Source organism: Hyperolius riggenbachi, chromosome 1 (assembly GCF_040937935.1).
Source record: "Hyperolius riggenbachi isolate aHypRig1 chromosome 1, aHypRig1.pri, whole genome shotgun sequence".
In the NCBI taxonomy this organism is placed as follows: Eukaryota; Metazoa; Chordata; class Amphibia; order Anura; family Hyperoliidae; genus Hyperolius; species Hyperolius riggenbachi.
The window spans coordinates 240,648,534-240,792,712 of NC_090646.1; the positions used below are offsets into that span (position 1 = coordinate 240,648,534).

Here is a 144,179-nt window from a genome sequence, read left to right on the forward strand (position 1 = left end):
ACACGGGCCATGTCCTCCCAGCTCCTCCTGTACTCGTTTATGCAGGGGGGGAGCCAGATGCGTGCGTTCATGCAGTGCGCAGCGCCGGATTGGCCAATCCCCAGCCGGCACTACTTTGCACACACGGCCATCCCAGCACTGCACCACTTTGTGAAGGCCAATGTGGAGCGTGGGCTAGATCATGCGTTGGGTTCGCGCGTCCATGTGACCATGGACTCATGGTCAAGCCGGTTTGGGACAGGCCGGTACCTCTCTTTCACGGCGCACTGAGTCAGTTTGGTGGAAGGGGGTGAGGAGGGGAGAGCAACATCATCACCCCAGTGTGTGGTGCCACCCGCAGCAGGGTCAGGGGAAGTGCAGCAGGTTCCAGCTCTGATCAGGTTCCATCCTCCGGCAAACCCGCCGCCAAACACCCCCGCCTCAGCAGCAGCGTGAAGGCCCGCCACTGCCAAGCGCTGCTGCAGATGGTCACCCTGGGGAAAAGCAAGCTTACGGCAGACCACGTCTTGGCCAAGCTCCGAGAGCAGGAGAGGAGTTGGCTGACCCCCAGAGGACTCAGAGTCTGAGAGGTGGTGGCTGACAATGTTCAAACCTGGTTGCCGCCATCCACCGGGGAAACCTCACCCACATCCGCTGTCTGGCCCACGTCCTGAACCTGGTGGTGCAGAAATTCCTGCGCACCTACCAGGGGATGGACACTCTTTTGGGAGCAGCAAGGAAAACCGTGGGTCATTTTCGCCACTCGGAAGCCGTGCAGCTCGAGCTAAACCTCCCACGGCACCGGCTCATTATTGACTTTCCAACACGCAGGAATTCCACCCTGGCAATGTGTGAACGTCTGGTTGAACAGAGGCAGGCTGTCAACCGCTACCTAGCCAAAGCCACCATGGGGGCCAACTTGTCCGGGACCGGACCGCCCACCTCCCGGACATCATCCGCCCTGGGTGGCCTCCAGGAAGGGTGCTGGCACCCTTCCTGGAGGCCACCAACATGGTCAGCTGGGACCATGCGTCGCTGTGTGAGTGGGTTACCATGGTGTGCATGCTGGAAAAGGCCCTCGATGCTCTGCTGGAAGTGGGAGAGGTAGCCTTGATCCAGCAGGAGCAGCAGCAGCAACCTTCGCAGTCCACCTCTGTGTGGCAGGAGGAGGAGTTTTAGGACTTGGAGGAGTTGGAGGTCCCTGACCTTGAAGAGGAGGGGGCACAGTGGAGTGCAGCTGCAGTGGTGCGGAGGTGGAGAGAGCAGGATGAGGCTCAGGAATCAGAGGAGGACAGCACTGTCAGCGGTGCAGAAGATGATGGGTCAGCAGAGATGGCAGCCCTCTTCCCCATGGCAGCGCACATGCTGCAGTGCCTGCGCAAACACCCAAGGGTGAAGCAGATGCGTGCTCGGGAGGACATCTGGATCACCCTGATGCTGGACCCACGGCTGAAGGGGAAGCTGGCTTAGTTCCTGCCTGTAGGAGGAGACCCTGTGCGCCGAATGAGGGACTTGCAGCGGATTCTGGTTCGGCGCTTGGAGGAAGCCTTCCCCCAGACTCCCACCCCTCCTGCTGTCACAGTCTAGCCATAACAGCAGCAGGTGCCTGCATCCAGCAGCAGCAGACGCCCAACAAACCTGCTGTCTCTGACAAAGGCGCTCTACGCCACACCAGTACCGCTGCCTACAGAGGAGGTGCCTGCAGCAGCATCCGGCTCTCAAAACCAGAACCAGCACCTGACCCGGATGGTGGCCGACTACATGGGTTCCTACAGTGGGCTTGACACTGACACCCCTGTGGACCCCTTGGATTACTGGGTGAAGCACCTGAATATCTGGAGCAAGCTGGCGCAGTACGCCCTGGAAGTGCTGTCCTGCCCGCCTTCCATCATGCTGTCAGAAAGGTGCTTCAGTGCGGCCAGTGGCGAGGTCACCGAGAAGCGCTCTTGTCTGTCCACCCAGTCTGTGGACAGACTGACTTTTTAAAAAAATGAAACCAGGCTTGGGCGGTTGGTGAGTTCCTGGCCCCTGTTGGCAAGAGGGGGAAATGAAGTGGCTGAGTGGGAATCACTATGCCTGTCTCACCACCCTTTACCACCACAACCTCCAGACTCCATCTTCATTAAGCCAAGTTCAATTTTTTTTTTACAGCCGTGGTTCCAACACTAGGTGCCATAGCGATTTTCTGAACACAATAGCTGTGTAGTTTTTTTGGAGGTGTCTGTGCTGTCCAAGTTGTGGGAGGCCCCAACTGTGGCAGTACGACCGCTTTCTGGAACCTCTCTTTGTAAATGTTTTACCTGTGCCGTGGTACCAACACTAGGTGCCGTAGTGATTCTCTGAACACAATAGCTGTGTAATTTTTTTTGGAGGTGTCTGTGCTGTCCAAGTTGGTGGGAGGCCCCAACTGCGGCAGTAGGAACGCTTCCTGGAACCTCTCCTTTTTTAATGTTTTACCTGTGCCGTGGTACCAACACTAGGTGCCATAGCGATTCTCTGAACACAATAGCTGTGTAATTTTTTTGGAGGTGTCTGTGCTGTCCCAGTTGTGGGGAGGCCCCAACTGCGGCAGTACGACCGCTTCCTGGAACCTAGTCCTGATGTTGACAGCCATTTTTTTTGGCGGGGGGTTAAGTCCCCACATCATCAATTAGTGTTCCCCTTTACAAACGAATGATGCTACATGCCTCATATACCCTAAAAAACGTTTTTAAAGTAATTTAAAGGCCACTTCCGGTTTTCTATCCGGATATCCGAATCCGTCGGTAATTGCGGTCGGATATCCAATTCGGATTGGAAAATTTTGAACTCTGATATCCGACCCGGATCTGATATAGGTTTATCCGGATTGGAATTAGATCCAGATAGTGAAAAGTGGTATCCGGGCAGCACTGACAGTATCACTGTGCTATCTCTCCCAATAGAAACATGCAGCAAGTCCTCGTGCACAGCAACACCTCATTACTGCTGCTTGGCCAGCAGGTGGCTTTCCTCAGCTTTTCCAGCTCCCAGTCTGACACTGCATTCATGGCTTCTTACGTCATAAAACTTAACATACATAATATTTAAAATACTATTTTCCCACCATCTTAGCCCACTTCTCTAACCAAAATAACTGTAAATGCCAGTGACATACTCTTTATTTCAGTCCCCTAGGTATGCCGCTTAGCGATAATATTTCTACTTTTTCATTATAATTACTGTATTATTATTTGTTATATATTTATTTACACCACATATTCATTTGTTACCAAAAACAGCTTTCTGCAAGTTAAAAAGCATATCCCACATCCATTATTTCCTCACACCTGGTGCACTAGTGAAAGTCCTTATTGTATCTCACATAGACTACTGTATAAATGCATAGTAATATTAAAGGTATAATATAAATGCAAAATAATATTAATAATAATAAAATTAATTGTAACACTCCCTTCTGAGATCTATCAACTTACACACTAGTGCCACTTTACTCCATGATGACTGAGCTGCATGTCTCAATCACCTTGCCTCCTATTTGCCAAGCCTGCCAACCAGATCCACTTCTCACTCTTAAAGGACCACTATTGCGCAAAAATGTAAAATACATGTAAACACATACAAATAAGAAGTACATTTCTCCCAGAGTAAACTGAGCCATGAATTACTTTTCTCCTATCTTGCTATCGCTTACAGTAGGTAGTAGGAATCTGACATTACCGACAGGTTTTAGGCTAGTCTCTCTTTTCATGGGGAATTCTCAGCATTGCCTTTATTCTTTTTAAAGACACTCCCTGAAAAGTATTTTTACTAAGATGCTAGCCAGCCGCCCTGATTGCTGTACACTTTTTTTTTGGCAGTTGGACAGAGCAACTACCATTCACTAAGTGCTTTTGAAGATAATGAAAACCTTGTAAACCCCCTATTAGGAGATGGGCTGTTCCAAAACGTGTTGGTAATGTCAGATTTCTATTACCTATTTTAAGTGACAGCAACATAGGAGAAAAGTAACTAATGTCTAATTTTACTCTTAGAGAAATGCACTTCTTATTTGTATGTGTTTACATGTATTTTAAATGTTAGGATTTTTGCGACAGTGTTCCTTTAGCTCTAACCTATAAAGCTCTGCACAATGTATATTCTCCATACACTTCTTAACTGATTTCCATATAGCAGCCCTACTGTAAACTATGCTCTGCAAATCACCTATGCTGTGACTCAGGATTTCACTGCTAACTTATACACACACTTTATTTGTATCAAAGGTGCACATGATCCAGGCACAGTCTAATAAGCCATCTTTGTGGATCTGCCGGATAATAAGTGTTAATTAAAAAGTGTGTCCGTGCATTTACAAGAAATGTTGTTTTCTTCCTCTATTCCATCAGATTGTAAGCTCCCATGGGCAGGGCTCTCTCCTTACAATTGCATGTTTTGTTGGGCAACTGTCTGTATTATTTACTGCCACACTTATGTTGTACATCACCTCTATATTATATTCACATGTTTTATATTTATTTTATACTACACTGATGTAACCCTTTCAAGGTGTCCAGAATTTACATACAACAGTTTAAATACACGTCATTTCTTACGGTGTCAGAATTGTAGCGGTTTTATTTATGCAGGAAAAGCTGTCATATGTGTATGTATATATAAACATTAATAATCAATACAGTCCTTCTAAAGAACGAAATAATTATTGTAAAACCCTATATAACAGAATGTAATACTTTGAAATATATTTCAAAGCTAGTGATGATTTGAGACAGTAAAACATTCTCGTAGGATTGTTATGGTTCTGGAAGAATTGTTGACGTGTTCTGGGTACAAGGCTGTCTCAGTTAGCTGAACACTGAAAGCTGATAACACATGATGTTTTGGGAACAAGTTTTATAAATATTAACTACTTATTGCACCAGGTGCAGTATAATCACGGCCTGGCAAACTTCACCTGAAGTACCAGGGCCGCGAAAGCCTCCCGCTCCCATTGACTAATATGTGTATGTGTTACAGGCAATGTGTGAGAAGCAGGAATTCTATGCAATGCCTGGAGTTTTTTGGCAAGGTATGAAATATCTGTGTTGTTACACACATTTCCTAGGCATTCTATACAATGCCTAGGCATTCTAAAGAATGACAAATACTCATTTGGCAAAGTGTGAAATGGAATATCGGAGAGGTATTTTTCCCCCAACGAAATACCTGAGAATGAAAGAACATTTAAAAAAATGAATTTCCATTATTTATTTCCGAATGAAATGACTGAGAACGAAAGAACATTTCAAAATAATATATTTGCGAGAATGAAATACGAGAATGAAATAGGAAACTACAATAGAAAGCGCTTCAAAATAAACAAAAACAAAAATGGAATGAGGTACGTAACAGTACCTTCTTTCTGGGAGAACAAAGGCATAATAACTGACATTATTTATTTACTTGTTGCAATAAGGAAGGCTAGAATGGCATTTTGAAATGCACTTAATTTTCTTCTTTACACAAAGGCATTTCATACTTTGGCACTTAGTCTTGCACATACACCTCAGAAACTCTTAGCCGCTTCCCATGGACTGAGCGGTAGCAACAGATCGAAGAGGTATTTTGTGGTCAGGAACATCTTCAACTCTCAGTAAGCTATTTGAACAAACTGTGAATTGTGATCTTGCATATAGTTGCTTTAAAATTCCTTGTGCTGTTCCAAGTCGGTAAAAGCCATCTTCTGTCACATTCATAACGACTGCCAACAGATTGTGCAAGTTGCCGTGTCCCTTGTCGACGTCAGGGATGGGAACTCACACAGTGTCTCCCAAACATGCAGGAGTGATTTTTTTGTCAGAGTACTTCCATATTCGATGTCGATTGTCTTCTACCTTAGACAGCATTCTCAATGTTGAAGCAAATGTTGCACAAAACGTGAACCCCATAACCTTCTATTTCCTCACCTCCATCGTCTTTAGTAACATGCCCACAGATAGCGTGAATGATCCGCCCACACTCTCTGCATGCATGGGCACTGCTGCTTTCCTTTAAACAGACACAACATATGGCAGAAAAGGAGGACTCTTAAATATCCATGTCTTCACCGTCATTTTGGCTTTGTTCATCGTGAATTGCTTTGTCATCAGTATCTGGTGCCATAGCCTCTGTGTCCTCCACCGGATGTTCTGTTTCTTCCAGCATTTTTATACTTTCTATTATATTCTCCAGTTCTTCCTCTGTTTGTGCACCTTGTAAAACATCTTTAGGTAGGTAAGATGTTGTGAGACCCACTTTAACTTTGCAGCCAAAGAGAGCTTTGTATGGTGTTCTCTGAATGCCAGAATGAAAGGCCCTGTTTTTCATAAGTGGGCGAACCTTATTCCCTTGCTCCAGCGGTCTTTTTTTTTCATCTTGCATCCAAGTAGACAGCATATCTTCGATGTCTTGGTTAACTCACTCAACACATCCCTAGCTTTGTGAGTGGTGCGGCTTCCCATGAACAATCTTCAAAGTGGGCCAGTACTCCTTCAGGCTGGTCACCACTTTATTCACAAACTCCCGACTGTTGTCAGACTGTAAAATGGATGGAGCTCCAAGCAATATAAATATGTCCATCAAGTTGTAAGCTACTTCTTCCGATCTTTTTTAACACAGAGCCCTGAGAACAATAAACTTGGTGAGGTGATCTTGGTATACCATTACAAACTTTGTATTCCCTGTCAGGATGGGACTGGAAATCGATTAGATCCACCTGGCAACGGCAATTAAATTCCGAAAAAAACATAGGCTTCACCACAACGCCTTTTTTGGCACCTTTCTGTTTCTTCTGGCATGGCACACAAAGGTGAATATAGAGTTCAATATCATGACGAGTAATGTTCTTGTACTTGGGTGAAAGTTCTTTTAGCATTCTGTCCCGTCCTCCATGGCCAAGTGCTAAATGAGTGTCATGAAGCACGTCAAATAACTCAGAGTCCCTGATGTAAAACTGGATAGCACTGGTGCCTTCTTTAACAGGATAAATCAACTTACTTCTGTTCCCTACCACCATAACATCAGTTTTTTTCAGCTTTTTCTCGCATTTCACACAGTTCTTTGTCGAATCCTTGTCGCATGTCACCGTATGGTGATTCTTGCTCAAACACAACACTCTCTTCTGTCATCTTGACCTAGCACAATATGGGCACTCTCTGTGGAGGCAAAGTGCTTCGACGCGGGTTAATCTCTATGGCGCGACAGCACGACAAAACGTTTCCGTGCATTAAAGGAATGCCATCGATCTAAGCATTTATTTTTAAATGCTGTATGTTGTAGCACACAGACTACCGTATTCCATACTCTGCCGGTTTACCTTCTGGCATTGTATAGAATGCCTAGAAAATGTATGAATGTAAGTAACGACACAGCTATTTCATACCTTGCCTAAACACTTCAGGCATTGTATACAGTACATTGCCTAGGCATTCTATAGAATGCCTGCTTTCAAACTGTGCCTGTAACATATATATATATATATATATATATATATATATATATATATATATATATATTGGGATGCGAAAGTTTGGGCAACGTTGTTAATCGTCATGAATTTCCTGTATAAATCGTTGGTTGTTACGATAAAAATGTCAGTTACATATATCATATAGGAGACACACAGTGATATTTGAGAAGTGCAATGAAGTTTTTTAGATTTACAGAAAGTGCGCAATAATTGTTTAAATAACATTAGGCAGGTGCATAAATTTGTGCACTACAAAAAATAAATGAAATCAATATTTAGTAGTTCCTCCTTTTGCAGAAATTACAGCCTCTAAACGCTTTCTGTAGGTTCCAATGAGAGTCTGGATTCTGGTTGAAGGTATTTTGGACCATTTCTCTATATTATTATTATTACAATTTTTTTTTTTATTTATATAGCGCCAACATATTCCGCAGCGCTTTACAAAGCACAATAAGATGACAAGGGGAACATAGATACACTAACAAAATGTACAACAGAGTTCCAAGCAGCACAAATATTGTGACAAAAACAGTAAACATTAGGAGGAGGGCCCTGCCCTTGCAAGCTTACAATCTAATGGGTAGTGGGGGACACACTATACAATACAATACAATAACATTTCTATAGCGCTTTTCTCCCATAAGACTCAAAGCGCTTAGGCTCTCTCAGATTCAGTAATTGGTAATAGGATGAAGTATTCACACAACAAAAGTTATATTTCTGCAAATGCCAAACTGAACAGGTGGGTTTTCAGTCTAGATTTAAACACATCCAGGGATGGAGCTGTCCTGATCTGTTGAGGTAAGGCGTTCTAAAACGTAGGGGCAGCATGACATAAGGCTCTGGGACGAAAAGTTTCCAAGTGGACTCTGGGTATGACTAGATTATTAGAACCTGTGGATCTGAGAATGCGGGGATTGCTACGCAGCTGCAACATATCTTTCATGTATCCAGGGCCTAGATTATTCAGGGATTTAAATGTCAGTAGGCCGATCTTGAATAGGACTCTCCATTCTATAGGTAGCCAGTGAAGGGAGTGCAGGACTTGCGTTATGTGGCAGTGACGGGGTTGGTTGGTTAGCAGTCTGGCAGCAGTATTCTGTATCAGCTGTAGGCGGTACAAGACCTTTTTTGGAAGGCCAGTGTAGAGAGCATTACAGTAGTCCAGTCAAGATGTGATGAAGGCATGGACTAAGGTTGGCAGATCTTCTGGGGGGATGAGGTGCTTGATTTTTGCAATGTTCTTCAGGTGAAAATAGGATGATTTCACCACAGCAGAGATTTGAGTTCTGAAGTTTAAATCCCCCTCAATTAGAACTCCCAGGCTACGCACATGATCAGTGCTGCGTAGATCCGTGCCTCCTATTGCCAGTGGTGAAGACTGCAAGTTAAGTTGTTTTGTTATCATGCTCTGCCCTCCAATCAGAAGGACTTCAGTTTTGTCTGCATTTAGTTTCAGCCAGTTGTCATTCATCCATTGCTGTAGTTCACGTAAGCAGGTGTTTATATTTAGAGTTGGGTCTGTCACACTAGGCTTGAAGGAAAGATATAGTTGGGTGTCGTCTGCATAGCAGTGGTATGTCAGGCCATGTTTTTGGATTAGTTTTCCAAGCGGTAACATGTAAAGTGTGAAAAGAAGGGGAGAGAGGATTGAGCCCTCGGGCACCCCATACTTAAGTGATACAGGGGTGGACAGGAAGGGCCCCATAGACACTTTGTGGGTTCTGCCACTCAAGAAGGATTGGAACCACTGAAGAACTATGCCATCAATGCCGCAGTATTCATGTAGCCTGTTTATCAAGATGTCATGGTCAACTGTATCAAAGGCTGCAGGAAAGGTCTAGCAGTATGAGGATCGAGCACTCTCCTCTGTCTCTTGCCATGAGCAGGTGGTTGCATATTTGGATGAGGGCAGTTTCAGTGCTGTGGTGTTTCCTGAAGCCAGACTGGAATGGGTTATAACTGTTGTTTTGTAGGATTCTGGCTTCTAGCTGGAGGTAAACAGCTTTTTCAATTAGCTTGCCCAGAAAGGGGAGGTTAGAGACAGGTCTGTAGCTGGTCATTGCATCTGGGTCCAGGGAGTAGAGATGTAGCGAACGGTTTGCCGGCGAACGGTTCCAGGCGAACTTAGGGGTTCGCGTTCGCCTGCACCAGGCGAACTTTTGCGGAAGTTCGATTCGCCCCATAATGCACTATGAGGGTCAACTTTGACCCTCTGCATCACAGTCAGCAGGCACATTGTAGCCATGCAGGCTACACTAAGCCCTGGAGCCCCACCCCCCCTCCGGCGGCCATTACAGTCACTCGTCTGCCTGCTATTAGACAGACTAGGGAGAGCTGCTGCAGACTTGTTCTTCTAGGGACAGATTAGTTAGGTTCTTGGCTGCTTAGCTTGCTCCTGGCTGATTGTTATTGCTTTTATAGCACCCCTCAATAGCTCTTTTCAGAGCTCATCCTGTACTTTTTTTTTCTCTGTGTGTCAAACTGACACTTTTGTTGCATGCAAAGCCTTGCTAATTGATAGTGTGTGTGCCACTGCCAGCAGCCCAGCACATTCAGTGACTACCTGTGTGTGTGACAGGGAGCTGCACATTGTACTACCCAGTACTGCATATACCCCAGTACCTGTTGTGCTTACTTAACCCACCTCATCACTGCATATACCTAGCTTTGTGTTGAGTGAACCCAGCTCACTGCATCTAACTACCTGTTGTTTTGAGTGAACCCACCTGGCCACCTCACTGCATCTAACTACCTGTTGTGTTGAGTGAAAACCCACCTCACTGCATCTTAAGTACCTTTACTGTTCAGTGAACCCATTCACTGCATCTAACTACCTGGGAGCCTGTTGTGTTTACTTAACCCACCTCATCACTGCATATACCTAGCGTTGTGTTGAGTGAACCCAGCTCACTGCATCTAACTACCTGTTGTGTTGAGTGAGAACCCACGTCACTGCATCTTAAGTACCTTTACTGTTCAGTGAACCCAGCTCACTGCATCTAACTACCCAGTACCTGTTGTGTTTACTTAACCCACCTCATCACTGCATATACCTAGCTTTGTGTTGAGTGAACCCAGCTCACTGCATCTAGCTACCTGTTGTGTTGAGTGAACCCACCTGGCCACCTCACTGCATCTAACTACCTGTTGTGTTGAGTGAGAACCCACCTCACTGCATCTTAAGTGTCTTTACTGTTCAGTGAACTCAGCTCACTGCATCTAACTACCCAGTACCTGTTGTGTTTACTGAACCCAGCTCATAACTGCATATACCTAGCGTTGTGTTGATTGAACCCAGCTCACTGCATCTAACTACCTGTTGTGTTGAGTGAGAACCCACCTGGCCAGCCCCCCGGAATCTAACTACCTGTTGTGTTGAGTGAGAACCCACCTCGCTGCATCTTAAGTACCTTTACTGTTCAGTGAACCCAGCTCACTGCATCTTACAGCCTGTTGTGTTCAGTGAACCTAGCTCACTGCATCTAACTACCTGTTGTGTTGAGTGAGAACCCACCTCACTGCATCTTAAGTACCTTTACTTTCACTGAGGCGCTACACCTGCTATTGCTGAAATTCTGTCTTGTCCCCATTTTTATTGCCTGATGAAGCGGGCTGGGCCTGCGAAACGCGTTGCACTGTTTTGGGGTACTAATTAATAAATGTGACTACTATTCAGACAGTCTTTCGTGTCTGCTTTATGGAGGTAAGTCCACCACTTCCTCCCAGCAAATTTTAAAGTTTTTATCCACTTTTATCCTGCTGGCGCCTCTGTTCTCCTACTGCTAAGTACCTTTACTGTTCAGTGAACCCAGCTCACTGCATCTTACAACCTGTTGTGTTCAGTGAACCCAGCTCACTGCATCTAACTACCTGTTGTGTTGAGTGAGAACCCACCTGGCCACCTCACTGCATCTAACTACCTGTTGTGTTGATTAAGGAGAACCCACCTCACTGCATCTTAAGTACCTTTACTGTTCAGCGAACCCAGCTCACTGCATCTTACAACCTGTTGTGTTCAGTGAACCCAGCTCACTGCATCTAACTACCTGTTGTGTTGAGTGAGAACCCACCTCACTGCATATAGCTAGCATCCCCCGAGATGGACAAAATGGACAAACCAGGTAGAGGAAGAGGCAGAGGCAGACCCAGAGGAAGGCCACCAGGCACCGGCAGGTCTGTGCGAGGTGGTATTGCTGTGATTTCGTGCGGACCTGCCCCAAAATACAGTGCTCAGAAGAAGGCACGTGCCATCACTTCCTAAAATCGTGAGGAGGTGCTTCAGTATTTAACACAGAACACCTCAACTCCCGCAGCCACCAGCGCTACAACAAGCATCACATCCGCTGCATTTGACACTTCGTAGGAGTTATTTGGTGGTGGTGGTGAAATCACTGATTCCCAGCCACTACTGCAACAACAACAAGATGGCGCAGGTACACCACCTCATATGTCTGAGTTAGGTGGCGATAGTATGGACGTAACGTGTGTGGATGGGGATGATGGTGGACCACCTGAAGTTGGTGCACTTGAGGAGGTGTCTGAGGAAAGCACAGCTGGCCAGGAGGATTATGATGACGATTATACGGATACCACATATGTTCCCGGTAGAGGAGATGACCAGGGGGACAGTTCAGAGGAGGAGTCAGAGAGGAGTAGGAGGAGACGACTCCATGATAGAAGCAGAGGGAGCTCGTCCTCAGAAACAGCTGGGGGCAGTGTCCGGCGCCATGTATCGCTAGCTATGGCCAGCCAGCCAACATGCCCTTCAACGTCAGCTGCTGATGCCACCGTAGCGCCATCACCCCAGGGGGGCTCAGCGGTTTGGAAATTTTTTCACGTGTGTGTCTCAGATCGGAGCAAAGCCATCTGTTGTCTCTGCCAGCAAAAATTGAGCCGTGGAAAGGCCAACTCTCACGTAGGGACAAGTGTCTTACGAAGGCACCTGGAGAGAAGGCACAAACAGCTATGGCAAGAACACCTGAGGAAAAGCAGCACCGCTCAAAAGACAAGCCACCCTCCTTCTCCTCTTCCTCCTTCAGGTGCATCGTCTTCATCCACTTTCTCCCTTGCACCTTCACAGCCACCCTCCTCCACACCGCCTCTTCCCTTCAGCGATTCCTTCTCCTCTGCCCACAGCAGTACCCAGCTGTCCGTGAAGGAAGTATTTGAGCGTAAGAAGCAAATGTCTGCCAGTCACCCTCTTGCCCGGCGTCTGACAGCTGGCGTGGTGGAACTATTAGCTCGCCAGCTATTACCATACAAGCTGGTGGAGTCGGAGGCTTTCCGTAAGTTTGTGGCCATTGGTACACCGCAGTGGAAGATACCAGGCTGCAATTATTTTTCACAAAAGGCCATACCCAAACTGTACCGTGCAGTTGAGAGGCAAGTGGTGTCATCTCTGGCACACAGCGTTGGGTCAAGGGTCAACCTGACCACGGATGCCTGGTCTGCTAAGCACGGGCAGGGCCACTACATTACATACACAGCCCATTGGGTCAACCTGGTGACCGATGGCAGCAAGCAGGGAGTACGTGGCTGCGCAGCGGACCGACTTGTCACACCTCCATGGCTTGCAGGCAGGCCTCCAGCCACCTCCTCTCCACCTACTACCACCGCTTCGCTGACGTCATCCTCCTCCTCCTCCTTGGCTGGTGCCGCGATCTCCTCTCCAGCTACACAGCCCCAGCACCCCAGGGCCTATGCTGCATGCCAGGTACGACGGTGTCACGCAGTGTTAGACATGTCTTGCCTGAAAGCGGAGAGTCACACTGGAGCAGCTCTCCTGGCTGCTCTTAACAAACAGGTGGAGCAATGGCTGACCCCGCACAAGCTTGAGATCGGCAACGTGGTGTGTGACAACGGCAGCAATCTCACTGCTGCGTTGAATTTGGGAAAGCTGACACACATACCCTGCATGGCACATGTGCTGAATCTGGTCGTGCAAAGATTTGTGTCCAAGTACCCAGGCTTAGAGGACGTCTTGAAGCAGGCCAGGAAGTTGTGTGGGCATTTCAGGCGCTCTTACAAGGCCATGGCACGCTTTGCGGGCATTCAGCGTAGAAACAACTTGCCGGTGAGACGCCTGATTTGCGATAGCCCAACTCGCTGGAATTCCACCCTGCTGATGTTCTCTCGCCTGCTAGACCAGGAGAAAGCCGTCACCCAGTACCTGTATCATTACAGTACAAGGACACAATCTGGGAGGATGGGGATGTTGTGGCCCAACAACTGGACACTGATGCGAAATGCATGCAGGGTCATGGAGCACTTTGAGGAGGTGACCAAACTGGTGAGTCACGATGAGGGCACCATCAGCGACTTGATCCCCTACGCCTACTTCCTGGAGCGTGCCGTGCGTAGAGTGGTGGATACAGCTGTGGAGGAGCGTGAATGAGAAGAGTTATGGCAGCAGGAGTCGTGGGAGCCATTTACACACAAACCCGATGTTCCCACAACACCTGCGGCAGCACAGAGGGGGGAGGAGGAGGAGGAAGAAGAGGAGTCGTGTGGGGAAGGAGAGGAGTCAGACTCTGATGATGGTGATGATGAGGAAGGTGTTTCTGTGGAGGAGGAAGAGGCGGCGGAAGAAGAACAACCGCGGCAGCAGTCACAGGGGGCTTCTGCTGCTCCACGTTCCCGTGGTATTGTTCGTGGCTGGGGGGAGGAAGAGGAGTTGCATCCCGTCACTGAGGAAGAGCAAGAGGAGATGGAGAGTACGTCTGCATCCAGCTTTGTGCAGATGTCCTCTTTCATGTTGTCCAGCCTGTTGAGGGACCCCCGTATCAAAAAACTCAAGACGAATGACCTGTACTGGGTGGCCACGCTACTAGACCCTCGGTACAGGCACAAAGTGGCGGACCTGTTACCAACTCAACACAAGACGGAAAGGATGCAGCACTTGCAGAACAAGCTGTCGATGATGCTTTACAATGCATTTAAGGGTGATGTGGCTGCACAACGCAATCAAGGTACCACTGGCAGTAACCCTCCTCCTCCCAAGTCCACGCAGGCAAGGACAGGACGCTCCAGCGATCTCAGGGTGATGTCGGACATGCGGACGTTCTTTAGTCCAACTCCTCACCATAGTCCTTCCGGATCCACCCTCCACCAATGCCTGGACCGGCAGGTAGCCGACTACCTGGCCTTGAGTGTGGATGTAGACTCTGCGAAAAGCGACGATGAACCCTTGGACTACTGGTTGCGCAAGCTTGACCTGTGGCCAGAGCTGTCCCAATTTGCCATACAACTTCTCTCTTGCCCTGCCGCAAGCATCCTGTCAGAAAGGACCTTCAGTGCAGCTGGAGGCATAGTTACTGAGAAGAGAAGTCGCCTAAGTCACGACAGTGTTCAGTACCTTACCTTTATCAAAATGAATGAGGAATGGATCACGGAGGGCTACTGCATGACCGAAGACTAAGTCAGTCCCCACACACAGCATCTCTGCCTGCAGGCCGCTTGACTGCCTTCTCCGCCACCACCAACAGAGTCCAGGACTCTAGGCGGATTCCTGAATTTTTAAGGCCGCTGCTAGCAGCGGCTGCTACACAAATTTTTCTGGTGCGTGTACATGCCTGCCTAATTTTTCTGGCTGCACTGCGGGCGGCTGCAACAAAAAAACAAAAGGCATGTACATGTGCCCATCCCCCTTCGTGATCATTACCTTGCCGCGGTGAAGGGGCTTGCGCATCACAATGAAGCAATGACCGCCGGCTATTTGAGTGTCTCGGGTGGGGGTGGCACACAAAAGATAATAAGGTCGTTGCTTCATTGTGGTCAGACCAAATTTAATCAGCTGGACAGTCACTGTTGTTCTATCATTGAGCTACCGCAGCCCGGCGACTGTATGGGCTTGAAAAACGCCACGGCCTACACTCTGGCCACGGGGCGCACCAGTCCAGCACGGCCGTCACTACGCAAACAGACGTTTGCATTGCGTTACACAGTGAGTTTGGTGTGTCAGTGTGAAGCAGAACTCTAATTACACTCCCTAATTGATGTATACCCATGCAAGATGTTTGAAAGCACTTTAGGCCTGCAATTTAGCATTCAATGTGATTTCTGCCCTTAAAACGCTGCTTTGCGTCAAATCCAGATTTTTCCTCGGGACTTTGGGCATGTATCCCACTCCGCTATGCCCCCCTCCAGTTGTTAGACCCCTTGAAACATCTTTTCCATCACTTTTGTGGCCAGCATATTTTTTTCTATTTTTCAAAGTTCGCCTCCCCATTGAAGTCTATTGCGGTTCGCGACATCTCTACCAGGGAGGGTTTTTTGAGGAGAGGCCTGATGATTGCTTCCTTCAGTAAAGCAGGAAATATCGCTGATTGTAAGGAACAATTAACAATTTTGAGGAATACCGGTAAGAACAGGTCGGGGCAGTTCAACATGAACTGTGTTGGGCCAGGATCCAGGTCACAGGTAGTTAGGCGGAGGTGAAGGAGGATGCTTGATGTGACTTCTTCATCAATTTCTTTGAAGTTTGACCAAGGTGTTACGTTGTCTCTGCTAATGGTCTTCGGCGCTATATTAGGCTCAGATGCTGTAAGTTGGATGGCGGACCCTGTAGCGGAGACTTTGTCTGTGAAGAAATGGGCAAATTGGTCACAGAGGTCCTTCGAAGACTCGATATTACGTTTTTGACATGCCGGGTTGCAGAGCTTTTCCACTGTGCGGAACAGTTGGGCTGGTTTGTTAACTGCATTTGCAATCTCTTGTGGTAGAAAGGATGATTTTTTTCTCGTGATTACCTTTTGGTAGTTCTTCAAGTGGAGGATTAAGGCATGTTTGTCTTCTGGGCACTGAGATTTGCGCCACAGTCTCTCAAGTTTTTGTCTTTGTCTTTTCAGCTCTTTTATGGCGTTATCAAACCACTGTGCATGATGGTGTGGAGTAAGATATTTGGTGCACAGAGGAGCAATGGTCTCAAAGGTGGAGGACACACATTTGTTGTATTTAACACCAGAGTATCAGGGTGCAAGCTGGATTCAGTCAATTCATCAAAGCTAAGGTTATCTCGGATATGTTGAGGTGTTAGCCCTTTTAAGCGGTGATATTTTATTTGATTCTTGACCTGGTGTTTGACAGCTGGTATTGAGAGGGCGAAGTTGATAGTGTGATGATCTGACCAGGCAACAGGATTAATTTCCACATTGGCTATTGACAACCCAGTATGGAATATAAGGTCCAGAGTGTGACCTTTCCTGTGAGTAGCAGAGCTGATTGATTGGAAGAAGCCCAGTTCATGTAAGGAAAGAGGTAGCTCTATTCCAAATTGTGAAGAGGAGTCATCCACCCATGTATTGAAATCTCCAAGAACAATCCATCTGGGGTGTTCCAGTGTTAGGTTGCATAGGTGATCTACAAGTTCCTTAAGGTAGATCAGCAATATGTTAATGTTTTTCTCAGCTGAAAGTTGCACCCCCAAGCATTCAAACGAGTTGGTAGGTCCTACAGTAAGTGGTCTGATTTTCAAAGCTGATCTAAAGCAAAGTGCAACCCCTCCACCCCTGAGTTCTTTCCTGTTGCAGTATATCACGGAATAGTTTGTTGGCACGGCGGCCTCCAGGGTGGGGCCAACTGGTTCAGAAAGCCAGGTTTCAGTCAGGCAGGCCAGATCAGAAGACTCTATTAGATCATGTATGATTGCTGTTTTGTTGTTTATTGATCTGACGTTGCAGAGGACAGCCTTGATGGGGCTACCCTGGGAGCTAGGGTCTGAAATTGAGGACTCCAGGACAGAACAGTCTCCCGATGTGTGGCTGTCATCTCTGCTGGATTGTGCTGGTAAGGGGGTGGAGGATGGATGAGGCAGTGACCCTTTGCCTCTGATTACATTGTTTCAGATAAGTAAATAAGGGCTATAGAATGTCATAAGCTTGTCTGAAAAGATGTGTTTTAAGAGTGCGTAAGAAGATGTCCAGGTTTGGAGCATGACGTACAGGCTGTGGAAGAGAGTTCCAGATAAGGTATGATGATCGTGTAAAGTCTTGGATGCGAGCATGAGAGGAGGAGATCAGCTTAGAGGCCAGGAGAATTTCTTGGGAGGAGCAGAGGTTGCGGGAGGGACAATATCTTGAGATTAGTGATGAGATGTATGGAGATGTATACAAAACATCTCTGGTTTATTCAGCTTTGATGGCTTCCGAGCATGGACAGCTCTCTTTAACTCACACCACAGATTTTCAATTATATTTAGGTCTGGAGACTGAGATGGCAATTCCAGAATGTTGTACTTGTTCCTCTGCATGATATATTTAACTGACATTTTTTTATTGTAACAACCAACAATTTATACAGGAAAATCATGATGATTAACAAGTTTGCCCAAACTTTCGCACTCCACTGTATATATATTACATAAAAAAAAAACATAAATAGTTCCCTTAGGGACTGAAGTTTTTTTAATAGGTATGTGAAGAGGGTATATAACTGATTTTTTAATTTGTGGGCTTATAATTAGTGATGGTCGCAAAACTGAAAAAATGCACCTTTATTTCCCCAAAAAATATTGGCGCCATACATTGTACTAGGGAAATATTTTAAACGATGTAATAATCGGGACAAATGGGCAAATAAAATGTGTGGGTTTTATCCACAGTAGAAAGTTTTACTTTAACACTATAATGGCCTAAAACTGAGAAATAATGAATTTTTTTCATGTTTTTCTTATTATTCCAATTAAAATGTGTTAAGAATAAAATAATTCTTAGCACAATGTACCTCCCAAAGAAAGCCTAATTGGTGGCAAAAAAAAAACAAGATATAGATCAAGTCGTTGTGATTAGTTGTGATTAAGTTATTGGCAAAAGAATGGGAGGAGCACTGACAGGTGAAAATTGCTCTGGTTCTAAAGGTTTAAAAACCCTCAGTGGTCAAGTGGATATATATTCACATACATGTTGATACATGATCTGTCATTTTACCGCATTTAAATAGCAACTTTTTTCCTCTAAATTTAACATCAATTTTCTCAAAAAGTACAAGGTCTTTTTGAAAAAAAAAATCCTCTTGTTCCCAGGGTAACATCAGTGCTGGGCCGAAATTACGCATTAGCGTAATTACGCATCGTAATTCACTACAAATGCACAGTAAGGGCCCCTTTCCACCAGCGCGTTTGCGCTGGCTGAATCGCAAAAACGCAAACCGCTAGCGATTTTACAATCGCTACGGTTTGCTTTTTAACATAGGAATCGCGGTAGGTCATTTCCACTACCGCGATTCGTTTTTTACTTGATCGCGATCGCGCCGCGGAGCGACTTTTGCCGCGATTTTGCTATGCAGTGCATAGCATAGCAAAATCGCGGCCGCGAACGTCGGGGAATCGGCGGTAATTGCGATTCAGCAATCGCTAGCGTTCAGCGTGAACGCTAGCGATTGCTAGTGGAAAAGGGCCCTAAGCGTTACGTGTAAGGTTACGGTATTACGCGTAATTAATTACGCGTAGACCGTAAGTTACGTCATTACGCGTAACAAATTACACGTAAGACTGTAAACTCCTATTGAAATTACACAGTCTGCCATAATCGCGTAATATTACGCTCCCGTATAATATAAAAAAGCCGCCGACTTTAAGGGTTAATAGCAAAGCCCCCTTAATTGCTAAGAGCCTCAAATTTGGAGAATATATTAAGGAGATCAGAAGGAATAAGAGGAATTTTTTTTTTTTTCAAAAAGACCTTATAGTTTTTCAGAAAATCGATTTTAACTTTTCAAAGGATAAATGTATACATTTAAAAACCCGCCGACTTTAACGGTTAATAGCAAAGCCTGCTTAAAATTTAGGAACACCAAATTCCCAGGGTATATTAAGGGGATCAGTGGGAATAAGAGGAAAAATTTTTTTTTCAAAAAGACCTTATAGTTTTTGAGAAAATCGATTTTTAAGTTTCAAGGGGAAATATGTCTTTTAAATGTGGAAAATGTCAGTTTTTTTTGCACAGGTGACAATAGTGTATTATTTTCATAGATTCCCCCAAGTGGGAAGAGTTTTACTTACTTCGTTCTGAGTGTGGGAAATATAAAAAAAAAACGACGTGGGGTCCCCCCTCCCAGACCTCTTTAACCCCTTGTCCCCCATGCAGGCTGGTATAGCCAGAATGCGGAGCACCGGCCGCGTGGGGCTCCGCACCCTGACTATACAAGCCCGCATGGTCCATGGATTGGGGGGTCTCGGAAGGGGAGGGGCAGCCAAGCTTTCCCCTCCCCCTTCGAGCCCTTGTCCAATCCAAGGACAAGGGGCTCTTCTCCACCTCCGATGGGCGGTGGAGGTGGAGGCCGCGATTTCCTGGGGGGGGGGGGGGGGGGGAGTTCATGGTGGCATTTGGGAGTCCCCTTTAAAAAGGGGTCCCCCAGATGCCCACCCCCCCTCCCAGGAATGAGTATAGTGGTACTTGTACCCCTTACCCATTTCCTTTAAGAGTTAAAAGTAAATAAACACACAAACACTTAGAAAAAGTATTTTAATTGAACAAAAAACATAACCACGAAAAAAGTCCTTTAATATTCTTAATTAACCATTAATACTTACCTGTCCTTTTAAAAGCCAGTTCCCACGCAATATCCTCGGAAATTGGCTAATCAGTTACAGTGTAACAAAGTTATTACAATGTAACAACTTTGTTACTTTGTAACTCCGCCGCACCCGACGTCTCTCGCCGCTCACCCGCTGACCGCCGCATACACTTACGCTAAGTCCCCGCTGGCTCCCGCCGTCCACTCCGCCCACACCTGTCACCCATATACATGCTGGCACCCATGGGTGCCAGCATGTATATAGGTGACATGTGGGAGAGGGGGGGAGGGCAGCGGGAGCCGGCGGGACTTAGCGTCCTGCACGGACCCGACAGAGCTCTGAGCTATATAGCTCAGAGCTCTCTAAGCATCTTTGAATTTGGGCTCCAAGGAGCCCCATTGGTCCTTAGCAGACCAATGGGGTTCCTTCTGATTTGAAGGAACCCCATTGGTCTGCTAAGGACCAATGGGGCTCCTTGGAGCCCAAATTCAAAGATGCTTAGAGAGCTCTGAGCTATATAGCTCAGAGCTCTGTCGGGTCTGTGCAGGACGCTAAGTCCCGCCGGCTCCCGCTGCCCTCCCCGCCTCTCCCACATGTCACCCACATGTCACCCACATGTGGGTGACATGTGGGTGACAGATGTGGGCGGGGTGGACAGCGGGGGCCGGCGGGGACTTAGCGTCCTGCAAGGACGCGTAAGTGTATGCGGTGGCTGAGCGGCGAGTGACGTCGGGTGCGGCGTAGTTACAATGTAACAAAGTTGTTACATTGTAATAACTTTGTTACATTGTAACTGATAGAACATTTCCGAGGCTATTGCGAGGGATCATTTATTTAAAGGGACAGGTAAGTATTAATGGTTAATTAAGAATATTAAAGGACTTTTTTCGTGGTTATGTTTTTTGTTCAATTAAAATACTTTTTCTAAGTGTTTGTGTGTTTATTTACTTTTAACTCTTAAAGGAAATGGGTAAGGGGTACAAGTACCCCTATACTCATTTCTCCTGGGAGGGGGGGTGGGCATCTGGGGGACCCCTTTTTAAAGGGGACTCCCAGATGCCACCATGAACCCCCCCCCAGGAAATCGCGGCCTCCACCTCCACCGCCCATCGGAGGTGGAGAAGAGCCCCTTGTCCTTGGATTGGACAAGGGCTCGGAGGGGGAGGGAAAAGCTTGGCTGCCCCTCCCCTTCTGAGACCCCCCAATCCATGGACCATGCGGGCTGGTATAGTCAGGGTGCGGAGCCCCACGCGGCCGGTGCTCCGCATTCTGGCTATACCAGCCTGCATGGGGGACAAGGGGTTAAAGAGGTCTGGGAGGGGGGACCCCACGTCGTTTTTTTTTATATTTCCCACACTCAGAACGAAGTAAGTAAAACTCTTCCCACTTGGGGAATCTATGAAAATAATACACTATTGTTACCTGTGCAAAAAAACCTGACATTTTCCACATTTAAAAGACATTTTTCCCCTTGAAACTTAAAAATCGATTTTCTCAAAAACTATAAGGTCTTTTTGAAAAAAATGTTTTCCTCTTATTCCCACTGATCCCCTTAATATACCTTGGGAATTTGGTGATTCTAAATTTTAAGCTGGCTTTGCTATTAACCGTTGAAGTCGGCAGGTTTTTAAATGTATACATTTTTCCTTTGAAACTTTAAAATCGATTTTCTGAAAAACTATAAGGTCTTTTTGAAAAAAAAATTTTTCCTCTTATTCCTTCTGATCTCTTTAATATATTCTCCAAATTTGAGGCTCTTAGCAATTAAGGGGGCTTTGCTATTAACCCTTAAAGTCGGTGGCTACCTAACATTGATCCATGCGTCAACTTTTCCGCTTGGGAGCATGGCCTTACGCATTAATTGCTAGTAGGATTTCACGCGTAACACCATACCGTAATAACCTGCATTACGGTATTCTTACCCATAATTGCGTAAGGACCATGCGTAATTACAGACATGAACCGTAAATAAATGTCTACGCCGTAACCGTAACTCCGTAGTGCGTAATAGCGTAAAATTACGCGTAATGATCCGTAAGCATAGTTTTTTCCATTACGCCCAGCACTGGGTAACATACCCTGCAAATTTGGTGTTTCTAGCAGGTACGGGGGCTTTGCTTTTGATTCCTAAAGTCGGCGGCCAGTTTTAGATGTTCGGCTGCCATTAAAGTCTATGGAGCCCGCGGCAAACATTTGCTGTAAATTCGCATTTGCAAATGCAAAATTTGATGTTTGCCCCATCACTAATCTGTATCATTTTACCAGCGATATGAGAGCCAAGCACCATGAATTCCATAGGTAGGAAATTGTTCTTGAAAGATGTAACAACTTGTGAATCGGCGGCTGCTGACACGCAGGGGGTGTCTGCAGCCGCCTCCCTCTCTGGCTATCAAGTGTTCTCCGTTCCATCGGCGTCTAGTACGCCGGAAACGGTTTTGTCTGCGGCTCACAGGGGGTCTGTCTCGTGCGGGCGCACATGGAGACAGGACCTTTATGCTAACAGAAGGGGCGTCAGCTGACCTGCCGGTCGGCTGACGTCAGGGATGACTCTCGCCGCTCGGATTGGCAGAAATCTGAGGTGGGAGTGGCTGAGAGTCTCCCTCTTCCTCATAAGCCTTCGTTTGCCATTCAGTCGGCGTCTGCTGTCGTGAATACTTACGTGTTAGCGCTCAGACCTTAGACTAGATCCAGGTGTTGAAACCAAGGACTTCACACCAAGACTAGGATTATTGTATATTTTTGATTACCTGTGTTTGACTCTGGCTATACTCTGACTTTGCTTTAGCTTACTGAATCTGTACTTCTGCCTATCTGCCTAAAGTTACTGAACCCCTTGCATGATTACTGATTACTCTTCTACCTTCCGATTTCTGTATTGATACTGTCTCTCTGTTGCCGAACTTAGCCTGTCTGACCATCCTACTCACCAGTGGGCCCTCGCCACTGGTGAGGTGTGCTATTTAACCACCAGCCCTCTGGTGTGGTATCACTACTCCTCCTTTAGTGACTGATAGTACCTTGCCAGCTCCTCTGGTAAGGTTTAGTGAAACTACACAGTCATGACTTTTGCTATTACCTTTCCAGCCCCTCTGGAAAGGTCGTCTCTCCTTAGATTGTCACTTAACTGATAGTTCCTTACCAGCTCCTCTGGTAAGGCTTCACCAAACTATCCAGTTATCTTTATTGCTAGTGTTCTCTAGCTCTTCTGGAGAGGTTTCTCCTGATTCCTTGTTGTTGTACTGTTTCTGTGGGTGCCTTCCCAGCCCCTCTGGAAAGGTCTATCCAAACTATACAGTCACCAGTACTGATAGTACCTTACCAGCTCCTCTGGTAAGGTTTAGCTAAACCAGGGGTCGGCAACCCGCGGCTCCGGAGCCGCAAGCGGCTCTTTTTCACCTTTGCCGCGGCTCCTAGACCGCGGCTTAGTCGCGGCTCCGGTGCTGCAGGGCTGCCCATTCTGACACTACACCGGTAGTGAGTGTCAGTGGCTGCAGCGCACTTGTTTCATGTGCGCGTGTGACGTGTGCTGCCAGCTGGCCGGCAGCCTATCAGAGAGGCCGCCGGACCAGTGCAGGGCTTCGGGCGGCCATTTTCCCGTAGCCCTGCAGTGTAGTGCAGGCAGGACGTGACGTCGGGAAGGAAGGAAGAGGAGCCGAGGGAGTTGCGCGCCACAAGGAGGTCGGGACCGGAGGTCGGGACAGGAGGAGATCGTGACAGGAGTACTTCTGACTAGGTGAGTAAATGGGTTTTTCTTTTCAGATCTGCTGAAGGATTTGTGCATATTGGGGTCATATCTGCATATTGGGGTCCATATCTGCTAACGATTTGTGCATATTGGGGTCATATCTGCATATTGGGGTCATATCTGCTAACGATTTGTGCATATTGGGGTCATATCTGCATATTGGGGTCATATCTGCTAACGATTTGTGCATATTGGGGTCATATCTGCAAATTGGGGTCATATCTGCTAACGATTTGTGCATATTGGGGTCATATCTGCTAACAATTTGTGCATATTGGGGTCATATCTGCTAATGATTTGTGCATATTGGGGACATATCTGCTAACGATTTGTGCATATTGGGGTCATATCTGCTAACGATTTGTGCATATTGGGGTCATATCTGCATATTGGGGTCATATCTGCTAACGATTTGTGCATATTGGGGACATATCTGCTATCGATTTGTGCATATTGGGGTCATATCTGCTAACGATTTGTGCATATTGGGGACATATCTGCTAACGATTTGTGCGTATTGGGGACATATCTGCTAACGATTTGTGCATATTGGGGTCATATCTGCTAACGATTTGTGCATATTGGGGTCATATCTGCATATTGGGGTCATATCTGCTAACGATTTGTGCATATTGGGGTCATATCTGCATTTTGGGGTCATATCTGCTAATGATTTGTGCATATTGGGGTCATATCTGCATATTGGGGTCATATCTGCTAACGATTTGTGCATATTGGGGTCATATCTGCTAACGATTTGTGCATATTGGGGACATATCTGCTAACGATTTGTGCATATTGGCGTCATATCTGCTAACAATTTGTGCATATTGGGGACATATCTGCTAACGATTTGTGCGTATTGGGGACATATCTGCTAACGAGTTGTGCATACTGGGGTCATATCTGCATATTGGGGACATATCTGCTAACGATTTGTGCATATTGGGGTCATATCTGCATATTGGGGTCATATCTGCTAACGATTTGTGCATATTGGGGTCATATCTGCTAACGATTTGTGCATATTGGGGTCATATCTGCTAACGATTTGTGCATAGTGGGGTCATATCTGCTAACGATTTGTGCATATTGGGGTCATATCTGCTAACGATTTGTGCATATTGGGGTCATATCTGCATATTGGGGTCATATCTGCTAACGATTTGTGCATATTGGGGTCATATCTGCATTTTGGGGTCATATCTGCTAATGATTTGTGCATATTGGGGTCATATCTGCATATTGGGGTCATATCTGCTAACGATTTGTGCATATTGGGGTCATATCTGCTAACGATTTGTGCATATTGGGGACATATCTGCTAACGATTTGTGCATATTGGGGACATATCTGCTAACGATTTGTGCATATTGGGGACATATCTGCTAACGATTTGTGCATATTGGGGTCATATCTGCTAACGATTTGTGCATATTGGGGACATATCTGCTAATGATTTGTGCGTATTGGGGACATATCTGCTAACGATTTGTGCATACTGGGGTCATATCTGCATATTGGGGACATATCTGCTAACGATTTGTGCATATTGGGGTCATATCTGCATATTGGGGTCATATCTGCTAACGATTTGTGCATATTGGGGTCATATCTGCTAACGATTTGTGCATATTGGGGTCATATCTGCTAACGATTTGTGCATATTGGGGTCATATCTGCTAACGATTTGTGCATATTGGGGTCATATCTGCTAACGATTTGTGCATATTGGGGTCATATCTGCTAACGATTTGTGCATATTGGGGTCATATCTGCTAACGATTTGTGCATATTGGGGTCATATCTGCATATTGGGGTCATATCTGCTAACGATTTGTGCATATTGGGGTCATATCTGCATTTTGGGGTCATATTTGCTAATGATTTGTGCATATTGGGGTCATATCTGCATATTGGGGTCATATCTGCTAACAATTTGTGCATATTGGGGTCATATCTGCTAACGATTTGTGCATATTGGGGACATATCTGCTAACGATTTGTGCATATTGGGGACATATCTGCTAACGATTTGTGCATATTGGGGACATATCTGCTAGCGATTTGTGCATATTGGGGTCATATCTGCTAACGATTTGTGCATATTGGGGACATATCTGCTAATGATTTGTGCGTATTGGGGACATATCTGCTAACGATTTGTGCATACTGGGGTCATATCTGCATATTGTGGACATATCTGCTAACGATTTGTGCATATTGGGGTCATATCTGCATATTGGGGTCATATCTGCTAACGATTTGTGCATATTGGGGTCATATCTGCTAACGATTTGTGCATATTGGGGTCATATCTGCTAACGATTTGTGCATATTGGGGTCATATCTGCTAACGATTTGTGCATATTGGGGTCATATCTGCTAACGATTTGTGCATATTGGGGTCATATCTGCATATTGGGGTCATATCTGCTAACGATTTGTGCATATTGGGGTCATATCTGCATTTTGGGGTCATATCTGCTAATGATTTGTGCATATTGGGGTCATATCTGCATATTGGGGTCATATCTGCTAACGATTTGTGCATATTGGGGTCATATCTGCTAACGATTTGTGCATATTGGGGACATATCTGCTAACGATTTGTGCATATTGGGGACATATCTGCTAACGATTTGTGCATATTGGGGACATATCTGCTAACGATTTGTGCATATTGGGGACATATCTGCTAGCGATTTGTGCGTATTGGGGACATATCTGCTAACGATTTGTGCGTATTGGGGACATATCTGCTAACGATTTGTGCATATTGGGGACATATCTGCTAACAATATGTGCATATTAGGGTCATATCTGTTTTATAATGGCTTTGCGGCTCCCTGTTTTTATTCTCTTTTCGGAAACGGGTCCAAGTGGCTCTTTGATTCTTAAAGGTTGCAGACCTCTGAGCTAAACTATTGAGTTACGGTTGCACCAAGCACTACACACTTAGCATCCTTGTGGCTATACCGGTATTATTGGTGATTCTGCAGATCACCACATAATCAGGTATAGCGTCTGCATTATTGGTGATTCTGCAGATCACCATATAATCAGACATCTGAGTTGCTACACCCAACCGTTACAAAAGGACAAAACATGGAATATTTTGAACTGATAAAAAGGGTCATTTCAAGGCTGGTGAGGGGGTTGTCTGTGGGGGTTAATTAAGGGACAGAAAAACTGTCAGTGCTGACGTAACCAGGCAAAAATAAGAATTTCACTTTACCTTCACTAAATTAAAGCAAGCTGCTAGGCATAGATGTACTGTAAATATGTGATCTAATTGCTTAGTGATAAAGTTCCTCTAAGGACCAGCAAACATTTGTGTCTGAAGTCTGAAATCAGCCATCTGACAAAAAAAAGGTTTAGCTTCCTGTGTTTAATATTCAAGTTAAGATTCAACAGCACACACGTCGATCGTCAGCTTATTCTAATATGGAACAACCAGATTTTCTACTTCATTTGATATTTTAGCTTCTGGGTGAGGTATTGCTGTTTGCAAGGAATAAAATGGTTGAACGTATTGTACCAGGTGTTCCAATCATTTACAGAAGTGGGAGTGGTCAGCCTGTTAGAGAGTTGGGATAAAAGTTGTGGTAGTAAATTACATCTATTTTCTGAGGCTAGTCTTGTGGAAAACACTGCTATCGAAATGGCAATGGCTGGAAAAGTAAGAATATTTAAATTGATTTCAAAATAAGTATGGGTGTTTGAAGGGTAGCTGGATGTGATAAGTTAGGACTTCAAAGAGAACATGCTATTTGTTTCTTTATTTACTCGCCATCTGCAAACGTTTGCAAGCTTAAACTGACTTACTAAGAGAATATGAACACTGCCATTGCTGATATTGTTGTAATAAAAACCACTAGAGGATTTATTGTTCACAATCTACCTTTTTGGCATCAAGAGAACAGGACAAGTATCTGAAAATATGTGTGTGTTCTGGTAATCCTCCATCCAGACTTTGGTTTCCTGGCTTTGTGGTGCATAGTCCTGCTAGAAATACCAATTGTAATAGATAGCGGAGATGCCGCCGCAGCGGTGAGCGGCATGGCGGCTGTCTCCGCGTCTCAGCCGGCGGCCGCGCAGTTACATGGTGGAGTTTTGCCTGGTCCTTCAGTTGCACATAGACTGAGGGCTACGCGCGCGAGCGCGTGCCAGGCGACAGGACCTTTATGCGAATAGAAGGGGAGTCAGCTGATCGGCCGGTACGCTGACTCCAGCAGTGCTCCTGATTGGCTGAGTGACTGGGGCGGTGCTGTGGGGCGCTCTCAGTATATATAGGACCTGCCTGTCAGTTGTTCCTCGTCTGCTGTTGCAAATGCTACGTGTTAACACTCAGACCTTAGTCAGATCCCAAAGTGTGCTAGAACCAGCAGGAGCTGGGGATCCACACTTAGTCAGATTCTGTTGATAGCTAAAGTACTAATGGAATTGTATTATTTGTTATGACCTTCTGCTAGCCTTGACTACTCTTCTGCTTTCTGATTCTGTGCTTCTGCCTATCTGATCCTGTTGCCGACTCAGCCTGAACACTACTCTGATTTAACCCTTCTGTCTCTGTACCGTATCTGTCCGTTTGTTGCCGAATCTGCTTGTCTGACTCTCCTGCCCTCACCAGTGAGCTAAGTCCCTGGTGAGGGATTCTCTGTACAGTCTTAATCACCTGCTCCTCAGGTGACCAGTAGCTGCAGTACAGTCTTAATCACCTGCTCCTCAGGTGACCAGTAGCTGCAGTACAGTCTTAATCACCTGCTCCTCAGGTGACCAGTAGCTGCAGTACAGTCTTAATCACCTGCTCCTCAGGTGACTAGTAACTATGGTACTGTCCTCATCGCCTGCTCCTCAGGTGATTAGGAGCTGCAGTACAGTCTTGATCTCCTGCCCCTCAGGTGATCACCTGCTGCAGTACAGTCTGAATCACCCGCTCCACGGGTGATCAGTATACGTTGTCTTACTGTGCACCACTCGCTCCTCGGGTGGACTGATTACTAGTTCATCTGCATCTCCAGCTTGCTGGAGTGCTGATCCCTGTGTTCTATAGAGATATCTCCCTCTACCAGCTTCTCTGGGGGAGTTGGTATCTCTATCTGTATAAGTGTTGCACCAAACACCTATCTTTACATTTGGTTGCCCTGTGTCTCGCTATACTCGCATTATTGGTGATTCTGCAGATCACCACATAATCAGGTATAGTATTTGTATTATTGGTGATACTGCAGATCAAAAATAATCAGAAAATCTGTTCTTGCTGACACCAATCGTTACACCAATCCTCTGAGTTGTGGGACAGCAGGGTCTTAGCAGAAGGAAGCCTGTTTCTTTTTAAGATAACCTTGTATGTGGCTTGATTCTTGAATAATTTACAAAGACAAATCTGCATAATTCCAGCCTTGCTGAATCACCCCCAGATCATCACTGATCCTCCTCTATGTTTTACAGTTGGTATGAGAGACTGTGGGTTGTAGGCTTCTCCAGGTCTTCATCTAACCAGAAGATGACCAAGCTGAAGATGTAACTTGTCTGAGAAGATGACTGTACTCCAATCCTCTACATTCCAATTTCTGTGGTCTTTAGCAAACCTTAGCCTTGGTCATGGCATTGCATGACTGCACACCCACCCTAGCACATTATTCCAGGCAGGGGCAGCTGGACACACTGCAACTACCTACTTATAGTGCAGCTTCTTTCTTGCTGCGTGGTATCCACCGCTCAGGTTGAAATCAAAGTTACATCAATAATATCTGTTACAATAAAATCTCTTACAAATACAGGCGCATAAGGCACTAAGCTGTGATGGAGAGAGTAGTGGCAGTGCAGAGGGGCTAACAGCTTTTTCACATCAATTATTGATGCTTCATAGGGAGTGTGGCTCACAGTGCTTGCTGCAGTTCCAACTTCCCAGACTTGCATCTGTTTAACTGACTGGAAAAAGGCAGTAGTCCCTCTGATTTGAGGGACGCTGCTGATTCATCAATCTCTTATGCTTTCAGAATTGTGTGGGTACTACTGCACTGTGCAGGGCTGTGTGCCATGGGCGCAGGGGAGGGGGGTCGGGTAAAAGTCGAGTGCGGGTTGGTGGTGGTTGTGCAGTGCAGGCGCATGATTCACAGGAGTGTGTGGGTGCAAATCACAGGTGTGTGGGGTCACTGCAGTGCCCATTATCTAATGGGCTAAAAAGATTAGTGATAATAATATTGGATGTTTATCTGTGAAATCAGCTCTGTGTAAAAAAACTATTTTTGACTTCTGTCATGTAATTTTAAAAACTTTATTGCTCTCCATATTATCACAGTCAGAGCCACCGTTAGGGTAGTACAAACCACAGGGCCGGATTTGTACATTTTACCGCCCAAGGCCAACTATATTGTCTGTATGGTTGTTATCTCTCTGCGTGCCCCAATGAGAATTCTACTTACATTCCATCATTGGATGTCACAGACAATAACTATTTTAGTAATACACGTATAGATTATAAATTATGTTTTCCTTAAGAACCTATATGTTATGTTTGCCATCTCATTAGTGATGGACCCATTGTGTCTCCATGAGAGTTAGGCTGATGTGTACCTGCTGCAGGATAGAGCTTGCAGGGACAACACAAGTACAGGACAGAGAGTTCAAAGGTTAAAGCTGTCTTTGTAGATGGCTGCATAGAACAGCTTTACTGCCCCTCACTGAGCCGCCCCTAAATTTCTGGTGCCCTAGGCCATGGCCTATGTGGCCTTGCCAGAAATCCGGCCCTGACAAACCATACTCCCATATGGGGCCCGTGGAGAGTTTGGAACCTGAACAGTGGCTGTGCCACACAGGCCCTTGCTGGGAATCACTGTGCTTGCTGTGTAAGCCACAGGAGTTCCTGATCACCTGAGAAGAGAGCCTGAGATGTCCCCAACTTTGCATCACACCACAAAATTCATATGACCCTCCACCACCGTGCAGCAACAGGGTCACAGGGTACAGTGATGTACTCCTTGTTGGGCAGGAAGTCCATCACTAGGGTTCATGTCGGTCCGTGCATGCATGCCGCACTGCACTCCTGCCATGTACACTCGCTGCAGTGCCCCTCGACTTGCATTGCTGCATAATTTGTGTGGTAGGCATGGAATATGCAATAACACGCGGCAGATTTTGCATCAGATCGACAGCTTCCGGCACATCACACCGTACCACATTAACTGTGCAGGTCTCCATCAACTTTTATAGCACTCGCAGCAACTTGTGGAAAGAAAGGGTACCACAATGCAGGTTTTAATTGCTAGTGTAAAAAAGGCCTAAAGTGAAGCGTTAGAGGGATATGGAGGCTGCTATATTTATTTCATTTTAAACGATACTAGTTGCCTGGCTGTCCTGCTGATCTTCTATCTCTAATCAGAGCCGGTTCAACCTCTTATGGGGCCCCTGGGGCAAAGGTAACCTGGGGCCCCCCAAGCAAGTTTAGCTCCCGGGGCCCCTGAGCTGTATGTCTGACCATAACCATCCCCTCGATCTTCCCCTCAATTCTCCTGTTCTCCCCTGGGTCCCTGCACGATAGTAACATTGTATCTCACCTGTCATTGTATCTTCCCTTTCCCGGTGCACTGCTCGCTATGTTCTTCCCGTTGCCTGCCTCTTTTGACCCGTGTTATGTTATGCATAAGTGTAATTACATGCACTGAGTCACAAGAGGAAGGCAGTGGGATGAAGACTGGTAGCACGTACTGGAGACCACTATATAACTGTAAACTATTATTATTTAGTATTTATATAGCGCCGACATCTTCCACAGCACTGTACAGAGTATATATATAATCTTGTCACTAACTGTCCCTCAGAGGAGCTCACAATCTAGTCTCTACCATAGTCATATGTCTATATTGTGTAGTGTATGTATTGTAGTCTAGGACCAATTTAGGGTGAAGCCAATTAACTTATCTGTATGTTTTGGGGATGTGGGAGGAAATCAGAGTGCCCAGAGGAAACCCACACAGACACGAGGAGAACATACAAACTTCTTGTATATGTTGACCTGGCTGGGATTCGAACCAGCGACCCAGCGATGCAAGGCGAGAGTGCTAATCACTACGCCACTGTGCTGCCCAAACTATGCATGCTCTAAGGGGATGGGACAGTCCCACCTATAGCTGTCTTCCCTTGTTATACAAGGAGACCCCAAGAGTTGCACACCTGGCTTCAGCCAGCAGCAGGGTCACCGCTCTCCCACACAATGCCTCTAAATGTCACTGCAAACCCCAGCTCTTCCGGTCTCCATAACAACACCTGCCACCCGACCAATTGGAAGAACCCAGAGTGGTGCTTCCTCCCTCTACAAGGTTTGTCGGACACCGGCTGCCATAGGGGTATAGGAATGTTCTGCCCATGGCTGCAGAGCAAAGTAATCTAATTGTAATGCTACCATGCAGGGGCCCTTGGGAGCATGGAAGATTGAAGTGGGAAGTCATGGCCTGGCAGGGCTCGGGGGCCCTGTAGCAATTGCCCCACTTGCCTTAATGGTAGCACTGGCTCTGCCTCTAAAGGTGGCCACTAACAATCCAATTTCTAGCCAAAAATCGTTCGAGGAATCAGATATTTCTGATTGGAAGGGAAATTGTTCACTACACCATCAAAGCACCAATATTTGCTTCTATCTATCTATCACAAACAACAAGAAAATCCAAATTTTGGTCTGACAAAAATCCAATCGGATGACTATTTTTATAATCGTTCATAATCGATTGTGCCCATCAATGGAGATTATTTCCAACCAATCCACTCAAACGATTTTTCGCTAGAAATAGGACCATTAGTGGCCACTTTAATACTTCTAGCCATAGACCCTGAACAAATATGCAGATCACGTTTCTGACAAAAATCTGGCAAGATTAGCCATATGCTTGTTTCAGTTGTGTGATTCAGACACTTCTGCAGCCAAAATAGATCAGCGGGACAGCCAGGCACCCAGTATTGTTTAAAAGGAAATAAATATGGAAGCCTCCATATATCTCTTGCTTCAGGTTCCCTTCAAGGTGCCATATTATGTGAAGTTGGATTCTAAGAATCTAACTATTCCATTATGCTGCTGTTTTTAGTAGGTCAGAGACTAGTAATGCTAGCAGGGTGTTCTTGTTTTTTTCTTCTCTTGATCGTTAAACAATGCTGTATTACATAACTGCTTACTAAATGGAACATGGTTCAAGTATGCAAAAGGCAGCCCTAACTTACATTTATTCACTTTTTGTAGTATGCAAGTTTCAAACTAGTTCATTGTAAAACTGTATATTTTGTGAAATGATTTACTAACTACAGATCAAAGTTCTTTTTAAACCTAACAACATTCAACTATGGCATAAGTGGTGTCCACCTTAACATAAATGTCCAAAAGGTCAGTGAAAGGAAACAGGTGAACTTTTTTATGGTTAAACTCCACCGAAAACATGTTATTTTTGGGCACAGTGAGAAATGGTTAAAACTAAGGTTATGAGTCTGTTTTTATTTGCTCCTTATTTAGAAAGGTTTTGCTTTATGTCCTGTCACAGCAGGAGCAGAATGAAGACACCAGGCAGATGGTGTCTCCTCGCCAGCAATTATTACATTTGCCAATTACCAGAATAATATAAACTTATATTGATCTCTGCATTGAAAGTAAGCGTTTTTACACTCTGGAAATGCTTTCAAATGTTCTTTTCTAAACCTAAGAGTAGGCACATAAACTTTAGTTCAGAGAGTTAAATCCCACTTTGATATGTCTGCGTCCACTGTCATTTGTCCTCAGATCACTGATAATATCAGAAGATAAGGGATGAATGATTAAAACTTGCTAAATTAGTTGTGGGAAAACTGCAGTTTCACCTCTGCTGAAAAAAAAAGTTTCTAAAATGTATTTCAATTACCAAATATAATTTCCTAACAACTGTACTGTACTTTTAAGGAGAAATGTAACTTGCATCTACTGTATAATATCCATAGGCAGGGATCTGGACTGCATAATCAATGTTGCCAACTCAACCCTTTAAATACGGATACATATAAATTATATAGACCTTGCAGCTGCTAGTTAGATGTGATTTAGGTTCTGATTATGTCTAAGTAGCGCCAGAACCTGTGTTACTTAGATGTGTATTTAAAGGGATGATTTGGCAACCCAGTGCACAAGTCTCTTACCAGTTTTAACCTCCTTGGCGGTAACCCCGTGTGTGACACGGGGTAAGCCGCCGGAGGGTGCCGCTCAGGCCCTGCTGGGCCGATTTACTTAATTTTTTTTTTGCTGGACGCAGCTAGCACTTTGCTAGCTGCGCCAGCACCCCGATCGCCGCCGCCGCGTGCCCGATCGCCGCTATCCGGTGCGGCGCGCCCCCCCCCCCCCCAGACCCCGAGCGCTGCCTGGCCAATCAGTGCCAGGCAGCGCCGAGGGGTGGATCGGGTCTCCCAATGACGTCCCGACGTCGCTGACGTCGGTGACGTCATCCCGCCCCGTCGCCATGGGGGGGAAGCCCTCCAGGAAATCCCGTTCTTTGAACGGGATTTCCTGATCGCCTATCGCCGGAGGCGATCGGCGGGGCTGGGGGGATGCCGCTGAGCAGCGGCTATCATGTAGCGAGCCCTCGGCTCGCTACATGATAAAAAAAAAAATTTTTTAAAAAAACTGTTGCGCTTCCCCCTGGTGGTATTTTTCATACCGCCAAGGGGGTTAATGTTAAAAATTATCTATCTGTTTCAGTTTGCAGCCAGCTAACAATTTGGAAAACTGTCAGTGTCCTTAAATAACACTTCCTTTCAGTGGCGTAGCTAAGGAGCTGTGGGCCCCGATGCAAGTTTTACAATGGGGCCCCTACAAGCACTCTATACATAACAATTGATACAGCGCACCAAAACCTGCCATTGGCAACTACAGTGTCAGAGGTGCAAGAAGGTGATGGGGAACAGTGTGTTAATGAGTATCACTATTCAAAGTATCTATAGAAGTGATTATTACCAGCACAGGCCCAATAGAGAGCTAATACTGTAGTTGAGGCATGGCCCTTCGGGGCCCCTCTGGCCCAAGGGCCCCGATGCGGTCTCAACCTCTGCAACCCCTATTGCTACGCCCCTGCTTCCTTTCAACCATGGCAAATGTATCATGCATAAACTCCCAGCAATGAGTGACTGACTGCAGTGCACATTACTACTCATTTTCAATGCCTGTCTTAATCCATTGACTGGTTAATGCAATTCATTTTTTTCACCTGAGCTATCTCCTAGGAGATAATTTTCATCTTCTCTTTAAACAAAATTTTCAGCATTTTACAATTAAAAACGTACCCAAAAGTTGGTGAAAAAGTACTATTACATTTATTTTGAGTATTTTCTTTCTTGCTGGCGGCTTAAAAGGCATTTTATAACGTGTGGTAAAAATATCACCTAGGAGAAAACTTTGGAGAAAAAGTAAATTGCATATGGGCCCAGATGTGAAAATATTAAGAGAAACGGGGGCGGGGGCAGGCATATACTATCAAATCATAAAACACTGCGCCAAAGTTCACACACTAGTTACCACTTAGTACAATCAACAGTCAATGGGTTCGCTGCAGAAAGTCCAGTTTTTGGATAACAAAGTTCAATTGTACTGCTGCGCTCTCCACTCCTGTAAATAAAAAACAGACTCCACATAGCACAAATATTGTTCAGTCTTTTTGTTTGCACTGTTCCAACCCCTAGAAGTCACTCATGTCTTGTGTTCCCCAGGTGATAAATCACATCTATCTCCCTCGTCCCTTCTCACTAGATGCTCACCAGATTGTATCCACCTCAATTATCAGGTGGGTCTTGGGAATAGCATTATAACCATATCCAGGTCCTTCTGTAGAAAAAAGAAGATCTCCCCATAGGTTAATACAGTTCAAGCAGCAAGACAGTTCAATTGTTGCAAACACCGTGCCTCCGTATTCACACCTGTGAACAGTGCCAATCCACCACAATACATGCCACACTGCTCACCAGATGTAGCCCACCTCTTTGCATAGGTGGAGACTGCACTTTGTATTAATCCAATCAACAGCACGATCCTCAGTAGTTTTCAAAAAGCCTCTTACAGGGACTTTACTTTATTCTCACTGTTAAAATTACTCATAAAAATATAAAAGAGAAAGAAAATGCATATAGCGTAACACTGTTGAGAATGCCTCTGTGCGCAATAACAGAATCTCACTTACGCTTTCAGAAGCACTCTGCGCATATCATATACAGATGACTGCCAATGCCCATCCATCTGGCTCCCGGGTGCGTCTCTAGCAAGCCCGCGCTCCCCCGTTCCGCCTCCTCATCCAGTCGCAGGGTAGATTTCCATGCGCTTTTCACTTAAATGGCCGGTCCGTGCGCTTCCTGGATCCTTACGACGTCAGACATTTAGCTCCCACCGCTCCCCCCGTTCTTCTGTCTAGCCCCCCATCATACCTAAAAGCCCTCTGGGACCCTCTTCCAGGTCGCCAGAGTCAGGCTCTACTGTGCAGGCGCAGACTGGGCTGCGTGCAACCTACAGTGCAAGCCCATGGCCAGGAGCACTCTGCGCATGCGTATGACATCATGTGCATGACGTAGGACGCGCACAGCCCGGCCAGCGCCTGCACAGTAGAGCCCGAATCCGGCTACCGGGAAGAGGGTCCCAGGAGACTTTTAGATATGATAGTGGGGCTAGACAGGAGAATAGGGGAGCGGTGGGCATCAGGGCAAGTGATAGTACAATATTCTCCTATCCATGCCTGTATTCTATGCATGTATTAAATGTACCTACTGTATGTATGTACTTACTGTATGTATCTGTTTGTACCTGTATTCACTGCATAAACTCTGTAATTACTGCATTTCTACTGGATCACTGTATGCACCTTTCTGTTACTGCACCATCACTGACCCTGACTGTGCCAAAATCAATTCCGGGTACAACTCTTATTGTACTTGGCGAAATAAACATGATTCTGATTTGTATGGGCAACTATGGCGGGACCCAAACTTTCACGGCCCCTCTGGTACTTTCCAATTTTTGTGGCTAATTTGTTGTGGGGAGGAGGGGTTAAGCTTAGGGCAGATAAGGTTAGGAGTCAGGAAGGGGTGTGGCAGTGAAGGGCAGATAAGGTTAGGTGTCAGGAAGGAGGTTTGCGCTGGGGGAGCAGTTAAGGTTAGGCATCAGGAGTGGAGTTTGGGGTTAGGCATCAGGGGGGTGGTTAAGGCTAGGCATTGTAAGGGGGAGGGTTCTGTGTGAGAATAGTGCTAGGTTTAACTGTAGTAAAATATCAGTTATATATTTACAGACATTGTACTTATGAAAATTACCACTGTAAAATATTTGAATAGCAGTAAATGTTACCAATTCTACTATACACTATTTCTTGGGTCCCAAATTTCCTGGTGCCTTACACGTACACATTAATAGCTCTCCATAGTGAGGTTAAGCATAAACAATACCAACTGGAATTCAGAATCAGAAGAATCAGAATCAGGTTTATTCGCCAGGGACAGAGAGATTGCACAGGCAAACTCAGTGGTACAATAGACAAATGTACAGTAGTAATACAAAGGACAGTGATAGTACAAGATAACAAGGGCAAGGTATACATTGGTATGGACCTAGATTGGGGGGACAGGTTAAAGAGGAACTTCAGCCTAAACAAACATACTGTCATTAAGTTACATTAGTTATGTTAATTAAAATAAATAGGTAATATAATCTCTTACCCACCCTGTTTTAAAAGAACAGGTAAATGTTTGATTTCATGATGGCAGCCATCTTTTTGGTTAAAAGGAGGTGACAGGGAGTATGAGATACAGTTGCAACTGTCCTGTGTCCTGAGCACCTCTCCCAGTTGCTAGGCAACATGAATAACAACATAGGAAATCCCATCATGCTCTGCACAGCATCTTTGATGGGTGGAGCTTAGATAAAAATGCAGCTAAAAATTATGCTTTGGTAAGAAAAACAAAGTTCTGATTCTGTGAACCTGTTAGAGAAACACCAAGCCTTTTCAGTTCTGCTGAGTCGATTTTTAGTCCGGAGGTTCACTTTAAGGAGCTGTCAGCTTACAAAAAGGAGGATGTTCCTTAATTCTATAACTATTTCAGTGTTCTTGTCTACCATAATCCCTCTGGCTAGCTGAGAAGAGGGCACTATGACAGCCAGCAGAAGGATCTACATAGCAACAAGATTGTCTTCAGGCAGCTCCTATTTCCAACATTGCATATAGGGGAGGCCATAAAGTAACAGAAGACGATATACCACTAGCACACCATATATTATGATCTTAATTGCTTAAAAAAAAATGTTAATTGTAAAAATGTAAGTATTTATACATTCACTCATTGTAAAAGTGCCCATGACTTTTGGACATTATCCCCACCCCCCATCCTTTCAGAACCGGTATGAGCCAAAACCAGTGGTGCTCGGATACCCCCCATCATGGATTCAAGTAAATCCGACCATGGCCGTATCGGAATCCGGATACGCCGTGATCGTGATCCGGATTTGTTGCCCAAATCCGAATTCGACTTAGATTTTAACCGTGATTACAAGCAGAATCCATGATCACGGCCCTGATCACAGATTTGACTTTAACGTTAATAGCAAAGCCCCCGTACATGCTACAGTCATCAAGACTGCATGGATTATAAAGGTGAGAAGTAGTTACAACGTAAAAAAAATTCAAAAAAACTTTTCGTTTTTGAGAAAATCACTTTTAAAGTTACAAACGAAAAAAGTATTCATGATTACAAACCTGCCAAAACCACCCGACTGTAGAGGTTAATAGCAAAGCCCCCTCATAATCTAGAAACACCAAATTTTACAGATATGTTAAGAAGAACAGTGGGGACAATAGTAAAAAAAACATTTTCAGAAAGACCTTATGGTTTTTGAGAAAATAGATTTTAAAGTTTCAAAGGAAAAAAAGTATATATTTAAAAGCGGTAAATGACAGTTAATGTGGCAAACCTAACAGTAGTGTAATTTTACATATAGCAAAAGAAAAATCAATGAATTTCCTGACTGGGTTTCCAGTGCGTATGGACCCCCTGGAAACCACTCCTGAGCCGCAACGCTTTGGCCAGCGACAATACAATATGGCTGTATAAAGATCCCTGGCATCTTTTCCTATTTTTAAACTTTTTTTTATGTTCAGAGGGTGGGAAATAGAAAAAAAATGACGTGGGGTTCCCCTATCCCAAGCCTCTTTAAACCCTTGTCCCCTGTGCAGGCTTGAATAGCCAGAATGTCGAGCCCCGGCCGAGTGGGGCTTCACACCCTGACTATACCAGCCCGCTTGGTCCATGGTATGGGGGGCTCTGGGGGAGAGGGGTGGCCATGGCCAAGCCTTCCCCCCCTGGAACCCTTGTCCAATCCATGGACAAGGGGCTCTTCCCCACCTCTTATGCCCCAGGAGGAGGTGGGGGCGACAACTCCCGGGGGGTGTGTTCTTGGTGGCATCTAGAAGACCCCTTTGAGAAGGGGACCCAAGATGCCCCCCCCCCTCCCAGGGGAAATGAGTATAGGGGTACATAGTACCCCTTACCCATTTCCACAAAGGGTTAAATGAAATAAAAACATGAAAAATAATAATCTTAATAATCTTAATTAACCAGAAATCCTTACCTGTACCTTTAAAAAAATGTTCCCACGTCAATATCCTCAGAAAGGTCCACAGCCAATATCCTCTATCTTGCGATCTTCAAGTTGGTTGAAGATCTCTGCCGGCCGCCGACACACACGCCCCGCCCCCCCCCCCCCCACTGCAGCTCTCAGCTATATTAAGTATAGCTGAGAGCGCGTCCAAGGTGGATGCTATACCACCAGCTCCCGCTGTCCTCCGTGAATCTAGCATGTAAGGGAGCTTTGCTATTAACCGCTAAAGTCGACTTGGTGGGTTTTCTGGTGATAATCATGGTCCGTGATCATGGATTTAACCGGATTTGGACCACAATCACAGGTGCATTTAGAACTGAATCCTTGATTCGGAGGCGATCACGAATTCGGAATCCGACCTCGTGATCAGGAAAAACAGCTCATGATCATGGGTTACTCGTGATCACGAGCTCATAATGAGCAACACTAGCCAAAACCAATTCCGAGTACAATCTCCCGTTTGTACTTGGCGAAAAAAATTATTCTGATGAACAGTGTGATTTTTAGCATAAGATCTTACTTCTGTAAGATCATTTGATTAAAACAAAAAGATTTACTGCATAGCATTAAAAAATTAACCCGCAATCATATCTAAACCAAATACAATTTTATCTATCAAAAATCCGCCATGCCGATTAACCATTTCTTAAAGGCAATGCAATCGTTCAGGATTGATTGGGCCAAGCAGTTTGTCTGTTTTCATACAATAAGATCTGAATAATCTGATCAGAAATAAGATTGTACACTAAAAATGTACTTTAATGGACACCATAACGCTGTGTTTTGTAAAGTACAGGAACAGGTACAGCTTGTTTCTTTGTCTTTTACAAGCAATAAAGCTAATCTTACTTTCTGTTTTTTTTATTTTACATAGTACAACTACACAGTCACATCGAAAGGCCATAGCTTAAGTGACACAGTATCTGTGAGTCATCAGCATGCATTCTACGCAAGCTACACATACACAATAGACAAATATATGCCTGCTGCGTGTTACTACCAGGACTATAGGATATTATGTCCAAAGTGAATCCAATGCTAATGTTAGAAAATGAAAGGAGTAAAGGTAGAATCCAGAGAAGCTCTCTCAGAGGTGGGATTTGACAAGTGTTTGTATCAGAAAAAGGAGAGAGAAGAGAGCGTCTTTATGGTGCAATACCTGACAACGCATTTTGACACACCAGTGTGTCTTTGTCAAGTCAGAATCTGAAACGCGTCGTCATTGTCACCCAACACACAGAGCTTGCCTGGACTCCAGACCTACCACATACACTTGTTTATGTCCCCCACTGGCCACGGTCGACGCCCGAGGAGTGGAACATTAAGCATGTGAGATATGCTTGAAAATTTATGCGATCTTGTACGTGGATTTCTTTTGCAATTTGCAAACAGAATTAAAGGTATTGCACAATAGAGTCTCTCTCTCCTTATTCTATGCAAGCTGTTTGCAGGGGTGTAAAAACACCCCAGTGGGCCCTACTGCAGAATTTTCACAGGACCCCCTGGGATCCAAACTCCTCCCTTCTGATCCCACTCACACACTTTGCCCCAACTGAGTAGCACAGGGAGCGGAGTTACTGTATATTTACCTGCTTCTAGCACTATGGATCTCCTTCTTGTATCACAGATGCACATTTTCTGCTGCCATTCGCTGGCTCCCAATCACATGACTCGCATAGTTCTGGCATTACCATTACTCTGTGCTTGGATGTGTGTGCCTGTGCCATGGCTGTTATGACTTGCAGTGCCTTGTAAGGTGTTGACACCCCTCACATACAGAATCCCACTGACTGTGCAGGCAAGCAGTGGATAGCCAATCAGGCACTTAGCAATGTATGTCAAGCACCTCAAAAATGTAATTGTTGGGTCACAATGATGTTTCCTTCATTTGGCGTAAAAGAGGAGAAGCTTTCTGGACTGGACATTTTTTGCTCAACTATAAATAAAAGATGAGAAATGTTTTTTTTTCCCCACAATAATGCCTCTTGTACATTTTCTTATTATCTTTTGGGAGACACCTATGTCATTTACAGTCAAAAAAGTACTTGCTGGTTTAATAAAAGTAACTTGAAGTCAAAATTTGCCAGGTGTATAAATAATTATGGGCAGCACTGTACATAAAAGATGGACCCAGGAAAAGGACCAGGGGGTTGATCCGCTGCCGTCTTTGGCACTCAAAATGCTTCTGCAGCGATATTTTGATTCAGATGCCCCACGGTCTGACCCGGGGAAAAGAGAGAGGAAAATAAGGATAATAGAGAGAGGGAAAGAAAAGGTGAAAGTCCAGCGAAAGTGAGTCCACTTTGGATTCCGGTGTAATCTGGCTGATTAGTGTCCTGGTTATTCCGATGTAATCTTAGTGGTTAGTGTCCTGGTCCTGCCTTTACCCCCTTGGCTGCATGTAGTGAGTACAGGTGGATCATGTGCATGAGTCTAGCCATGGTTGAGCAGGGCAAATTGCACAGATCTGGGTACAAATCCTGACATTGTGGCTAGTATGGTGTGTGTGGAGTAGCCACCAAACCATGACCCAGGGACAGGGGATCAGAGAAAACCAGTGGCTGCGGTGGTGAGTGGCACCTCTCACATACATAGGTGTTGTGGAAAGCGAGTTTTCGTAACTATAATTTATGGGTGGAAATGTGGGCGCTCGGGAGCTCGTTATGCAAACATGACTACAAATAGTGAGTACTTTGCCTCGGGCACCCAAATTTCCACCCATAAACAGTATTTGTATGTGCTCCTATAGTGGGCCCAAACTTCAGTGGCACCTCAGGCACCCACATTTCCTGTTTCCCTATGAATGGTATAGTAGTATAGGAAAGAGTCAAAGAGAAACTTCCACCTATTAAGAAATGGCATCTCTTTTTTAAACTAGCCTGCCATTACATTATACACACTAACTCTTTGATGTTTCCATTGATGTCACTGCCTGGCATACAAATCCATCCACCATACCTCCCCTCTGTACATCTTGGATCTTGTCTGCCATTACATTATACACACTTACTCTTTGATGTTTCCATTGATGTCACTGCCTGGCATACAAATCCATCCACCATACCTCCCCTCTATACATCTTGGATTTTGTCCAGAGATACTTCTCAATAGTGATGGCTCGAAACCTCTGATTTTATGTTTGCGAACCTTGAGCGCAAATGTCCGCAAAAGTTTGCGAACCTGCAAACTTTTCAAACCGCAATAGACTTCAATGGGCAGGCGAACTTTCAAAACTTCAAACATTAATTCTGGCCACAAAAGTGATGGAAAAGATGCTTCAAGGGGTCTAACACCTGGAGGGGAGCATGGTGGAGTGGGATACACGCCAAAAGTCCTGGGGAAAATTACGGATTTCACGCAGAGCAGGGTTTTAAGGACAGAAATCACATTGCATGCTAAATTGAAGACATAAAGTGCTTTAAAACATCTTGCATGTGTATACATCAATCAGGAATTGTAATTAGTGTACTGCTTCACACTGACAGACCAAACTCACTGTGTAACGCACCACAAACAGCTGTTTGTGTAGTGATGGTCGTGCTGGACTGGTGCGCACCATGGCGAGAGTGCAGGCCATGGCGGTTTTCAAACCCATATGGTCGCCGGGCTGAGGTAGTTCAATGACAGAACAACAGTGACTTTCCAGCTGATCGAATTTGGTCTGTCCACAATGAAGCAACGACCTTATTATCTTGGGTCAGGTGTGCCCCCCAACACACTCATAAATCCGCTTCATTGTGATACGCAAGCCCCTTCACCGCGGCAAGGTAACGATCACGAAGAGGAATTGACACATGTACATGCCTTTTGTTTTGTTGTTGCAGCCACAGTGCAGCCAGAAAAATTAGTCAGACATGTACTATGTGTGCCAGAGATGACACCACTTGCCTTTCAACATTACGGTACAGTTTGGGTATTGCCTTTTTTGAGAAATAATTGTGGCCTAGTATCCTTCACTGTGGTGTGTGGCTTTGCTTTTATGTGCTGCTTTTCCTCAGGTGGTCATCCCATTGCAATTTGTGCTTTTTCATCATGTGCCTTCGTCAGGAAGTTGTCCCTACACGGGTCTTGGTCTTTCCATGGCTCAATGTTTGGTGGCAGAGAGTACAGATGTCATTTCTCTCATCTGAGGCAGACACACAAAAAAAATTCCACACCGCTGAGCCCTGGGATGATGGCACTTTGGTGGCTGCCGACTGAGTGTTAAGTGGGATGCCAGAATCAGAGCAGGAGGAGTAAGATATGTCATGGTTCTGTGTGGAAGCTGAGGTGTTCTGTGTTAAATAGTCAGCTACATCCTGACAATCTTGGGGGTTGATGGCACGTGCCTTCTGAACACTGTACTTTGGTCCAGGGCCGCACAAAATCATGACAGCACGACCTCAAACAGACCTGCCGGGTAGACTGCCTCTGCCTGTTTTGTCCATATTGGGGGGGATGAAGTGAAAAGTATGCACTGACTTGACTAATACAATGTGCAGTCACACAGGTGCAGTGAAAGGTATACACTAACTGCTGGTATAACAATGTGCAGTCACACAGGTGGAGTGAAAAGGTATGCTGGCATGGTATAACAATGTGCAGTCACACAGGTGCAGTAAAAAGTATGCAGTGACTGGTATTACAATACAATGTGCAGCTGTCACACACACAGGCGCAATTAACAGGTATGCAGTGACTGGTATATAAAACAGCGTGCTGTCACACAGGTGCAGTAAAAGGTATGCAGTGACTGGTATTACAACACATGTGCAGCTGTCACACACACAGGTGCAGTTACCAGGTATGCACGGACTGGTATATAAAATGGTGTGCTGTCACACAGGTGCAGTGAAAGGTATGCACGGACTGGTATCAATACAATGTGCAGCTGTCACACACACAGGTGCAGTGAAAAGGTATGCACTGAATGTGCTGGGCCTGGCACAGTATAGCAATTAGCAAGGGCCAACTGCGACAGACAGGGCTGTATATGTAAGTGTCAGTGGGCCACACACAAAAAAAAACACATCACAAGAACATTAGCTCTCAAAAGAGCTGTTTTTGGGTACTTTTCATCAACAAATATCAGCAAGGAGCAAGCTAACAGACCTCCTAACTATCGCTTTCCCTATCCCTCCAATGTCTCTCCCTTCTCTCACTAATACTACAGCACACAGAGTGAGAACATGGGCGATGCTGCTGCCTTATATAATGGTGGGGGGGGGAGGGGCTCCAGGAGGGAGTGCCGCCTGATTGGCTACCATGGGTATGCTGACTGTGATGTAGAGGGTCAAAGTTTAGCCCAATGATGTAGTATAGGGGGCAGGTCGAACTCGCATAAAGTTTGCATTCGATCACGAACATGAACCACTGATGTTCGCGCGAATAAGTTTTCATGATAACTGTTCGGACCATCTCTTCTCCTTAACTGCTCTCTCTGCTTCTCCAACATCCCTCCCCACAAGGCTTGCCCCACCTTCAACTCATTCAAGCAGGCCTTAACTGCTTCTGGACTGAAGCAGTACGAATCTACGTCCAACAGGTGGTGCTGCGGCTCTGACTAGACATAGATTCTATTACTTCCGTATTCCATGTCCCCGCCGTTTTGCTGATATTGCCGCTCTCTATCCCTAAATTGCAATCTTTGCAACATTGTTTATTATAAAAATAGTGAACATCAATATTTTGTGTATCATTATTTAATGCTGTGTGTCCCTGTGTAGCATTGTCTAATGTAGCAAAGTCTCTCCTAGATTGTGTACAGCACTGCGTTATGTGATAGTGATTGATAAAGAAGGTTTTAATAATAATAATTAGTGGTTTCTCAGTCCCATCGGTTTTTGTGGGCGGCATCTAATATTTCGGTTGCGGAGTGAATTCTTCCAGTACTGTATGGCAAAATGGCTGCCTGATGGTTCAGAGAAGCTAATAATTTATAGGCTCACTTTAGAACCGCCTTCAATGAGTCCTCATCCACCCGCAACCACCTCTCGGTGGGAGTCCCCCAAGGTTCGGTCCTTGGCCCCCTACTGTTCACCCTATACACATCCTCCATTGGCAAGGTTATCTCCTCCATGGGTTTTAACTATCATCTGTATGCAGATGACACCCAGATCTACCTCCACACCCCTGACATATCCACCACTACCATGGACAAGGTCTCCTCCTGTCTATCAGCCATCTCCTCCTGGATGTCCGCTAGGTTCCTGAAACTAAACCTAGACAAAACGGAATTTATGATCTTCCCACCCCGGACATCCATAAACCTCCCAGATGTGCATGTAACTGTTAACCACACTACCATTCACCCTACCTCTCAAGCCCGCTGTCTGGGTGTCACCCTGGACTGCGCACTCTCCTTCAATCCCCACATCCAAAACCTCACAAAGTCCTGCAACTTCCACCTTCGTAACATCTGTAAGATTCGCCCTTTCCTGACCTCTGCCACCACCAAACTCCTCATCCATGCCCTCATAATTTCCCGCCTTGACTACTGCAATGCCCTGCTGTCTGGTCTCCCTATGACCCGAACAGCCCCACTGCAGTCCATCATGAATGCAGCAGCCAGAATTATTCACTGCTCCCATCGCTCCACCATGGCGGATCCCCTCCTTGAATCCCTCCACTGGCTTCCTATCCAGTCCAGATTCAAGATACTGTGTCTGACCTACAAATCTGTCCACAAAACCTGTCCAACCTACATTTCCGATCTTACTCAGAGGTACACACCTAGCCGCTCACTCCGCTCTTCCAATGAACTTCGCCTAACCGCCCCCCGCATCACCCAGTCCCATGCACGCCTCCAGAACTTCTCAAGAGCTGCTCCAACACTATAGAACTCCCTACCTCCACCCATTAGGGCAGCGCCCTCCTTCAACATCTTCAAGATAGCCCTCAAAACTCACCTTTTCACTTTGGCTTACTACCCCTCACAAGTGCTCTAAACCCACAGCTGAACTCTGGTCTCCTACCTCTCGTGTCCCTACCTCTCCCTTTAGATTGTAAGCCTTTGGGCAGGGCCCTCCTCCTTTTGTGTCCAACCTGATCATGCACCTCCATTACTGTGAACCCATGCTAGGCATCTGAGTGAACCTAACTTGCCTAATCTCCATGCTCCATCCAGTGACTGACTAAGCATTACCTTGTACTCATACTGTGCTGCATGATCTGATCTTTCTTGTATTCAGGTATTGTCATTTTGCTGTATGTCACCCCTAAATATTGTATGTATCCCTATTTATTGTCCAGCGCTGCGTAATATGTTGGCGCTTTATAAATACAACAAAAAAATAAATAAATAAATAAATAGTGTAGAAAGGTAAAGGAATTCTCCACAAGTTGGGTTTCTACACGTTTCTTCTTGGAGTCTCAAGAGTGGGTCTAATATAATGACATTTCTGGAGAACTCCCAAAAGATACATCCCCTTCTAGCAAGGCTAAGTAACTTCTTGCTTAGAATCTATACTTTATAACCAAACCACAGGGAAAATAAACCAATAATTATTTTTTTTAGCACAGGAACAGCCACTGCTACATTTAAATTATACAGAACTTGATATATGGTGACACCTTGTGGCTATAGTAAGACATAGCACAACAGAAAATGTTTCACTCTCTACACAGGTAAATTGTAAGAACCGCACAACCAATAACAATCATAATGATCTATATTTACATAGTACTGACACATTTGCAAAGGGCTGAAAAAGTACAATTCATCAGTTATTGTCCTTTAACCACTTCACAACTGAGGGGATTTACCCCTGAAACACCAGAGCAATTTTTACCTTTCAGCACTCCTTCCATTCATTCGTCTATAACTTTATCATTACTTATCACAATGAAATGAACTATATCTTGTTTTTTTCGCCACCAATTAGGCTTTCTTTAGGTGGGACATTATGCCAAGAATTATTTTATTCTAAATGTGTTTTAATGGGAAAATAGGAAAAATGTGGGAAAAAAATCATTATGTTTCAGTTTTCGGCCATTATAGTTTTTAAATAATGCATGCTACTGTAATTAAAACCCATGAAATTTATTTGCCCATTTGACCCGGTTAAAAAAACGTTTAAATTATGTCCATATCACAATGTTTGGCGCCAATATTTTATTTGGAAATGAAGGTGTCTTTTTTTCAGTTTTGCATCCATCCCTCACAAGGAATAGAAAAGCAAAAAAAATGTCTGGCACTGTAGCTTTAATGCAAAAGCAGCAGGTGTACAAGCAAAAATGGTAGATGAGTCACATAAACATGTCCATAAATGGTGGTACTTATCGTGCTCTGTGCTGGAGTAATTACAAGCCCTAATTACAAGCCCATCGTTTATAAAGTAACAGTGTTATACCCTCTTGACATAAATATTTAAAGTTCAGTCCCTAAGGTAACTATTTATGTTTTTTTTTATTGTAATTTTTTTTTTTAATTACAAAAAAAAAAATAATAATTGGGGAGTGTGGGAAGTATTGAGTTAATTTATTGTGTAAAACTAATGTATGTGTATATGAAAAATGCTTTAGGGTGTAGTTTTACTATTTGGCCACAAGATGGCCACAGTGATTTTTTGTTCATGCGACCTGCAAACGTCCGGAAGTATGCTTGCAGGAAGCACAATGAGACTGGGAAAATCACAATGATCACGCTGCTTCTCATAGAAGCAGCTGATCATTGCGGGGGCTTAGATCAACAAACGGGAGCGGTTTTTCCCATTAATTGATTTCCGTGCGAGCGGGCGGCGGCGTACATGAGCGGCGGGAGCACGCGCACGAGCGAGCGGGAGCGCGCACGAGCGAGTGGGAGCGCGGACAGCGGCGGTAGCGCGGGAGCTGCGGATATCTCCGTCCCTGGGGGTGAAAGGATGGAAAAAGAGACGAAGATATCCGCACCAGTGGGGGTAAAGTGGTTAAAGAGAACCTGAAGTGCATATGTGGAGGCTGCCATATTTATTTCCATAAAAATAAACCTAGTTGCCTGGCAGTCTTGCTGGTCACTTTGGCAGTAGTGTCTGAACAACACACACGCATGCACGCAAGCACACACACACACATACTTTCATAATAGTAGACTATATCTCAACCTCTTGATTTCTGTATTATTGCAGTTATAAATAAGCATAGAGTTGATGTATTTTGCAGGTTATTAAATGCAAGGCAGCAGTGATGTGGGAAGCAGGAAAACCGCTGTCTGTTGAAGAAATTGAAGTTGCTCCACCAAAGGCTAATGAAGTTCGCATAAAGGTGAAACATTGTTTATCTTGTTGTGAAATATTTTATTTTTTGTGAGAAAGCATTATATTTTTATTTTAAGTGAATTATTATTTCTTCTTGGAAGTGGTGATGGCCCATACGCAATTCACTTTTTCTCCCTGAGTTTTCTCCTAAGTGATATTTTCAAACTTGTCAATAAAATGCCTTTTAAATCACCAGCAAGCAAGAAAATACTTAAAATTATTACGACAGTACTTTTTCACTGACTTTTTGGAACTTTTTCAATTGAAAAGTGCTGAAAAAACATTCTAAATAGAAGATGAAAAATTATCTCCTAGGAAAAAATCAGGAAAAAAAGTGAATTGCATGTGGGCCAATGAAGTTTAATTCTTGGCAGTTTAGCATATGTGTGTGTATCACATACTGAAAAAGCATTTTTTCAGAGAAAAAAAAAAAGAATAAGGATTTTTTCTCAATGCATCTACTGCGTGAAAACAGAGTTAAGCTACGTACACACATGTGATAATTGTAACACCATCGGGGATTGTGAAACCATCCGTCAGGAGACAATTCAGGGACTGATGCTGTACAGACACGCATTGCTACCTATAGGCTAGCAAACCCTTCTGTTGCTATGGAGGAGCTATGGAGGGGCTCCTGGGGGACCAGGGGCAGATGGTTGACGATCAGCACAGCACACAGAGAAGTGGATTAATGCTGGTGATGCGGAGCAAAAATAACATTGTAATAGGTCCAGCTCAGGCGTCTGGATTTGCTACGGGTCAGGGTCAGACACAACAGATCCTGTACAAATTGAACAACTTTCAGCTGAACGGTAGTTATTATCGCATGTGTGTACATAGCTTCAGTTATACAGCAGATATATACCCCAACCCAAGGCATGCTCTCTCAGGGATGAACAAGCCTCTGATTAGTCCTCCCGTTGGCAGGTATTTTAAGGCTTTTCAATTACGTTTTTATTTCTATGTTTTGTGTATAGGTTGTTGCCACGGGCATTTGTCGATCAGATGATCACATATTAAATGGAGCGGTAACAAGAGCAAAGCTTCCCATCATTCTAGGCCACGAAGGTGCCGGAATAGTTGAAAGTGTTGGCGAAGGAGTGGCTTCAGTTAAACCAGGTAAGTACAACCTTCCTGACCTTCCACTGTACTAAAAGCACAGTCTGAGAACTATGTCCAGTGATATGGCTGTGGCTGCAAGTGGAGATCCAATACATATAACAGTGGGACCACCCACACCTTTTTACAGAAAAGGCCCGTATTTACAAAGCTCAGCACAGTTGCCATGCACAGGGAGCGCACAGCAATTTCATCATTACATGTTAGTGTTGTGCTATATTGGTGCGACATCATTGCCTAGGTGTACAGGGAGCAATTTTACAGTGCTTTTATGAACTAAGTAACTACAGCCACATATATAAGTTCCTGAATTCTGTAGAGATGAACAGGTGTTCAGAGATGGACAAATGAACTTGAGCTTTGTCGACATTGCACATGCAGACTGAAAGCAGCAGAGAATGTACTGCAACAAATTCCAAAATATTGTTAACAAACATTCAAGCTTGTGGCTGATTCACATATATATCGTATATAAATCCAATGCACCTGCCTTTTGTCTGTAGGGTGTCTGCTCTGCTGCTGCTGTACAATGCAGTGTATGCAGTGTGAAGCCGTTTTTAGGCATCTGCTACCTACTATTGATGACCTCTTCTATTCTCCATCTATACTCATAGCCTGGGACAATAAATATGCTCTTTTGGTTTCCAGTACCACCTGTATGCTGGAGACACTCAAAACTGTCTCTCAGCTCCTGAACCTCTCTATACTATTGTCTCAAGTGAGTCAAAAATGTACAGGGCATGACATTAGCCCAGGCTCCACTTACCTGCATAAGTTGTAAGGTATGCAACTAGCATGACGTACAGTATAACCTATAGGGGTGCAGGGGTGTAACTAGACATCAATGGGCCCCCTGCGAAACTTTGGATGGGGCCCCCCACCCCCTCGCTTTCTGCACAGGAAAACTGAGGACCAATGTGTTTTCCCCATGCAGATAAAAACACTTAGACTTAAAGGAAATGACAGGCAATCTATGCTACCCCCAGATCTACTTACCCAGGGCTTCCTCCAGCCCCTTGCAGCTGACAAGTCTCTTGTTGCAGTTCTGTTCCCAGTACATACATACATACACAGCCGTTTCCCAGAGAATAGGATCTTTAAGACGCTCGACAACTGAATGCCAAGTATGGCAAACGCTCAACTTCCATTTTGCACCCGTCGTGTAAAAATGTGTGACGCCGCTCACAGGAAGATGGATCGGAGAACGCTCGTCGTTCCTGGATCCATCTTCTTACATGTTGTGCCAGTGAATACCGTATTTAGGTTTGAGACAGTGAGCTGACTAAATGTTCACTTTCCTCCCTCCCCCTACCCAGCATCTACTCATTGCTGGTCAGTGTTCTTATCAGGATGATCTCCTGCAGCAGCTCTGATAAAAGTCAAGGACCTGTGAATCTTCTCACTAGCAGCTATGTACTGTGAGCCTGTTGAGAGCAATGTATGGGCAGCTTAGGCTGTACACCATACAATGCCAATATAGCAGCTCTCGGGAAGTTTACAGCACACAGCTGCAGGTCAGAAGATTCACATGTCCTTTGCTTTTATCAGCGCAGGAGATCATCCTGATAAGGACACACAGACCAGTGTGATGATCCCTGTCTCTTCCTGCAGGCTGCCGCCCTCAGCATAGCGACCCCACTCACGTCTGCTCCATGTGTGTCCCCATGCAGCAGCTCCAGCTACACACATACACTCCTCTCCTCTCTCACCCCCATCAGCCCCAGCGGCACGCATGCAAGGCTCCATGGCCAATCAATAGGGTTATGTGAGTGATGTTGCCAGGGCGACACAGAAACTGTCAGCAGAGAGGTGGACGCCTGAACTGGACACAGACTCAGTCCTCTGCCTCTTGCTACTTGTACAGACAGCTGGGCTGGCTGGCTGGGAGGGAGAGGTAATTTGCTAATTGATCAGCCCCCCCTGGGAGGTGAAAGACAATGGAGCCTATTGCAGGAGCAAGGCTCCAGATACACCTCTGACTACATGAGAGCACATGCTATATGGAGGAACAACAATGACATGCTGAACATAAGATATATTCACTGTAACTTTATCAATCAGTGACATTCTGAATTTTTTTTGCCACTGTTATTATAGGATCTTGGACTCAGTATAAGACAAGCTCTCAATGAGGCAGGGACAGTTAGACATCAATCTTACCCACTCTGCTGGGTTGTAAAAGTAATCAGAGGCCATAAGGTCATGTGTGATAAGAATCTAGGAATCTCTTTGGAATGATTGCTGATAAGGGACAGTGTAGAACTTTTTTTCACCCTGTGACTCTTTTGTTTGTAACTTGTACATTAAGTCTTCAGAACTTTGCTGCAATGTGAGACAGATGTTTTTTTATGAACCCCAGGGAGCAGGGACAGTGTACAAATTCCAAAGTGTGTGTGAGTCCTTATCTGTGTGGTGGACACATGCAGTCAATATAACAATGATGCGAGAGCAGAATACGTTTTTTTTTCTCCATGCCCTTAGCTACCAGTCTCTCAAACTTTCCCCCCAAGGGCCCCCTGTGGCTTCTGGGCCCCCCTGCGGAGGCATCCCTTGCAGGGTCTATTGTTACGCCTCTGTAGGGGTGGATGGGACACGCATAGGGAAGGGCGGCTTTCCTGATGATTCCTATTTAAAAACCTCATTTGCTATGGGCGCTTCAGCTCTGACTTGAGCGTTGTATGGGGGGATTCTTTGTGGTGGGGGTTTTATGTTTATGTCTGTGGCACTTTACTTTGCTCCTGATGAAATCTTATTTAGATGAAACATGTCGCGCACGATGTAACACTATATATATGTATGCACTCACTTGTTTTATACCTGCTTCCCTCATACTGCTACCTAGCACTTTTATTGGGTGGAATAGGTACATGTTGTAGTTACTGTATGTACTATACTGCCACATGTGTTAGTTCATAGTTTGGATGCCTTCAGTGTTAATCTACATTGTTCATAGTCATGAAAATAAAGAAAACTCTTTTTAAATGAGAAGGTGTGTCCAAACTTTTGGTCTCTCTCTCTCTCTCGTATAAATTATATATTTTTTTTATTCTTTTTTGTGTAGGTGACAAAGTAATTCTGCTGTTTAATCCGCAGTGTGGAGAATGCAAACACTGCAAAGATCCAAAGGCTAATTTATGTCTCAAGTCTGAGTATGTACTTTTTATTTAAAACTCTAATTCAGTCTTATATGATAGTAAATTGGCATTAATTAGCAGTAATGAGCGAAAATGCCGATATTCTTTTCGCATTATTCTTCGTGAAAATAATGTTGAATTCTGTATTCAAGTGGAAATGCCATTGAAAATATGTTTTGCTCTCCCTGCTGCCGCTAAACTCGGGGGTGGTGTCAAATACTATTCCCCCTCCAAGTTGTCGCAACTTGTAGGCAGGGGCGCCGCCAGCGTACAAGCGAGGGGCCGATCCCCGCAAGCAGTCTCTATCTATCGCGATGGTAGCAACGCACCCTGTAATGACATAACTGCATGTCATCACAGGGGGAGCTCTTACCGATGCGATGGACGCCGGGACAGGAAGAAGATAGAGGCTGCGTGTGGGGATCGAGGTAGGTGAGTTGAAACTTTGCTCTACCCACTCCCCCTGCCCCTATGCTTGAGACACCTACCTATCTAACCTATACTGGGGGCACCTACCTATCTAACCTACACTGAGGGGTACCTATATATCTAAACTATACTGCGTGCACCTACCTAACTAATGTATACTGAGGGCATCTACCTATCTGACCTATATTGAGGGGTACCTACCTATTTAACCTATACTGCATGCACCTACCTATCTAACCTACACTGTGGGCACTTACCTATCTAGCCTATAGAGGTGTGGCAGGGGAGTGTCGTGAAGTGTCCCTTTTACTTATTTCAAAAAGTTGGGAGGTATGTATGAAATCCTAGGTGGGCATGAAATCCTAGGCTGTGCCTGAAATCCTAGGTGGGCATCGAGTTACAGGGGATTAACCACTTCCCGGCCGGTTAACGCACAGAGGCGGCCGGGAAGTGGAGCCCTTAAGGACCGGCTCACCCACAGAGGCGGCGGTCCATTTAAGGGCATGGGCGGAGCGATCGTGTCATCCGTGACGCCATCCTCCGCCGGCGCCTGTCACCGCTCGCCCGCCGCAACATCCCGCCGGCTATACGGAAGCGCCGGCGGGATGTTAACCCCGCGATCGCCGCATACAAAGTGTATAATACACTTTGTAATGTTTACAAAGTGTATTATACAGGCTGCCTCCTGCCCTGGTGGTCCCAGTGTCCGAGGGACCACCAGGGCAGGCTGCAGCCACCCTAGTCTGCACCCAAGCACACTGATTTCTCCCCCCCCTGCCCCAGATCGCCCACAGCACCCCTCAGACCCCCCCCCGCCCACCCCCCAGACCCCTGTTTGCACCCAATCACCCCCCTAATCACCCATCAATCACTCCCTGTCACTATCTGTCAACGCTATTTTTTTTTATCTCCCCCCCTGCCCACTGCCCCCTCCTGATCACCCCCCACCCCTCAGATTCTCCCCAGACCCCCCCCCCCAGACCCCCCCCCCCTGTGTACTGTATGCATCTATCCCCCCTGATCACCTGTCAATCACCTGTCAATCACCCATTAATCACCCCCTGTCACTGCCACCCATCAATCAGCCCCTAACCTGCCCCTTGCGGGCAATCTGATCACCCACCCACACCAATAGATCGCCCGCAGATCCGACATCAGATCACCACCCAAACGCAGTGTTTACATCTATTCTCTCCTCTAAACACCCACTAATTACCCATCAATCACCCATCAATCACCCCCTATCACCATCTGTCACTGTTACCCATCAGATCAGACCCTAATCTGCCCCTTGCAGGCACCCAATCACCTGGCCTACACGCTCAGATTGCCCTCAGACCCCCCCTTATCAATTCGCCAGTGCAATATTTACATCTGTTCTTCCCTGTAATAACCCACTGATCACCTGTCAATCACCCATCAATCACCCCCTGTCACTGCCACCCATCAATCACCCCCTGTCACTGACACCCATCAATCAGCCCCTAACCTGCCCCTTGCGGGCAATCTGATCACCCACCCACACCAATAGATCGCCCGCAGATCCGACATCAGATCACCACCCAAACGCAGTGTTTACATCTATTCTCTCCTCTAAACACCCACTAACCATCAATCACCCCCTATCACAACCTGTCACTGTTACCCATCAGATCAGACCCTAATCTGCCCCTTGCGGGCACCCAATCACCCGCCTACACGCTCAGATTGCCCTCAGACCCCCCCCCTTATCAATTCGCCAGGGCATTATTTACATCTGTCCTTCCCTGTAATAACCCACTAATCACCTGTCAATCACCTATCAATCACCCCCTGTCACTGCCACCCATCAATCACCCCCTGTCACTGCCACCCATCAATCAGCCCCTAACCTTCCCCTTGCGGGCAATCTGATCACCCACCCACACCAATAGATCGCCCGCAGATCCGACATCAGATCACCACCCAAGCGCAGTGTTTACATCTATTCTCTCCTCTAAACACCCACTAATTACCCATCAATCACCCATCAATCACCCCCTATCACCACCTGTCACTGTTACCCATCAGATCAGACCCTAATCTGCCCCTTGCGGGCACCCAATCACCCGCCTACACGCTCAGATTGCCCTCAGACCCCCCCTTATCAATTCGCCAGTGCATTAGTTACATCTGTTCTTCCCTGTAATAACCCACTGATCACCTGTCAATCACCTGTCAATCACCCATCAATCACCCCCTGTCACTGCCACCCATCAATCACCCCCTGGCACTGCCACCCATCAATCACCCCCTGTCACTGCCACTCATCAATCAGCCCCTAACCTGCCCCTTGCGGGCAATCTGATCACCCACCCACACCAATAGTTCGCCCGCAGATCTGACGTCAGATCACCTCCCAAGGGCAGTGTTTATATCTGTTCTCTACCCTAAACACCCACTAATTACCCATCAATCACCCCCTGTCACTGCTACCTATCAGATTAGACCCCTATCTGCCCCTAGGGCACTCAATCACCCGCCCACACCCTCAGAATGCCCTTAGGCCCCAGCCCTGATCACCTCGCCAGTGCATTGCTTGCATCTATTCCCCCCTCTAATCACACCTTGAGACACCCATCAATCACCTCCTGTCACCCCCTAGCACACCTACCCATCAGATCAGGCCCTAATTTGCCCCGTGTGGGCTCCTGATCACTCGGCCAAACCCTCAGATCCCCCTCAGACCCCCTTCCGATCACCTCCCCAGTGCATTGATTGCGTCTATTTTCCCCTCTAACCACCCCCTGAGACACCCATCAATCACCTCCTGTCACCCCCCTAGCACTCCTATCCATCAGATCAGGCCCAATACAACCTGTCATCTAAAAGGCCACCCTGCATATGACCGGTTCCACAAAATTCGCCCCCTCATAGACCACCTGTCATCAAAATTTGCAGATGCTTATACCCCTGAACAGTCATTTTGAGACATTTGGTTTCCAGACTACTCACGGTTTTGGGCCCGTAAAATGCCAGGGCGGTATAGGAACCCCAGAAACGGACCCCATTTTAGAAAAAAGACACCCCAATGTATTCTGTTAGGTGTATGACGAGTTCATAGAAGATTTTATTTTTTGTCAAAAGTTAGCGGAAATTGATTTTTGTTTTTTTTCACAAAGTGTCATTTTTCACTAACTTGTGACAAAAAAATAAAATCTTCTATGAACTCGCCATACACCTAACGGAATACCTTGGGGTGTCTTCTTTCTAAAATGGGGTCACTTGTGGGGTTCCTATACTGCCCCTAAAATGCCAGGGCAGTATAGAAACCCCACAAATGACCCCATTCTAGAAAGAAGACACCCAAACGTATTCCGTTAGGAGTATGGTGAGTTCATAGAAGATTTTATTTTTTGTCACAAGTTAGCGGAAAATGACACTTTGTGAAAAAAAACAATTAAAATCAATTTCCGCTAACTTGTGACAAAAAAATAAAAACTTCTATGAACTCACCATACTCCTAACGGAATACCCATAGCATGGGTATGTGTAAAAATACACCCCAAAACACATTGTACTACTTCTCCCGAGTACGGCGATACCACATGTGTGGCACTTTGTTGCACCCTAACTGCGCTAAAGGGCCCAAAGTCAAATGAGTACCTTTAGTATTTCACAGGTCATTTTGAGAAATTTCGTTTCAAGACTACTCCTCACGGTTTAGGGCCCCTAAAATGCCAGGGCAGTATAGGAACCCCACAAATGACCCCATTTTAAGAAAGAAGACACCCCAAGGTATTCCGTTAGTAGTATGGCGAGTTCATAGAAGATTTTTATTTTTTGTCACAAGTTAGCGGAAATTGATTTTAATTGTGTTTTTTCACAAAGTGTCATTTTCCGCTAACTTGTGACAAAAAATAAAATCTTCTATGAACTCACCATACTCCTAACGGAATACCTTGGGGTGTCTTCTTTCTAAAATGGGGTCATTTGTGGGGTTCCTATACTGCCCTGGCATTTTAGGGGCCCTAAACCGTGAGGAGTAGTCTTGAAACGAAATTTCTCAAAATGACCTGTGAAATCCTAAAGGTACTCATTGGACTTTGGGCCCTTTAGCGCAGTTAGGGTGCAAAAAAGTGCCACACATGTGGTATCGCCGTACTCAGGAGAAGTAGTATAATGTGTTTTGGGGTGTATTTTTACACATACCCATGCTGAGTGGGAGAAAGATCTCTGTAAATGGACAATTGTGTGTAAAAAAAATTAACAAATTGTCATTTACAGAGATATTTCTCCCACCCAGCATGGGTATGTGTAAAAATACACCCCAAAACACATTATACTACTTCTCCTGAGTACGGCAATACCACATGTGTGGCACTTTTTTTCAGCCTAACTGCGCTAAGGGGTCCAAAGTCCAATGAGCACCTTTAGGCTTTACAGGGGTGCTTACAATTTAGCACCCCCAAAATGTCAGGACAGTAAACACACCCCACAAATGACCCCATTTTGGAAAGTAGACCCTTCAAGGTATTCAGAGAGGGGCATGGTGAGTCCGTGGCAGATTTAATTTTTTTTTGTCGCAAGTTAGAAGAAATGGAAACCTTTTTTTTGTCACAAAGTGTCATTTTCCGCTTACTTGTGACAAAAAATAATATCTTCTATGAACTCACTATGCCTCTCAGTGAATACTTTGGGATGTCTTCTTTCCAAAATGGGGTCATTTGGGGGGTATTTATACTATCCTGGAATTCTAGCCCCTCATGAAACATGACAGGGGGTCAGAAAAGTCATAGATGCTTGAAAATGGGAAAATTCACTTTTTGCACCATAGTTTGTAAACGCTATAACTTTTACCCAAACCAATAAATATACACTGAATGGGTTTTCTTTTATCAAAAACATGTTTGTCCACATTTTTCGCGCTGCATGTATACAGAAATTTTACTTTATTTGAAAAATGTCAGCACAGAAAGTTAAAAAAAATCATTTTTTTGCCAAAATTCATGTCTTTTTTGATGAATATAATAAAAAGTAAAAATCGCAGGAGCAATCAAATAGCACCAAAAGAAAGCTTTATTAGTGACAAGAAAAGGAGCCAAAATTCATTTAGGTGGTAGGTTGTATGAGCGAGCAATAAACCGTGAAAGCTGCAGTGGTCTGAATGGAAAAAAAGTGGCCGGTCCTTAAGGGGTAGAAAGCCCTAGGTCCTCAAGTGGTTAATGTAGTCACCCCAGATGCTTGCATGAAAGGACTGCAGTGGATGAATGTGCCAGGCATCCACATACATGTATAGGTTACTGGTAAGATCAGCAGGTAAGAGGAGGGGAATATATTGAAATGAACCTAACACAACACACAAAATTGTAGAAGTTTTCACAATTAAATAACATTTTGCAATATCTCACATCTAAACATTAGTAGATTTAACCTCCTTGGCGGTATGAAAAATACCGCCAGGAGGAAGCGCAGCAGTTTTTTTTAAAAAAAAAAATTTTTTTAATCATGTAGCGAGCCGAGGGCTCGCTACATGATAGCCGCTGCTGAGCGGCATCCCCCCGCCCGCTTCGATCGCCTTCGGCGATCTCCGATCAGGAAATCCCGTTCATAGAACGGGATTTCCTGGAGGGCTTCCCCCGTCGCCATGGCGACGGGGCGGGATGACGTCACCGACGTCACTGACGTCGGGACGTCATTGGGAGTCCCGGGCCACCCCTCGGCGCTGCCTGGCACTGATTGGCCAGGCAGCGCTGGGGTCTGGGGGGGGGGGGGACCCGCGCCGCAGCAGATAGCGGCGATCGGGCAGGGGCCGGCGGCGATCAGAGTGCTGGCGCAGCTAGCAAAGTGCTAGCTGCGTCCAGCAAAAAAAAAATTATGAAAATCGGCCCAGCAGGGCCTGAGCGGCACCCTCCGGCGGCTTACCCCGTGTCACACACGGGGTTACCGCCAAGGAGGTTAAAGGAAACCTGAAGTGAGACATATATGGAGGCTGCTATATTTATTTCCTTTTAAACAATACAAATTGCCTGGCACTGGCAGCTCTGCTGGTCTATTTGGCTTCAGTAGAGCCAGAGTCACACCAGAAACAAGCATGCAGCTAATTTTGTCAGATCTGACAATAATGTCAGAAACACCTGATCTGCATATGCTTGTTCAGGGTCTATGGCTAAAAGTATTAGAGGCAGAGGATCATCAGGATAGCCAGGCAACTGGTATTGCTTAAAGGGAAGGTTCAGGAACACTAAATAAAAAAGAAAAATCGAAATCCACTTACCTGGGGCTTCCTCCAGCCCGTGGCAGGCAGGAGTTGCCCTCGGCGCTGCTCCGCAGGCTCCCGGTGGTCTCCGGTGGCCGACTCGACCTGGCCAGGCCGGCGGCCAGGTAGGGCATCTTCTGCGCTCCATTATGCGTGTCACGCCGGCGCGCTGACGTCATCGGACGTCCTCCGGGCTGTACTGCGCAGGCTCAGAGCTACTGAGCCTGCGCAGTACAGCCCGGAGGACGTCCGATGACGTCAGCGCGCCGGCGTGACACGCATAATGGAGCGCAGAAGAAGCCCGACCTGGCCGCCGGCCTGGCCAGGTCGGGTCGGCCACCGGAGACCACCGGGAGCCTGCGGAGCGGCACCGAAGGCACCTCCTGCCTGCCACGGGCTGGAGGAAGCCCCAGGTAAGTGGATTTCCATTTTTTTTTTGTGTGTCTGAACCTTCCCTTTAAAAGGAAATAAATATGGCAGCCTCCATATGCATCTCACTTCAGGTGTCCGTTAAACAGTCATTATATGATGGCTAAAAAACTGTACATTATTTTTAAAAAGCAAGCACCCATAAGCATGCATGTCTATACTCAATTGCACAATCTAATATTGTGCATTTTCTAGCCTTTCACCAGTCATTGTTATGTCCTAAAATGATCCAGGCAACAGCTTCAGTAATTACTAGCTAATTTCAAGTGATGCTGCTTTATAACCACGTAATGTATATGGAAGATTAATCTTTACATGATCCTGCCAGCTATAATTGTGATTTTGAAATATAAACAAATTGGGCTTGAGCCACTATTACACCATGATAACTCATATCACGGCCACGCTAATGTTTTCGCACACAATTTCACGTTTTGTACGCGTTTTCGCACGCAATTGTGAATTTTCACACGCAATCGTGGGCGCAAATTCACGATTGTGCACAAACGTTTGCAATTGCGTGCAAAACCACAAAAACGTGAGCAAAACGCGAAATTGTGTGAAAACGCTAGCGCGGCCGGGATTTGAGTTATCACGGTTTAGTGAATCAAGCCCACTGTGCGCAATAATCATGACATTACAAAGGTTTAAAATAGCTCCTGAGATTTAGAATAAATTAGTTACATTTAATTTCATTAAAAGGACACCTACTTTAATGGTTACTATTTTGTCATAGGAATAAAAATACTGATTATTTTCAGCTGGTGGCTGGCGCTATGCTGCGCAGGGCAGGACTGCACATGCCATTTCTCTGAACGTTGCGGCCAGCTTACACATTGCGCCCAGCTCACACGCATGTACCACCCAATCAGCACCAGGCAAGCACAATCACAGTGGGGCGGGGCAGAAGAAGACGTGTGCACACAAACACAGGGCCACAGCCTATCAGAGCGGGGTAGGGCAGAAATGGGCGTGTGCGGGATGGAAGGACATACAGACACACAGCGTCGGGCTTGGAAATTATTATTATAGAATTTTTTTTCATTATGCAGAACAATACAATCATCAATGTTATGCTATATTTTCAGCGTAGGAAAACACATTTGTCTAATGGCTGACCAAACCAGCAGATTTTCCTGCATGGGCCAACAGATTCATCATTTCCTCAATACTAGCGCCTTCACAGAGTATACTGTGGTGGGGGAATATTCTGTGGCTAAGATCCATGATGATGCACCGCTGGATAAAGCCTGCCTGCTTGCCTGTGGATTTTCCACAGGGTATGGCTCTGCTGTCAACGTGGCTCAAGTAAGTTTATTTTGTCCAGAGATATGAATCAGGGTATCGGTTTATAGCCATGACAGGGGTGCAAATACGTATTTAAAGTGCAGTAACATTAAATAATGCAATATTTTGAATTTGTGTAGGTAAATTCCACATTCAATAACCTGTTTGAAGTTGTAATGAACAGCTCCATTTTTTTTTCCTTTAATAAGGATGGACAGACGGCATGGTGGGTCCCTGCTTTGTACAAGCAAGGAAGGATCTGCAGGCCAGAAAAGGTCGGTGAAAAAAACGTTTTTTTTATTGGAAACTCCACATGACAAGGTACAATAAAACCACAGGATCAACTGACGCATATCGGGCCTACAATCTGCCCTTAGTCATAGCGAACTATAACTAAGGGCAGATTGTAGGCCCGATACACGTTAGTTGATCCTGTGGTTTTATTGTACCTCGTCATGTGGAGTTTCCAGTAAAGAAAAACAGCTTTTTTCACACTCCTTGTCTGGCCTGCAGATCCTTCCTTGCTTGTACTTGTGGATTGGCCTGGCTTACCAGATCCTGCACTGACTAGTATGGTTAAGGGGGTTTGAGCATTTAGGAACTCTCATTCTGCTTTTTGATTCCTGCTTTGATTTGATCTGCACAGAGTTTAGATGTTCTCCCTGACTCCGTCTGCGTGGGTTTCCTCTGAACACTCTGGGTTCCCCCACATCCCAAATATAACAATAATAACAACAACAACAATAATGATTTTGAGCTCCTCTAGTGCCTCTTGCTTTGTAAGAGTGCCCATCCCCCCTCTTGTTTTGCATGCATGCTCATATTATCATTACACACCACATTAAAAACAAGCATGATTTGCCAGGCTGTTCTAGTACTTTTGTTCCTTTTTCTGCACTAATGAGAGGTAGGTAGGCAGGCCGTGATGTAAGGAGCAGGCCACATATGCAGTTATTTGGGAGAAAAATGCAATGCTAAGCTACTTCCTAATAATCCTTTGTTGAACAGAGATGGTCAGTGAGATGTTAATAATGCATTATAGGAGATCATTCTAAAGGTGCCCATTAACGGTACAATTTTTCACTAAATGCGATCTTTTGATGCGATTTGAATGATCGTATGTAATCTGGAGGCAATTATGAAACGTTCACATTTACTGAATGATACTTTCTTCAAATGCGTTCATATTTTCCAACTTTCAGATCGATTTTATCCTATAAAACAATCGATTAAAGATTCGTTCACTAGAAATTGCCTTCATAAATGGTGAATTTTCTGTACAATTTGATTGTAAAAATCGCATCGAAAGATCGCATTTGGTGAAAAAATTGTACCGTTAATGGGCACCTTAACTACTTAAAGACCGCTCCATACCAATTGGAGTGGATGCTGCGGCAGCCCCAGGACCGCCTAACACCGATCAGCGTGCAGTCCTGGGGGAGTTTTTTGCAGGAAATCGCGTGTGCCGCTGTGCGTGCATCTCGGCTTGAATGACGGAGCTCCGCCATCAGTCTTCAAGTCTTATGTGATCGCTGCTAGGAGACTGTTAGATGGCGAAACCACCCTCTATTTACTTGGTACAGCACTGTGATCTATGGAAGCGCTGCGCTGGGGACAGCCGTGTGACACGGCTGTCCCCCTAGGCGACAGTGAAGTGATCCGCTGTCATAGGCTGAAGCCTGGCAGGGGGAGGGAGGGACTGGAACAAAAAGAAAAAAAAGAGGAAATTTATTATAAAAAAAAAGAAATGCATATTTACAAAAAAAAAAAATAAAATTATTATTTTTATTAAAATTAATAAACATTCTGGGAGCGATCATGGCCCACCAACAGAAATCTCTGTTGGTGGGCAGAAAGGGGGGGGGATCACTTGTGTGTTGAGTTGTGTGGCCCTGCACTGAGCCCTTAAAGAGACACTGTAACAATAAAAACGTCCCCTGGGGGTACTCCCCTCGGGAGGGGGAAGCCTCCGGATCCTAATGAGGCTTCCTCGTCCTCCTCTGTCCCACGGGGTCTCACTGCAGCCCTCCGAACAGTGGCCGACAGACCCGACAGCCTGTTCAATATTTACCTTTCCAGGCTCCAGCGGGGGCGCTGTTGCGGCTTTTCTGACGGAGATAGGCGGAAATAGCCGATCTTCGTCGGGTCCGCTCTACTGCGCAGGCGCAGGAGACTTGCACCTGCGCAGTAGAGCGGCCAGACGGAGATCGGCTATTTCCGCCTATCTTCGGGGGAAGGAGAGGATACTGTGCCTACGCTGGTGCCAAAAGGTAAATATTTACATCGCCGCCGCTCCGGGAGGATTTTCGCTGCCACTGAGGACGAGGGAAGCCTCAATAGGATCCGGAGGCTTCCCCCACCTGAGGTAAGTACCCCCTAGGGGAGTTTTTTTGTTACAGATTTTCTTTAAAGCTGCAGTGGCCTTAATTGTGAAAAATAGCCTGGTCACTAGGTGGGTTAAGACCGTGGTCCTTAAGTGGTAAATTCACTTAAAGAGGAACTGTTACCATGTATTGAACTTCATCCCAATCTGTAGCTGATACCTCCTTTCCTACAGGAAATCTTTACCTTTTCTCAAATAGATCATCAGGGGATCTGTATGGCTGATATTGTGGTGAAACCCCTCCCAGTTTCCAGTCTGTGAGCCTTGTTGCATTGTGGAAAATAAAAGATTTTTTCAGGTGGGAAATTCTTCTGAGTAAAGAACTATCTTCAGCATCTAAAACGAGGTTGCCACATGTGCATCCGTACCTACTGTAGCCACATTTCCTACAAAACATGGCCAGTGTGGCTTCATAGACATTCATGCAGCATTGTAGGTAGGCTAATGTGCACTTTGGTTACTTTAGTAAGAACTATGAAAATATTACAATATTATACTTGAAAGTAATATTATACATGAAAGTGATGAAATTACATATCTGATCTACTGTCCATGACTATATCAACTCTTAATTTTCTGTTGCAGGTCACACCTGGGTCCACATGTGCTGTATTTGGTTTAGGGGCCATAGGCCTGTCTGTGATCCTGGGCTGTAAAGTTTCTGGAGCAGCTCAAATTATAGCAGTTGATGTAAACAAAGATAAATTTGCTATAGCCAAAGAGTTGGGGGCCACTGATTGTATCAACCCAAAGGACCATGAAAAACCCATCCATGAGGTGATATTGCAGATGACCGGTGGTGGAGTTCAATATTCTTTTGAATGCATTGGAAACACTGATGTCATGGTCAGTACCTAAATTAATCAACATTTTGCTTAATGGGAATAGGATATGTAATTTTAAATGTATTTTAAGGTAATATTATTTGTATCCACTAGATGTCCCCACACACTTTATGAAGTGAGCGTGTATATGTTTACTTTCATTTCAATAAATGATGATCATTCATTCATCAGACACTTTGATTGGCTTTGGGAATACATGTTCCCATTCACCAATCATTGCTCTAATGAGCGTTGACAGGGGCACAAGATCGTTTGAAGCATTCGTAAATGCGACAATGCATAAATATATATATATATATATATATATACATATATAGATTAGGTAGGTGCCCCCAGTATAGGTTAGATAGGTAGCTGCCACCCAGTATAGGTTAGATAGGTAGGTGCCCCCAGTATAGGTTAGATTAGGTAGGTTCCCCCAGTATAGGTTAGATAGGTAGCTGCCACCCAGTTTAGGTTAGATAGGTAGGTGCCCCCAGTATAGGTTAGATTAGGAAGGTGCCCCCAGTATAGGTTAGATTAGGTAGGTGCCCCCCAGGGTAGGTTAGATAGGTAGCTGCCACCCAGTTTAGGTTAGATAGGTAGGTGCCCCCCAGGATAGGTTAGATAGGTAGCTGCCCCAGTATAGGTTAGGTAGGTGCCCCCCATGATAGAGGGGGAAGCCGCGGGGAGGGCAGCCCGACCTCTCCCTCCCTTCCTCTTCCCGGGCCGCCCTCCGTGCGATCCACCCTCGGAGTGCAGAGTAATGCAGCAGGGAAGCACTATGCAAAACTACTCACCTCGCTGGCTCCAAGCGCTGCTCTCTCGCCGCCAGTCTACTCTCTGCTACACGCTGATACACACACACACGCAGCTTCCTGTTTAGCAGCGTGTGTGTGTATCAGCGCTTCCCTGCTGCATTACTCTGCACTCCGAGGGGGGATCGCATGGAGGGCGGCCCGGGGAGAGGAAGGGAGGGAGAGGTCGGGCTGCCCTCCCCGCGGCTGCAGCTCCCCCTCCATCACAGCGCACCCCTCCCAGCAGCGCCCCGGACGGCGGCACGCCCCGCACGGCCGTAGAAACGGCCATGGCTGAAGCAGAGCTAGAAAGTGGATTGAATGATGGAATATCAGGTTTATTGGAAATTTGGGAATACAATGATGAGATGGAGTACTAGACTTCTTGTGGAATGTGTTAATAGAATTTGATATCAGTTTTGCCCAGAAGGAATTAAGTCTCCTATAGAATAAGTCCTCTATATTCAGATTTTTGTTTTCCATGGCTTTTTTTTTAAGAACTTGCAACTTGAGGATCAGTTCACTTCATGACTTTAAGGTTGGGATCATTAGGAATGATGGCTGGAGGGGAAGGAGTCAATCTGCGTGCCGCGATTAGCAGCTATTAATGTTAGATAATTTGGTCAGCGGAGGCACCTGATAAAATAGCAGGCACGTGGGCCACCCGCTATGCAAACTGCAGCTTTGTGAATGCACCCATTATTTGTATCCGCAGTTTGCATAGCAGGCAACTTAGGAATTGGTGAAGGAGGGACTTAGGGTTAGGCATCATCGTGGGGGTCTTAGGGTAAGGCATCAGTTGTTAGGTTTAGGCATCAGTGGGGGGTTGTAAGGTTTAGGCATCGAAGGGGAACGTGTTAGGTTTAGGGATTAGAGGGGGGTAGTTAGGTTTATGCATCAGTAGATTGAGGGCTCTGTGTGAGGTTAGGTCAGGCTATAGTTAAATATAAGTAAAAATTTCCAATATTTTACTATCGGAATACTACACTGATCCCTAGTAGAATATCAGTAATTTACTAATATTCTACTTGTGGCTATTCCCAGCACGTATTTTAAATGTACGTGGTTTGGGAGCCTCAAATGCCATTTTGTCCCTATTTAACTTCGTATCGTAAGCTTATTTTCTATACTTTCATCTTGAACCTTCTAGCCCCATTTGTTAGACTGTCCATCCTTCATACTTTTACAGCATATTTCTGCACTGTAATAACATTCTGCAGAGTAGGTCAATTCATTTGAAAATGAGCATTCAGTCATGACCCTTACACCTCAGAGGAATCTTCTCTTTGATGTACAGCTACTGCATTAGTATGAATGCTTTTCCTTATATACAGTGGCTTGCAAAAGTATTCGGCCCCCTTGAAGTTTTCTACATTTTGTCACATTACTGCCACAAACATGAATCAATTTTATTGGAATTCAACGTGGAAGACCAATACAAAGTGGTGTACACGTGAGAAGTGGAACGAAAATCATACATAATTCCAAACATTTTTTACAAATAAATAACTGCAAAGTGGGGTGTGCGTAATTATTCAGCCCCCTTTGGTCTGAGTGCAGTCAGTTGCCCATAGACATTGCCTGATGAGTGCTAATGACTAAATAAAGTGCACCTGTGTGTAATCTAATGTCAGTACAAATACAGCTGCTTTGTGACGGCCTCAGAGGTTGTCTAAGAGAATATTGGGAGCAACAACACCATGAAGTCCAAAGAACACACCAGACAGGTCAGGGATAAAGTTATTGAGAAATGTAAAGCAGGCTTAGGCTACAAAAGGGTTTCCAAAGCCTTGAACATCCCACGGAGCACTGTTCAAGCGATCATTCAGAAATGGAAGGAGTATGGCACAACTGTAAACCTACCAAGACAAGGCCGTCCACCTAAACTCACAGGCCGAACAAGAAGAGCGCTAATCAGAAATGCAGTCAAGAGGTCCATGGTGACTCTGGAGGAGCTGCAGAGATCTACAGATCAGGTGGGGCAATCTGTCCATAGGACAACTATTAGTCATGCACTGCACAAAGTTGGCCTTTATGAAAGAGTGGCAAGAAGAAAGCCATTGTTAACAGAAAAGCATAAGAAGTCCCGTTTGCAGTTTGCCACAAGCCATGTGGGGGACACAGCAAACATGTGGAAGAAGGTGCTCTGGTCAGATGAGACCAAAATTGAACTTTTTGGCCAAAATGCAAAACGATATGTGTGGCGGAAAACCAACACTGCACATCACTCTGAACACACCATCCCCACTGTCAAATATGGTGGTGGCAGCATCATGCTCTGGGGGTGCTTCTCTTCAGCAGGGACAGGAAAGCTGGTCAGAGTTGATGGGAAGATGGATGGAGCCAAATACAGGGCGATCTTGGAAGAAAACCTCTTGGAGTCTGCAAAAGACTTGAGACTGGGGGGGAGGTTCACCTTCCAGCAGGACAACGACCCTAAACATAAAGCCAGGGCAACAATGGAATGGTTTAAAACAAAACATATCCATGTGTTAGAATGGCCCAGTCAAAGTCCAGATCTAAATCCAATCAAAAATATTTGGTAAGATCTGAAAAACTGCTGTTCACAAACACTGTCTATCTAATCTGACTGAGCTGGAGCTGTTTTGCAAAGCAGACTGGGCAAGGATTTCAGCCTCTAGATGTGCAAAGCTGGTAGAGACATACCCTAAAAGACTGGTAGCTGTAATTGCAGCAAAAGGTGGTTCTACAAAGTATTGACTCAAGGGGCTGAATAATTATGCACACCCCACTTTGCAGTTATTTATTTGTAAAAAAAATGTTTGGAATAATTTATGACTTTCGTTCCACTTCTCACGTGTACACCACTTTGTATTGGTCTTTCATGTGGAATTCCAATAAAATTGATTAATGTTTGTGGCAGTAATGTGACAAAATGTGGAAAACTTCAAGGGGGCCGAATACTTTTGCAACCCACTGTAAATCAATAAGGCTGTAGAAGATTTCCAGCTTACAAAAAATGGGTTTCAAATATGGTATGTCAGTGACTGAAGATCATGTACCAAGTGGGTTCTTTCCAGTTCATCCTGTGTTTGGGGTCGCCAGTCAATTCCTTGAATGATGTGTAGATTCTATCTCTATTTTGAAATAACATTGTTTTAACCAACAGCATGCTTGTTTGATGACCCCTCAAAATTGCCAAAGGTTATTTAGTGTTTTACGACATTCTATAAAAACACAAGATTTTTCCCTCAAACTGTTGTACATTTGTATTTTACTCTCAAACAGTGGTGCTCACCGCCAGGTCGTGATCACGCTTACGCGTGGATTCACAACCATTTTGACGCATTCCGCCTCGGACACGCTAAGCCGTGAATAGATTTTCAACCACGAAAATCTACTTCGGCTTCGCGTGAATGCGGACAGAAATCCGCATTCACGCTCGTGAAACCCGGTGCTGAAGTCGTGGTTTGCGGAAATGCGTCAAACTATGTGGAAGTGACACATTGCAGGCCAATCAGAGTGCCCCAGCCAGGCCCTAGCAACCAATCACAGGAGGGGAGCTATGCCCTCCCCTTCTGAATATAAAGCGGCGGCCATGATGGAAAAGCTCTGTCCTTGCTAGACTGTGGTGCTGAGAGGATTATCTCCAGGCCATTGTTGTTTGAGCAAGTGTTTTTGCTAACACTGCTCTTATACTGTACACAGTTAGCTAGTCAGTGAGTGATTGCTGTAGTTAGTTGTAGTCAGTGTAGTGTAGTGGGAGTGTGGGAGTCTAGTGATTATTTAACTGTGTGTAGTGCTGTGCAGGCAGGTTCAGTGCTGCAGTGTAGTGGGAGTGGGGATTATCTGTGTGTAGAGTGCAGGCAGGCAGGTTAGTGCAGCTGCAGTGTTCACTTGTATATTCCAGTGACAGTTATACACTTGTACTATTTGCAGGCAGCCAGTCACACCGCCGGCGCCGCCACTCTCTGCCAGCGCTGTTCATTCATTCTGTCAGTGACCTTGTGCCGTGCCCAGTGCCCACTGCTAGCTCGCTGGCATATGAGCATCTCATTACACAGTGTGACATCCTTGTGTGCCCACTGCATCCTTCAGTGACCTAGTTGTATATCCAGTGCCCACTGCTGTGCCCACTGCATCCTTCAGTGACCTTGTACTGTGGCCACTGCATCCTTCAGTGACCTAGTTGTACATCCAGTGGCCACTGCTGTGCCCACTGCATCCTTCAGTGACCTTGTACTGTGCCCACTGCATCCTTCAGTGACCTTGTACTGTGCCCACTGCATCCTTCAGTGACCTAGTTGTATATCCAGTGCCCACTGCTGTGCCCACTGCATCCTTCAGTGACCTTGTACTGTGGCCACTGCATCCTTTAGTGACCTAGTTGTATATCCAGTGCCCACTGCTGTGCCCACTGCATCCTTTAGTGACCTTGTACTGTGGCCACTGCATCCTTCAGTGACCTAGTTGTATATCCAGTGGCCACTGCTGTGCCCACTGCATCCTTCAGTGACCTTGTACTGTGCCCACTGCATCCTTCAGTGACCTTGTACTGTGCCCACTGCATCCTTCAGTGACCTAGTTGTATATCCAGTGCCCACTGCTGTGCCCACTGCATCCTTCAGTGACCTTGTACTGTGGCCACTGCATCCTTCAGTGACCTAGTTGTATATCCAGTGCCCACTGCTGTGCCCACTGCATCCTTCAGTGACCTTGTACTGTGGCCACTGCATCCTTCAGTGACCTAGTTGTATATCCAGTGCCCACTGCTGTGCCCACTGCATCCTTCAGTGACCTTGTACTGTGCCCACTGCATCCTTCAGTGACCTTGTACTGTGCCCACTGCATCCTTCAGTGACCTAGTTGTATATCCAGTGCCCACTGCTGTGCCCACTGCATCCTTCAGTGACCTTGTACTGTGGCCACTGCATCCTTCAGTGACCTAGTTGTATATCCAGTGCCCACTGCTGTGCCCACTGCATCCTTCAGTGACCTTGTACTGTGCCCACTGCATCCAGTGATTCATTACTAGCAACATGTCTGGCAGGGTTTCGCGGGGTGAGAGGAAAGGGAGTTCAATTGCCTCAGCCACTTCTGGGACTGCTCCACGTCCAGGGAGAGGACGCCCAGCTGTACGTGGTTGTGATGCAGCAGAACGGGGGGCAGCAAAGCCTGGGCCGAGTCAGCGGACGCCATTGTCCAAATATTTTAAAGTTTCTGGTCCCCGTGTGGTGGTTGAGCAAATGGAACCTGACGTACTCATGGACATCATGACTTCCTCCCAGACCTCTACTGTGAGCACCACTCCAAGCAGTAGCAGCAGCAGCCAACATCCCACGCTTGTTGTGACATCCACCCCAGCACCCACTGGTCAGCAGCCCTCCCAGGATGACAGCGTTCTGTCCCTCAGTCCGGCATCTGGGAACCTGCTGATGCAAGAAGCTCAGGACTTACTGGGGACTGATGTGGCAGAGATTGAGATCGGGCCACAATCACAAGCGTTGTTGAGTTCTGGTGATGAAGAAGAGGGGTCTGTGTCTGGGGATGTAGGGACAGAAGAGGAGGCGGGGGAGTCAGAGGAAGAGCTGGATTATGATGATGCTGCTGATGATGACGACGTTGTGGACCCTAACTATGTGCAGCCTGCTGAGTCCGTGGAAGAATGGTCAGAGCAGGATAACGAGTCACCTCGGCCTAGGCAAGGATATCGCCATATGTCAGGCAGGGGCAGGGGCATCGGCAGCAGTGGGCGTGGAGGAAGTAGACAGGACACTGCTTCAGCCGGCACCACCACCATGCAACCCCCGGCAACTACTACCACACATTGCTCCTCTGCACCCTCTGCTAGTGGGGGCCGCAGTAAATTAAAGTCACCAGTGTGGGATTGCTTTGAGGAATGTACTGATGACAAAAGGTATGCGGTGTGCAGGTTATGCAGCAAAAGATTGAGCCGTGGGAAAAGTCTGAGCAAGATGGGTACCTCATCCCTGCAGGGCCACCTGAGAAGCCGCCACTGCCGCGAGTATGCGGACTTTAAGAGAAAGCAGGCACTGCTGGCAGGGGTTCCTGAGAGCAGAAGGCCCACCAGTGCAGCAGCATCCTCCCTCCCTCAGGGTCGTGAATCCCCCACAGCAGCAGCAGTAGTAGCACGCAAGCGCTCTTCCACCTCGGCTGCTCAGGACACAGACATTGAGGCTGGCAGCCAGTGTTCGTCTCTCTCCTCTGTCTCCCCTGCATCCCAGCGTCGTCAGACCCTGCTGAGCGACACCTTTCAGGGTCTGACCAAGCCTCTGCCTCCAAGCCACAGGCGGATCCGCAAACTAAATGGCTTGCTGGCCCGGGCCATGGCATCACAGCTGCTTCCCTACTCCCTGGTGCAGGAGGGGAGCGCCATGCGGACGCTGCTCCAATTTGGCATCCCCGAGTGGCAAGTCCCCAGTCGCCACTATTTCAGCAGGAGCGCAATCCCAGCACTCCACAAGTTTGCGGTGGAAAACGTGGCCCGTTCCCTGGACTACTCTGTGGGCAAGCGGGTCCACGTGACCATGGACTCGTGGAGTAGCAGATTTGGGACAGGTCGCTACCTGTCCTTTACGGCCCACTGGGTGACACTGATGGAAGGGAGGGAGGACAAGAGCGCGGGATCAGGGGGGATGCAGAAGGGTCCTGTCACGACACTCCCTCAGCACCCGGAAAGCAAGCCCACCTCGGCAGCAGCAGCGCCAAGCCTCGGCACTGCCAAGCCCTTTTAAAATTGGTGACCCTGGGGAAAGAGAGGCTTACGGCCACCAACGTCCTGGCCGCCCTCAGGAAGCAGGAGCGGAGGTGGCTGACCCCCAGAGGCCTGGAAGTGGGGTATGTGGCAGCAGATAACGGGGCCAACCTGGTGGCAGCAGTGCAGCAGGGAAACCTCCAGCACATCCCCTGCTTGACCCACGTGCTCAATCTTGTGGTGCAGCGCTTCTTGCGCACCTACCAGGGGATGAGCGAGCTGCTGCAGGATGCCCGGGCGGTGGTACGCTTTTTCCGCCTGTCAGCCACTGCCTCTGCACTCTTGTCCACCTTACAGCAGCAGTATGGAAGGCCACAACACCGGCTGATCATCGACATGCCAGTTCGCTGGAATTCGACTCTGGCCATGTTGGAACGGCTGTGTCAGCACAGCCTGGCTGTTAGGGCCTACATGCTAGACCCAAGTGTCCCCAGCAACCAGCAAGTCCCCATGATTACTGCCACTCAGTGGACACTGATGCAGCAAGTATGCCTGGTGCTGAGTCCCTTCCTGGAGGCAACCAAGATGGTCAGTGAGGAGCGGGCCTCTGTGTGCCAGTGGGTGCCCTTGGTTTGTCTACTGGAGCAGGCAATGGACAATTTAATTGAGCGTGGGGATGAAGCCCTGAGGCAGTTGGAAGAACAGGAGCAGATGGCAGCACAGTCCAGCTCAGAGGAGGGCTCACAGCAGGTAGTGGAAGAGTTGGAGGTCCCTAACCTGAATGAGGAGGAGGAGGAGGAGCAGAGTGCAGCAGGCGTTGTACGTGGATGGCAGTTTGAGGAGGACAACGACATGGCACAGGAAGAGGACAGGCATGCGTTATTGGACAATGGCGAGGACGAGGAAGATCTTGCTGGCAGGGCCCACTTGTTTCCCATGGCTGTGCACATGTTGCGCTGCCTTCGCAGGGACCCCCGGGTGATCCAGATGCGTTCAAGGGAGGACATCTGGATTACCTTGATGCTTGATCCCCGTCTGAAGGGGAAGCTGGGAGACTTAATGACGCCATCCACCACCGGGCAACGCACAAGGGAGTTGAAGGAGGCCCTTGTGTGCAGACTACTGGAAGCATTCCCCCGGCCTTCCACCCCCACTGTAACTGCTCTGCCAAGCCAGCAAGAGGTGCCTGCCATTGCCACTAGCAGCACAACAACAACCACCAGCAGCAGCAGCAGCAACTGGCGCCCCGGAGACCTGAAGAGCCTAAGCAAGAGCCTGTATGCAGTGCAGCAGCCCAGAACAGAGGTGCCCGCCACAGCATCCACCACCAACCAGCACAAGCAACGACTGACCACCATGGTGTCTGACTATATGGGGTCATCCAGCGGGCTCAATGACACCGACAGCCCCGTGGACCCCTTGGAGTACTGGGTCAAGAGACTGGACATCTGGAGCGAGCTTTCCCAGTACGCCCTGGAACTCCTATCCTGCCCTCCTTCCAGTGTTCTCTCAGAGAGATGCTTTAGTGCGGCCGGTGGCGTGGTCACAGAGAAGCGCTCTCGGCTCTCCCACTCCTCTGTGGACAAACTCACCTTCCTGAAAATCAACCAGGCTTGGGTGGAAGGTGAGTTCCTGGCCCCTATTGTCGGACATAGGGGGACATGAAGTGGCTGCTGCATGTGCTGTTGTTAACTATGCCTGCCTTTATAAAGACATTTACTACCTGCCTAGTGCCTACCTTGGTTAATTTTTTGGTGTTATAGTACTACTACCAGTAAGTTGCCATGGTCCTCCTTCTGAGCTGCTGAACTGACCGTCCGCTTTGTCCTCCTGACTCAGTCGCTACTACACTCTGCGTTCACACTGCCCGGGTCGCCGGGTGCATTTAATTTTTTTGGCCAGCACTATGACGCTGTGCTACTACTACTGTGCTGCTGCTGCTGAACTGACCGCCGCTTTGTCCTCCTGACTCAGTCGCTACTACACTCTGCGTTCACACTGCCCGGGTCACCGGGTGCATTCAATTTTTTGGCCAGCACTATGACGCTGTGCTACTACTACTGTGCTGCTGCTGCTGAACTGACCGCCCGCTTTGTCCTCCTGACTCAGTCGCTACTACACTCTGCGTTCACACTGCCCGGGTCACCGGGTGCATTTAATTTTTTGGCCAGCACTATGACGCTGTGCTGCTACTACTACCACCAGTATGTTGCCGTGGTCCTTCTGTGCTGCTGAACTGACCGCCCGCATAGTCCTTCTCCTGACTCCTACCACCACTGCGCTCTGCGTTCACACTGCCCGTGTCCACTGACAACTCTGCTGCGATGTCATTGCTAATTGCTGCAAAAAAAAAAACAAAAAAAAAAATTACAAAAACCTCTCTGGAGCCTTTTTGCCATCAGCCACTCATCCTCCTCCAGCGGTACCTTCGCTGCCAAGTGCCATTGGAACTCGCCTTCACCTCTTTGACTGCTTAACGCGTATATCCCTTTTTAAAACCACTTATTACCAATTAATAGCCCCATTTAAAGTGTTGATTTCACTTTAAAATCCATTTTCTCTAGAAAAAAATTTTTTGGGGGAATTTTTTATGTTGAAGTTATGTTGCCCCTTATCACCTCGATAATCCATGCTATTTGGGGGACTGTAGCATGTATGGGGGCTTTGTTATTAACGTTAAAAGAAAATCCGCCTCCGGGCGTGAATCCACGCATGATTACGCCATTCACGGAAAAAAATCCGCGTGGTTGCGTGGACGCGACCGCAAATCCGCATGCGGCGGGGCCGAATGCGGATTTTTTTTTTCAACCACGCGGATTTCCGAATTCGTGGATGAGGCACATCCGAGCATCCCTGCTCTCAAAGAGCATGTCCCCATACTGTCATGAGGGATACATTTTTTGTATTTTTCCTCATAAGAACATTCTTCCCAGAGAAGCTTAATGAATATGTAAAGCATGTTTGAATTTGTTTTCATTGTTTTTTCAATACCAGTTCACTTATTTATATTATATTTTATGTGCCTTTTTCTGTTCAATTTGTTTCTGACCTTAGTTCATTTATTACTTCAACTCCTAGTGCTGGACATCTTAAATGACTTAAAGATTATTTAGTTATTTATTCATTCATTTATTGATTTTAGTCTGACTCTGGACACCATTAATTTTATTTTCAACTGTTTCATCTATTTACTTTTAGATTTCAATTACTACGTGTTATGTTAGTTTCAGTGATTGTCTTGAGTAAGGATACTGTGGTGGTTTATTTTTTCACCACTAGAGGGTGACATCTCCCTTTTTAATTCAGTGATTTGTTGTCAACCTATCCACAGGGTTTTGCATTTAACATTTTTCATTCTCTCACAGGTTTGTTTAGTTCACAAATTGAGTCTATAGAAACTTCCCTTTTCTACCCCTCTGTTTGACTTTTTTTTTAGACTTGCTCAGATAAACATGCAACATTCAAAAATATTGGTTTGGCAGTGAAAACTAGGCCTGAATGAAATGTTATGTAACAGGCTTTAGCGTCATCATGTGGTGTTCCTGTGTAAAACATCTTTTAACAAGGAAAAAAAATGCTGTGACTTTAAATATGGAGTTCTTGGGGGTTTGAGGTGCTGATGATAGCTGTTGCAATGGACTTATATTCTTTAACAATAGGAAGCTTTGTTTGACTTAAGGCTTCTTTTCCACCAGGACGTTGCGTTTAGGGGACGTTATAGGGCACATAACGCAACGCCTGGTGGTGTTGGAGCAGGACGCTACCAAGAGCCGTGTTACAAGCAGCTCTTGGTGCGCCTGCTCTGTCAGAGGTGCTGCGGAGGCCACGTGCGCAGAGCTCTCCGCATCACGTGGTCCCGCCAGCCAATCAACGGCCGCTCCAAGAAGTAAACACTCCAAGTGAAGTGAATGTCAAGTAGCCATGTGCCTGGCTACGTAGCGGCCTCTCCCCGCCTCCTCTCCGCCCCTAAAATATAAAAAAAAACATACTGAGCATGTGCAAACAGTCTAATGCAGCTTAAGCAGCTAGACCGCACAGTACGCTGCACTTTAAACGAACGTGCAGCGTTACTGTGTAACGCAACGTGGGCACTGTGAACAGCCCATTGATTTTTCATTGATGTGCGGTGGGGTGCGTTACAGGCTGCACTGACGTGCGCCTGTAACGTCTTACTGTGAAAGAAGCCTTAATGTGGATTTCAAGTGATTATGTGATGCTGTCACTGCCTGTGCCAAGACTTGTGCTTGCTGCCAAGTGCTCAAGATTTTTTTTTTTGCAAATAAACTTGGAGTTCTGGAGGCCTGGGGTGGAGCTGGTTGCTGTTACAGTCTATTGATTGTGCACCTGAAGTGAAAATGATTGATGAGAATCAATTTTATTTTACAGTACTAATCCTAAATAGCACCTTCATTTGCTGCCAGGTGACTATTTTTTCATTTTTGAATTTATTTATTTTTTTGCAATAAAAACTGGTGTTTTGGGAGCCTGAGGTGGTGCTGGTTGTTGTTCCATTTTATTTAAAGGGAATCTAAAGAGAAAATAAATTTATGAGATAACAAGTTGCATGTGTAGTACAGCTAAGAAACAGAACATTAGTAGCACAGGTGTGAGTCTCGTATTGTTTCCAGTACAGGGAGAGTTAAGAAACTTTAGTTGTTATCTATGCAAAAGAGCTGCTCTGAGCTCTCCAACCCAACTTGGGTCAGTGAAAGTCCTGTTTTCTGAAGCACTTATACATTAAAGAAACAGTGAGAAACAGCTTCAGATAAAGTTTTACTGCAGGGGAGTTCAAAGGGTCATTAGATCTGCTCTTTTTCATAATTTAAAATACAGAGTGTGGGTTGTAAATATGACAGAATGATTATAAAAAAAAAGCTATATATAACTGAAAATAAAAAGAGAGAGACTTGTTCATTTTCTTTTTACTAATGTTCTATTAATTATCCATTCTACACATACAATTCATTATATCATACCTTTTTTTTTTTTCACTTTAGTGTCACTTTAAAGCAAAGCTAAAGTGAGAATAGATGATTAGAAACATACAAAAATAAATAAATAATAATAATAACTAAGGCACATACAGTGGGATGCGAACGTTTGGAAAACCTTGTTATTCGTCATGATTTTCCTGTATAAATCGTTGGTTATTGCAATAAAAAATGTCAGTTAAATATATCATATAGGAGACACACAGTGATATTTAAAAAGTGAAATGAAGTTTATTGGATTTACAGAAAGTGTGCAATAATTGTTTACACAAAATTAGGCCTTGGGCACCACAAAAAAGAAATGAAATCAGTATTTAGTAGATCCTCTCTTTGTAGAAATTACAGCCTCTAAATGCTTCCTGTAGGTTCCAATGAGAGTCTGGATTCTGGTTGAAGGTATTTTGGACCATTCCTCTTTACAAAACATCTCTAGTTCATTCAGGTTTGATGGCTTCTGAGCATGGAGAGCTCTCTTTAACTTACACCACAGACTTTCAATCATATTCAGGTCTGGGGACTGAGATGGCCATTCCAGAATGTGGTACTTGTTCCTCTGCAGGAATGCCTTAGTGGATTTTGAGCAGTGTTTAGGGTCGTTGTCTTGTTGAAAGATCCAGACCCGGCACAGCTTCAGCTTTGTCACTGATTCCTGGACATTGGTCTCCACAATCTGCTGATACTAAGTGGAATCCATGCGTCCCTAAACTTTGACAAGATTCCCAGTCCCTGCACTGGCCGCACAGCCCCACAGCATGATGGAACCACCACCATATTTTACTGTAAGTGGCAGTTTTTCTTGGAATGCTGTGTTCTTTTTCATTCATGCATAACGCCCCTTGTTATGCCCAAATAACTCAAATTTGGTTTCATCAGTGCACAGCACCTTATTCCAAAATGAAGCTGGCTTGTCCAAATGTGCTTTAGCATACCTAAAGCGGCTCTGTTTGTGCTATGGGTGGAGAAAAGGCATCCTCTGCATCACTCTCACGTACAGCATCTCCTTGTGTAAAGTGTGCCGAATGGTTGAACAATGCACAGTGACTCCATCTGCAGCAAGATGATGTTGTAGGTCTTTTGTGCTGGTCTGTAGGTTGACTCTGACTGTTCTCACCATTGGTTGCTTCTGTCTATCCAAAATTTTTCTTGGTCTGCCACTTCGAGCTTTAACTTGAACTGAGCCTGTGGCCTTCCATTTCCTCAGTATGTTCCTAACTGTGAAAACAGCTGAAATCTCTGAGACAACTTTCGGTATCCTTCCCCTAAACCATGATGGTGAACAATCTTTGTGTTCAGGTCAGTTGAGAGTTGTTTTGAGACCCCCACTTGCTCTTCAGAGAAAATTAAAAGAGGAGGGAAACTTACAATTGACTCCCCTTAAATACTCTCTCATAATTGGATTCACCTGTGTATGTAGGTCAGGGGTCATTGAGCTTACCAAGCCAATTTGAGTTCCAATAATTAGTTCTAAAGGTTTTGGAATCAATACAATGACAACAGTGCCCAAATGTATGCACCTGCCTAATTTAGTTTAAACAATTATTGCACACTTTCTGTAAATCCAATAAACTTAATTTCACTTCTCAAATATCACTGTGTGTGTCTCCTATATGATATATTTAACTGACATTTTTTAATTGTAACAACCAACGATTTATACAGGAAAGTCATGACGATTAACAAGGCTCTCCAAACTTTCACATCCCACTGTACAGGAATCTATTTAAGAAAAAAAAAGTTTACATATATATTTAGGGCTCTAACAATTTTAGGCAGTTTTTTTTTAGTTTTGAATGTCACAGCTCCCTTAAATATGTGCAGGCTGTTTGAGAAACTAGTAAAAGGTCCAAAGGACTCCTTTTTGGTACCGTGCAGCTACTTAAATTGTGAAAAGCTACCAAGTAAAGGAAATCCCAGCCACCATTCTACAGATTCACCAGGAATCATTGAATACTGGACATGAAAGTTAAGCAATACTTAAACACAAGCAGATAATCCATTGCTTTCAGAATGTTACCCCATTCAATGTTGATTAGTAATTAGATTGTACATAATTACTAAAAAAATGGATAATTTTCTGTCTAAGACCACATTAAAGTCCAAAAATAACAATTATACTATGTGTAGTTTGGCACCTAAACAAATTATCTGGATTCTAAATAATGACAGATAGGTTGGTATGGTAATTATTTTTCCACAGCTGTGTTTACTTTCTATGTAAAACAAAGGAAAGCAATCTTTGGCAAAGCAACAGTAGCCAGGATGTTGTGCAATCTCTTCTTGTCATTGTGCTGTTAGTGGTATGACTTGCAAATATCAGGATCATTTAGGGACACCCAAGCCTTTATCTCAGCCTAAAAAAAACACTGTAAAATATTTTTCTTTAGAACAATCAACTACAAAACTGTAACTATATCCTCTCTGTAGTTAAGTCCCGCTTCAGTTGGGTTTTGACATTTGAGAACCAAATGTTCTCAAATGCTTGATTGACATTTTCAAATACAGTGGAATGGAAGTGATAAAGAAGGGGGGGGGACACCGAGAGCCCAATATAGTGTAGTAAGCAAAACAATGGGTTGGAATTGAAAAGTATATAGTATATATACTCACAAGTGTGGGTTACCACCTAGGTAACCACTGTACAGGCAGGTGAGGAGATTAGACCTGTCCTCACTCAGGATTAAAAGTCGCTCTCTGTAGATAAGGAAAAAAGATGGGGATCGACCCCTCCACCAGGGGTGGATATTGATAATGTAAGAATGAACAGAGGCGCCAACAGGATAAAAAGTGCTAAAAAGCTTAAAATTCCTCAGGAGGTGGTGGTGGACTCACCTCCCCAAAGTAGACAGGATACCGTCAGTTTTTATAACAACAGGTTTATTTATATGCTCCAAAACAAACAGTACAACGCGTTTCACGGGTATATTCCCGCTTCCTTAGGCAATAAACAGATAGGAGTACACAGTATAGTCTCAAGGTCACGATAAGCGCCTCTCACACTGTTTGTTTTGGAGTATATAAATAAACCTGTTGTTATAAAAACTGACAGTATCTGTAACGATTGTGGAATTCTCTCCGTGTTCAGCGCACAAGACGTGCGCTGACACGGCGGAAATCCCCCACAAGCGTATAATTTGCGGGAACCCAGCAAAAGGTGCAATGCACCTGTAGAGGGAAATTCCTGTCGACAGGGGGAGCTGTGGAGTGCAGAGGAACAGCTCCTCTGCCCTACCACACACGCCAGACAGGCATTGTACGAAGGGAAGAAACGCAGGGCAAGATAGCCCTGAAAGAGAGAGATCAAAGCGACAGAGGGTATGTGTGTTCACCAAACTAGTCGCCACCCTGCGACGATGAACACACAACCAGGAAGACAAAGCAAGAAGGCAATCGCCGGAGATGGCGATTGCTAACAGTGACACAAGACCGAATAAGCACAGATGAGGAATGTATGTATGTCCACCAATCTAGCCGCCAACCTGCGACGGCAGACACACAACAGAAGAAACCAAGTGAGAACGCAATCGCAAGAGAAGCGATTGCGGAAGAGAATGAGCACAGAGACAGATTGTATATGTGTGCACCAAACTAGTCGCCAACCCGCGACGGTGCATACACAACAGCAGATATGCAGCAGATCTAAGTAGGAACGCAATCGCGAGAGAGACAATTGCCAGAGGTGACACAAGGCTACAGCAAGGCAGAGCACGAGAGTAGCAAAGGCACAGCAAATCATACAATGAGAAAATACGGAAAATAACAAACGCTAGCTAAACGCGAACACCGCACTCATTCGCAACAGTGCACGCATTTATGCGCGGTCTCCGCGTGATAAGCACAACAGAGACAAGCACGCCTAACTAACCACCGACAGACAAACATGAAACAGAGGACGCGAGCGCTTGCTTAACGGTTACCTCACCGAGCCTCCAGCAAGCGTTCATAGCAGACAGGACAGACACACGAAAACATGAACAAGCGAGAGATAGGATGCACAGCACTAGCGAAAGAGGCTAGTGCGATCCAGGAAGACAGAACAGAAGGATCCACAGCACTAGCGCAAGGCGAGTGCGATCCAGGCAGACAGAACAGAAGGATCCACAGCACTAACGCAAGAGGCTAGTGCGATCCAGGAAGACAGATCAGAAGGGGCTACCAGTAACAACCGCTGTTCAGGTTAGCACCCAGACACACAGAACGATTTCCTGTTGACCACCGCTGGGACAGGACAATCGCAACAGACAAACAAAACAGATAAGCAATCCTAACTGCACTAGGGAAACCTGCCTAGTGCAGTCCCAGGAATTACTCTAAGCTAATCTTCAAACAATGAGCAAGGCTGATACTCCAGGCGTGTTACACAGGACAAAATCCTTATGACCAGCAAAGGACTCTGGGAAACATAGCTCTTTACACTGCCAGTCATCAAAGGAGGCAAGTAAAGGATTTGCATAACGAGTGTATGCAAATTCCTCAGCAGCAGAACAGACCAGAAACTTGTAATGGAAAAACAGGTCTCTCTTGCAGAGACCTGCAGCCCACAGACTAGAGGAATTTTATTATTATTATTATTTTTTATTTATATAATAATAATAATAATAAAATTCCTCTAGTCTGTAGAGGAATGGTCAAACAGCTGTCTGCCAGTGCATCCAGCTGAGCGGATCATTACAGTATCCTGTCTACTTCAGGGAGGCGAGTCCACCACCGCCTCCTGAGGAATTTTAAGCTTTTTAGCACTTTTTATCCTGTTGGCGCCTCTGTTCACTCTTACAGTGGAATGGAAGTGTTCTTGCTTACCTTGTAAATTTTAAAGGTTATGGAATGGCCAAACTCTTCATACACAGAGCTTACAATGTTGACACAGCCACAAGTAGTAAAAAAGGTCAGGCCCCTGCAGCAGTTGAGAAGACCTCCTAAAGGTGTGCACGCATGCACAGTTACTGTTGCTTGCAGGGATCGGGACTCAATCCCTCAGGCAACAGATTGCAGGCAAGTGCTGACTGCTGAACAGATGAATCACTAGCATGCAGCCTAGCAATGGATTCATTTGATATAAAGTGGGGAGGAGGGACAAGAAGAAAGACAGGAGTGGGAGGGGTAAGAAGTATGAAGGCTAACCAAGATGATCTGGCACTCTGGCTCTCTTGGTGATGCATTGGGGTAGAACAAGTACATTAGTTTCTTGGACAAAAACCTTCTAGCATTTGTAAAAAGCTTAAGACCATAATGATGACTCATCAATGTGCTGCTGATAAAAGTACAGTCAGAATATCTTGACCTGTCCATGTTTGCTAGTTTCTAGGAGATAGAATAGGAAAGGTTGCCGGCCATGTTTTTTTTTTTTTTTTTTTTTTTTTTACTGAAATAACTGCAACTATCTGGTCAAAAATGACTGACTGTGCAGATATTTGGCAGGCTAAACATTTCATGCAAAAGATGACCAATTAACTCATAGTTCTTCACCACCTCACTAGAGACAAATGATTTTTCTGATATAAAAAAAGATCCTTTTAACAATTTTGCTGAGAATCCTTTTATTTGTAATTGTGTCTGTGAGTCCTTTATTTTGAGGAGCTGCTTAATGATAATAATCTATGAATGACATAAAATACAATAGACAAGTGTCTAATATTCTTGGCATTGTTTTAGATTTCTGCAGTTCTGTCCTCCAATTATGGCTCTGGCACTACCGTTGTTATTGGAGTACCCCCTTCATCATCAACTATGCCACTTGATCCAATGCTTCTTCTTACTGGACGTACTTTAAAAGGGGCTCTATTTGGAGGTACGTGGGAATTAAAGTGCTTTCATTACATGACAACTATGCTTTAAACAAAACAAACATTTTTTTCTGAAATATCACTTTTGAATTTTGGTTGGAATATGACAAGAACAGAAACAAGTCACATATCATGGTGCATAAAAAGAAATAATACAAGTATGTATGCATTAATTTTCCCTCAGGTCATAACAAAACATTATGACGCCCCAGAGTAGCATCATAGTGCCCCAATATGAAAATATCTTTAGCAACCTTCCACTTCAGTCAACAAATGGTCTTTGTTCTTTCACATTCATTGGAATTTCTGGACCAATATGCCATTCAATTTTTCTCCTGAGTTTTCAACTAGGCGATAGACAAGACAAGAAAAGACAAATAACAATTAGATCGCGCTTTTCTCCTGGCGAACTCAAAGCGCCAGAGCTCCAGCCACTAGGACGCGCTCTATAGGCAGTAGCAGTGTTAGGGAGACTTGCCTAAGGTCTCCTACTGAAGAGGTGATGGCTTACTGAACAGGCAAAGCCGAGGTTCGAACCCAGGTCTCCTGTGTCAGAGGCAGAGCCCTTAACCATTACACCATCCACACACTTGGTCAGAAAATGACCTTTAAACCTCCAGCAAGCAAGAAAATACTTAAAATAATTTTAATAGTACATTTTCTCCAAATTTTGGGTAATTTTTCAATTGTTAAATGCTGAAAAGTTATTTGAAAGAGAAAATGAAAATTAACTCCGGAGAAAAAGTGAATTGCATACGGGCCCTCAGGTTCAAACTCTCTTAATATGAATCTTTCACCCTGTGGTTCTTCCTGTCCTACATTAACCACTTAAGGACCAGGGCTTAAACCCCCCTAGTGACCAGGCCATTTTTTACAAAATAGGCCACTGCAACTTGAAGGCCTCGCTGCAAGACCATACAACTCAGCACACAAGCGATTATTCCCCCCTTTCTGCCCACCAACAGAGATTTCTGTTGGTGGGCTGTGATCCCTGCTGGGATGTTTATTTATTTTTTGATACATATTTCTTTGTTTATTTTTTAAATACATTTTGCTATTTTTTTTTAATGCCCGCCCTCCCACTGCTACCCAATGACAGTGATTGGCTGTCATAGGCTTCAGCCTGTGAGAGCTGATCGCTTTTGTGCTGCCAGAGGAGACAGCCAAGTGACATGGCTGTCCCCAGTACAGCACTGCCTTAGATCGCAGCGCTGTACAGTGTTATTAGACGGCGGTTTCGCCTAACAGTCTCCTAGAGGCGATTGCCGCTGGGAGACTGATGGTGGAGCGGAGCTCCGCCATCTAAGCAGAGATGCGTGCGCGTCGGCGTGCAATCTCCTGCAAATCCCCGCCCCAGAACTTTACGCCGATCGCCGTTAGGCGGTCCAGGGGCTACCGCCGCGGTCGCGCCCATCGGCGTGACACAGTCGGCTAGTAGTTAAAGACAGTAACTCGCCTGTTCACAACTCTTCCATGGTTTGGATACATGGGGCCACAGATTTTCAGTGTATTAAAACCAAGTTATATAGATAGAGAAATACAGAATGTATGATACAAATCTGACATGAATATTTCTATAAATGCAAGCTAAATATCTCTGATCTTGATTGTAACATTTCACCCTTTTTCAGCAATTTTTACATTTGATGGGTCCACATTGTCTCTTGTTTAGATAGTCTAACAATTAGGATGTGGCCAACAGCTCACTTCCCAGGATGTAAACTTACATTTACAAATCCACTTATACTTTAAAATATTCAATTGGGGCCCTCGAGATATCAGATTGGCAAAACATATTCTGATATTGTATTTTACATAGCTCTGGAAACAGTTGAGCCATCCATGATTAAAAGCGTTGATGCAGGTGTAAGCCTGGATGAAGAAAAACAGGAGAATGCTTTGACTGCAGTACGTCAAGTATGTTTCTGTATGAGATAGACTGATGCAAGTGTGTAAATTGCATCAAACTTAATTAACTCCTTGTTAACTCGTCAAATACTCATCTCATTAAAAATGTATCTGCCCTAAATGTAATTACCACAAACTATCCTTTTTCCGTCTGCTATGGGAATGCCCTCCAGTGAACGTTTTTCAGAAACAAATTATTGCTTTCTTTCAAAATACAATAGGTTGTCACCTTAGACCCAAAATTATGCTTATTAAGACATGTTGAGAATGATAACAAGACATTCATTTCAGAAGTTCTTTTTGCAGCAAGGCAATCTTAAAACCAATATTGGTTTGCCTCAAACACTGACAAGCTGACACACAAGAAACAAATCTACTATTGATAATCATAAACTGATAATTACGATTATGCAAAATTATGGCCATACATATTTATGAATTGGAAATTAAATAGGTTTCACATAATCCATTCATAATTGTGTGTAATTAAGTGTAATTTTGCTAAATGTCATGGTGACTTTGTCAGTTAATAACAAAACCCTCATACATGCTATTGTCACCAAACTTACTACATACATTAAGGGGAATAGTTAAAAAAAAACAAAAAACTAAAAGACCTTGTATTGTTTTGGGGAAAAAAAAACATTTTTAAAAATCAAAGGAAAAATTACATTTTGCTTAGTTTAAAAACATTTTTCCTTCAAATTTTTAAAATAGTATTTTTTTTGCAAAAACTACAAGGTCTTTTTTAAAAAAAATCCCACCCTTAACAGCAGTTTTGGTGATGATAGCATGTATACCGCTAAAATTGTTGCAAAACTACATGAAAATTACCCATATTACATTTTATTACAAAATTAAGGTTCCTGATTATAGTTACAAATGAAATGAATTATAATTCTTCTCAAAACTTCACATTATTATTTTGCATATAATAGTGAATTACAATGCAAAATTAAGATTGTGGGAAATTTGTGCTCTTCCCTTTAATTGTTTGACACAGAGGCAAAGCGTCTAATTATCATAAAATCTGGGATAGATAGTTAGATAACCACTCATGAACAAAATAAAGCCCTATATTGTAAACTGTCTATCCAATATGTTCCCAGTATTTTGCTTTGTACAATACACATTTTTTTTGTAATACTCACAGAGGTTATTAATCTATGTTTAAAACTTTGCCTGAATAGCTCTGTTTTTAGGCTTACTTAGTATAACGCACTTTCTTGTAGGAATTTTCTTGAATGCATAAATGTAACCTGTATTGGTACACCAATGTATTGGTATTGGTATTGGTGTTGTAATCCACTACTATAACATTAGTTCTGCCTTCTATTAACCAGGGAATTCAAACCTTATTTTGACAATATTTGTCAACTTTACTTCATCGCTGCCTTAACTTACAGTGAAGCAAAAAAAATAAAATGATATACTGAATTGGTTGTGTAGTACGGATAATTACTAGAACATTAGTAGCAAAGAAAATATTCTCATATTTTTAATTTTTAGTTATATAGGTTTTCTTTATAACATTGCATCATTCTCTAATATTTGCAGTTTTCAGACTACTGAGTAGAGATGGCCCGAACCTCCGATTTTAGGTTCGCGAACATACCGCAAAAGTTTGGTTCGCGCAAACTTTCGCGAACCGCAATAGACTTCAATGGGGAGGCGATCTTTGAAAAATAGAAAAAAGTATGCTGGCCACAAAAGTGATGGAAAAGATGTTTCAAGGGGTCTAACACCTGGAGAGGGGCATGGTGGAGTGGGATACATGCCCAAAGTCCCGGGGAAAAATCTGGATTGGACGCAAAGCAGCGTTTTAAGGGCAGAAATCACACTGAATGCTAAATTGCAGGCCTAAAGTGCTTTAAAACATCTTGCATGTGTATACATCAATCAGGGAGTGTAATTAGAGCACTGCTTCACACTGACACACCAAACTCACTGTGTAACGCACCGCAAACATCTGTTTGTGTAGTGACGGCCGTGTTGGACTGGTGCGCACCATGGCGAGAGTGCAGGCCATGGTGGTTTTCAAGCCCATATGGTCGAGCTGAGGTAGCTAAATGACAGAACAACAGTGACTGAGTGTCCAGCTGATCAAATTTGGTCTGTCCACAATGGAGCAACGACCTTAGGCATAGGTAGGTTCCCCACTATAGGTAGGTAGGCATAGATAGGTGTCCCGTATAGGTAAGTAGATGCCCCAGTAGTTAGGTAGGCATAGGTAGGTGCCCCAGTAGTTAGCTAGGGATAGGTAACAGTCCCAGTATAGGTAGGTAGGCATAGGTAGGTGTCCCAGTATAGGTAGATAGGGATAGGTAGGTGCCTCAGTAGTTAGCTAGTCATAGGTAGGTGTCCCAGTATAGGTATATATGCATAGGTAGGTGCCCCAGTAGTTAGCTAGGCCTAGGTAGGAGTCCCAGTATAGGTAGGTAGGCATAGGTAGGAGTCCCAGTATAGGTAGATAGGCATAGGTAGGTGCCCCAGTAGTTAGCTAGGCATAGGTAGGAGTCCCAGTATAGGTAGGTAAGCAGGCATAGGTAGGTGTCCCAGTATAGGTAGATAGTCATAGGTAGGTGTCCCAGTATAGGTAGATAGGCATAGGTAGGTGCCCCAGTAGTTAGCTAGGCATAGGTAGGAGTCCCAGTATAGGTAGGTAGGCATAGGTAAGTGTCCCAGTAGTTAGCTAGCCATAGGTAGGAGTCCCAGTATAGAACCAGAATCAGAATCAGAAAACTTTATTTCGCCAAGCATGACTGGGTCATGCCTGGAATTGTTTTTGGCACAATACAACTAGCTCAGAAAAGAAGACATAGATAGAGACATAGATAGCAGCGAGCCGTAGAGGCATCAGTTAGCGTGAGTTACATTACATTGCATACCGCTATACATTGCATTGCACTATACTTTATATTGCATTGCCCTATACATCCCTAAATATCACAGTCCCCAGTGTGACACTGCGATGTCTGACAGTTAGTCTAGTGGGCTGGTTGGTGCGGTTGACTGCTCCGCCATGGCACAGACCGCCCGCAGCTCATCGGGGTTTGCATTGTTGGTAGTATGTGGAGGGAATTTAGGAGGCTGACCGCTGAGGGGAAGAAAGAGTTCCTGTGTCTCGTGGTCTTTGTGGAGATGGCCCGGAGCCTCCGTCCCAATGGCAGCCGGCTGAAGTAGCGGTGGCCTGGGTGTGAGGGATCATTAGTGGGCCTTGAGGACAGGGTTTGAGAACACTGCTGTATAGTACTGCAGAAGATGTCACAGAATAATTAATCATAAGATCCCTTGCTAACATTTTTAAAGTGCTATGAAACCCAGCATTTCTTTTTTGCTCTAAAAGATTATTTACAATATATTATATACTACCACCATTTTTTTTTTACTAGAACAGCATTCAACTACTTAAACACAGGACTTACAAGCTCTCTGCAGGGAAAGTTGGACAAATCCGAACTTTAGATAACATTATTTTGTGTTTTCTTAATTGTATCAAGTGAGGAATGTAAACATTTCTCTGAATGTGCAGACACTCCAGAACACAGACAGATACTCAGATAGCATTTCTGGGTACATCATAATATGAATAAACCAGTTAAGAATAAAATGCAATGGCAGCTCTCAGAGCAAAAAAATTGTACTTTGCAAACTTGTAATTTCTAAATGAATAATAATACTTATGCACAAAAGCAAATTTGATAACTGTGTGTGATATAAAAAGTAGGAAAACATGTTTTCAGACTAGCAAGGCTAGCCTAGCATCCCCTATACCAGTGATGGCGAACTTATGGCACGCGTGCCCGAGGCGGCACATGGAGCCGTCTCTGTGGGCACACGTGCGGTATCCGCTACCATCACTAATCCCACAACCCCTGCCGCCGAGAACTCCACATGCAGTGATGGGTCGTTCGCGAAGAGCCGATTCTCTTTAGCGAACGAGAGGAGCCGATGCCTGCCGAGGGAAGAGCCGAAGCCCTGCCCCATCCCCTCCCCGCTCTGCTCACAGGGGCGCCTGGTCAGACGTCAGCACGTCCTGTCAGCGCTGGACTTTCGGCTGGCTGAGGAAAGGTAATCGTGGAGCTGCATGCCACCGCCGGGAGATGAGACTTCTGTCAGGTGAGAAAATTCTTTTTTTTTCAGGTGTTTTCCCACATTGCGTTATTTTCTGCTGACATGTTGCCCACATTGCGTTATTTTCTGCTGGTATGTTGCCCACATTGCGTTATTTTCTTCTGACATGGTGCCCACATTGCTTTATTTTCTGCTGACATGTTGTCCACATTGCGTTATTTTCTGCTGACATGTTGCCCACATTGCGTTATTTTCTGCTGACATGTTGTCCACATTGCGTCATTTTCTGCTGACATGTTGCCCACATTGCGTTATTTTCTGCTGACATGTTGCTCACATTGCGTTATTTTCTGGTGAAATGCTGCCCACATTGCGTTTATTTTCTGGTGTCTGGGGTAACTGTTGCTGCATTTATTATTTGATGGTCATAGTTGGCTATATTTGCTGCTTTGGGGTTACGGTATACTAATAAATAGCATCACACAGTTTCTGCACAGCCATGATGCGAATCCTCGTTTCACCACATCATGACGGAAACACTGCTTTCTTATGCCTCGCTGTTACATCATTATGTTAGCTCCGCCCATACAATGTCATGACCACGCCCATTCATCGGCGCAAACCCCCCCATTGGCACTCAGTGATAAATAAGTCGATTTTGGGTCGCAGTTTGGGCACTCGGCCTCTGAAAGGTTCGCCATCACTGGGTGTCCATTACTTTGTTGCCAGTTCACTGCTCCACTTTGGTAGGTTCTAACTACTGCATACTGGGTGGGGACACACCACAAGGTCTACTGTTTTCTGAAATACTTACATGTCTGTTTTTGCATTCCATTTTCCATTTATCTTAGGTTATAAAAGCAAGGACAGAGTTCCTCAACTGGTTTTAGATTTGATATCAGAAAAGTTCAAAGTTGATGGTTTGATTACCCACAAATTGCATATTGATGACATAAACAAAGGATTTGATCTTCTACGTAAAGGGGAAAGGTATGTGCCCATTGCTAGAAACAAAAAAATGAGTTTGTTTTGTCTACTTGTTCAGAGTTTAGTCTACTAGTGTTTTACCTCAGGAAAATTGAACTTACAGTTTTGTACACAGTAATAAGAAATGTCAGCACATCTAAAACCAAGCTGCACCTGACTGACACTATCTGCATAGGGCTGCAAAGTCTCATAAATCAGACCACATTTATTAGGAAGTTACATCATCCATCTATTACTGCATTTCATTAAAACTTACCATACATAAGTGGAAAAAATAGGCACTACCTTTGCCTATCCACATATAAAAGTTCAAATCCAAGGGAACTCCAACCAGGGCCCGTTAGCAATTGACTTTTTCTCCTCAGTTTTCTCCTGGGTGATATTTTCACATCTTGTAATTAAATGCTTTTTAAACCACAAGCAAGTGAGAAAATGCCCAAAATAATGTTGATTGTACCTCGTCATTTTTCAATTGCAAAGTGCTGAAAAGTTATTTTAAAAATAAGTTTAAAAATGATCTCCTAGGAGAAAACTCGGGAGAAAACGTGAATTGCGTATGGGCCCATATGTCTACATAAAAAACCTGGGCAAATAAACAAGGGAAACATAACAAGTGCTGCTATTACTTTGAAATTATCTTTAGCAGGAACCAATTCTGGTTCTTCTTACAATGGAGACCCTAGGCAAAATTAACTTGGTGCCCCCCCAACAGACTTCCCCATCCCTTTCCCTAAAGCAGCATTATGCCAAATGTGCCCCCCCCCCAGTCCCCCCCCAACCCAAGTTGTCTTCTGGGCCCTTTAAGGTCACCCCTCAGAAAAAAAAAACTAAGTGTAACGATTGGTGTCAGCACGCAGAGAGAATCTGATTATTGGCGATCTGCAGTATCACCAAGAATGCAGATATATACCCGATTATTGATGATCTGCAGTATCACCGATAATCAGATATATTGCTAACCTCTGGACACCCAGCAAAAGAACACAATAAAGACAGTAATATATCACGGAAGTGTGGAAATATCCACCACACAGCAATTCCTCAGAGGTGTGGTTACCTCTGAATGGGAACCCCGTGAGTGAGATCCTCTAACCAGGCAGAGTGAGGAATCTCGACCCCTAGCAGTAATCATCTGCTTGGGGCAGGCATCTCGGAGAGGCAAGCCTCAGAGATAACCCTCCAGTGGGAGACGTTCCATTGAAGGGAGAAAGGTTAGACAGGCAAGGGTTCAGCAACAGAGATGACGGCAGCGGTACAGGAGCGGAAGGCAGAAGAATAATCGGTAATCAGGCAGAGGTCGGCAACAAGAATCAGATAGGCAAAAGTACAATAGCGTAGAGAGAGAGAGTAGTCAAGGATAGCCGAAGTCAAAACACAGATACAATATCAAAGTACAATCCTAACTAAGGTGTGAAATCCTTAGTATCAACACCAGGGCACTGAGCTAAGGTCTGAGCGCTTACACAGCAATGTATTCACAACAGCAGACAACCTGCTACTGACACACAAGCCCTATATGTAGCCAGAGAGCTGCCCAGCGCTGCCCAGAGTCCCAACCAATCAGGACACCTCCTGAGGTCAGCTGACTGAGGAGTCAGCTGAGCCTCCTACGTAGGAGGTAAAAGTCCTGCCTCCTTGCGCGCGAGCGTGTGACCCTCTGCCTCTGTGTAATGAAGAAGCCAGGCCTCGGGTCCGCGTCCACCCGCGGACTGAAGTCCGCTTGCCGCCATGTGAGACCCGCCGCCGTGTTGCCAGTCGTAGCGGCGGTGTCCCTGCCAGCCTGTGCCGGCCACTCCGCATGAGCGACGGAGTCCGCCGGCTGGGAAGCGGAGACCGCCGCCATGCTGCCCCGCATGGCGGCGTTGTCTCCGCTATCCCTTACACTAAGCATGATCCCTAGGTCCAGGAACAGACTTTGTTGGCCCATGCCTTGAAATGGACCTACATACAGTGCTGCCCATAATTATTCATATACCTGCCAAATTGTGACAAAGTTGCTTTTATTCAACCAGGAAGTCATTTTTTGAGGGAAATGACATAGGTGTCTTCCAAAAGATAATAAGACGATGTACATGAGGCATTATTGTGGAAAAAAAAAAACATTTCTCAGCTTTTTATTGACATTTGAGCAAAAAGAGTCCAGTCCAAAATTATTCATACCCTTTTCAATAATCAATAGAAATGCCTTTTATTGGCTATTACAGCAATCAAACGCTTCCTATAATTGCAGACCAGCTGTAACATTACGAGCGGCAGCTGCGGCGAACCACACCGCCGCCGCAGCTGCCGTCGTGTCCCTGCCCCCACTGGCACGCCCCCTGCAGTCAGCCAATCGGCACCGCGAGACTCCTCTGACGTCAGCCGACAAGCCTCCTCCCGGCAGACAGGGCCTTTATGCCGGGAGGAGGCTCGTCGGCTGACGTCAGAGGAGTCTCGCGGTGCCCCGGATTGGCTGACTGCAGGGGGCTTGCCAGTGGGGTCTCCTCTGCTTCTTAGACCTCCGGGCTTCATTCAGGCGCTGTCTGCTGTCGTGAATACTTCTTGTGTTAGCGCTCAGACCTTAGACTAGACCCAGGTGTTGAAACCAAGGACTTCACACCAAGACTAGGAATTCTGTTTATTATTGATTATATGTGTATGATTCTGGCTATACCTCTGACCTTGCTTCCTGCTTGACGTTACTGTACTTCTGCCTATCTGACTTGTTGCGGAACCACAGCCTGTTTACCTGTTATCCTTTAGCCTCACAATTCTGTCCTGATTCTTACCTCTCTGTTGCTGAACTTAACCTGTCTGACCACTCTGCCCTCACCAGTGGGCCTAGCCTCTGGTGAGGGATTCTTAGTATAGAATAGCCTGCAGTACAGTCTTAATCACCTGCTCCTCAGGTGATCGTTAGTTGCAGTATTGTTTAAATCACCTGCTCCTCAGGTGATCACTAGGCTGCAGTACAGTCTGAATCACCCGCTCCTCGGGAGATTCTATCTCTTCAGTATCAGCCCCTCTGGTGAGGTCTCGCTAAACTATTGAGTTACGGTTGCACCAATCACTACTCACACAGTCTGTGTTAGCTATACTGGCATTATTGGTGATTCTGCAGATCACCTAATAATCTGGTACAGTGTCTGTATTATTGGTGATTCTGCAGATCACCATATAATCAGACGTCTCCACAGGTATTTTTGCCCATTCATCTTTAGCAATGAACTCCAAATCTTTCAGGCTGGAGGGTCTTCTTGCTATCACCTTGATCTTTAGCTCCCTGCACAGATTCTCACTTGGATTCAAGTCAGTACTCTGGCTGGGCCACTCCAAAACATTAATGTTGTTTTCTGCTAACCATTTCTTCACCACTTTTGCTCTGTATTTTGGGTCAATGGCCTCAATTCACTAAGCTTATCTCCTGTCTTTAATAACTCTTCTAGAGTTGTTACCATGGTGATAAGGTATGTAGTATTCAGGAAACATTTTACCTCAGGCAAACCTAAAGTTAACTCTTCTGTCTCTAAGTTAACTCTCCAATCCTTAAAATAACTCTAGAGTTAAAGACAGGCTGTTAATTAACTGCGTGTGAAAATCACTACAGAGGAGGTAACTTAACTACAGAGGAGGTAAATTAACTACAGAGGAGGTAACTTAAGGAATGAAGAGATAAGATAACTCTCTCACTGTGTGGAGGTAAGTTTTCTCTTGCCTTATTATCTCCAGCATGAGCTTAGTGAATTGAGGCCATTGTCATGCTGAAATGTCCACTGGTGCAAAAGGCCAAGTTTCTCTGCAGCTTGCCTGATGTTGTTGTTAAGAATCCTCACGAATTGCTCATGGGGTCGTTTACTGTGATTAGGTTCCCTGGCCTCAATTCACTAAGCTTATCTCCTGTCTTTAATAACTCTTCTAGAGTTGTTACCATGGTGATAAGGCATGTAGTATTCAGGAAACATTTTACCTCAGGCAAACCTAAAGTTAACTTTTCTGTCTTTGAGTTAACTCTTTAATCCTTAAAATAACTCCAGAGTTAAAGACAGGCTGTTCATTAACTGCGTGTGAAAATAACTACAGAGGAGGTAACTTAACTACAGAGGAGGTAAATTAACTACAGAAGAGGTAACGTAAGGAATGAAGAGATAAGATAACTTTCTTAGGGCTGGTTCAGACCGACGTTTGTGCAGCGTTTACCGCCAGCGTTCGGAGCTTGGCGTTAAACGTTCCCATTCAAGTGAATGTGAGCGTTTGTACCAAGCTTTTACGCGCGTTTACACGAACGCGGCGTTCGGGTCCCGATTTTCCCTGGCGTTCAAGGAGCCCCTGGAAGCTACATGTAGCTTCCAGGGGCGGTTAACCGCGACGGGTAATGTTCCCCTACGGGAAGAAAAAACGCAACCGCATCCGAACGCAATGCAAACGCTGCTGAAAGCCCGAACGCATTGCCGCCGCAACGCCAACGAACGCAACGCCTCCAAACGTCCGTCTGAACCAGCCCTTACTGTGTGGAGGTAAGTTTTCTCTTGCCTTATTATCTCCAGCATGATCTTAGTGAATTGAGGCCTGTGACAGTTTGTGAAGGTATGAATAATTTTGGACTGGACGCTTTTTGCTTAAATGTAAATAAATGCTGAGAAATGTGTTTTTTTTCTTCCCCACAATAATGCTTCTTGTACATCGTCTTATTATCTTTTGGGAGACACCTATGTCATTTCCCATCAAAAAATGACTTCCTGGTTGAATAAAAGTATTTTTTTTCAAAATTTGCCAGGGGTATGAATAATTATGGGCAGCACTGTATTGGTAAACTCAAGCAGCATCCACTAATTACATGAGTACTCTTTAATGTTTCTCTCCAGGCTCAACATTATATGCCTTTACAATTAGTGTACTAAGATAAAAATAAAAGATTAAAAAAATACATATCCCTCCATCCTAACATTAGCAATGCAATCATGCACTGTGCCTTGCTGGTGATCAAATTCCCATTCATCATTATGCTCACAAAGAAACTCAAACGTCCAGTGAAGACATCACCCTGGGGTTTCTGGAAGGGGTATAACTAGGATGGGTGGAGCCCCTCCTAAATATATATAGCATGGAGCTCCCTGAGTTCATAGACCCCTCCCCCTCAAGTGAGGCAATAGAGAAAAATACTCCCCTCCCCCCACCCCACCCACACACTCAAACCATCTATGCCACTTCCTCCTGCCATGCAGAGTAGTGCAGGAAGCAGTGTCATATGTACTGGCTCCAGAGCTGTGAGTCTTCTCCATACATCACAGCCACATGACCAGGGTAGGGCCCTATTTGAGCCGACCTTATTAATTACCGTAACAGAAGCTATGACACCCAATTGGAGTTATAAGGCCACAGCTTTATTACAGTATTGACTTTAAACATTAAATGAGCTGTGACAAGAAACACTGAAATAAAAAGGGGGGGAAACAAAAACATATTACAATCACAAACATATTTCTATTAACAGATGGCGGGGCGCTTGAGCGCTCTGCAGGTCCCTTGACAATGCCCTCCCGTGCCGGCCACCAGCCTTCGGCTTACATTATCACATTATACATTATTGCATTATCACCATTATCCATTATCATTATCATATATATTCCATTATGGGATCCTCATTTGGCGCATTAATTGGTTATGCCAGCTCGGTGGGGAATACTTTCTCGATGTTCAAAGATACGGCATTGTCAAGGACCCGCCACAGCATTCGTCCTTGCCCTCTCAAGGACGAATGCCCGCCCACACGCAGAGCGCTGCCTCGAGAGCCTCTCTCAGGCCATATAAAAGAGACAGCGAGATATCCTCCCGCTGTACCCCCCCCCCTCTACTTCTATTGGGGCCTACAGCTCCCCCAACCTTAGAGCTCCATGGAAGGCTAATGTAAAAGCCAGTGGAAACAGCCAAACTTTCGTGTTCACTGCGGCAATATACCTCCAGTGCGCCCGGTAGTTCAATCCGCCGTGCCAGCGTGATGGCCACATTTTATTTATTTATTTATTTATTTTAATTTATTTATTTATTTATTTATTATTATTTTTTTCTTTAATTCGCCATTCGCCTGACGCAAGATGCATAGCGTACCGCCGCTAAGTCTGGGTCGCTCCCGTCATTTACCGACGTGCCCCATGGGTGCGATAGGTGATGGGTAAAGCGATATTTACCTGCCTCTTTTCTGAGGCCCCCCCTAGGGGTGAGATGTGTAGGTTGGGTATGGGTGGGTGCTGAAAAGGGGGGTCCTGTCATCCTTTCCATGGCTAGCTCATTGTCAAGTGTCTGTGCCACCACCTCTGGGAATTGGTGAGCGGATTTCTAATTTTTGCGTTTGCCGTTTGAGTAGGCCGATTTGCATGGCATTATAAACCCCTCCCGAAAGCCATATGCTAGAAGGTCGGCCTGCTCCCTATTGGGGTACCTATCTAGCCATGGGGCCATCACCCCGACATTAACTGGCGTGACCCCCTTTCCCAGTACATTGCTCTGTCTTGGTTCCCTGTGTGTTCTTGTTTCTTTTGAAACAATTAGCCCCTGGATTAGTGTTGGGCGAACATCTAGATGTTCGGGTTCGGGCCGAACAGGCCGAACATGGCCGCGATGTTCGGGTGTTCGACCCGAACTCCGAACATAATGGAAGTCAATGGGGACCCGAAATTTTGTGCTTTGTAAAGCCTCCTTACATGCTACATACCCCAAATTTACAGGGTATGTGCACCTTGGGAGTGGGTACAAGAGGAAAAAAAAATTTAGCAAAAAGAGCTTATAGTTTTTGAGAAAATTGATTGTAAAGTTTCAAAGGAAAAATTGTCTTTTAAATGCTGAAAATGTCATGTTTCTTTGCACAGGTAACATGGTTTTTACCGCCAGGCAGTCATAAATGTAATAAAGATAAGAGGTTCAATAAACAGGGACCGGTAACGCTAACCCAGCAGCAGCAGCAGCACACGTGATGGAACAGGAGGAGGCGCAGGAGGAGAAGGCCACGCTTTTTGAGACACAACAACCCAGGCCTTGCATGAGGACAAGAAGCGTGCGGATATAGCAGCAATGCTTTTTGCCGCCATGCAGTCATAAATGTAATAAAGAGAAGAGGTTCCATAAACAGGGACCGGTAACGCTAACCCAGCAGCAGCACAGAGCACACGTGATGAAACAGGAGGAGGCGCAGGAGGAGAAGGCCACGCTTTGAGACACAACAACCCAGGCCTTGCATGAGGACAAAAAGCGTGCGGATATAGCAATGCTTTTTGCCGCCATGCAGTCATAAATGTAATACAGATGAGAGGTTTAATAAACAGGGACTGGAAATGCTAACCCAGCAGCAGCAGACGTGATGGAACAGGAGCAGGCGCAGGAGGAGAAGGCCAAGCTTTTTGAGACACAACAACACAGGCCTTGCATGAGGACAAAAAGTGTGCGGATATAGCAATGCTTTTTGCCGCCATGCAGTCATAAGTGTAATACAGATGAGAGGTTCAATAAACAGGGACCGGAAACGCTAAACCATCCCAGATGTTCATTGGTCATGTTACTTGGTTGGGGTCCTGGAGTGTTGCGTAGTCGTTTCCAATCCAGGATTGATTCATTTTAATTTGAGTCAGACGGTCTGCATTTTCTGTGGAGAATGCTATATAGTGTGGCTGAACGAGCGGTGTACTACTGTTCCCAGCAGACACAGAACAGTACACAGAATGCTATATAGTGTGGCTGAACGAGCGGTGTACCACTATTCCCAGCAGACACAGAACAGTACACAGAATGCTATATAGTGTGGCTGAACGAGCGGTGTACTACTGTTCCCAGCAGACACAGAACAGTACACAGAATGCTATATAGTGTGGCTGAACGAGCGGTGTACTACTGTTCCCAGCAGACACAGAACAGTACACAGAATGCTATATAGTGTGGCTGAGCGAGGTACACAGTGGCAGTAAACAATGCTATATATAGTGTGGCTGAGCGAGCGGTGTACTACTGTTCCCAGCTGCGACACACAATGACTGGGGGGGACCCTGGCTAGCGTGGCTGGAGCGCGAACTACCCTGCCTGCCTACCCAAAGCTAAACCCACAGACAAATGGCGGAGATATGACGTGGTTCGGGTATTTATTTACCCGAACCACGTGACCGTTCGGCCAATCAGAGCGCGTTCGGGTCCGAACCACGTGACCCGTTCGGCCAATCACAGCGCTAGCCGAACGTTCGGGGAACGTTCGGCCATGCGCTCTTAGTTCGGCCATGTGGCCGAACGGTTTGGCCGAGCACCGTCAGGTGTTCGGCCGAACTCGAACATCACCCGAACAGGGTGATGTTCTGCAGAACCCGAACAGTGGCGAACACTGTTCGCCCAACACTACCCTGGATGCCCGCTGGCCCCGCAGGCCGCGCAATCGTGCTTATATCTGCATGTGATTCCCCGCTCGCAGGTGTCATTGTTGTAGTTCCAGCATAAACCTTTTTTCTGCTGGGCCGGCGAGGCAGATGCCTCGCCGTCCGGCGCTTGAAAGGGGGTGTTGTGGCCCCTCTTGTACTCGCTACTGTACTCCGGCTTGGCTGGGCTACTCAGCGACATCCATAGCATGATGTCCCTGTGTTCCCACGTTAAAGATGGCCTGACTGCCATCTTTTGCCGGAACTGCTCATCATATAGCAGCCAGGCCCTCCCTCCATATTTGTGATATGCTTCCCTGATGCCGTCTAAGTAACAGAACATTGCTGCACACTGTTCTGGGGTCTTCTCACCTACTATGCTGGCGAAGATGTGAAAAGCTCTTGACCAATTAGGAAATATCCTAGGTATCAATCTATACATTCGCCTCTGGTCGTCCTCTTCCTTGCGGTGTTCCTTGCCCCTCTCCCACTTGTCTATGTTATAACTATCTAGCGGGAGCACCGTGAATATGTCAATGTACTGGCCTTTCCAAATTTTTTGTTTTGTTTCCTTTGGTACGTGGAAACCCAAAGGACCCGCAAAACAGACGTAGGTGCTGCTCTTAGCCGAGTCGGCCAGACGGGGTGTCCGTTCAGATTTCTCGGTCGTTCCCACCTCTGGGGTTGCGGCGACCGGCGGTCGAACGTTCCCAACCTCTGGGACCGAGCCGCTCACCTCCGCCTGTTTCGCGGGCCCTGCTTCCTCTCCCCCGCCCCAGGCCCCCACCTGCTGAGCTGTATTATTTGCCCTAATGGCCTTTAGAATTTCCAGCAGCAAAGTCCGCTGGTCCCCATCCTGAGAAACATTTTTAGCAGTAGTAGAAACGGGCATTTCATTGGCAATCATTCTGTTAGTCTCACCTGAATGGTTTTCCGCTTCCGGGAGTGTCGCTGGTCCATCCCTTCCATGTGGCTCCTGAGCTACATGCTCCCCGGAGCCGTGATGTGAGACCTGCGGAGGCAATAACAAAGAGGCGAATCCCTCCGCCCAGTTATACTGCTGCCGTGCGCCCTGCCGCTGCCGTCTTTCGCCGCTGTTGCTAGCCCGACCTAGTGCCGGGTCCGCCATTGTTTCCACTGCGTCTTCCTGATATCCCCATCCACTCTCCTGCTGGCCCCAGTATTGGTCCCGCTCCTCTTCCTGTTCCCCTTCGCTCTCCCCCCCTTCCTCTGCTCTCTGACTCACCTCCACGGCATGCTCCGGCTGTTGCTGTCGCCCTCTGGCCCCCTCCCACCTGCTGGGCCTCTGTCCTGCCCCCTGGCCCCTGCCCTGGCTTCTTGTGGCCCCCCTGCTAGCTGCTCCCTTCCCCCCGCTCTTGTTGCCCCCACCCTGCGCTGCCCTGCGCCCTTCTCTCCCCTTGGGCCCCCCTGCTTGAGGCCCCCAGTTCTGGGTTCTGGCTCTGTGGTGAGCCCTTTAACTGTCTGAACCCCTGCGGGCCTGGAGCTGTGCTGGGTCCCCCTCGGTGGCCCTGTTAGTGTGGCCTGCGTGTGGGGGTGGACCCCTGCCGGCTAGCTGGGGATGGGGTGAGTGCCACGTGGACTGGGAGGGTTGATGCAGGGCCATCGCTGGCCCCACCACTGCTGGTGATTACTGGCCAGCCGCGCCGACAGGGGCTCTGCTGTGCCCTGTCCCGGCGGCGGCCATTTTGCTGTGGGCTCGCAGAGCTCGGGCAGCTGCCATTTTGCCGGAGACCCGGGTGGCGGCCATTTTGGGTTGGACCAGGGAGAGGGAGAGGGAGGGGGCGTGGGCCTGCAGCCTGCTGCTGCCCGAGTGAGTGAATCTCCTCGGCCGGGCTGACCTCTGCAATCAGGCTGCTCCTCGCCCGCCCATTGTCCTCTCCCCACTCCGCCGCCGCTGTTCTCCCCTGCCGACCTGCTACTTGGGACTGGGCCCGCCGCCCCCCGCGCCGACCTCCGCAGTGATGGGACCTTCCTCCCCAGCGCCTCCTGCTCCTGGCTGGAGAGCCTGCGGGGCTGAAGCGGACCGGAGGCCTCCTTCTCCTCGTGCCCTCCGGGCGCGGAGCCCCAGCCAGGTTAGTGAGCTGGGCCTGAAGCCACAGCATCCCCTGCTCCCCTGGCATGGCCCGCACCCGGTCCCAAAGCTGCTGCATAGGGGCATCCATGGTTGTCCCTGCTGGTATACTGTGCAGCTGTTTGGGGAGGGGGATATTTGTATGTGCTGGATGGGTCGGGGCACTGTGGTGGGATCGCTGGGATGGGGTGGCTGGGATGAAATGGATGGGAATGGATGGTCTGCGATGGAGGGGATGGGATGGATGGGGTGGCTAGCACTCAAAGGGCTACCTGAGGCTGGATGGGAGGGAGGCCTGGAGTGCCCAGAAGCAGTTTGTATGAGATGGGAGGTTAGTTAGACTCTGCAGTTCTGCTGAACTGCAGGTATCAGCCGGGAGGGGAGGCTGTTGTTTGTGGGCCTGATGCTGGGAGAAGGTTGGGGAGGGATTTCTGGCTAAGGGCCTAGTAAGAAAATGTCTGCACTTACCCCAGCCTTTGCTCCAGCGAAGTTTGCTGTATCCACACGATCCAAAAAGGAAGGCTGCCTGGCCAGCCCCCTGGTCTTATAGTGTCCTGGCTCTGGCCAGGACACTCCACCTTTCCTTCACACCTGGCGACCCTATTGTTCTTGGACAGTCCAGCTCAGAGCCCACCCTGTCACGCCCCTTCTCGCCCTAGCTTCGCCCAGCTCTCAGGTTACTCACTCTCTGCTACCATCCTCTGGCTACCGGTTCACCTGACATGCATCTGTAATGCGATCAGGTGGAGCAGGAAAAAAGGACTAAATAGGCACTGCCATATGTGCCAGTACAAATAGCGCCGCAGTCTTTGGGCATCAGAGCACTCATACAGTGCCTGCTATATATCAAGCATTGTGGGCGCCCAAATGCCGCTATTCTGCTCCACTTGCCGCATGCACCCTTTTTTAATGCTCCGCACTGAGATCAGCTGGATCAGTTCCTGTGTACTGATCTGCAAATCCTGCCCCACTTCCCGCAGCCATTTCCAGTCATTCCAGCAGATATGTCACCGTGCCTGTGCTGGGGGGCTCAGGAGGAGCTGTGTGGGGATAGAGGAGGGAAGACGAGGGAAGAAGTGTGTATTATGGGACATAATACACACTTCTTCCCTCGTCTTCCCTCCTCTATCCCCACACATCCCCACACATCCCCACACAGCTCCTCCTGACGGATCAGTGAATAATGGCGCACAGCGCTTATGCATAAAAATGGCGCCGCATTAAAAAGATACGCTTATCGCTATTTATCGTTAGTACTGCATAATAATGGCGCACAGGGAAAAAAGAAGAAAAACGGCACACACTAACGTTATTTATCAATAGTGGCACACACTAACGTTATTTATCAATAGTGCCGTTCATTTGCCAAACAGCAGACGTTATTGTGCACAGTAACATTATTTATCAATAGCGCCCTACATAAGCCGAACTGTAGACGTTATTTAACTGCAAAATGGTGAAAGGCTTTAATGTAACACTGTCAAGGTTAGGGTTAGGCACCACTGGGGGTGGTTAGGGTTAGGCACCACTGGGGGGAGGGGGGGATCTTAGGGTTAGGCACCACTGGGGGGGGGGGTCTTAGGGTTAGGCACCACCAGGGGGGTCTTAGGGTTAGGCACCACTGGGGGGGTCTTAGGGTTAGGCACCACCAGGGGGGTGGTTAGGGTTAAGCACCACCAGGGGAGTGGTTAGGGTTAGGCACCACCAGGGGGGTGGTTAGGATTAGGCACCACCAGGGGGGTCTTAGAGTTAGGCACCATCAGGGGGGTGGTTAGGGTTAGGCACCACCAGGGGGGTGGTTAGGGTTAGGCACCACCAGGGGGGTGGTTAGGGTTAGGCACCACCAGGGGGGTGGTTAGGGTTAGGCACCACCAGGGGGGTCTTAGGGTTAGGCACCACCAGGGGGGTCTTAGGGTTAGGCACCACCGGGTGGGTCTTAGGGTTAGGCACCACCAGGGGGTGTGTTAGGGTTAGGCACCACCGGTGGGGGGGGGGGGTGGTTAGGGTTAGGCACCACCAGGGGGGTCTTAGGGTTAGGCACCACCGGGGAAGGGGGGGTGGTTAGAATTAGGCACCACCAGGGGAGTCTTTAGGGTTAGGCACCACCAGGGGGGTTAGGGTTTAGGGATAGGTACAGAGAGGGTTCTGTGTGTTAACGCTAAATAACAATAAGGCTTTAACGCTAAATAACAATAAGGCTTTAACATTAAATAGCGATAACCGGCAAACGGATTAGCGACAACACCGCGCGCCATTATTTGCAGGCGCCATTTTCAGATGGATCCCCTCCTGAGCCCCCCAGCACAGGCACGGTGACATACCTGCTGGAATGACTGGGAATGGCTGCGGGAAGTGGGGCCGGATTTGCAGATCAGTACACAGGAACGGATCCAGCTGATCTCAGTGCGGAGCATTAAAAAGGGGCGCATGCGGAAAGTCGGGACGACTGTCATCAGCCTGTGTGCTGCTGCTGGGGAGAGACACCCGTCCTTCTATCTACAGCGACACTGGGGCTGCCTAATGTGACACTCTCCATGTGACGGCGTGGAACATCCTCATACTATACTGGGGCACTGTGACTGCATGGGACACTCCTGAATTAATGGTGCCCGGGAACCTGACAACTCTACTTATGCGCAGCAATAGGCTGTGTCCCATTTATGTGGCCATAGTAAAACATTGGTATTTCATATTTTATATTTTTATAGTAAAATATTGGTATTTAATAACGATATTTTACTATGGCTGTAACTGCTAGCCCAAACTTCCAGGTGGCTTTAATTCTCATACGTGTGTCCAGGAGCCAGCAGATCGCAGAAGAGGGTTTGCAGCTGTGAATCATGAAGGAAACCTGCAGTGCTAGAACAGGTAAATATTACACCATTTTCTGCGCTACTCTCTATGTGGCTGGGGAGAGGTAGGAAGAGCAGATCCCACAGTCACTGGGCTATTGTCACACCTGGTTTCTGGCTCAATGTTGAAGATCCCTATAGTATGGAGGTTTTTGGAGGTTGGGGCAATATGCATAGGTAGGCTAGGTGTGTATGTGAAGGGAAATTCTGGAAAAAAGCTTTAAAGGGAAGATCTAAGCTGGAAAAAACAACAACATCCACCTACCTGGGGCTTCCTCCAGCCCCTGGCTGCCGTCCTGTGCCCTCGCTGCAGCTCAAGTGGCACCTGGTGTCCTGCGCTGCAGAAGCCGACCTTGCCAGGTCGGCTTACTGGTCGGCCTCCAGTTCGCTCTAGGGCGTGGGTCACGTGGTCTGGCTGATGTCATTAGGTCTGTACTGCGCAGGCACAGAACTACTGCGCCTGCCCAGTACAGAACTGATGACGCCAGCCGGACCACGTGATCCGCATCGTGGAGCGCACCGGAAGCCGACCTGGCAAGGTCGGCTTCTGCAGCGCAGGACACCAGAAGCCACTTGAGCTGCGGCAAGGGCACAGGACGCCAGCCAGGGGCTGGAGGAAGCCCCAGGTAAGTGGATGTTATTTTTTTTCTCCAGCTTGGATGTTCCCTTTAAAGTCTTTTTTCTCTTTCATTAGCATGATGTTACCTTAGTTATATAACATGAACAAATAAGCGTGTATCACGCCCCTTTTAAAACTTGTTAGAATTTGCTTTGGGAAATGATAACTTGGTTGCATAATCAAATTTTAAACACTCGGTAATTATGTAAGCTAAGCTTTGTATGGCTTTTGGATTATGCTTCCATTGTTAAAAATCTGTCAATGTCTGCCTGGGAGCTATAACAAAATCATGTCATGTAGATGTTAGGACTTGTTGGATGAAACCTTCGCCTTGCAGAAATCCATTGGCACCAAGGGCATAATCCAGGGAGTATTGTTTTACAGCAGCTGCTGGATCTGGGAAATCTTCATCAACACATCTCTGTGAAGCTATTTGAATGCAGCCTCTCTTCACTCTAGAGCTTAATACCTAATCATGCGCCCTAATTACACTAGTCATCTTGTGCCAAATCAACCAAGCTTGTTATTCTGCACCACAAATGAATCACTGGAAAGATATTCTGGCTGAAACAGGATTACACCTCCAACTACCTTACATGACTTTTAAACTTTCCAGCATACCGAATGAATAAGCCTGAAGATAAAATGTAAAACACGATAGATAGATAGATAGATAGATAGATAGATAGATAGATAGATAGATAGATAGATAGAATACATCCTAACACAAGTAAATTGTAGAGGTAACAAGGTGGAAACCGTCATGGTAGGTACATAGAGAACACTTGTATTGCCAAAGAACTTACAGTACAACACATTTTATACAGTAAAAAATCCATAATGTCCAAAAAAACACCATCAACATGCAAGCAAGGCAATTAGGCTAGTGCTGATCCACACTAGAGATGGCCCGAATGGTTCGAACACAAACTTGTTCGCGTGAGCAACGCGAGTTCGCGTTCACGTCAAAACGCGAACTTTATGCGAGTTCGACTGGCCCCCTATACTACATCATTGGGCTCAACTTTGACCCTCTACATCACCGTTAGCAGACACGTGGCAGCCAATCAGGCTGCACTCCCTCCTGGAACCCCCCACCCCTTATAAAAGGCAGCAGCGTCTGCCATTTTCTCACTCTGTCTGCTGCTGATATCAGTGAGAGAAGGGAAAGACATTGGAGAGATAGGGAAAGCGATAGTTAGGAGGTCTGTTAGCTTGCTTCTTGCTGATATTTATTGCTGAAAAGCACCCCAAAACAGCTTTTTTGAGAGCTAATGTTCTTGTGATGTGTTTTTTTTTTTGTGTGTGGCCCGCTGACACTGCATATACAGCCCTGTCTGTCGCAGCTGTTTCTTGCTAATTGCTATACTGTGCCATGCCCAGCACTTTCAGTGACTACTTTTTCAATGCAGCTGTGTGACTGCCGCACATTGTATTATATTACCAGTCACTGTATACCTTTCACTGCATCTGTGTGACTGCACGTTGTTATACCAGCAGTCAATGCATACCTTTTCACTGCACCTATGTGACTGCACATTGTTATACCAGCAGTCGCGGCATAGCTTTCACTGCATCTGTATGACAGCACGCTGTTTTATATACCAGCAGTCAGTGCATACCTTTCATTGCACCTGTGTGACTGCACATTGTATTATACCAGCAGTCAGTGTATACCTTTCACTGTATCTGTGTGACTGCACATTGTATTATACCAGCAGTCAGTACCTTTCACTGCATCTGTGTGACTGAACATTGCATTAGTCAAGTCAGTGCATACCTTTCACTTCATCCCCCCCAATATGCACAAAACAACAGCCTGAGGCAGAGCCAGAAGCAGGCCACCCAGCAGGTCTGTTCGAGGTCGTGCAGACCTGATTTTGTGTGGCCCGGGACCAAAGTACAGTGGTCAGAAGGCAAGTGCCATCAACTCCCAATATTGTCAGGACGTAGTTGACTATTTAACACAGAACACCTCATCTTCCACAGCTTCTGCATGGAACCATGACATATCTTCCTCCTCCTGCTCTGATTCTGGCACCCCACTTAACACTCAGTCGGCAGCCATCACCAAAGTGCCATCATCCCAGGGTTCAGCGGTGTGGACATTTTTTGATGTGTCTGCCTCAGATGAGAGCGATGCCATCTGTACTCTCTGCCACCAAAAATTAAGCCGTGGAAAGACCAAGACCCATGTAGGGACAACTGCCTTACGAAGGCACATGATGAAAAAGCACAAACTGCAATGGGATGATCACCTGAGGAAAAGCAGCACACAAAAGCAAAGCCACTCACCACAGTGGAAGATACCAGGCCGCAATTATTTCTCAAAAAAGGCGATATCCAAACTGTACCGTGATGTTGAAAGGCAAGTGGTGTCATCTCTGGCACACAGCTTTGGGTCAAGGAGGGTCATCTGACCACGGATGCCTGGTCTGCAAAGCATGGTCAGGCCTGCTCGAAGACTAAGTCAGTCCCCACACACAGCATCTCTGCCTGCACGCTGTGTGACTGCCTGCCCCTAGACTAAGTCGGTCCCCACACAGCATCTCTGCCTGCAGGCCGCTTGACTGCCTTCTCCGCCACCACTAGAGATGGCCTGAACCTTTCGATTTTTGGTTCGCAAACTTCCGCAAAAAGTTTGGTTCGCGCGAACTTCCCCGAACCGCAATAGACTTCAATGGGGATGCGAACTTGGAAAACTAGAAAAATGTATGCTGGCCACAACAGTGATGGAAAAGATGTTTCATGGGGTCTAACATCTGAGTTTTTGCATGGAAGAGTGGGATAAATGCCAAAAGTCCCGGGATAAATCTGGATTTGATGCAAAGCATCGTTTTAAGGGCAGAAATCACATTGAATGCTAAATTTCAGGCCTAAAGTGCTTTAAAACATCTTGCATGTGTATACATCAATCAGGCAGTGTAATTAGAGTACTGCTTCACACTTACACACCAAACTCACTGTGTAACGCACCTGTAATGAGGCAACAGCAGACTGAACGCGGAGAATTGTCCGCGTCCGCATCAGCAGCGCGACCGCCCACATGGTCGCATGCGGAACGCGGAGAAACGTCCACGTCCGCAGCGGCAGCACGATCCACCGCTCAGTCGCAGACCTCTTGGCGTACTCCACGCCGAGGCTGCACTCCTGGAACACCTTCACAGGCCTCATGGCATGCTGCTCGCCGAGGCACCTCTGATGACAGTCTGGACCCCGTAGGGGCCGCGCGCGTGTGCAGTAGAGCCTTTTATACTCTTAGAAGGAGAGTCAGCTGACCAGCTGGTCAGCTGATCTCAGCAAGGTCCTTGAGCTGTGCTGCAAGGTCCTTGAGCCATTTTGTGATTGGTTGAATGGCTGGGCGGGCTGTTTGAGTCCAGCACAGTATAAAAGCAGGCATTCTGTCAGTTGCAGGTTGTCTGCAGTCAGCGAATACTTGTGTGTTAGCACTCAGACCCTAGTCAGATCCCAAAGTGTGCTAGAACCAGCTGGACCTGGGGATCCACACTTAGCCAGATTCTGTTGATTGCCTAAAGTACTAATTGCATTGTATATTGTGTATGACCTTTTGCCTGTTACCTGTTTATTCTCCTGTCTCCTGATTTTGTACTTCGCCAGCCCGTCCCGTTACCGGCTATTGGCTTGGCTTCTGACTACTCTTGTGTTTCTCGATTCTGTACCTCTGCCCATCTGATTTTCCGTTACTGACCTTGGCTTGACCTCTGATCTTGATTTCTGTCTGTTGATTCGGTACTTTCTTGCCAGTTCTGATACCGAACCGTTTTCCGTTTGACTTCGCCCCCTTTAGTGGTTCGTCCACTAAAGGGTTTACTCTGCTGAGTTCTCCTTGCGGGGGACTCAGTAACTCCTCAGCATATCATTGCTGTTGAGGAACGCGATTCTGCATTCTTATCCTAGTCGCAGAATCGCATTTACTGCTCTTCCTTCCAGAGGTCACCATCCCTCTGAGTTAACGTCAATGTGGTGGGTTTTCCACAAGTTATATTATCTGTACCTTGTGTTTTCCAGAGTACGTATAAATATTTGTATTATTGGGGATTCCGCAGATCACCATATAATCAAATATATCTGTATTACTGGTGATACTGCGGATAACCAATAATCAGAAAACTCTGAGTGTGTACACCAAAACACCACACCATAACAGCACCGCAAACAGCTGTACGCGTAGTGACGGCGTACGTGGCGGTTTTCAAGCCCATGTGGTCGCCGGGCTGTGGTAGCTGAATGACAGACTGTCCAGCTGATCAAATTTGGTCTGTCCACAATGAAGCAACGACCTTATTATCTTGGGTGTGCCCCCCCCCCCCGAGACACTCATATAGCCGGCGTTCATTGCTTCATTGTGATATACAAGCCCCTTCACCACGGCAAGGTAATGATTACGAAGGGGAATTGGCACATGTACATGCCTTGTGTTTTGTTGTTGCAGCCGCAGTGCAGACAGAAAAAATTAGGCAGGCATGTTCACGCACCAGAAAAATTAGTATAGCGGCCGCTGCTAGCAGCGGCCCTAAAATTTCAGGAATCCACCTGGAGTCCTGGACCCTGCTGGTGGTGGCGGTGAAGGCAGTCAAGTGGCCTGCAGGCAGAGATGCTGTGTGGAGAGCGACTTAGTCTTGGGGCAGGCAGTCACACGGCGTGCAGGCAGAGATACTGTGTGTGGGGACTGACTTAGTCTTCGGGCAGGCCTGACCGTGCTTTGCAGACCACGTGGTCAGATGATCCCTTGACCCAACGCTGTGTGCCAGAGATGACATCACTTGCCTTTCAACATTACGGCACAGTTTGGGTATCGCCTTTCACTGCGGTGTGTGGAATTGCTTTTGTGTGCTGCTTTCCTTCAGGTGGTCATCCCATAGTAGTTTGTGCTTTTTCATCATGTGCCTTCGTAAGGTAGTTGTCCCTACGCGGGTCTTGGTCTTTCCATGGCTCAATTTTCTGTGGCAGAGAGTACAGATGGCATTGCTCTCATCTGAGGCAGATACACAAAATATTTCCACACCGCTGAGCCCTGGGGTGATAGCACTTTGGTGGTGGCGGCCGACTGAGTGTTAAGTGGGGTACCAGAATCAGAGCAGGAGGAGGAAGATATGTCACGCTTCCATGCGGAAGCTGAGAAAGATGAGGTTTTCTGTGTTAAATAGTCAACTACGTCCTGACAATCTTGGGGGTTGATGGCACGTGCCTTCTTCTGAACACTGTAAGTTGGTCGCGGGCCGCACAAAATCACGACAGCGCGACCTCGAACAGACCTGCCAGGTGGCCTGCCTCTGCCTTTTGTTTTGTCCATATTGGGGGGGATGAAGTAAAGGGTATGTACTGACTTGACTAATACAATGTGCAGTCAGTCACACAGGTGCAGTTAACAGGTATGCATGGAGTGGTATATCACACTGCGTGCACTCACGTAGGTAGGTGGGTGCACTGAAGTGAACAACAGGTAGTAGGTATATGCAAGGATGGGTATTACATGTGCACCTGTCACACACAGACAGGTAGTGGACAGGCACAGTGACACTGCTTGTGCTCAGCTCACGTAGGTAGGTGGGTGCACTGGGAACAACAGGTAGGTAGGTATATGCAGTACTGGGTATTACAATGTGCACCTGTCACACACACAGGTAGTCACTGAATGAGCTGGGCCTGACAGTGGCACATGCACAGTATGGATTATCAAGGCTGTCTATGCAACACAAGTGTCAGTGGGACACACAGAAAAAAAATAGATCACAAGAACAAGATTAGCTCTCAAAAGAGCTGTTGTGGGGTGCTATTTTAGTAATAAGAATCAGCAAGGAGCAAGCTAACAAGCCTACAAGAGCCTAACTAATCTTTCCCTATGAGAGAGTCTGCACTGCAGCAGCTGTCCCTTCTCTATTTACTGCAGGCACACAAGTGATTATAATGGCCGGCGGGGCCTGCCTTTTATAAGGGGGGGGGGGGAGTGGCTCCAGGAGGGAGTGTAGCCTGACTGGCTACAATGTGCCTGCTGACTGTGATGTAGAGGGTCAAAGTTGGCCCTAATGGTGCACTATGGGGGCGAACCGAACTTCCGGAAAAGTTCCCAGTTCGCTGCGATAGCGAACCACGGAAGTTCGCCGGGAACCGTTTGCCGGCGAACCGTTCGGGCCATCTCTAGCCACCACCAACAGGGTCCAGGACTCCAGGTGGTGGTTAGGTTAACAAAAACAATAATAATTTTTCCGGTCCGTGTACATGCCTGTCTAATTTTTCTGGCTGCACTGCGGCTGCAACAACAAAACAACAGAACGATTCCCGTTCGTGATTGTTACCTTGCCATAGTGAAGGGGCTTGCGTATCACAATGAAACAATGACCGGCTATATGAGTGTGTTGGGGGGCACACCCAAGATAATAAGGTTGTTGCTTCATTGTGGACAGAACAAATTCGATCAGCTGGACAGTCACTGTTGTTCTGTCATTGAGCTACTTCAGCCCGACCATATGGACTTGAAAACCACCATCGCCTGCACTCCCGCCATGGTGTGCACCAGTCCAGCACGGCTGTCACTACACAAACAGCTGTTTGCGGTGCGTTACACAGTGATCTTGGTCTGTCAGTGTGAAGCAGTACAATAATTACACTACCTGATTGATGTATACACACGCAAGATGTTTTAAAGCACTTTATGCCTCCAATTTAGCAATGCAATGTGATTTCTGCCTTTAAAACCCTGCTGTGCATCAACTCCGTGATTTTCCCCAGGACTTTGGGCATGTATCCCACTCCGCCATGCCCCCCTCCAGGTGTTAGACCCCTTGAAAGACCTTTTCCATCAGTTTTGTGGCCAGAAACAGTATTTTTCAAAGTTTGCCTGCCCATTGAAGTCTATTGCGGTTTACGCGAACGCAAACTTTTGCGAAGGTTCGCATTCGAGGTTCGCAAACCTAAATTCGGAGGTTCAAACAATCTCTAATCCACAATCCTCCATCAGGGTTCCCCCTAGGGATAGGACTCACCCTCTTAGTTTGACCTGCATTATATAACACAAACTGAGCCTGTGTGGATCTTGAAGGTATCCCCAACCTTGTGACAAGCTTCACAGATGCTTCCCACAATTCTCAGGATTACCCACTAAAACTCTATTTAAATAATCACTATAGTGGCACAATATAGCTTAAAACCAGTAACATTTATTCAAAAATACACTTAAATTCACCAGGCATGTATGACAGCAAGGGCTGATTTTCTGGAAAGGCCATGAAAGCCTTGGCCTTGAGTGGCTGCTGCCCATGGGTTGGCAGGAAATGGAATAGGGAGTATACAAATATGGAGCAATACATGGAAGAGGTGAACTGCTGCTCAAGGGAGCTGTGCATGAAAGAGAGAGACTGCTAATCATTGATGTTATTCATGGAAATGGGGGCTGCTCATGGAATGGGGGGGGGGGGGGTTTCTGCACATGAAAGAGGTGCAATAAGAAATTTGGCCTGAGCAGGTAAAGTATAAATCTGGCCTTGATGACAGCGCACAGTTTGTGGGAGGGTATTTTGAGTACATTTTACTGGGGGTTTTTTTGCGCTATGAGAGTGATTCATTATAGTAGAGTTGTACACAGTGCTTGTGAAGCTTGCCAAGGGCCACAGTCGCCTTGAAGATCCAACAGGCTCAGTTTCACCGATGGAATGCAGGTCAAACTAAGAGGGTAAGTAGAAGCAACATAGACCTATCAACATAGATAACCAAGTGAAGAAGTGCCTCTAAAATATCACATGACCGTGAAATTGATGTGATCAGGAGTCTTCCATCTGGGCACCTTCTGCCAGTTGCCTTGTGTTTAGTCCAGCCACCTTGCTTTGGGCTGAACTGAAGTCTCAACATTTCCTCTAAATGAGATCTCTGGCATGCTACACATTATCCTACAAGCCAGTTAGAGGATCCATGGGTTAATTCTGCTGGAAGATTGGACTTATGCTGGAGTTGACACAAAAAATGATCTGGTCCACATAAGGCCATAATTAGTATGGCAGAGAAAAAAGGAAAGAAGAGAAGAAATAAAAAAAATGATAAAATGATCACAAAATGAGGATTGTCACAAAAATGAGCATTAACCCCTCGTCCCCCATCCTTTCCAAGAGAAATGCCACACTACAGGCGTGTTGTAATCTTGCCTGCATTGGAGCACAACAATGGTTAATGTGGCCATACACTGGCAGATAGTCAGCAGCTTTGACCATCAGATAGATCCCTCTGTGATAGCACTTAATCAGAGGAATCTATTGCTGCCAGTGTAGTGGAAATATATTTCCAATAGATTTCATCAGGGAAGCCAGCCCCCCCCCCCCCCGGTCTCTCCAAGGTATTGGTGTACCCCCCCAGGCCCTTGGTGAATGTTGCTGGCTTATATGTCTGCTGGTGCGCCTCCTTTAGCTTGCCATTTAGACTGCCACATTGTGGCATCAATCTCTAACAGATTTGATCATTATGATTGAGTCGTCTGGATATCGATGACGCAGATCAAGAAGTGTATGGGCACCCTTATACTAATACAAGCAAGATAGCCAGACTGCAGTGTGCTATCTCTAGTTTGTTTATTAAGTACAACGGTATAGCAGGAGTAATGTACCTCTAATGTACAATAATGCAATGTAGGAATGGTCAATGTCATGCAAATAATTTTGAGTTGATGCAGTATTATGTGAATTGTGTATGCAAATTTATGCAGCTTAACAATAAACCAATCAAATCCTGCGGAGGTAAAATTCGATTGGTCCATTTTCAAGCTTCATAAATTTGCACATAACATTTGCATAACCCTGCATCAACTCGAAATGATTTGCATCTCTAATGCATTGCCCATGTGTATCACACACTCTACACTTTGCTGAAGTCTGCAAAGCAATGCATAAGTGTCCACAAGCTTTACCTATATAGATTTTTTTTTAAACTATCATATTTTGATTGAAGATGTCTTACTCTTCTTTATATTCTCTTCCAGCATACGCACAGTCATCCACTTCTGAATCTTGAGTGACTGCAAGCAGAAACCTCTCTTACGAAAAGCATGCCGACGTACAGATCTTATAATTCACTAATTATGTTTTTCTCTGTGCAAAAAAAAATATATACAAAACAGGAATTAGCAAGGTGTGTGATGCCACAAATTGTAATTACGGCACTTCAGAAAGCTATGGAAACATATCAGACACGCCTAAATGCTGAACATGATTATTATTTTTCTGGTATCATTATTCATTTCCATAGCACATAGTCAAGCACAGTCAAGTTTTTTCAACAGATTAATGACTAATTCACATCACTGGCTGTCCTTCAGCTGGGCTCTCAATTTAAAGAGGAACTTTGCCGATAGATAATTGTAAGGAAAAAAAAAGAAATAATAAATCAATCAATACATTGCAAAGTGAGAAGTTAAAAAATAGAAGGTCATCATCTTTACTGCCCCCCCGATGATTTGGAATGATCGCAGAGCACCTGAGAATTTACTCTGCTTCATTTACTGTTCTCACATGACATGCTGCAGCTGAATACAATAGCACACTGGCCGGCTGTGAGTCTGTGACAAACAAATTACTTATCCTCAGCTACTCCATTCCTCCCCAGTCAGGACAGCAGTGCCACCTCCTCCCTTCTGCTGTGCAAGTCAAATGAAACGCTGCTGTTCTCCTGCTTCCCCCGTCCTCCCCCAGACTCCTCACACAGCACAACAAGCTGCTTTTCCCCATTGATGACCTCTTCACCTCACTCTCCTCTCGCTTCTCCTTCTACTCTGACTGTTGTTAGTGTAGACACAGTACAAACATGCTGCCCCTCGAATCTCTATGCTTGATGCCAATGTTTCACCTTGCCTCATGAGAGAACTGGATATATATATATATATATATATATATATATATATATATATATATACACACACACACACACACACACACACACACACACACACACACACACACACACACACACACACACACACACACACACATATATATATATATATACAGTGGGATGCAAAAGTTTGGGCACCCTTGTTAATCGTCATGATTTTCCTGTATCAATTGTTGGTTGTTATGATAAAAAATATCAGTTAAATGTATGATATAGGGGGGGCGTGGCCAAAAGCTCATGGCGTGAGGACGCACTGCTCAAGAGCTCCCGTCCACAGGATCCTTAAACACATCCTACCGGGTGATTAATAGTGCCCTACAGACCTTCTCTGCTGCAGGGTACGTCTGCCCATACTTCAGGGAAGTAATGGCTACTCCACGACCATCAGAAGCCATAGCAAAACTGCAGAAATTCCGGGCAGAGGAGCAGCGGGTGGAAGACCAAGATGGCGCTGAGGCCGCCTCGCAACCAACATCTGACGACGAGACTGGCTCACTCCCACAAAGACGCAGGCCGACTCTCTCGCAAGTCATGAAAGCAATTTCAGCATGCCAAACCAGCCTCACCCAGATAACATCCACCTTGGCTGAAGTGAAGATCGATGTGACATTTCTCCGCCAAGATCTCCGGAATCTTAAAGAGCGGGTGGTGGAGTCAGAGAGGCGGATCAGCTCGCTAGAAGACACGGTAAAACCCCTATCTCTTGAGCAGGGCCAAGCTCAGAAAGGCATTAAAGCCATAACCGACCGCCAAGAAGACCAAGAAAACAGGCTCCGCAGGTCTAACAGAAGAATTGTGGGCCTCCCGGAACGTGCTGAAGGCAAAGACCCGGAAAAGTTCACGGAAGAACTTCTAATGGCGCACTTTGGAGAAGCGACCTTTTCAAAAGTGTTCGTGGTGGAAAGAGCCCATAGAATTGGCCCTAAAGTTCCAGCTCCCGGAGCCGCACCTCGCACATTTATATTCAAACTTCTTAATTATCGAGACCGGGACACAGTACTCAAAGCTGCCAGGGAAAAGGGTCAGATCAACTTTGACAACACCAATATCTCTTTCTACCCGGATTACACTATGGAAGTCCAAAAGCAAAGGGCGCGCTTTATCTCCGTTAAGAAAAAGCTACGCGACCTTCAACTGCCATAAGCTATGCTATACCCGGCCAGGCTAAGGGTTGTCGCGGATGGGAAAACTGCCTTCTTTACCGAACCTGATGATGTATACAAGTGGCTCGAATCCCGGCCGCAGGCCTCTGCTCAAAGCTCCTCCATAACCTAAGGTACTGTTGCCATCTGATCTAGTCTCTTTGTCCCCCCGCCCTACATACCTTTTATCCTAACCTACTTAGAGATACTCTCCCCCTACTATGCGGCGCCATGCTGCGTCCCACCACGCTGTCACTCAGCTCCCTAATTGCATACTGGCAACCGGATCCCACTATCTCTGTAAGACCCTGTAAAACTACTCAGACTCTCCTGATATTATCTACAGAATCACCATCACTATCTGAAGATTTACAATCTGGAACAAAAACCATCTTTGCATTTATTTGCCATAACATGCTTTTCATCACGAACTGCAGCTCTATACAGAGCCATACCTCCCAGACACGGCTTTCTTTTCTTTTTTGCAGCAGAATCATATCTAACAGTCCACTATATCAGATATGTTTCTTGCTATAACATATATCTACCACCTGCAACTTAACAAACTGGACATGGTACTTGCTCAGTGCCCTACCCCCCCGGTGATACTGCTATATTACTGGTGTTTATTTGCTTGTGTGCTCTTTGGGCCCCTCACAGGGCACTAAATGTGAATTGTGATCAAGCGGATCGTCTGGCATATTGGCCTTGATCCGCTTGAGCCTCTTTCTCTCTTGTTTTTATATATAAATGTTGGGTACAAGGTTTTGTATGCGCATTGCAGCAGGACTGGGTGTTCATTCATGTTGGGGTTTACTGGATCCGTTGATCCAGTTACTGTTCTGGTTCTATAAGCGTTCTTTCATCATTCAGTCCGTCCAGATTGCTTTCAACGATAAATACTGGAGATTACTCCTGCATGACCCGCACTCTATTACCTTTTCTACCTCTAAAAATGGCACTCTCTGACAAAAGCATTAAAATCATAAGTTGGAATGTGAGGGGTTTGAACGACTCCATGAAAAGATCTCTAATTCTCAATTTCGTTGCCAAGCTAAAGCCTGACATCCTGATTTTGATTGAAACTCATGTGACAGGCACTAAAGTTAAGGCGCTGGAACGTAGCTCGGTCGGGAGGGCGTACCACTCTACCTTCTCCCAGTACTCCAGGGGAGTTTCAGTGCTTCTCAGACGGACTCTCCCCTTTGTTCCCACCAAAGTTAAGATAGACCCATACGGCCGATATGTGTTCCTGTATGGGCTGCTGGACGCCAGACCTATTAACATTTTTGCTTACTATATTCCTCCACCATACTCATGCACTATACTAAAAGAAGGCATTTCCTTTAGCTCTCTCAATCCTAAATGCCCAAACATTTGGGTAGGAGACTTTAATGCCACCTGCAATCCCGCACTAGACCGCTTTCCCCCGGCAAATAACAAACCGACCCCATTTGCCAATGTTCTTACGGATCTGGCATTACATGACGTCTGGCGCCTACGCAACCCTATGCGGAAACAATATTCTTGCTTTGTCTCGGCTAATCTCCTTCCGTTAATAGATGCTGTAGACTTCCTACCCAGGATTGACTCAGATCACTCCCCTATTACCCTATCTCTTCAATGGTTTGATGCACCTAAACAATACATATGGAAGTTTAATCCATTTTGGTTGTCGCTTTTTACCTCGGATGACTGGCTCATAGATAAGCTGCAAGATTTCTTTCATACACACAGAGAGGAAGACAACTATGCACTCATCTGGGACAGTTTTAAGCCCTACCTTAGAGGTATACTGATTAGTGCAGTCTCACATCTCAAAAAAGTAAATAATGCAGAAATATCTGATCTGCAACAACAAATACCACTACTTGAACACAAATATGTAATGGAACCATCCGAGGTGAACTGTGCCAACTGGAATAAAGCACAGACAAAACTAAAAGATCTCCTACAGGAAAAAACAAGAGCTAAATCATTCTTCCTTAAACAAACCTACTATGAACAAGGGGAGAGAACTGGGACTATCCTTGCACGTATGGCTCATGACAGATCCTCCCTTGGGGCCATTCCAAATATAAAAAACGATAATGGTGATCTAATTACGGGTTCTGTGGCTATTAACCAGCGATTTGCTGAGTACTTTAAAGAGCTATACACGCTTAAATCCACTTTTTCTAAAACTGAAGCAGAAATATTCCTTTCTGAAATAAACCTCCCCAGACTTGCTCCAGAACATAGAGAGATGCTTGATAGCCAGATCACACTTGAGGAAGTTGAACTCGCTATACATTCATTACCCAACAAAAAAGCTCCAGGAACAGATGGCCTACCTGGAGAGGTCTTCAAAAGGTTTGCGGATATCCTAGCTCCATCTTTACTTAAAACATACCTACATGCATTTGATTCTGGTATATTACCTGCTTCCATGCGTACAGCCTTAATTATTTTAATTCCCAAGCCAGGCAAAGATGTATCACTGTGCGACTCATATCGTCCTATATCACTTCTCCCCCAGGACATTAAAATACTGGCTAAGATTCTTTCAAACAGACTTAATAAAGTTATTTTAACCCTCATACACCCAGATCAGACGGGCTTTATGCCCGGCAAAAAAACCTCAATGAACATCAGACGCCTTTTTGCTAACATACAAGCTGACCATTCCAATAAAGGAGAGAGGGTCATTGTATCACTTGACGCCGCCAAGGCCTTTGATGCAGTGGAGTGGCCCTTCCTATTTGCAACCCTAGCCCGCTTTGGCTTTGGCGACAATTTTACTAGATGGATCCAAATACTTTATAAAAACCCGGCAGCGCAAGTCTGTACTAATTCTAACGTTTCCTCTATCTTCAATATAGGTAGAGGTACAAGACAGGGGTGCCCCTTGTCCCCCCTCCTATATGCCCTTTCTGCCGAACCCCTTGCATGTAAGATACGAGCTGACCCTGAAATTGTAGGTCTACATATTGGAGGAGTTGAAGAAAAGCTCAGCCAATATGCGGATGATATGATCCTATATCTAGCCAACCCGCACTCCTCCTTGAAGAGATTACACAACCTCATTTGTGAAATGGGCGAATATTCAGGCATATCGGTGAACTGGAGCAAGTCTGCCATACTTGGCCTAGATAACCCGCAGGTATCCCCCCTTCCCCTTCCATGCCCTTTGCAAATAACCTCCAAATTGAAATACCTGGGAGTCAACGTCACTGCCGCCCCTAAGGATTACTTTGAAAACAATGTAACCCTACTAATAGCATACACACAATCTAAGCTTTCCTCTTGGACTAAACTCCCACTTTCTGTAGCAGGCAGAGTAAATCTTATCAAAATGGTACTGTTCCCCAAAATCCTCTACATAATCCATAACTCGCCTTCCTATATCCCTAAATCCTTTTTCAAAAAACTGCAGTCGCTACTACTTTCTATTACATGGGGTAAATCCAGAGCTAAACTCAAATTTGGTGTACTACAATGCCCCACGGCATCAGGAGGCTTGGCCCTCCCTGATCCACACCTATATTACCTTGCAGCACAACTGGAACAATTGTCACACTGGTTTACCACCGACTCCCTACAAATTCCAGAACTATTGGGATACTCAGCCAAAGATCGAGCCAAAAACCTACCTTTTGCCCTGTTGAAGGGCACTTTAACCGCACCTGGTGTAAAAAATACAATTCTGTCACAAGCCACTAAAATTTGGGAAAACTCCAATAAAATAATTCCCTCCAAAATGCTGGAATACCATACTCCTCTCTGGCAAAACCCTTTGCTTCCAGAACTCTACTCTCTTCCCAACTCCTCAATATGGGCAGACAAAGGTATTCTATACTTGGGGCAAGTAGTCCGCAATACTGGAATGCTCCCCTTCTCAACTCTGCAAAACCAATTTCTTCTCCCTCCTATTTTTCAATTTTTATACCTACAGCTCAAACACGCACTAAAAGCACAATTTCCCTCTGGCCTCCCTACTACTGGAGTATCATTTATAATGGAATTCCTTAACCTATTCTGGTTCCTGGACGTAGTTTCTACGTCCAGGAACCATGCGCGCTACCGCGCGCTCCCGTGGCCGATCGCGCGCATGCACGCGCACTCCCGGCCGCGGATTCGGTAGCCAGGGAATCAATGTATCGGGCTATGGTGCCCGATCATTGATTCCTCTCCCCCGCTGAAAAAGCGACAGCTTCTCTCAGAAGCTGCACCTTTTCTGGCCGTTCCCTTCCCGATGCGTCACTGTAAGCGTATGTTACGCTTAGAGTGACGTCATGTAAACAAACTCATCTTGTGGCCAAAAAGTAATACTACACCTGTAAAAAAATTTTTTAAAATTAACACACATTTACATTATAAATCTATTGTTTACCTCCCACCCTCCCAAAACTACCCAAATAAAATGTTTACAATTAAAAAAAAAACCATTACAATAAAAAAAAAAAACATGTAAATATTTACCTAAGGGTCTAAACTTTTTAAATATCAATGTAAAGATGAAATATTTCTATATTTTTTTTATTTTAAATTTGTAAATAGTGATAGATGCAAAACGGAAAAAATGCACCTTTATTTCCAAATAAAATATTGTCACCATACATTGTAATAGGGACATAATTTTAACAGTGTTATAACCGGGACATATGGGCAAATACAATACGTGAGTTTTAATTATGGAGGCATGTATTATTTTAAAACTATAATGGCTGAAAACTGAGAAATAATGATTTTTTTCCGTTTTTTCTTATTCTTCCTGTTAAAAGGCATTTACAGTAAAGTGGCTCTTAGCAAAATGTACCCCCCAAAGAAAGCCTAATTGGTGGCGGAAAAAACAAGATATAGATCAGTGCATTGTGATAAGTAGTGATAAAGTTATAGGCTAATGAATGGGAGGTGAACATTTCTCGGAAACCACGGAACCTGAATGGGTTAAAGATGGCCCTATGCAACACCATATTGGATCACTATATTCCCTCTTACTTGAACACCAATCTGCTCCTGTGTTGATCCGCTCCCTTAAAAAATGGACACAGATCGGGGTTCAATTAGACGAGGATGAATGGGAAGACTGCCTACTAACCCCGCGACTAGTATCCCCCTGTATAAAGGAAAGGTTAACTCAACTATATACACTGCATCAAAGTTATCTTACCCCTGCCCGAATCGCCAAATTCTCTACCTCCAACCCCTCCACTTGCCCCAAGTGTTCATGCCTTAACCCTTCATTTCTCCACCTTATCTGGTCCTGCCCTCCAATACTGGACTTCTGGAAACAAACGGTAAACTTTCTACATGACGTCATGGGCTCACCTGCCGCTCTGGACATTAAATTATGTCTCCTTAACTTAGTAGATGAAGATGTCTCTAAATTCGACAAAGTCTTTTTAATCGAAACACTCTTTATAGCAAAACAATGCATCACCTACAGATGGTTATCCCCTACGCTTCCAACTCTAGCCATTTGGAAAACCAAAGTCAGAAACAGCCTTCCATACAAAAAACTCATATATGCACATAGAAACTGCCCATCCAAGTTTAATAAAGTATGGGACAGATGGGTTAACAATATTTAATGCTACTGGACTACGATGGCTCCTTTTTAAATTAGAACTCTGTTATCCACTACTACCTTACATAAGTACATTGCTAATCTATCTAATCTCCACAACTTAAATGTACATGCTTGTTTCCCTGTACATACTGTCAATTGTACTTGCTTTGTAATGTCGTTTATACGAAATAAAACTTTTGATTGATGAAAAAAAAATGTATGATATAGGACACACACAGTGATATTTGAGAAGTTAATTGAAGTTTATTGGATTTACAGAAAGTGCAATTGTTTAAATTAAGTAAGGCAGGTGCATACATGTGAGCACTGCTGTCACTTTATTGATTCCAAAACCTTTAGAACAAATTATTGGAACTCAAATTGGCTTGGTGAGCTCAGTGACCCCTGACCTACATACACAGGTGAATCCAATTATGAGAGAGTATTTAAGGGGGTCAATTGTAACTTTCCCTCCTCTTTTAATTTTCTCTGAAGAGTAAGTGGGGGTCTCAAAACAACTCTCAAATGACCTGAAGACAAAGATTGTTCACCATCATGGTTTAGGGGAAGGATACAGAAAGTTGTCTCAGATATTTCAGCTGTCTGTTTTCACCGTTAGGAACATACTGAGGAAATGGAAGACCACAGGCTAAGTTCAAGTTAAGGCTCGAAGTGGCTGACCAAGAAAAAATTTGGATAGACTGAAGCAACCAATGATGAGAACAGTCAGAGTCAACCCACAGGCCAGCACCAAAGACCTACAACATCATCTTGCTGCAGATGGGAGTCACTGTGCATCGTTCAACCATTCGGCACACTTAATGCGAGAGTGATGCAGAGGAAGCCTTTTCTCCACCCACAGCACAAACAGAGCCGCTTGAGGTATGCTAAAGCACATTCGGACAAGCCAGCATCATTTTGGAATAAGGTGCTGAGGACTGATGAAAGCAAAGCATTCCAACAAAAACACCTGCTACCTAGAGTAAAATATGGTGGTGGTTCCATCATGCTGTGGGGCTGTGTGGCCAGTACGGGGACTGGGAATCTTGTCAAAGTTGATGGACGCATGGATTGCACTCAGTATCAGCAGATTCTGGAGACCAATGTCTAGGAATCAGTGACAAAGCTGAAGCTGTGCTGGGGCTGGATCTTTCAACAAGACAATGACCCTAAACACTGCTCAAAATCCACTAAGAGACATTCATGCAGAGGAACAAGTACGACGTTCTGGAATGGCCATCTCAGTCCCCAGACCTGAATATAATTCAAAATCTGTGCTGTGAGTTAAAGAGAGCTGTCCATGCTCGGAAGCCAACAAACCTGAATGAACTAGAGATGTTTTGTAAATAGGAATGGCCCAAAATACCTTCAAGCAGAATCCAGACTCTTATTGGAACCTACAGGAAGTGTTTAGAAGCTGTAATTTCTGCAAAAGGAGGATCTACTAAATATTGATTTCATTTCTTTTTCGTGGTGCCCAAATTTATGCACCTGCCTAATGTCGTTTAAACAATTATTGCACGCTTTCTGTAAATCCAATAAACTTCATTTCACTTCTCAAATATCACTGTGTGTCTGTTATATGATATATTTAACTGACATTTTTTATCGTAACAAACAACGATTTATACAGGAAAATCATGGCAATTAACAAGGTTGCCCAAACTTTCACATCACACTTTATATATACACACACACATATATATATATATATATATATATATATATATATATATATATATATAAACACACACAGACGCTGCTTACTTAGTAGTTGGAAACAGCTGTTATTTCCTACAATGCAATGAGGTTCACAGGCAGGAATCTATCAGAGCCATGGCCCTGACTTCACGCAGTGGAAGGAGGTTCACATCTATAGTAGCCGTACAGGCATCCCTGATGCACGATTGTAGAAAAGATAAAAATGGGAAAGGTGGTATTGGCTACCCTCTTTCCTGGTATCCTGGGCTAAAGTTCCTTTTTAATATCTTACAATATTCTATCTAGGGTCAATAATGGAGGATACAAACTAACCTACCAGTGTGATTTTGGTATTCAGCGTGGCTTGCTTTCTTAAAACAGAAAGTGTTTGCAATACTTCAAATTTAAAGGGGCACTATGGTGAAAAATTGTAAAATTTAAAATATGTGCAAACATATACAAATAATAAGTATGTTTCTTCCAGAGTAAAATGAGCCATGAATTACTTTTCTCCTCTGTTGCCATCACTTACAGTAGGTAGTAGAAATCTGACAAAAGCAATAGGTTTTGGACTAGTCTATCTCTTCATAGGGGATTCTCCGGGATTTATTTATTTTCAAAAGCACTTGGTGAATGGCAGTTGCTCTTTCCAACTGCCAAAAAACTGTGCAGCGAGCAGAGAAGCTGGCCAGCATCTTTGTATAAATACTTTTCAGGGAATGTCTTTATAAAGAATAAAAGCCTTGCTGAGAATCCCCTATGAAGAGATGGACCAGTCTAAAACCTGTCACTTCTGTCAGATTTATTCTACCTATTGTAAGTGACAGCAACATAGGAGAAAGGTAATTAATGGCTCATTTTACTCTGGAAGAAACATACTTCTTATTTGTCTATGTTTGCACATATTTTAAATTTTACAATTTTTCGCCATAGTGCCCCTTTAAGCATGTAACTGTGGTTACCCACAATGCACCACTACTGAATATATAGTACAAATCATATCTTTATTCCCCTGAAGTGGGGCTTACACCCAGAACCACTGGTGTATAGCAAGCCTATAGCTTTAAAATGTACAGAGCCAAAATCGACCCACTTGGTATTCAGAGGAAACCAAATAAACATGAGAGCATACAAACTCCTCACAGCCAATGTCCTGGCTGAAATATGAAACTAGCAGGGGCGTAGCAATAGGGGTTGCAGAGGTAGCGACCGCATCGGGGCCCCCTCCATTAACTACAGTATTAGCTCTCTATTGGTCCTTTGCTCATAAAAATCACTTCTATAGATACTTTGAATAGTGGTAATCATCAACAAACTGTTCCCCACCCCCTTCTTGCACCTCTGACGCTGTAGTTGCCATTGGCAGGTTTTGGTGCGCCGTATCAATTGTTATGTATAGAGTGCTTAGGGGCCCCATTATAAAACTTGCATCGGGGCCCACAGCGCCTTAGCTACGCCACTGGAAACTAGGACTATAGTGCTGCAAGACAAGAGTGCAAGCTACTTAGACACCATACCAATGATAACACTGACGTCTATATTTACTTTAAGTATGTACAACAAAGCTGTCCCTGCCAGACTGATGCTATGATTTAATTTCTTTACAGGGTTAATTTAAAATACTGTATACTAAAGGGGAAAATCAGTGAAGAGTAGTAAATACCACTGGATATGATAATGCATGGAAGGAATGCATTTAGGGCTCTGAAGCATGTGGGGGAATGAATTTGCTTTAAATAAATATAAGGAGTGTAATAAAACTGTAAAAAGAAAATCATACCGCCAAAGCTGGAAGCTGGAAAACTGGGCACTAGATATAAGTCACAGCACAAAAAAGGTTTTCCAAATCTAAAAGCTGATGATATAGGTCTTCTTAAAGTTGGGGTAGGTTGCAAAAGACTATCTATCTGTAGGTCAAATCATAAGTAGGACATTCCAGAAATCCCAAAGTTGTATTTTGATGTTAAACTTTTCACTAGAGATGGGACGACGAATCCGGCGAATCCACGAATCCCTCGAATATTGGGAAATATTCGAGATTCGTGGATTCGAATCCCGACGCCATTTCCCCCTTAACGAATCCGCCGAATCCCCGCGCGCAACCGCCGATCCCCCGCTCGTCCTCTTCCGACCCCTCCGCGCCTCCTCCGCTTGCCCCTTGCATAGATGTGAGCATTGGCTCACCTAACACCTGGCCGGGATTCCCTACCTGCCGCCAGCGCAGAGCCGCAGACCCGCAGACCTCTTGCTTCCTCCTCTGTTCCCTCTAGTAACCGCCCGGCGCTTCAGTGATGACGCGTATGCAAATGCCGATCACTAGAGGGAACAGAGGAGGAAGCAAGAGGTCTGCGGGTTTGTGGCTCTGCGCTGGCGGCAGGTAGGGAATCCCGGCCAGGTGTTAGGTGAGCCAATGCTCACTTCTATGCAAGGGGGAGGCACGGGGGACGGAGGAGGCCGTGGGGGTGAGCGGAGGAGGCACGGGGGGAGCGACACCTACCTACCTACCACTATACCTACCTACTTACAGGCCCCTATACCTACCTAAAGGCCCCCTATACGTACCTACCTACCGGCCACTATACCTACCTACCTACAGGCCCCTATACCTACCTAAAGGCCCCCTATACGTACCTACCTACCGGCCACTATACCTACCTACCTACAGGCCCCTATACCTACCTAAAGGCCCCCTATACCTACCTACCGGCCACTATACCTACCTACAGGCCCCTATACCTACCTAAAGGCCCCCTATATGTACCTACCTATCTACCGGTCACTATACCTACCTACCTACAGGCCCCTATACCTACCTAAAGGCCCCCTATACGTACCTACCGGCCACTATACCTACCTACCTACAGGCTCCTATACCTACCTAAAGGCCCCCTATACGTACCTACCTACCGGCCACTATACCTACCTACCTACAGGCCCCTATACCTACCTAAAGGCCCCCTATATGTACCTACCTACCTACCTACCTAAAGGCCCCTATACCTACCTACAGGCATCTATACCTACCTACCTACCTAAAGGCCCCCTATACATGCCTACCTACCTAAAGGCCCCTATACCTACCTACCTAAAGGCCCCTATACCTACCTACCTACATACCTACCTATACTTAGGCCCTATACCCTGCTACCTATACTGAAGGTCCCTTTAACTACCTACCTACCTACAGGACACTATACCTACCTACCTACCGGCCACTATACCTACCTACCTACCTTCAGGCCACTATACCTACCTAAAGGCCCCCTATACGTACCTACCTACCTACCTAAAGGCCCCTATACCTACCTACCTAAAGGCCCCTATACCTACCTACCTACATACCTACCTATACTTAAGGCCCTATACCCTGCTACCTATACTGAAGGTCCCTTTAACTACCTACCTACCTACAGGACACTATACCTACCTACCGGCCACTATACCTACCTACCTACCTTCAGGCCACTATACCTACCTAAAGGCCCCCTATACGTACCTACCTACCTACCTACCTACCTAAAGGCCCCTATACCTACCTACATACCTACCTATACTTAAGGCCCTATACCCTGCTACCTATACTGAAGGTCCCTTTACCTACCTAAAGGCCCCTATACCTACCTACATACCTACCTATACTTAAGGCCTCTATATACCCTGTTACCTATACTGAAGGCCCATATACCCTGCTACCTATACTGAAGGCCCATATACCCTGCTACCTATACTGAAGGCCCATATACCCTGCTACCTATACTGAAGGCCCATATACCTTGCTACCTATACTGAAAGCTACCAATATTGAAGGCACCCATACCTAGCTAGCTATACTGAAGGCACCTTTACCTCGCTACCTATGCCTGGCTACCTATACTGCGGGCAACTATACCACGGATCGCACAATTCGTATGTGCAGGATTCGTTAGATTCGGGATTCGAAAGGTTCGAGATATTCGAGAACCTTTTTAAATTCGGATCCGGATTCGGATTCGAAGAAATTGTGGATTCGTCCCATCCCTACTTTTCACTGTCTCGTGTTACTGACCCTACCTTTTTAATGTTTATGCAACTCCCAAACAGAAAAACCTTGAACTATTTAACTATTCCCTATCTTTGCATTCAGAAATACAGCCATGCAGGTGTAATTAGTTATAAGGAAACTATGATACAAATGACGAAAAACTGTTATTCACAGCCTGTGATTCTTAACCCCTACAAGTGAAAAAAGGAATGTAGGCTAGTTCTAAGTAGATTTGGAACTGCTCATACATACATGTTTATTGTGAAATGTTACATGGTGTATCCTTTAACAAGTTTTTTTAGATTACATTTAAAGTGCGGATAGTCCCCAACCAACAAAGGACTTCAATTTTAAATATTTCATATATACAAGCAAAGACTTCCTCCTGTACAAAATATACTGTATTGTTTATGATATTATATATTTTAATTGTTACGTTACAGCATTGTATAAACTGTTGTGACTACTTCTGTTGTGACTACTTTAAAGCACATTAAACCACATTGAAAACAGCCAAAAACCATAATTTATACTTAAAGCGGATCTGAGATGAAAAAGTAACTATAACAAATAACTTGTGTATATATCTTATCTAAAGTTAAAATTACACTGCAAATCTAGCTGCAAACAGCTTTAAAAGTTTATGATTATTTATTGCTGTGATACAATGAGGGCAGCCATGTTCTGTTTGTCACACTGTCACAGGCCTGAGGGCTGGAGATGCTATCAGCTTGCCTGTGTGTAAATTCAGCCCCCTCCCCTCCTCCCTCCTCCCCTCTCCCCTCTGCCTCTGAAATCAATGGCTAGTAATCTCCTTCTCCTCCTCCTGCCCAGACTGAGCTCCCATAAGCCCCTACTACCTGGGACTGACTGCCAAGGCTTTCTGAAAAGCTGTGGGCAAGACTTGTTTAGTTTATAGGGCAGGGGTCAGGAACCTTTTTGTCAGAGAGAGCCATAAACACCACATATTTTAAAATGTACTTCTGAGAGAGCCATACAATATGTTTCAAACTGGGACAGTAGGGCTCACGTCCCTGTTGCCATGGTGATGTGTATACAGTTGATCCGTTGAGCAGCAGAAATGTCAGATAAGTCTTTGGCTTCTCTTGGGTTTCAGCAACATCAGCAATTTCCCAGAGAGCCAGACAGGAGAAATACCGACTAACAGCTTGTTCAATTAGCCAGCTGACTTGAGAGTTGAATCACTTTGTAGGACGAGATCCCCACACTTTAATTGGCCCAATAGGCAACTTGTCACTTGAAAGGCAGCCTATTGGGGCCAAAGTGCGGGGGTCTCATCCTACAAAGTCACTGGACCTGACAGGGTCCAGAGTGGGACATTTGGAGCAGCCATTCGTTTTGGGGTAGCTTGAGTAAGTTAGTAGTGCATGCTACAGCAATAGCATGCCTACTTTGAAAATGTTACTTGCGCTTCCACACTAAGCTGCACTGCATGAGCAGTGTAGCTTAGTGAATCAACCCCTACTGATTTCTATGTGAGCCAGATGTAGCCATCAAAACATTTGGCTCCCGAGCCATAGGTTCCCTACCCCTGTTATAGGAAATTGGAGTATTAAAACAAAACAAAAAAAGTAGGAACACAATTATGCAATAAGTAAAAGTTTATCTCGGATCCACTTTAAAGTCCAAATCCAGGGACTGCCTGTACTATAAATAGAAAACTTACCAACACAACATCATGGATTATATCAATGTGCATGAATAAATAGTATTGAGATTGGAATACTGCTGAGCTTATCTATTTAATCAATATATCTAATAGTGTATACTAGTTTTTGGTTGCTTGTAGTTCTCATCACCCCCTTTTCCCTCTTTGATTATGTTTTTCTTAGCTTACAATACTTACTGTGTTTTTCTACTGTTCAAGTATTCTCTGTATCCTACATAGCATTTAAAGTAAACCTGAGCTGAGAATAAACAAGTGAGATAATTAATTGTATGTGTAGTACTAATAATAAATAGAAAATAAGTAACAAAGAACAGAGTCTCATTTTGTGCATTTTAACTTTAAGATCTGAATTTTAATTATGGATTCAATCAGCTTCAATCAAACAGAAGTAATGACCCTCTGAGCTTTTCATCTCATTCATCTTATCAGCAGTGTTTTCTCATTGGCCTCATAGAAGAGTTATGTTTCCATCAATGGAAATTTGATTTGTGTGATTGGACAAAGTGGGATTAACTTTAAACAGATTTTAATTTTCTTTTGTACATATTAAGCATTGCTTATTGAGCAGGATGTTATTTTTTGATCAAGGTGCTAATTTAACCAGAGTTCCTTAACCTATGGTATCTAAGCCTTTACACATATCTTCATTCATTCAATAATGATTAGAATTTTAATTTTGGTGTACATTGTGTATATATATTTTAAGTAAAAAATAAATTAAGTCTACAATAACACTTGCAATTTGCTTTTGAGGTGTCTAGATCATTGTGTTGTTTTTTTTTTACATTTCTAATAACTATGCTACATTGAACCTTATTTTACAGGGCATTCCTAGATATGTACAAGCACCTCCCATGGATATCACAAGTAACTCAACAAATCTGGACTGGATTTATTAATAGCTGTCTGATATTTAGTGGTTAGGTGTAAAGAACTTTCCTTCCGTTTGAGTCCATGGAGAGTCCACATCCTCCAGGGGCCGGCCCGAGCAGCCAGCTTCTGGGACAGGCCAACATGATGTTCTTAGGGCCATGCACGTGTGTCTGCATGTATGGCTCAGAGTGGCTATAGACATGGGCACGTGGCTGTCCCTTCTTCTTATTAAGTTAGAGTTAGGGTTAGGTACTGCAGGTACATTGATTGTAATATAATTCAGCAACCAATTAGATGCTGGGATTTGTGGTTCCATGATCTTCTCTGCTATTTAAGCCTGCTCTGTTCATTGTGTCATTACCCATGATAATTATAGCTACTGTTTATGGATTATTTGTATCCGACCTTCCTTTGCCTCTTGACCCTGTTATTTGGATTGCTGCCTGGACTGACCTTTGAAACTAAACATGACTTAATATTGCCTCATCCTTTGGTGCTGTATTATTGTTTGGTCCTGGACTGGCTAATGATTTGTGATTTTGTTACGTGCTATTCACCTGTTGCTGACCTGGACTGTTTGATATCCCTGCGCGCATCTGTCTAGTGTGGTTCTGGTGGTACTGTTACCTTCCCAGCCTCAGTCCTGATACCCTTGTGCACTTAAAAGACTGGGTGTAACCGAGTGATGGGATGACCTACTTGTCATCTCTCAGCTATGCAGGGACGTTCCAATTGCCAAATAGGTTGAAGACTGCGGAGGAGATTGGTTGAACCAGAACTGAAGGATGGTGAAAGATCCACTAGGCCTCAGATTAGGTGTGTGTATAACTAAGCATGATGCTGGCAGGAGTACATCATTTAAGCTCTGGAGCTATAAGAGAATCAACATGGGGATAAAAAACATTGTCAAGACTCCAGATGATGCAGGCTTCAATAAATAAGCAGATTCTCCAAGTAAGGGGAGAGAAACCATTCATGCCTAGTAAAAGAAAGTGCTTGCGTGGTTCGTGAACTCATGCACCTGCAGTGAAATGGTCTCATTCACGTTTTCTGGGCATACACAGGTCAGAGCTCACACATGGCCAGTGTGTATGCTCTTGTGCTTCCAGATGAATATTAAAAGCTACCAGAACAGGCAATGGGCGCATCCTTGCAGTGGCGTATCTAGGTAAGATAGCAGCCATGGCAAACAATGAAATTATGCCCCCCCCCCCCCTCCTCCTTATCAACAGATTCCTGCCTAACAATCCTAGTAGATATTCCCCTTCAAACAATCAAAACGCATGCATGCACACACACACACATTATTAGCCATAGCCTATAAGAAACATAAATTAGGTAGCCATTAAGTAGATAGTTGTGCCCCCCAATAATATTAAAGAGCTAGGAGTCTAGGAATACAGGAATACCCCCCACCCCGTATTATGTAGCCAGAGATACCCCTAGTATTAGGTATATATAGATAATGAGAGGTGCAACCCCCCCCCTCCCCCCCCCCCCCCCCCACACACACACACAGTGTAAGAACTGAGAAGTGTGTCCCCAGTATAGCTAGTGAGAGGTATCCTCCAGTATAGGCAGACAGAGGTGGCCCTCATGTGGGTAGCCAGAGGTTTCTTCCCAGTATAGGTAGCAAAAAGTGCCCTATATCCAGAAAAGTTAAAGAGAGATGTCTCTCTCCAGTACAGTCGTGCCAATAAAAGTTTTTTTTTTGAATAACAAATACATGGTTTTTCCCCCAGTATAGGTAGTTAGAGATATCTCCCTCCAGTTTATGCTGTGAGAGATATCTCTCCTGTATAGGCAGTGAAAGGTATTCCCTTGTTCCCTCCCCACTCTTTCCCAGTATAGTCAAATGTTTACTTTACCAGTACTTAGTCGTGAAATAGTGAGAAAGGGCAGTGGGGGAAAATAGTGCAAACAGCAGGACGCACATGGTGCACAGTATGAGTCACAATTCATTCAGTGACAAAGCTTTGTTTGTTCCATTACATCACCCTCTGCTACTCCATCTCCCAGTGTCAGCCCCCCTGTCACTAGTCCAAAGCCAACCAGCAGTCCAGCACATACTTACTACTGTATCTCTGTTGCGAATGGACAGAAGCATCTTCTCTCTTTGTTGCCCGGCCCAAATGATGCACCGCAGCTACAAACGTTTGTGAAGTGGATAGCAGGTACTGACTGGGGCTGAGGGTGCCAGAGCAGAACTACATGCACGCACACTCCACAGGTCAGGGAAGGGGGGCGAGGTACTTTCTCTGCCTGCACACTGCCACTACTTGTATTCCTACTAGTAATAATAATGCCTGGTGGCACCCCCAGTTGTTAAAAGAGAGACTCGTCCAGGGCAGAAGCCATATGTGCACCCCTGTAGATACGTGTCTGCACCCTGGAGGCAATGGGTAGCACTAAGTGCTTTACAAAACCTATCAGAAAACGTTATTTCAATTTAAACTTTTATTTTGCTTCAGGTAACCTTTAAAGGGATAAGCCATGTGGAAAAAAAGAGTTTCACGTACCTGGTGCTTCAACCAGCCTTCTGCAACTGTGACTGTCCTGTGCCCGTGACAGTCCTTTCCGATCCCCCGTTCTCCTGCTGCAGCTTAGTTTAGTTTTTTCACCAACTCAGAGTTGTCCTGTTCCTGAGCAGCCCTGACAACGTGTATTTTTGCTCATGGTGCCGTCCTGTGGCTGTTTAACTGCTGTTCCGGCGGAAGATGGCACCTTAACCACTTAAAAATCACAAATGAATCCCCCCCCACCCTTTCTACCCACCAACATTTATTTTATTATTTATTTATTTATTGTTTTTATAAAGCGCCAACATATTACGCAGCGCTGGACCTTAGACAGAGCTTTCACGGAAATTAACACTACTGCACCTTTTGAACTGGAACACCATGGCCAGCACTGTCAGATGTCAACAATTGGGATCCTCAGCTGCATCAGCCAATCACTGCAGGTTTCTTTCATGAAGAACTGAATCATCACTGCTGAGCCTTCACCTCCCTCTGCCCCCACCCTCCATGTTTCCTTAGGGATGACAGATGATTGCCATGTGTGACTGGTGGCGCCTTAGTATGGCATCCTCTGCTCTTGGCTTTCGGACATTATCCCCCCATCCTTCCGGAACCTATAAGAGCCAAAACCAATTCCGGGTACAACCCCCATTTGTACATAGCAAAATAAATGATTCTGATTATGATATTTACCTGGAAGTGAAGAGGGACGGCATGACTAAAAGTAAGTATCCACATGAGTGCACATGTGGCTCTTACTATGGTTAATTTCTGCCAGACCTCGTTCTTCAATACATTTTCTGTACTTTGCCTTAGTGCTTTCGGCTTCGTCTTTACTATTCAAATGTTCATGAGAGAAATGTGGATGTTTATTTTCATTCTTACTGTAAGCAAAGTGTAACCTTGCCAACATAATTAGAAGCATGAACAGCTCTCCAGCACTTGTTGGCATTTGAAACAGTAGATGTCAGTATGCAGCGTGTTGATATGTTGATATGAAATAATCCAGCTTTTAGTTCAGTCCCATGCTGCAGGCCAGTATAAACATTCTGGCAGATCACAGAAGTGGAAAAGGGTTTTTTTCCTACTCTCTGCAGTGTGTGTCTAACTATTCAAAGCTTTGATAAGCCTTCAGCACTTCAAGTAAACAAGAGGCTTGAAGTAGGAGCAAAACATGAAGCTAAATATCAATACTTTTTTATATGTGCTTGAGGTCTTTGGTTCTAGGCTTCCTTAGTGATTTTAAAGGGAACCTGAACTGTGGAGAATTGTTTAAAAGACAAACACATAATGTACTTGCAAATAAGTATTGCATACTTACATCCCCATCAGTTCCTCTCAGAAGCTCACCATTTTCTTCTAACAATGATAGTTCTGACAAGATTTTGTCCAGGTTTCCCTACGGCTTAAGAGAGTGATAACAGTGTGCTTACCCAAATGATCCAGGCGGTGGAGGAGGTAATCACCTACAGCTGCCACAGAATCCCAATGTCAAGCACACAAAGCAAATGCTCACCCCAAGACAGAAACCTGCCATTTAAATTGGTCCGCAGACAGCCTGTCAGCAGGACCGGATTTACCATAAGGCTTTGTAGGCATGTGCCTACAGGCACCTGATGATGGAAAGGTGGCTCCCTCCCCGAGCGCCTCCCTCCTTACTTGCCTATGCAGAGTCCTGAGCGGAGTGTATATGAGAGGTTACTAACCCTGCACTCGACATTCCACGGACAAGATCTCCCTTCAGTCAGGAGCACCTCTAGCTACTTAATATTGAGGGTACCTCTGGCTACCTATTACTTAGGGGCACCTCTAACTACTTAATACTGAGGGCACCTTTGGCTATTTAATACTAAGGGGGCACCTGTAGCCACCTATGATGTGTAAGGGAGAAGTGACAGCCAGCACACTTGTGGTTCAACGGGTGTTTGTAGGTTCATGGAGGGCGGAGTCTAGGGTGCCTGGATATATTTGCCTATAGGCTCCTGTGAGGTAAATCCGGGCCTGTCTGTCAGCCAATAAAAAGATGCAAATACTTGCACTTCTGTCTGCAATACCGAATCTAGCAATAGCTGAAAAAAATGGCCATAGACGCTTTTGCAGCACCTAGCATACAGGTCAGTGGTAAGGAAGGGGGATTTTGAAAGGTTTACCTGCAGGCAGTGCCCCCTGCTGGTCACATAATCAACAATTGTGTGCGACTGCGCTCTCTCTCCTGCCTATGGTTGTATTTTTCAGCTCTTGCTAGATTTGGTATTGCAGACACAGGTATTTGCTTTTTTTTATTGTCTGACAGGCTGTCTGCAGACCAGTTTAACCACTTGAGGACCGCCTTCAGCCGATGGGTGGCGGCAAAGGCTGGGCCTAAACGACCGCAATACGCCCATACGCACTTTTTTGTCACAAGTTAGCGGAAAATGACACTTTGTGAAAAAAAACTATTAAAATCAATTTCCGCTAACTTGTGAAAAAAAAAAAATCTTCCATGAACTCACCATACTCCGAACGGAATACCTTGGAATGTCTTCTTTCCAAAATGGGGTCATTTGTGGGGTTCCTATACTGCCCTGGCATTTTAGGGGCCCTAAACCGTGAGGAGTAGTCTTGAACTCAAATGTCGCAAAATGACCTGTGAAATCCTAAAGGTACTCATTGGACTTTGAGCCCCTTAGCGCAGTTAGGGTGCAAAAAAGTGCCACACATGTGGTATCGTCGTACTCAGGAGAAGTAGTATAATGTGTTTTGGGGTGTATTTTTACACATACCCATGCTGAGTGGGAGAAATATTTCTGTAAATGGACAATTGTGTGTAAAAAAAATCAAAAAATTGTCATTTACAGAGATATTTCTCCCACCCAGCATAGGTATGTGTAAAAATACACCTCAAAACACATTATACTACTTCTCCTGAGTACGGCAATACCACATGTGTGGCACTTTTTTGCAGCCTAACTGCGCTAAGGGGCCCAAAGTTCAATGAGCACCTTTAGGCTTTACAGGGGTGCTTACAATTAGGCACCCCCCAAAATGCCAGGACAGTAAACACACCCCACAAATGACCCCATTTTGGAAAGTAGACACTTCAAGGTATTCAGAGAGGAGCATAGTGAGTCCGTGGCAGATTTCATTTTTTTTTGTCGCAAGTTAGAAGAAATGGAAACGTTTTTTTTGTGTCATTTTCCGCTAACTTGTGACAAAAAATAAAATCTTCTATGAACTCACCATGCCTCTCATTGAATACTTTGGGATGTCTTCTTTCCAAAATGGGGTCATTTGGGGGGTATTTATACTATCCTGGAATTTTAGCACCTCATGAAACATGACAGGTGGTCAGAAAATGTGCATCACATTGGATAACATTGGAAGTATTGTCTCGCACTCACCAATGAATCAAACCCATATTCTTTAAGGGGAGTGCAACAGCTAAAAAGAGGGATGACGCCCTCTATGCAGTATTCAACAAGGAGGAAAGCTGGCACATCCAAAATCAATCTTTATTAGTTTCATGTAAAAATATGGCCATATTTTTACATGAAACGAATAAAGATTGATTTAGGATGTGCCAGCTTTCCTCCTTGTTGAATAGGTGGTCAGAAAAGTCAGAGATGCTTCAAAATGGGAAAATTCACTTTTGGCACCATAGTTTGTAAATGCTATAACTTTTACCCAAACCAATAAATATACACTGAATGGATTTTTTTTTTATCAAAGACATGTAGCACAATAAATTTGGACAAAAATGTATTCAGAAATTTTACTTTATTTGAAAAATGTCAGCACAGAAAGTAAAAAAAAAATCATTTTTTTGACAAAATTCATGTCTTTTTTGATGAATATAATAAAAACTAAAACTCGCAGCAGCACTCAAATAGCACCAAAAGAAAGCTGTATTAGTGACAAGAAAAGGAGGTAAAATTAATTTAGGTGGTAGGTTGTATGACCGAGCAATAAACCGTGAAAGCTGCAGTGGTCTGAATGGAGAAAAAGGCTCTGGTCCTTAAGGGGCGAAAAGACTGTGGTCCTCAAGTGCTTAAATGGCATGTTGCTGTCTTGCACCAGGGCAATAATGGGTAACAATCGTATTACACGTTGGTGCTGTAACTCTCAGAGATTCATGCCTCTTTCATTTTTATAAATGTTAAGCAATCAACATTGTCCTAGGCGACTTCGCTTGTCTTTCCCTCCAGCTGCACTGAACATCCATTTAGATATTTGACATGCGGCAAGCCAAAGGCTCCACAACACAGGTCAAGCCTACACACCTAGAAGTCGAGAGGTTCATTGGTTCTCAGAGTGTCCATGGTGATCGTTAACCCTAAGCTAGTCAGATACCTGTTGGTTGAGGCATTCTCTGAAAGTGGATCCAGAAGCAACCTGTTGAGGCTTTGTAAAGAAGAAGGACCTCATATCAGGCGGGGTTACTGTTGGCACCTCTTTGGCTATTAATGGCTCTTCCTGAACCACCATCCTGAAAATAAGAATACAGCATGTGTCTCAGATTGGCATAAACGTTCTGCATTTTGTCTCCCTCTGTGATTGGGGTAGCATCTCCACCATTTTCTGTTTGTACCAAGGTTCTAATAAGGTAGCCAACCAGTAGAGGTCTGTGTCCTTCATGGTTTTGATACGGGGGTCCTTCTGCAGACATGTCAACATGAACTGCCCCATTCTAATGAGGTTTGAGGGAGAGCACCTCTTTATGCTCCTGCTCATCCATAGCCTGCTCAAGGACACATCGCATGGCACGCTGCAGAAAAAAAAATACAACATGATGTCATGGATGCTGTCTTCACTGCGACTGATCTGATTAGCAGGAGTGCTCGGATACCCCTTTTCAAAATCCGAATTGATCCGGATCCGGATACCCAGATATCCGGATCGGATATCCGAATCTGAACTTTCAGATATCCGCGTTCATTCCGCAGTCAGACAGCAGAGGAGAAGACACTAGTGCACACTAACTGTCACACTGGCACTGCTCACAGCACAGCAGTTCTGTAGAAAGCTAACACAGTAGTACTACTACTCTAACAACTACTAGCACTGACTACAGTACTACAGTACTAACGACACAATAACACAGTAATCCTATCCCCTAATCCCTAACCTAACCTATACCTAAGACTAATAGCTGGCCAGCAGGCAGCTTCTGGCCTGGTCTGTGCACAGCACACACACAGACACATAGCAGCTGCCTGCAGCACACACTCTGACTGTCACACAAATGACATCAAGCTCAATTAATGATTTAACAATAGTGTAGTGATAATAGTGAAGGGGTTAATCACTGAACAGCTTTAGGTTTATAACTGTGTACAGCCCTTGCTAGGCCACCAGCACTGGAGCATGTCTCTCAGTGAGCATTCAGCAAGCTAAGACGATATGTCTCATCATGGCAGCCCTCCTTATTAAACAGGGGGGCTGGCCAGTGTTCTTTTCTGTGATTGGTTGCTAGGGCTTCTGCTGGGAGCCCTCTGATTGGCTCCAGGACGTCATCTCCTTAGTTACAGTATTTCGGACCCGGATATCCGCAATATCCGCGGATACCCGCCACGTCATGTGGCCAAATATCCGCAGATAGCTATCCGGATTTATTTTTTTTTAAAGATTTTTATTTAATTTTCAAAACAGACAAATAAACATGTATAGCCAATACAGGTGTATGACAATACCAATGCACAAAATATCACATGGGAGCTAAGAACATAACAGCTGTCACATTATAGATAAAGGATTATGAATTACCACCAGCTCATGCACTATAGAGGACCTGACTGTAGTAAAACATGAAGACTTTGCATATTTGGGCCGCAAGCCAGCGCGGCTAATGAAAGTACAGCCAAGCTGTTTGATTTAACTTATATATGTAATAGGTAAACAGATAGGCGCAGGTGGGGGTGCGCCCCTTCCAGATATATTCCACGAACGTCAGCCCTGGGCCCAGTGGGAACATACACCAGGAGCTGCCGCGCTATATTAGAAACACATGGGAGGGGTAGCATTTCCCACACCTAATGCCTTTACTCAAAATAACTAAAGTTGCTAGTATTGTATAGGGTGATCCAAATAATCCCTTGGTTTACATAGGTAGCCTGTGGCCTATGTATCTTGAGTAAGAAGAAAGTAAAGATAAAGGGAGGAAAGGAAGGTAGATATTAGAAAAATTAGAAGAGAAGATATAGAAGAAGAGTAAGATGTGTCAGGGGACCACCCCAAGTGCGAGCCCTCACCCCCAGAACGCTAAGGGGATAGGGAGTCAAGGCAACAAGATTGTGTTGCAAGGCCAGAGGTGGGCTCCCAGCCCGCTCCATCCCGTTCCCAAGCTGCTCCACCCAGCCTCCAAGTATGTCAAGGCTAATTCCGGTCGTTCATAAGGGACCGGTAACGATCAGACTCCTTAAATTCAAACCAGCCAAACCAAGTTTTCCAGAATTGTTCATGTTTTCCATGAAGGGTGGCGGTAAGGTCTTCCATATAGCTTATCTGATCTATTTCTTTCAACCACTCCAACACTGTGGGTGGGTCAGAAGATTTCCATTTTCTGGCTATCAAAGCTCTAGCTGCGTTGATTAAGTGTCTTGTAAGGGTTTTTTTATATTTGCGGATAGACCAGGTGTTATGGTGCAACAAAAAGAAAGCTGGTGAGTCAGGTGGATGAAAGTCTGTCATTGCATGCATCAAGTCCCTTATGCCAGACCAGTACCCTGTAAACCTACTGCAGGACCAGAATATGTGGAGCATAGTCCCTGTTTCTTGTTCACATCTCCAACAGAGAGGTGAAGTCCCTGGGAACATGAGGTGTAATCTAGACGGAGTGAGGTACCACCTTGTGAAAATTTTATACCCAGACTCTTGAGATTTAGAGGAGATGGAAGATTTGTGAGCAGGCCCGTTTTTAGCGCCGTGCGGTCCGTGCCGCCGCCCGGGGCGCTGTTGGGAGGTGGGCGCTGAAATGGAGGGGGGAGCCGGAGCTGCTGGGAGGGCAGCCCGACCTCTCCCTCCCTCTCCTGGGCCGCCCTCCGTGCTCCCCCCTCAGATGCAGAGCGCAGCAGCAGCAGCAGCAGCAGCCAGGGAGGAAGCGCTGTATACAACATACCTCCCTGCGTTCCAAGCGCTGCTCTCTCGCCGCCGGTCTCTTCCTCTCTGTCTATACGATGATGCGCACGCTGGTTCCGGCTAACAGGAACCAGCGTGTGCATCATCGTATAGGCAGAGAGGAAGAGACCGGCGGCGAGAGAGCAGCGCTTGGAACGCAGGAAGGTATGTTGTATACAGCGCTTCCTCCCTGGCTGCTGCTGCTGCGCTCTACATCTGAGGGGGGAGCACGGAGGGCGGCCCAGGAGAGGGAGGGAGAGGTCGGGTTGCCCTCCCCGCGGCTCCGGCTCCCCCCTCCATTATGGGGGACAGCTACCTATCTAACCTACGCTGGGGGGCACCTACCTATCTATCCTATACTGGGGGGCACCTACCTAATCTAACCTACCCTGGGGGGCAGCTACCTATCTAACCTATACTGGGGGGCACCTGTCTAATCTAGCCTATACTGGAAGGGGGGGGGGGGGCAGCTACCTAATCTAACCTACGCTGGGGGGCACCTACCTATCTATCCTATACTGGGGGGCACCTACCTAATCTAACCTATAGTGGGGGGCAGCTACCTAATCTAACCTACGCTGGGGGGCACCTACCTATCTAACCTACACTGGGGGGCACCTACCTAATCTAACCTACACTGGGGGGCACCTACCTAATCTAACCTACACTGGGGGGCACCTACTTAATCTAACCTACGCTGGGGGGCAGCTACCTAATCTAACCTATACTGGGGGGCAGCTACCTAATCTAACCTACACTGGGGGGCACCTACCTAATCTAACCTACACTGGGGGGCACCTACTTAATCTAACCTACGCTGGGGGGCAGCTACCTAATCTAACCTATACTGGGGGGCAGCTACCTAATCTAACGTATGCTGGGGGGCAGCTACCTAATCTAACCTATACTGGGGGGCACCTACCTAATCTAACCTATACTGGGGGGCAGCTACCCATCTAACCTATACTGGGGGGAACCTACCTATCTAACCTATGCTGGGGGCAACTATTCTGGCTACCTATATTAGAGGCACCCACCTAGCTAACCTGTACTGGGGCACCTACCTAACTAACTTATACCGGGGGCGCCTGCCTATCTAACCTATACTGGGGGCAACTATACTGGCTACCTATACTGGAGGCACCTACCTGGCTAACCTATAGCGGGGGCAACTATACTGGCTCACCTATGCCTGGCTACCTATACTGGGATACCTATTCTTGGCTACCTATATTGGGGGGACCTATACTAAGTGCAACTAGACCTGGCTAACCTATACTGCGGGCACCCATACCTTGCTTGGGGTGGGGGCGCAATTTTTACACACTCGCCCTGGGTGCATTTTAGCCTAGAAACTGCACTGTTTGTGAGAGAAAGTTAGGATTTTTCCCCATTGTTTGTCAGAGATAACCATGCCCAGGTCCTGCTCCCATTTCTCCCTGAGAGGCGAAGTGGGTGCTTCAGGATTATTTAAAAGTGAATACATAAATGTTACCATGCCTCGCATTTGGCCTTCCCCTTGACAAGTTTGCTCAAAGACCGTCAAAGGTCTAGAGTATTTAGCTTTGGGACCCTGAGATAGAATGTAGTGTCTGAATTGGAGCCAGGACCAGTGATCCAGATTTGGGGAGCTAAGGTCTTGTTTAAGCTGTTGTAAGGAGGTCCCTTCTCCCTCTGTAAAAAAGTTCTGCGCTCGTAGATTGGGGCGAGTGCGCCAGAGGGGGTAACTAGCGGAAGGGAGGCCAGGGGGGAAACCCGGGTTATCAAGAATAGGGAGTAGAGGCGAGGGCCAGGGCGAAATAATAGAGTCCTGCCTGAATTTCGCCAGTGTTTTGAGAGTATGGGAAATCAGTGATGCTTCTGGGTTCCCCATCTTAAACGAAGGGGCAAACCAGGGGGTGTACAAGAGACGTCCGTTCATTATCTCGTTTTCCATGTCTACCCATCTTTTAAAGCTAGAGTGTCTGTGCCAGTCTATAATTCTGATCATGATAGCAGCTACATGATAAAGGCGTGGGTTTGGGACTGCCATACCCCCTAGGTCCTTAGGGGCTGTCTGTAGGGAGTATTTAAGTCTGGGTTTACGACCATTCCATATGAATTTAGAGAATGTTTGTGTGACTGCTTTGAAATAATGGGCAGGAATAAATATTGGGAGTGTCTGAAATAAATATAATAGGCGGGGCATGATTGTCATTTTAATAATATTGGATCTGCCGAACCAGCAGTATTGTGGTTTGTTCCATAGGAGGAGGTCTTGTTTAATGCGTTCGTGGGAGGGGATAAAGTTGGCTGAGAACAGATCTCCTGGGTTTGGGGTAATCTGAACGCCTAGGTATTTCAATGCTTTGGTGGGCCATTTAAAAGGGAAATTGGACTGCAGTGTCGACTTCAGATCTTTGGGTATTAAGACCCCCAGAGCTTCACTTTTATCGTAATTAATGGACATGTTAGATAGTAATCCGTATCGTTTGAACTCCGCTAATAGATTTGGTAGGGAGATATGTGGGTTAGTGAGATAAAATAGGAGGTCATCTGCGTAAGCAGCTACTTTATGTGTTGAGGATGGGAAAGAGACACCTTTAATATCAGGATTATTGCGGATCATGCAGAGGAATGGCTCCAATGAAAGGGCGAAAATCATAGGGGATAGCGGGCAACCCTGTCTAGTTCCGTTATAGATAGTGAACGTCTCTGACAGCACCCCATTTGCTTTCACTCTAGCATATGGGCAAGAGTAGAGGGCCAACACCCTCTTAAGCATTTTAGTCCCGAGACCCAGATGACCCAGCGTAGATTCAATGAAGTCCCAATCCACCCTATCAAACGCTTTCTCAGCGTCCGTGGATAGTAGCAGTGTTGGGGTGGATCGGGACCTTACCCAGTGAAGGATGTCTATGGTACGGATGGTGTTATCCCTCGCCTCCCTCCCCGGTATAAATCCCACCTGATCGGGGTGGACTATTCCGTTTAAAAGCGGGGCCAGGCGGTTGGCTAACATTTTCGCATAAAGCTTGAGGTCCACATTTAGCAGCGATATTGGTCTATAGCTTTAACATTGGGAGGGGTCTTTGCCTGGCTTTGGTATGACGGAGATGTGTGATTCCAACATCTGGGCTGGAAACCAACCCTGATCTGCAGGGAGTTCAGTGATAGCATTAAATGCTTTTAGCATGAATGGCATCAGGAGGGGTTGAAATTTTTTATAATATTCAGGCGTGTAGCCGTCTGGGCCGGGGGCCTTGCCTGATGGTATCTGAGACATTGCAATATGTAGTTCATCTTCAGTAAAAGGCTCCTCTAGTTCTTTAGACTGGGTTTCAGATAAAGATGGCATACCCGACTGACGTATGTAGTCCATCATTTTGTCTTTAATTACTGCAGGGGAGGGTTTATCTATGTGTGGGGAGAGATTGTATAGATTAGAGTAATATTCTCGGAAAGCTCCAGAGATTTCTTCATATTTGTGTAAAATTTTAGATTGTTTATTTTTAATTCCCGCTATATAATTGGAAGTCTGTTGGGCCTTGAGGGATCTAGCTAGAATTGAGCTACATTTGTTTCCAAATTCGTAAAAGGTACGACGGCATCTTTCTGCCGCGTATTTAGCTTTATGAAACAATAGACGTTTGAGGGAGTCCCTATGTTTAGTGAGGTCAGATAAGATCTCAGGGGCGCATGACTGTTTATGTTGTATCTCTAGCTTTTTTATAGCGGCAAGGGTGTCTTGTATTTCTTTCTCCCTCTGCCGTTTTCTCCTGGCTCCCTCCCTAATTAACAGGCCACGAGCAAAGCATTTGTGGGTTTCCCATAGTATGAGTGGGGACACGTCTTCTCTATCATTAATCTGAAAAAATTCCTCCATATCTCTTTTAAATTTTTGGTAGAACGTTTTATCTTGGAGCAGAGAGCTATTAAGACGCCACGAGGCATTGCCCCTTCCACATTCCCCCAGAGCCAGGTCCACCGACACCGGGGCATGATCTGATAAAGATATGTTACCAATTGTGGAGGAGGTCGCGATGGAGAGCAGATTATGGGAAATAAAAATATAGTCGATTCTAGAGTAGGAGGAATGTGGAAAAGAGAAAAATGTATAGTCTTTCTGGGAGGGGTTGTGTAGTCTCCAAACATCTAACAGTTGCATATCGTGAAGAAGGGACTTGCACTTGCGGAGGAGCTTTCGAGAGGTCGGGGGTTTTTGAGAGGAGGAATCCAATATGGGGTCTAAAGCTATGTTGAGATCCCCGCCAATAATAATACTACCCTCAGCAAACGTGTTAAGTTTAGATAGAAAGGCTTGGAAAAATGTGACCTGCTGTGTATTAGGGGCGTAAAAAGAGCCAACTGTGATTTTCTGATTATAGACCAGGCCTTTAATTATATTGAAGCGTCCCAGTGGGTCACTATATTCTGCCTGTAGGGAGAAGGGGGTATCTCTGGATACCAGTATGGCTGTTCCTTTTGTTTTGGATTCCTGGGGGGAGCTATAATAAGCCTGTTTATAATACTTATTAAATAACTTGGGAGGCTTGGGGCCTTTGAAATGAGTTTCTTGCAAAAGGATAAAATTGGCTCTATCTTTGTGGCACATATTTAGAATAGAGGCCCTCTTTTCTGGTACATTTAGTCCCCTGGCGTTAAGGGTAAGCAATCTAAGTGACTGCTGGAATGCGAGCCAGCGTAGGATGGACCCCCCGACACACCGTAGAGAAAAGAGCAGGAAAGAGAGACAAATAAGGAATGAGAGATAGACAGGAATACAGAAAGATTAGACATAGAGTCAGACGTGTAAGGAACCACGTCAAAATCAGAGGTAATGTACAGACAGTACAAGATTTACCTGTGCGCCACATGGTGGCGTCAAGAACAGAGTGCATAAACACTTCAAGTGGGAAACTCTGGGTTTCCACTTAAAATGGCGCTAGCTGCGGGGTAATGAAATCCACACCTAAGAGGGGCGAGTATTTCAGAGCCCCCGGAGCACCCGCATGCATGTTAACATAAGCAATAGTAGCGAATAAAACTGTAACAGTCAAAAAGAACCTGATCGAGTTCACTTGGTAACAAGAAGAGTGATGTTTAGCTACTCAACGGCAATGACGTGCAGAGCCGCCTCCCCAGCCACCCCCCCCCCCCATTATTAGTTAGGGTATTTGTAGCGTTGATATTCAGTACTGGCATAATAACCCATTAACCCGATCAAGTCCCGTCCCCCTCGCCCTCCCCCCGGGGCTAGGTGCCGTGTGCCACGCCCCCCAAGCCAGCGGCCCCCCCAGGGCGCAAAAATTTACACCCAGAGGGAACCTGCCGGGAGGGGGGCGCGGCGGCCTGTCATTGCGGCCGGGGGGGGGGGGGGCTCGGGGGAGCGCAAAGGACATCCCTCAGCACCCCACCACGCCCCCAGGGCCAGCTAATGATGCGTTACGCAGGGGGTATCCTTCTAAATAAGTTATGATTGTTAGAGCAGGTGAGGGGAGAGGCCCCCGGTGAGGCCCCCAGCGACACAGAGCCACCGCACCAAGTCCCATCCAGGTGGATCATGCCCTAGGATATATCCACTTTCTTAGTGAGAGTAGAAGAGGTCAGGAGATTATTGGAGACTGTGGCGGGCGTCCCCGCGTCCCCGCAGACCCCACCCAGCGCCCCATCCATGCCCCCCGCCCGCACCCCCCACACCCCCCCCCCTCCATGCATAGTATTACAGCAAACTCCGCGGGGTGGACGGCCGAGCCGACCCCCCCCCCCGGCCCACCGCACGCGAGAGCAAATACCAACGCGTCCAGTGGAAAGAGCGGAGGGAGGACCCCAGCCCCCCCCCCAACCCCAACAAAAACACACGGCCCCCCAGCATCACATATCCAGCACAGCCCATGTCTGAAGTCATATCAGTTGGGGAACACAAGGGCCTGCCGTGTGTAGCACACATGAGTTAAAATACATCACAATCGACTTTGGGTGTTATCACGGTCATCCTGTGGGCGAGGCGGGGAAATTTAAACGAACAGGCTTCTGGCAATAAGCGGGAGCGGGATACTGGGCATATACGGGAGCGGGGCCCTGTCCAAGGGTGTCTACGGAGTGGGCATTTTGACTTGGCGGGGTAGCTGCTGTTTAAGTACAATGGCAAAGATCCAGAGAGTCAGTTCAGAGTTGCCTGATTTGAAGTGTCCCTGCCATTGGCGG

The 144,179-nt window shown here is 45.6% G+C and overlaps 1 protein-coding gene across 2 annotated transcripts; it reads left to right on the top strand.

Annotated features, from left to right (window-relative positions):
- Nucleotides 1-27,349: 27,349 nt before the first annotated feature.
- On the top strand, nucleotides 27,350-113,354 carry LOC137504083 (alcohol dehydrogenase 1-like). 2 transcript variants are annotated; one of them, XM_068232057.1, is made up of 9 exons: nucleotides 27,350-27,385; nucleotides 48,455-48,556; nucleotides 49,527-49,668; nucleotides 52,730-52,817; nucleotides 60,966-61,185; nucleotides 64,133-64,393; nucleotides 82,485-82,620; nucleotides 89,449-89,587; nucleotides 112,497-113,354. In XM_068232057.1, the coding sequence occupies exons 1-9, from the start codon at nucleotides 27,368-27,370 to the stop codon at nucleotides 112,519-112,521; spliced, it is 1,131 nt and encodes a 376-aa protein (XP_068088158.1). In that variant the 5' UTR covers nucleotides 27,350-27,367; the 3' UTR covers nucleotides 112,522-113,354. The 2 variants fall into 2 exon arrangements, with proteins under 2 accessions (XP_068088158.1, XP_068088166.1); XM_068232065.1 differs by lacking the exon at nucleotides 112,497-113,354 and adding an exon at nucleotides 96,427-96,477.
- Nucleotides 113,355-144,179: the final 30,825 nt, after the last annotated feature.

What these genes read in the sequence shown, in the direction of transcription:
- LOC137504083 (XM_068232057.1), top strand. An exon ending in TTGGAAACACTGATGTCATG is followed by an intron (nt 64,394 to 82,484) that starts GTCAGTACCTAA and finishes GCATTGTTTTAG; the next exon opens with ATTTCTGCAGTTCTGTCCTC. An exon ending in CTTCTACGTAAAGGGGAAAG is followed by an intron (nt 89,588 to 112,496) that starts GTATGTGCCCAT and finishes ATTCTCTTCCAG; the next exon opens with CATACGCACAGTCATCCACT.